This window comes from Bos grunniens, chromosome 23 (genome assembly GCF_055505025.1).
Source record: "Bos grunniens cultivar Pamir isolate PY7600 chromosome 23, Bosgru_T2T1.0, whole genome shotgun sequence".
Lineage (NCBI taxonomy): Eukaryota > Metazoa > Chordata > Mammalia > Artiodactyla > Bovidae > Bos > Bos grunniens.
Window position 1 is genome coordinate 9,829,600 of NC_141187.1, and position 140,371 is coordinate 9,969,970.

Below are 140,371 nucleotides of genomic sequence, written 5' to 3' on the forward strand. Positions count from 1 at the left end.
ATGAGTATACTACCCAAAGCAATTTATAGATTCAATGCAATCCCTATCAAGCTACCAACAGTATTCATCACAGAGCTAGAACAAATAATTTCACAATTTGTATGGAAATACAAAAAACCTCGAATAGCCAAAGCGATCTTGAGAAAGAAAAATGGAACTGGAGGAATCAACCTACCTGACTTCAGGCTCTACTACAAAGCCACAGTTATCAAGACAGTATGGTACTGGCACAAAGACAGAAATATAGATCAATGGAACAAAATAGAAAGCCCAGAGATAAATCCACGCACATATGGACACCTTATCTTTGACAAAGGAGGCAAGAATATACAATGGATTAAAGACAATCTCTTTAACAAGTGGTGCTGGGAAATCTGGTCAACCACTTGTAAAAGAATGAAACTAGAACACTTTCTAACACCATATACAAAAATAAACTCAAAATGGATTAAAGATCTCAATGTAAGACCAGAAACTATAAAACTCCTAGAGGAGAACATAGGCAAAACACTCTCTGACATACATCACAGCAGGATCCTCTATGACCCACCTCCCAGAATATTGGAAATAAAAGCAAAAATAAACAAATGGGGCCTAATTAAACTTAAAAGCTTCTGCACATCAAAGGAAACTATTAGCAAGGTGAAAAGACAGCCTTCAGAATGGGAGAAAATAATAGCAAATGAAGCAACCGACAAACAACTAATCTCAAAAATATACAAGCAACTCCTACAGCTCAACTCCAGAAAAATAAATGACCCAATCAAAAAATGGGCCAAAGATCTAAATAGACATTTCTCCAAAGAAGACATACAGATGGCTAACAAACACATGAAAAGATGCTCAACATCACTCATTATCAGAGAAATGCAAATCAAAACCACTATGAGGTACCATTTCACACCAGTCAGAATGGCTGCGATCCAAAAGTCTACAAATAATAAATGCTGGAGAGGGTGTGGAGAAAAGGGAACCCTCTTACACTGTTGGTGGGAATGCAAACTAGTACAGCTACTATGGAGAACAGTGTGGAGATTCCTTAAAAAACTGGAAATAGAACTGCCTTATGATCCAGCAATCCCACTGCTGGGCATACACACTGAGGAAACCAGAAGGGAAAGAGACACGTGTACCCCATTGTTCATCGCAGCACTGTTTATAATAGCCAGGACATGGAAGCAACCTAGATGTCCATCAGCAGATGAATGGATAAGAAAGCTGTGGTACATATACACAATGGAGTATTACTCAGCCATTAAAAAGAATACATTTGAATCAGTTCTAATGAGGTGGATGAAACTGGAGCCTATTATACAGAGTGAAGTAAGCCAGAAGGAAAAACACCAATACAGTATACTAACGCATATATATGGGATTTAGAAAGATGGTAACGATAACCCTGTATACGAGACAGCAAAAGAGACACTGATGTATAGAACAGTCTTATGGACTCTGTGGGAGAGGGAGAGGGTGGGAAGATTTGGGAGAATGGCATTGAAACATGTGAAATGTCATGTATGAAACGAGATGCCAGTCCAGGTTCAATGCACGATGCTGGATGCTTGGGGCTGGTGCACTGGGACGACCCAGAGGGATGGTATGGGGAGGGAGGAGGGAGGAGGGTTCAGGATGGGGAACACATGTATACCTGTGGTGGATTCATTTTGATATTTGGCAAAACTAATACAATTATGTAAGGTTTTAAAATAAAATTAATTAAAAAAAAACAAACAAATACAAATTAGATAATAAGTAAAAAATACATAGTCTTGCTATCAAGTGATAACTCATTAGTAACATTTAGGGCTTAAAAAAAAAAAAAAAAGAAATCTTGAAAAAGGAGAACAAAGCTGGAGATCCCACACTTCGTGATTTCAAAACATACTATGAAGTAACAGTAATCAAGATGGCACAGTAACCAGCACAAAGTGCGTGTGTGCTCAGTCGCTTCAGTCACGTCCTTCTCTTTGCAACCCTACAGGCTGTAGCCCGCGGGGTTCCTCCGTCCAAGGCAAGAATACTGGAGTGGGTTGCCATGCCCTCCTCCAGGTGATCTTCCTGACCCAGTGATCAAATCCGCATCTCTTTAGGTCTCCTGCATAGGGAGGCAGGTTCTTTACCACTAGCACCACCTAAGAAGCTCACTGGCATAAAGAAACAGAGCCAAGTGGAACGGAGTAGAGAGCCCAGAAACGAACACTTGTAGACACGATCAAATGACTTCTGACAAGGGTACCAAGACTGCACAGTGGAGAAAGGACAGTCTCCTCAACAAATGGGGTGGGAAAACTGGATATCCACACACCAAAGAATGAAGCCAGACCTCTACCTAACACCATGTACAAAAGTTAACTCAAAATGAATCAAAGACCTAAACGTAGGAGCTAAAACTAGAAAACTCTTAGAAGAAAACACAGGGGAAAATCTTCATGACATTGGATTATTTGGCAGTCATTTCTTGGCTATCACATCAAAAACACAGGCAACAGGAGAGAAAAAAAAAAAGGTACATTGGCCTTCATCAAAATTAACAACTTTGGGGAATTCCCTGGCTGTCCAGTGTTAGGACTGCGTTTTCACTGCCATGGTTCAGTCCCTGTTTGGGGAACTGAGATCCCACAAACTGTGCAGTACAGCCAAATAAATGAATAAAAATTAAAAACTTTTGTGTACCAAATGACACTATCAAGAGAGTACAGAAGGGAGAGGCAATATAGGGGAAGGGATTATGATGTGCAAACTATTAGGTATAAAATAAGCTACAAGGATATATTGTACAACAGGACCAATATTTTATAATAGCTATAAATGGACTATAACTTAAAAATTGTGAATCACTATATTGCACACCTGTAACACAGGAGAAGGGGCTGACAGAGGATGAGATGGTTGGATGACATCGCCAACTCAATGGACATGAGTCTGAGCACACTTGGGGAGATGGTGAAGGACAGGGGAGCCTGACACGCTGCAGTCCATGGGGTTGCAAAGAGCTGGACACAACAGAGTGACTGAAGAACAGCAGCTTAGGGGCAGAGGGCATGTGGTCAGCATGACCAGAAATGGTGCTGATGATGCCACCAGGCCATCAGGACAAAAGGAGAGACTAGGAAATTTCTTTTACCACATGCTATAGAAAATTGCTCGAGAGATGATCTTGTCTTAATAGCATTTACTCCAGAAAATATTTTCTCAATGATGTTGAACTTGGCACCCAGCACTTGCTTAGGTATTCTGCCTGCATTTAAGGTATAAGGCCACTAGGTGGCAATGGTGTGCAGATCCTGAGGTCCCTTCCAGAGCAGATTCCTTACGGATCATCTCAAACGTCCTTTTTATACTTAAAGCTGCCTCACCAAGAGAAGGCAGTGGCACCCCGCTCCAGTACTCTTGCCTGGAAAATCCCATGGATGGAGGAGCCTGGTGGGCTGCAGTCCATTGGGTCGCTAAGAGTTGGACACGACTGAGCGACTTCACTTTCATGCGTTGGAGAAGGAAATGGCAACCCACTCCAGTGTTCTTGCCTGGAGAATCCCAGGGATGGGGGAGCCTGGTGGGCTTCCGTCTATGGGGTTGCATAGAGTCGGACACGACTGAAACGACATAGCAGCAGCAGCAGCAGCAGCCTCACCAAAGGACCCACAGAGCATCAGTTTCCTCATTGGTATAATGAGATAATAGTACTAAGATCATGTAAAATACTCATGTGCATAGTAAGATACTCAGTTACAATTTGCTTCTTTCCTAGCTGAGTGATTATGAGCCTGCCTTTTGAAACCACTTTGCCTGGGTTTGAATCTCAGCTCCACTACTTACCACCTGTGTGACCTTGGGCAAATTATCTAGCCTCTCTGGGCTTTACTTTCCTTGTTGGTAAATGGGGTTAGTAATTGTACCTATCCTCGGTAGTTTATAGGACATCTGGTGGCTCAGATGGTAAAGCGTCTGCCTACAATGTGGGAGACCCGGGTTCAATCCCTGGGCCAGGAAGATCTCCTGGAGAAGGAAATGGCAACCCACTCCAGTATTCTTGCCTGGAAAATCCCATGGACAGAGGAGCCTGAGTTGTACATGACTGAGGGACTTCACTTTCACTTTGGTAGTTTATATGTCGTGTGTGTAAGGTGCTTAGAAGTGCCTGGTCCAGGAAATGTGCTCTGAGTTTGCCATTGTCTATGTATATGAACACAGACACATACTAAGGGTGAGACACATACTCACCCTTGAGAGAGGGTTCACCCTCTGTCAAGCATAGTCTAACACTAGGCACCTCCTTGTCAAGATCATATGTCTTTGGGGCATTTTTAACTCTCCTAGCATGAGTCATGGGCAGAGAAAGCCACAATTCCAAGACTCCTGACACCCTGGTCTCTGGATTTGAGCCACAGCTGACAACAGCCTCTGTCCACCAGGCAGGTGATGGAAATCAGTTTGCAAGTGTGAAGCCAGTTGGTGGGAAGATAAGGAGGGGAGGATTTTTGTCCCTTGGGGGTGTCCTGCTCACCTCTGTCTATTGTTGGGAGGCAGCTCAGAAAATAAAACACCCTGGGGCTACTGGGCCAATCACTTTTCCCGATCCATGGGGCCCCACCTCCATGCAGATCTGTGGGGAAGGTAGAGGAATCTGGTGACCACAGCACCTGACCAGAAGTCAGATCTGTTTTTAGCCCAGCTATGTCACTGATGTGCTGTGTGACCTTGAATAAGTCATGTTTCCTCTCTGGGCTTCAGAGTCCTGCTCTGCCAGAATTGGGACACACTTTCTGCCCTTCCTTTCTAACCAGAGATGTGGTGAGACGAGAGGAACTCTTCAAAACATCACCTCCTCCTGGAAGCCTTCCATAACTGACAGAACAAAAGGGAATTCAAATCCTCCCCACTTGCCTCCATCTCTTTCAGGCTAAACGTGTTATTAACCACCAGTTTGCTCATTCATTGATTTCCACGTTCATGTTCAGTGCTGGTCAGCCTTTCTGTCTACATATGCCTGCCTCCTTGCTCCACATGAAGAGTCTAGCAGAGGAAGCCGCTGAGGGATGGTTTGGGGCTCTGGGTGGGAAATGAGAGTCCCATGGAATCCCAGATGGATCAGAACTTAATGAGACTGAAAATAGCAAGTTTTGGGGAAGATCAGAGAAAAGCACTTCGGAAAAAGCACTTTGAAAAGTGAAAAAGAGGGAATTCCCTGCTGGTCCAGTGGTTATGACTCTGGGCTCTCATTGCTGAGGACCCTTGTCAGGAAACTAAGATCCTGCAAGCCTTACCGCAGGACCACAACAAAACAGAAAAAGAAAACTGAAAAGAACTATGAAAATGGGAGAAAGTCTTAGTCTCTGGATGGGGCACAAAACAGTAAAAGAGGAAGATGGGGAGGGGGTTAGTTTAACTTTGATGAACCTAAGTTTTGTGATCAGAAAATCTAGAAGGAAGCTAGTTTAATTTTAGGAAGCATGGAAGTTCTGTGTCAGTTTCCAAAATAACATTTTATTTTGGATTACACATGAGCGAGAGATGCAGTGTGTGTGTGTTCGTGCATGTGTGTGTGTATCTTCCACTCATTTTTTTCAGGGCTTGGGGCTGCTAAGGTCTTCATTTAATGCATACTTTAACTTCAAATGGAGTAAGTCCAGCCCATCCACTCTGTCATCCCCTCTCCCCAATAGCTCCCCACACCCCATAATCTGCCTGATCAGGTCTCCCCCTCCATGACCCTTCCCATGACTGCTCCAAGCTGGTTCAGCTTCTGTGACCGTCCAGTCTCTCTGAGCACACCTCTCCTGAATGCCAGTGCCCCTCCCACTCTTGCCATCCTTCACCAAATGCCCAGCTGCCAAGGGACATTGAATGTTCCATGCTCTGGACTTCGCTGCCTTTTCAAAACTTCCCCTTTCTGGGCTCCATCTACACCAGATCCCCTAATGACACGGGTACAGTAGGGGAGGGGGCAGATGTTCTAGTCTTTCCATCCTGGTTGTACTTTAAGACCCTCTTGGGGAATTAGCCTCTCATATTATGAAAGTTCTAACAGGAATTTCATAGCACTGGAGGAGACCAAAAGGGAGAGATTTGAGGGTGCGTGCAGTTAGAGACAATATAATAGTCACCAATTATGACACAACTGTTTGGTTCTAGGCGCTTATGCGAGGTGCTTCACATTTTTATCCAATTCCAATTCCAACTGGATATTGACTATCCAATTCCAATATTGAATTCCAATTCGACCAGTGAGACAAGTGTAATTATAATAAAGAAAATAAAATTAACTAAGTACTGACATGCTAAGCAGTTTACCTGGATTGTCTTGTGTAATACACAACCCTTGACGTAGGAGCTGTCATTGTTGCGTTTTCCAAATGAGGAAACAAGCCATAGACCAGTTAAGTAACCTGTCACACAGCTATTAAGATGAGGAGGCTGAAACACAGGTTAAGTGACATACCCATCTTCACCCAGCAAACAAGCGACTGAGGAAAGTATATGTTTTTCCCCACATGCTCATCATGCCTCCTCCTGGAGCAAGAAAAAAGTCTAGGTTGAGGTGAGGGCAGCTGGGGACCAGGAACTGCTAGGGTGGAGACGGGAGGGGTACTCTCTCAGCTCCAGACATCAGCATATCCCTGGCATGGAGGGTGTCCAGGAATATTTCAGGACCCCAGCTCCAGGCACCTGCCAAAAGCCCTCTGCTTTTGTGAGCCTCTACTAGTAATCCTTCCTTGGCTCCTGCCCCATCTGATTGTTCCAGCTGTTGTTCAGAATTTCAGCCATCGTTCAGCACCTCCTTGGAATGCTGCCTCCTCCAGGAAGCTTCCTGGATTCCTTTAACCCAGAGCCATCTGACCTTATCCGGAACATTGTTCCCTCACCTGGCGGTCCTGTTCATCCTTGGGGTAAGTACTGTCAACTGGACTTCCAACCAGGTGTTGAGTTCCTTTAGGTTCTAACACCTTATGTGTGATAAGTGGTCAGAGAATTCTTTTTGAAGGAATCAGCACTGCACTTGGACATTCCCCTGGGTCACTGGGGTCATGGATTTCAGTGCCTCTGGTGAGGGGGGAAGGTGAGGGAGGGCAGGAAATACAAATGTGTGACGCGTTCAGGTGCCGACATTAGGGAGTGGTGAGGTCTGCAGCAAACTAGAGTCTGCATGCTTACCTGAGGGGCTTACCATCAGATTCAGTCACGCCCACTCCCCACAAATGGCTGGGACCTATTCTCGCCCTGACCCTCCTCACTTTCTTTCCCTTTCTCCAGCTTTATTTTTCTACTTTGTGCATATCACTTTATTTTTAAAGGACTTTATTTCATTTTATCTTAAATATTTATTTATTTGGCTGCATTGAGTCTTAGTTGTGGCACCGGCTTCTCTAGCTGCGGCATGTAGACTGAGTTGCCCTGTGGCAAGTGGATCTTAGTTCCTCAACCAGGGACTGAACCCCCATCCCCTGCTTTGGAAGTCAGATTCTTAAACCACTGGATGACCAAGGAAGCATACTCTATATACTATTTATTATGTTTAACATCTGTTGTCCCTCACAACATGAGTACCTGGGGGCAGAGATTTTGTCTATTTGTGTGTTGTTTTTTTTAATGGTTAGCATTTTTTTAGCAATGAATTATTTTAAATTAACTTTTATTGGAGTATAGTTGATTTACAATGGTGTGTTAGTTTCTGCTGTACAGCAAAGTGAATCAACCATACAAATACATATTCCCATTACATATACAATCGTATTCTATTCCCATACAGGGCATTAGAGAGTACTGAGTAGACTTCCCTGTGCTATACAGTGGATGTTCATTAGGGCTCTATTTTATATACAGTGGTGTGATATGTCCATCCCAGTCCTGTGCTATACACTGGATGTTTATTAGCTCTCTATTTTATATACAGCAGTGTGCATATCGGAGAAGGCAATGGCACCCCACTCCAGTACTCTTGCCTGGAAAATCCCATGGATGGAGGAGCCTGGTAGGCTGCAGTCCATGGGGTCGCTAGGAGTCGGACACGACTGAGCGACTTCACTTTATTTTTTCACTTTCATGGATTGGAGAAGGAAATGGCAACCCACTCCAGTGTTCTTGCCTGGAGAATCCCAGGGACGGGGGAGCCTGGTGGGCTGCCGTCTATGGGGTCGCACAGAGTCGGACACGACTGAAGCGACTTAGCAGCAGCAGCAGTGTGCATATATGTCCATCCGAGTCTCCCAATTTATCCCCCTGACCCCAATTTGCTCTGTTTCGTACTCTGCTGCAGTCCAGCCGCTCATCAGTGCCCTGCATGAAGCAGGTTCTCAGTAGATAGGTGTTGAATAAACCCTCCTTATAAATCAAAGACAGCTGCTTACAAGCCTGAAGTGAAGAGAGCTGCCCGGTGCCCTTCTTAGTGCCTAGGTTTCCGGAAGCGTGCAGGGTTTAAGTCAGGAAGAGTGCTTCGGAGGTCCCAACGAGTCGCTCAGAGAGCCCCCAGGAGGTGGCCTGGGTGACTTCCCCGTGGGGCCAGTTTGGGCATTTCTGGGAGAAGCTGGTGCGGGGTGCGGGGGTTATGGGAGCGGTGCTGGGGAAGGAGGGGTTCTCACTCCAGAGCGCACACACACACACACACACACACACACACACACACACACACTCCAGACCTACCCACCGCACACGCCCCCGCATGTCCCAGGGGACGCAGGATTCCGCGAGGCCAGAAACAAACGCGGCGGGAGGAACGTCCTAAAAAAGTGAGAAAAGGGCGGAGAGGGGAAGGGGAGCACTCCCCGGGGTCCACGGGGCTCCCGCAGGGGGGCCGAGGACTAGGGCCCAAGGGAGACCCTCTCGGCGCCGCGCACCGCAGACAGAGCCCCTCGGCCGGGCGCCACGGAGCACCCCCTGGGAGGAGGAGCAGGGCGCCAGCCAGGGCGCTGGGGGTGCTGCCCGCCCCCCCGCACCTCCTAAGCCGGCAGCTGCCGCCTCAGCAGCGCGGCGTCTCCACCTGCGCAGCCACCGCTCCGCCCGGCGCCGCGCCGCCATTGGCTCGCTAAAAATGCCTCGCTAATCTGCGCCCATCTGCGCGCCTCCGCCCGCCGCCTCCCCTCCTCCTCGGCTCTGACCTTCCTCCTTCCCGCAGCCCCGGGCGAGGTCCGGAGGGACGCGGCGGCGCAGCCTCTCTTGCCCCCCGGGAAGTCGATCGGGCTTGAGGCCGGGCCCCCAGACGCCCCGCTTGGCCCCGCGGCGCCGCCGATGGTGCCGGGCGCCCCTGCCCCCAGGTAAGGGGTCTGGCCCTTGGATACGGGGTAGGGAGGGAGCGCTCCAGTCTAGGGGTGCGTGCTGGCGGCGGGCGCAGAGGCGAACAGGGGGGAGGATCGGACAGCTACCTGCAGAGAGGTGAGCGCGCGACCGCGGGTGCTTTGCAAGCGCTGGGGTTGTTGAGCATCACCCGGGGCAGTGTCAGGATGTCCCTGAGCTGGGCCCCCTGGGAGACGGACCTGGCGGAGGCCTTCACCCGAGGGGCGGGGGGTGGGGGAAAAACGCAGGAAGTAGGTGCCTTGGGAAGGTGGGACCCAGGCCCCAGGTCCCATCCAAGGCTCTGGCCTGGCTTGTTCCGGTCCCAACAGGGTGGGTAGGCTGATGCCAGCTTGGTGCGTAGGCTGTTTATGGACCAGAGTTGGCTGGGGAGAAATACAGCAGCTGATGCCCGCCCTCGGTCCTGTCTGGTTTACAGTGAAAGATATTTTTTTCTGTCTTGTCTGCCCCCTTTCCCCACTGCTGAGATGGGAGGGGGAAGAGAAGGAGAAGGTGAGGATAAATGGCCCGCACAGACTGCAGAGGCCAGGGTCTGTCTGGCCCTTCTCCCTTCCCCAGCCCCCAGGCCACTTTCTGCCCGTTGGAATTCTCTCTCCTCCTTAGTTTTGCCTATGGGAGGCCTTGAAAAGCTTAAAAGGTCATCAGGGTGTGAGGGACACAGTAGCAAACCACAGAGCTTGGCCGCGACCCAGCTTCAAGCCCCAGCCGCCCCCCACTCTCTACCGCCCAGCTCTGCACCCCACGTGCAGTGACACATGTGGCCGCTTTTCTCTGGGCACAACCATAAATAACTCACGTTGTCCTGGCTCTGGCCTGGCGGGGGGTGCAAACGGAACTGTCTGTCAATGGTCTTGGAGGTTTCATCCCTCACCCACCCGGCCTTCCCATCACAGGTCCATAAGCCACTCACGAGCCCTCCTCCAGGTAGCTTCCTGCTACCCCAGGTGAGATCCGTGCTGCCTGCCCTGCATTCTCCAGCCTAGCTTGCTTGTGCCTTGGTTATTTATGCCTCTCCCGTCACCCAGAGACTGGAAGTGCTTTAAGACAGGAGTTTGTGTGATTCATCTGTCATCGCCCAGTACCTGACCTGGGTCTGGCACCAAGTACATGTTTGTGGAATGAGTGAATGAATCTACTTGAACTCTGAGAAATAGCTGGCACCCTGAAGGAGGCGGGTGAGCCCCATCTTGGGCTCTCATCCCGTCCCCCAGGACCAAAGAGCTACTGAAAACAGATTCTCCCATTCAGGCCCTTCCTTGGCCTAGAGGTGATGAGCAGCTATGGCATTTAGAGATAGATACTGGGGTCCGAATGGCTCTAGAGGGTCTTTTTGGGCCCCAGGCTTGAGTCCCTGGCTGGTCCAGGCTTGCTGGAAGGCCCTGGTGAAGGTCTGACTTGCCTCAAGCCTCTGGGTTGGCACTTGCCTCCCAGGGTGCTGAGCCCACACCAGGCTCTCTGTCTCTATCCCAGCCCTTAGGAGGGTCCCGGTCAGCATCAGGGCATCTGGGAAGGCCTGAGGCAGGCCATGCTCAGGTTCTGGGGTCCTCACAGCGAGCTCTGAACAGATCTTATGATTGTGTGGAGGAGCCAGTGTAGGCCAGAAGAGGAGGCTGCCAGCAAGAGTCCTGGCCCAGCCACAAGGCCGTGCCTGTGACATGGACATACTCAGGGCATCTGCAGCCCTTATTGCTCCTTTGACAGCCATGCTGATAAGACAGCAGCAAGATGTCCTTGTCCTCATGTCACAGAGGGGGAGTCTGAGGGTCAGCAGCAGAGCCCAGCCCAGGGCACAGTTCCTGGCTCCAAGTCCAGTGTTATGTCCACTGCACTTGAGGGAGCGGGGGCAAGGCCCCAGGCCCAGGTCAGTGGGTTGTCCTCAATCCCGTCTGGCTCTGTCCCACCCCCAGTGATGGAGAAAGGAAGGGTGCGATGCTTCAGGGCTGGGAGAGGATATGGAGGATGGTTTGGTTAGTGCCTGCAAGTGGTTGGCCCAAGGGAGGGATGCAGAAAAAACAGTAGAAACCAACAGTGCACAGCATCTGCCAGGAGCCAGGAGGCAGCCACTTTTTCTATATTGAGTCACTCAATCTTCACTTCAGCCCAATTGGATACTATTATTATCCCCATTTTACACATGAGGAGACTGAGGCACCGAGAGGTCATCTGTCCAAGGTTACACGGCTTGAAACCGGAGGAGCTTGGATTTGAACCGAGACTCCAGAGTCCGTTATTCCCTAATGTATTCCCTAACGCAAGAGCAGGAGGGCTGTGGACCTCGGGGCTGGGGACTCGTTTCCATGGAGACACAGGTTTTAGGTACTCCACGTGGCAGATAGTGTGTGCTTGACTGGTGGGACTGTGATGGTTTCAGAGGCTCAGGGTGAGAACTCTTTGAGCTCCTGCTGTGTGGCAGGCGGAGACGTTTATGGGACCCTCACCTGAGTCTGTCCCTCCCCTGCTCTGCGTTCCTTGGCGGCTCGGCTCCCCTCCCTGTTTCTTTGAGGTGAGGACAGAGCGCAGTCTCCCTCCCCTGGCCCCGCTGCCCTCCCCGGGCCTGGGCTTCCTCTCCCTCCTCTGCCCTTCAGCTGCTCTGAACTGCTTTCGATTCCTCAAATAAACCACCCTCCTCTCACCTACAGGCCTGTGCACAGACTGATCCCCTGACCGGGCCCCCTCCCGCCTCCCTACCCGGTCCTTCTCACCCTCAGGGATCTGCTGAGACTTTTCCTTCTTCCAGAAGCTTCCACGAATTCCTCCTCCCCACACCTGGCCCACTTCACCTCACACAGTATCCTCTCTGGCTTTCCATTGCCCCCGCCCCACCAGCTGTGGAGCCCTCGGAGGCAGCGTCTGCGTCCTGCTCCCATGGCCCCCAGAGCCTGGTGCAGAGGACCCCACGGAGTTAGCAAATGGTGGTTCCCCTCTTACACTTACTCTCCAATCTCAGGACTTAGCCTCCTGCTCCAAACCAGTACTAAGAACCCCTCCAGAATTTGCATATAGCCCCCCAGCAAGGACCAGCTGGTGGCAGAAAGCCTTCGGTGAAGAAGTGAAACCACCTGTGGGTCTGGCAGGACTGCGGAGGCATTTGGGGTGGGAGTTCGCTGATTCGGCGGGAGACCTCCCTGGGAAAGCAGGTGGGAGGTCAGAGAGGAGGAGGGCTGCTGGGTTGGTTTTACATTTTTCTTAAAGAAAAAAAAAGCTTTTAATATTATTTTTATTATTGTATTACTAAAGTAATATGTACCTGTGTGGAAAAATCTAGAATGTACTGGAAAGCCCAAAAAAAAAAAAAATATTAACCAGTCGCAGACCGACCCACTGTGGACACTTAGTGGCCGGTTTCCGGTCAGGGGCCTGTGGACCGGGAAGGGGAGGTGGGGACAGGTCTGGTGGGGCAGGCAGGGGAACGATCCCTGGCCTGTGGACTGCAGGGCAAGGAAGGAGAGTGAGTGGAGAGAGAAGCGGAACTCTGGGAATTCTCCGGTGGTCCAGTGGTTGGGTCTCCCCGCTTCCACTGAAGTGGGCACAGGTTCGATCCCTGGTCCAGAAACTAGGGTGGATCCTGCATGCTGTGTGGCACAGCCACAATGAATGAATAAAAAATAGACTTAAAAGTGGAGCTCTGATGCAGGCCCAGCAGAGAGCCCCCCACAGCTTGGGCGCTCTGGAGCTGGAGGGGCCCTTCAGAGTTGCTGTGGAATAGCTGAGCCTGAGGACCTCTGCATCCCTCTGACGCTGGGTATGGCTCAGGACATGCCCTTGGACAGGTGGCTCCAAAGCAGCCACCATCCCGAAGGGACTGCCAGCACCCCCAACAGAAAGGATGGATGGGAAGATGTGAGACAGGCTGAAGGGAGAAGAGCAGCAGGAACCTGGCCCCAGATGGCTCTGGCGGCACAGAGACTCTAATCCCAGGGAAGTTGGTGGGGCGTCTCTGGGTGGGGAGCATTTCTGTGAGGGTGGGCTGGATGCCTGTGCAGACCTCGAGCTTGGGGTAGCAGGTTGACTAAAGACTGGGAGGGCAAAGAGGGTCTTGGCTCCTATTTAAAAATCACTTGATCTTCAGACACTGGGTGGGGGCTGTGGTCTGCTTGCCAGATAAACTCTAGGATGCCCAGTCAAATCTGACTTTCAGATGAAACAACACATTTGGTAGGCTTTGGTTTGTTTGTTTTTTGGTATATGTATGTCCCAGATATTGCATGGGACATATTGGTACTAAAAATTTTGTATGTTGTTTATCTGAACGTCAGATTTAACTTAGTGTCCTGTATTTTCATTTGTTAAATCTGGGTCCCCTAGACTGGGCTGAGGTGTGGGGGGAGAGAAGGGGAGAGAGGCGGGGAGGGGGCTTAGCACTCCTAGTTTTCTCTTGTTTTGTATTGAGGGACACTTGTTTGAAGTTGACAGTTTGAAAAAATTAAGATGCCCATTGAAAAAATTTTTGCATGTGTTTCTGTTCGCTGTCTAGAAAGTAATTGTCCATTTGTGAATTTTGGTTCCCTAGTGCTGTTAGAAATAAAATGATCCATCCTATTATTTATTCAGGAGGTTTGATGATCAAAGGTGGAGTCACTAAAGAAGAATAATCCATTTGAGAAATAAAAGTCTTCATCATAAGAAAGCTCTTAGGTGGCAGAGGGTGTGGGAAACTGGAACTCTCCCATCAGCTGAGGTTGGCTCGACCTCTTTTGGCAATAGCTGCAAGTTTTTTTTTGAAAGCCAGCGTTTATTCCTTCAAATACACATAGTTCTAGAATTTTTTACATTAAAATAAGAAGAGAGAGACTTTCCTGTTGGCCCAGTGGTGAGGAATCCATCTTGCAGTGCAGGGAACTTGCGTTCTGTCCCTGGTCAGGGAACTAAGACCCTACATGCAGCAGGGCATCTAAGCATGCATGCCGTGACTGCTGAGCCCATGTTCCACGAGAGAGTCTGAGCATCACAATGAGAGATCTCATGTGACACGACCAAGGCCCACTGTAGCAAATTTTTAAAAAAATTAAGAAGAGAAATGCAAATAAACAGTTATAGGAAAGAGAAGGTATAAACTAGGAAATACGGAAATATTTGTATGTTTATAAATAATAATAGCAAATACTTGCTGAGAGCTTGCTATGTTTTAGAAACTGTTGTTGAAATATACTGTGATTCAATAAACTGTTTGTACAGTAGAATACACGGGTGAGGTTTTAATGGGGCAGTTCCACGCCCCAGGGCTTCTCCTATAGGCGCCCTCTTGGCATGCAGAGCTGGGTGGAATGGTCCATGTGGCAAAGCTAAATGTCCATCAGGAGGGCTGGTGACATAATTAGGACCTGATGAGAGGCTGTGATTTTAGGTAGCTGTTAGTTCTGTTGTTTGGTCAGTGAATGTGGACTGAATGTCTTCTGTGTGCCGGGCGCTGTTTTAGGTGCTGAAGACCAGAGAAGTGGGCAGAGCTTAATAGTAGGGTGGAAAGATGGCAGGCTATGTTGGCAAGTCAAAGCAAATGACTTTGTAGAACAACATGTGTAGTATGATCCATTCAAAAAATGCGTATGGGGACTTTGCTGATGGTCCAGCGGTTAGGACTCAGCGCTTCCACTGCTGGGGGGCACCTTTAGTCAAGGCAAAGTCGAAGTCACTCAGTCGTGTCCGACTCTTGCGACCCCATGGACTGCAGCCCGCAAGGTTCCTCTGTCCATGGGATTCTCCAGGCAAGAATACTGCAGTGGGTTGCCGTTTCCTTTAGATGATCCCAAAAGCCATGCAACTCGGCCCAAAATAAAGTATGCATATGTATCTTGTGTGCCTATTTGCATAACGATGTCCCCAGAGCTGTGCGTCTGATGGTTTATCTCTTGGGCGAGTACTGGGAGGTCAAGTACCAGGCAGGAAGGGCAATGTTTGCTTTTTAGCGTCCTGTGCTCTGCGTTTACATCACAATTGTCATTACTCCTACAAAACATAATTTACAAAACATAAACTCCACTTCATAATACCTGGGATTTTTCTTAGAAGTCTCAAAAAATTGAGCATTTAAATTACACTCCCCTCCAATGCGAACTTGATGCCATTGGAGTCAGATGCTGCTTACTTTGGGTTTGAAGAGCTTTTATTTGTAACTGGTTTTGCCTTTTTATTTATTTATTTTTAATGGAAAGATAATTGCTTTAAAACATTGTGTTAGCCTCTGCCATACATCAACACGAGTCAGCCACAGGTATACATACGTCCTCTCCCTCTGGAACCTCCCTTCCGCTGCCCACCTCTTCCCACCCCTCTAGGTTGTAGAGCACCGTTTGGGTTCCCTGAGTCATGCCGCGTATTCTCAGCGGCTCTCTGTTTTCCGTGTGGTAATGTGCCTGTTTCCACGCTTCTCTCTCCATTCGTCCCACCCCTCCTCCCCCACTGTGTTCACAAGCCTGCTCTCTCTGTCTGTGCCTCCCTTGCTGCCCTGCAAATAGGTTCTTCAGTGTCATCTTTCTAGATTCCATCTATATGTGTTAATATACGACGTTTGTTCTTCTCTTTCTGACTTACTGTGCAATAGGCTCTAGGTTCATCCACCTCATCAGAATTGACTCAAATGCATTCCTTTTATAGCTGAGTAATATTCCATGGTATGTATGTGTCACAACTTCTTTACCTGCTCATCTGTCAATGGACACCTAGGTTGCTTTCATGTGTGACTGGTTTCTAACCGGTCTCCTCATGGGCTTGTGTTCTCCTCTCCTTCCTCCTCCCAATCCTGGGGTGGACAAAACCTGCTGGGCACCTTACCGGTTGTCCAGTGGTTGAGAATATGTGCTTCTACTCATTGCAGGGGCACAGGTTTGATCCCTGGTTAGGGAGCTAAGATCCGGTATGCTATGCAGTGTGACAGAAATAAATAAAAAATGGAAATTTTTAAAAAAGAAACATGCTGGGATGGGAGAGGAGGTAACTGTGGTGTCAGGAGGGCATGGAGAAGTGAGGCAGGCCCTGCAGAGCAGTGCCAGGGGTCCTGAGGGCGTCTGAGGGCCTCTGACATAGGCCAGGTGCTGTTCTGTTTGTCCACATTTATTAACTCATTTAGTCTTCTCAGTAACCTTATGAGGTCATCCCATTTTACAGATGTATAAACTGAGGTCAAGTGACTTGCCTGAGGTCACACTCGCAGGTGAGTGGCAGAGGCAGGATTCACACCTATGCAGTCTGGATGCAGAGGAGATGACCCCTCCTCCCAGTGAAGAGAGTCCTTTGAAGGTGTGCTCCCAAAGGCTGGGGGTGATTGATTGTGGATGGTCTTCTATAGAAGCAGACCTGGAAGGGAAGGATGGTAGATTCAGAGAGCTGGGCACAGGGGCAGGGGGGGAAATCAGTTCAGGAACCCAGAGGAAGAAGCAGGAGATGAGGCTGGTAGGAGATCCAGGAGCCGGATCGTTAGATGATCGGCCTCATGGGACTGGCTGGGACAGGTGGCCCAGGGCTCTCCCTGCTCCTTGCAGGGTCTGGCAGAGGCCCAGCCGGCCCAACCCCACTCTGTCCCACCTGGGCTTTCTCTGGGCCACACATTCTATCCCTCACCTGCCTGGGTCCAGCCTTGACTGACCTCCAGAGCAGAAAGGCAGCCGAAGTGGGGCAGGGGAAAGGCTGGGCTTTGGGATGCCCCTGCTGAGGTGCAGGCCTGACACGTATGGACGGGCCTTATGCTGTTCAGCGCCTCCCCTTGGACTTGATTTTCCTTCCTTTTCTTTTTAAACTTTTTATCATGGAAAAGTATAAGCATTTCCAAAAGTAGAATAGTATAATGAACCATCATTGTCCCTAACATTCAGCTTCAAATGCTGTCAACTCACGGCCAAACTCGTGTTTCAGTTCTGTACCCCTCCCTTCCATAATAATTCAAAGCAAATCCCAGGCATGATTTCATCACAAATATATCAAGATGTGTCTCTAAAAGATAAGGATTTCTCCTAACATAATCATAATACCATCATCACACTTAAGAAGAAATCATTTTCTTTATATCGTCAAATGTCCACTCAGCATTCACATTCCTGGTTGTCAGATGTCTTTTTTTTTTTTTCTTTTTTCACATCTAGTTTGACTCAAGATCTAAATAAGGTCCACACACATTGTGATTGGTTGATAAATCTTAGTTTCTTTTAATCCATACTTCCCCCCTCCATCTTTTCCTTTGTCCTTGGCAATTGATTGTTGGAGAAGCCGGGTTGTTTGTCTTGTAGGATTTCCCGCAGTGTGGGTTTTGTGGATTGCATCCTTGTGGTGTAGCTTAGCATCTTCCTCAGTCCCCTCTGTAACTTGGTAGTTGAGTTCATCTTCTGAGCCCTCCTCGTGCAGTCACCAGGCTCTGTCATCAAGATCCCCAGAGTCCCACAGCTTCTCACCACTTACACCGCTGCTATCGCTCTCCCAGATTACTGCAGCAGCCTCTCCCTGGTCCCCCTGCGCCCCCCTTGCCCCAGCAGCCAAAGAGATCCTTTTAAAACCTAAATGAGATCATCTTCCTCCTCTGCTCAAAACTTTAATGGCTCCCTCTTACTTGGAATAAAATCTCAAGTCCTGTAAAAAGTCCTCTAGTGGCCTACAAGGCCCTGTGTGATTTGGCTGTCAGGTCCTGCTGGCCTCATCTCATGCCTTCCCCTCTTCGCTGGGCTCCTGGCCATTTCCCGGGCATATCAGATATCCTCCTGCCTCAGGGCCTTTGGTCTGCTCTTCCCTATGCCTGGCTGCAGAGGTCCCCATCTCTGCCCATGTCACCTCCTCAGAGAGGCCTTCCCAGAGCACCTAAGACAGCCCCTGTCCTTCTCCACCGCCGACCTTGCTCTGTTCTCCTTCATCGCACTCAGGCATCCCTCGTATGAGTCTCGTTGTTTCTGGGCTGTCTCCCCTATCTGCCTGTGAGTTCCCTGAGAGCAGGGCAGCACGACTCTGCCCAAGGAGCAGACTTCCTTTGCCACTTAGATTCCCTGCCTGTCAGCTCATCTCCTTCCAGCATTTTCTGGAAAGCAAAACAACCCTGGACTTGTGTGGGGCACTTCAGAGTTTATAAAATACTTCCTGTCTTAGGTCAGAGTCCCTAGAAGCTGTACCTAAGAAGGAGATTCCTGGACCGTGGTTTCCTGCAGGCATGCACACAGAAGGGAGAGAGCAGGACGTCTGATGGGGTCGGGAAGGAGCCGGGAAAGGTGCTTTCAGCTGAGTCCAGCTCCGGTCCCATAGGGAGCCCTGGAGTGGGAGCAGTAAGTGCAGGGTTGTCTTCCTTTGAGGCAAGGGGCCAGGCCTTTGGAGCCTCTTCTCAGGACTAGGTCACTAGAGCGTGGCCTCCAAGACACCCCTAGCTGAGGCTGCCCACCTAAAGCTGTGGTCCAAACACCAATTCAAAAAGCCACATGCACCCCAGTTTTCGTAGCAGCATTACTTACCATAGTCAAAATATGGAAGCCACCCAGATGCCCATCAGCAGATGGCTAAGGAAGATGTGGTGTGTCAACACACACACACACAGAGACACACTGGAGTATTACTCAGCCACAGAAGAGAATGAAATTCTGCCATTGGCAGCCACATGGATGAACCTAGAGAACATTATGGTTTGTGAAATGAAGTCAGAAAGACAAATACTGCATAAAATCACTTATATGTGGAGAACAGACCAATGTGTATGGAAAAGAGAAACAGACTCACAGATGTAGAGGACAAACTAGTGGTTACCAGACTAGTGTGAGTGTATGTGTGTGTGTGAGTTTGTGTGGGACGGGGAAGGGCAAGAGAGGGGCACGGGGTTAAGAGACAAAGATTGCTATGTGTAAAATAGATAAGCAACGGGGATATACTATACAGCACAGAGAATTACAGCCATTATCTGGATGTATCTTTTAATGAAGTGTAAATTGTGTAAATACTGAAACCCTATGCTGTACACCTGAAACTAATATTGTAAATCAACTACAATAAAAAATAACAACGCTCTGGAGAAGGCGGCATCTGTGAGCCACCTGCAGTGGCTCAGGGGTGGGTGCCCCGTCGATGAAGGGCTCTGACAGCACCACCTTCACCTCACATCCAGTTTCTGCTTTGAGCCCTGCCATAAGCTGATGAGGAAGGCATTTATTAGTTACCGTTACTGCTGTTTTGATAAGTAAGGAAGCTGAGGTTGGGATGGGGATGACTTGCCTGGGGTTGCACAGCCAGCGGAGTAGACCTGGAATTCGATTTCGGATTCTTACTGGGATGCCCTCATTAGTTGATAAAGTGTCTTAGTGGCTACTGGGCCCCTGTTTTACTCTCATGTATTCATTCAACAAATATATATTGAGCGCTGTGTGCCCAGATTGAATGGGGCACCGACCATTCAGTGGTGAATGAAACCACCCCGTCCTTGGCCCCTGGAGTTTTCATTCTGTGCCTCCTCCTGCATTTAGCTGATCCCCTACCCTGCTGACCCCTGCTGAGCCCTCAGCAGCCCCGACTTCAGTAATGAGAGCACGTGATGTTTGTTGAGCACTTACTATGTGCTGGCACCATGCCAGGCTCGTTGTGTTGATGAACTCGCTTCACCTTCCCAGTGCCCCATTTTTGGATGGGCAAGCTGAGGCTGCAGAGGGCCCTAAGGCTCCAAGCCCAGGTCCTTCCAGGAGCTGGGATGCAAACCGCCCCCCTGAGCATGGCTCTTTCCACTCCTGCCTCCCCTGCCCCGCTCCCCCCACCCCTGCAGCAGGATATCTGGTGTCACCTCTATCAGCAGCTCCATCGGACGCCAGGCTGCCGCCGCCGCCTGCTCACCGGGTGTTGGGTGACTGGCTGCCGTCTCGCCTGCCCCACTTGGCCCTGCCCCAGGTGGGGCGCTTCTGATGGGAGGCCTCCCCACCCTCCGGGGGCCAGGATCCCTGCCTCCGCACCCCTTCTCACCACTTTTGTCACTGGCCCCAGCTGGCTGGGTGGGACCTTCTGGCAGCCCCAGCTGGGCCTGGGCATTGGGGGCCCCTCTGCCCTCACACCAGCTGTCCCTAGTAAGCTGCAAAGCTGGCTCAGGTGCCCCTGGACAGAGTGAGGGGTGGGGGGCAGATCAGAGCGGGCTTCCTTCCCCGCTCACGTTTCCCCACACAGGGCCAAGATAAGCCTAGCAGGGAGAATTCAAGTTATAACATTTCCACCCGAGGAGGGTAAGAGTGGGAAGGGACCCCTCTAGACTGCCTTGGAACAGTAGAACGGGGGTGAGCACTGCAGCCTGCATCAGCTCCAGAGATCGGAGTTGCCTGCCCCCTGCTTCTCTAGCTCTTTGGAGAAATGACTGATTGCAGCTCTGAGGAGCCGTAAAACTTCATTCCAGGAAGCAAGGACACTTCCAAAACCGTATGAATGATGCCAGAGTCAACTTCAGGAGGTTCCCACTGACCAAAGAGAGGACAATCTGAGCATCGCTGAGAATGACTGAAGGACTGGGACTCATCAAATTTATAAAAATCCATGATGATGATCAAAACGTTAAAAAAAAAATACAAACTCCGAACGACAGAAAAGCCTGCTAATAACCAACTGTCTGCAAAAACAGGGAGCCTGGGCTCCTACACACACTGCTTGTGAGCTGCATTATCTAGTAATGCTAGTGAACATTCCCAGCAATGCAGCAGTTCTGCTCCTGGGGATACACCCTGCAGGACGCAAGCATATATTTATCCAAAGACATGGATGAGAATGTTCCAAGCATCATTTTTCACAAGAAAACAACATTGATGTCTGCAAACAGTAAACTGGATAAGTAAATTACGATACATTCACATATCAGAACACTGTGCAAAGATAAAAACTAAGGGACTACTTCTGCAAAGAAGAATCTAGTTGCATGATGAAAATAAAATGTTGATTTTGAAAACAAAAAAGACAGGCATAAAATAATACATCATTCCATTAATTAAAATTCAAGAAGAGACAGAACTATTTGGTTTTGGATGCATACTTTGTGGTCAAACCCAAAACAAAGCAGCTAATAACCCCAGCTATTTAGAATGGTTGGTCCCTCCAGGCTCTCCCACAAACCCACAAGAAGGGCTTGTGGTGGGGAAGTGTCCATGGGGGTCTTTTGGAGCCCTGGCAGTTCTCTATTTTTGACCTAGATGGTGGTGATTTTATATTAATGGTGGCTGTTGGCTTTATAACTTTTCTTCTATACAGTTATGACCAACGTAGACAGAATATTAAAAAGGAGAGACATTACTTTGCCAACAAAGGCTTGTCTAGTCAAAGCTATGATTTTTCCAGTGGTCATGTATGTATGTGAGAGTTGGACCATAAAGAAAGCTGAGCACCAAAGAATTTGATGCTTTTGTACTGTGATGTTGGAGAAGACTCTTGGACAGCAAGAGATCTAACCAGTCCATCCTAAAGGAAATTGGTCCTGAATATTCATTGGAAGGACTGACGCTGAAGCTGAAACTCCAATACTTTGGCCACCTGATGCAAAGAACTGACTCATTTGAAAAGACCCTGATGCTGGGAAAGATTGAAGGCAGGAGGAGAAAGGGATGACAGAGGATGATATGGTTGGATGGCATCACCGACTCAATGGACGTGAGTTTGAGTAAACTCTGGGAATTGGCCATGGACAGGGAGGCCTGGTGTGCTGCAGTCCATGGGGTTGCAAAGAGTCAGACACGACTGAGCAACTGAACTGAACTGTTGGTTTTATATTAACTTGTTAAAATGTATAACCTATTTTATATACTTAAATATTTTTAAACTAGAAAAAGTACTCATTGGTCACCTTTAGAGGTTGCTACAGCACCAACTCATTTCTCTGATCATAGAGAAACGATCAAGGGAAGGAATCAAGCCTTTATCCTACTGCATATGCCAGATTTCAGAATAACAAAATAGATGAGGAAAATTTCTTTATAGAAGTCTGGCAAACAAAATGATCAAATTAGAAAATTCACCATCTGGTGGGGGAGAAAAATGTGATGGAAAGCTGATGTTAACTTGCAGCAGAGGTGGGATGGCCTCGGCTCTCAGGGCTCTCCTGCCTCCTGGCCGCTGCTGGGCACACAGGTCTCCCTGTGTGGAGTGCTGTGGACCACAGCACTCCAGCCGTCACTGCCCAGCTCAGCTGAGCAATGCAGCCTGTGGGTGGGGCAGGCAGGGGGTCCAAGGAGGCATGGGAGGGGCTCAGAGATCTGGAGAAGTGACTGATGGCATTTCTGAGGGCCCGGAAAACACATTATACATGGAGATATACATACAATTATATTGGGTTGGCCAAAAAGCTTATTCAAGTTTTTCCATAACATCTTACAGAAGAACCTGAACAAACTTTTTGGCCAACCCAATACATACATATACATTTACAAATTTGAGATATAATTCATACACCATAATTTTCACCTTCTTAAAATGTATAATTCAGCAGCTTTTAGCACATTCACAAAGTTGTGAATCGCTGCTTCTAATCACTACTATCACAATCACCACCACCATCTAACTCCAGAACATCTTCATCTCTCCGAAAAGAAACCCATTAGCAGTCACTGCTCAATTCCCGCTTCCTCAAGCTACTGGCAGCCACCCATCTGTTCTCTGTGTCTATCAATCTGCCTATTCTGGATATTTCATGTAAGTGAATTTTACCTTTTGTGTCTGGCTCCTTTAACTTAGCACACTGTTTATAAGGTTCGTCCATGTTCCATGTAGCGTGTAACAGTATATGTAGTCATGTATGGATGTGAGAGCTGGACTATAAAGAAAGCTGAGCGCTGAAGAATTGATGCTTTTGAACTGTGGTGTTGGAGAAGACTCTTGAGAGTCCCTTGGACTGCAAGGAGATCCAAGCAGTCCATCCTAAAGGAAATCAGTTCTGAATATTCATTGGAAGGACTGATGCTGAAGCTGAAACTCCAACACTTTGGCCACCTGATACGAAGAACTGACTCATTTGAAAAGATGCTGATGCTGGGAAAGATTGAAGGCGGGAGAAGGGGATGACAGAGGATAAGATGGTTGGATGGCATCACCAACTCAACGGACATGGGTTTGAGTAAACTCCGGGAGTTGGTGATGGACAGGGAGGCCTGGTGTGCTGCAGTCCATGGGGTCGCAAAGAGTTGGACACGACTGAGCGACTGAACTGAACTGAACAGTACTCTATTACTTTTTGTGACTGCATAATATTCCATTGTGTGGATTACATATTTTGTTTATACATTCAGTCATTGATGGATGTTTAAGTTGTTTTCAGTGTTTGGTTATTATGAATAATGCTTCTATGAGCATTTATGTACAAGCGTTTATGTAGAGATGTTTTCATTTTTCTTGGATATATAATTATAATGGAATTGTTGTATCATATGGTAACTCTGTATTTAACTTTTTGGGGAATTGCCAGACTGTTTCTAGACATATACATTCCCTCCTTGCAACGTATGAAAGTGTCAGTTACTCTTCATTTTCACCACACTTGTTATTGTCCTTTTTTTTTTTTTTCCAATCATAGCCACCCTAGTGCATGGGAAGTAACACCTTAATGTGGGCCTGATTTACATTCTCTAATGACTGATAATACTGAGCATCTTTTCCTGTGCTAATTGAACTTTTGTATCTTCTTTGGAGCAATGTCTTTTCATACCCTTGCCCATTTTAAAATTGGGTAAATTTTCTTTTTATTGTTGAGTTTTTAGAGTTCTTTATGTGTTCAGATACTGGACCCTCATCATATAGATGATTTGCAAATGTTTTTTCCCCATTTGTATGGGTTGTCTTTTCCCTGTGGACCCATTTCCTGGGGAAAGGTCTTTAGAGACTCAGTCTGGGTGTCGGAAGCATTAGGCTGTTTGAGTTCTAGAAACCAACCTAAGGACCCACTTAGAGCCTCAGCAGCTCTAGGGAGTAGGGCCTCGTCTCACAGTGGTGCTGAGACACAGAGGAGGGAGGCGGCCTGCCGGGGGGCACCAGCTGCTGTGCGGCTGTGCAGCACCAGAGTCAGGGCCCCGGTTTAGTTCCCACAGCTTCTCTTGGGGTCTTCATTCCAGCCCAGTCCACATCCTCCAAGCCCCCAAACTCCACTGTTCGCTTTACCTGGGTACCTCCCGCTGTTTTGTTGCTCTCAGTTCCTCTCCTTCAAGGAAAACCCTTCCTGGCTGCCCTAGCCCAGAGGGGTCCTCCTGGGGTGAGCTCCAGGAGGCAGGAAGCTGCACTTGGACACATGATTGTTGTTGTTCAGTCGCTCAGTTGTGTCCAACTCTTTGGACCCCGTGGACAGCACGCCAGGCTTCCCTGTCCTTCACATTCTATCTCTCGGAGTTTGCTCAAACTCATGTCCATTGAGTTGATAATGCCATCCAACCATCTTGTCCTCTGTCATCTCCTTCTCCTCCTGCCTTCATTCTTTCCCAGCTTCAGGGTCTTTTCTAATGAGTCAGCTTTTCGCATCAGGTGGCCAAAGTATTGGAGCTTCAGCTTCAGCATCAGTCCTCCCAATGCATATTGAGGATTGATTTCCTTTAGGATTGACTGGTTTGATCTCCTTGCTATCCAAGGGATTCTCAAGAGTCTTCTCCAACACCACAGTTTGAAAGCCTCAATTTGGAAAAAAGCAAATTCAACCAAGGGAAAGAGTTTTCTTTATTGCGGGACTCGTCCGTGCCTTTAGCTTGCTACTGTGTATTATGAACATTAAGGAATTTAATTGCCAAAACCCAGAAGCAACCAGGATGACCTGCAACAGGTGAATGAATAAACAACTGGGTATACCCAGACAATGGAATGTTATTCCATGATGAAAAGAAATGAGCTGTCAAACCATGAAAGACATGGAGGAACCTTAAAAGACATATTACTAAATGAAAGAAGCTAATCTGAACAGGCTACTTATGTGATTGCAACTATATGACATTCTGGAGAAGGCAAAACTACAGAGACAATAAAAAGGTCATGGTTGCCAGGGGTTTGGAGAGAGAGAAGGACGAATAAATGGAGCACAGGGATTTTTAGGGCAATGAAACTCTTCTGTATGAGATTAAAGTGGTAGTTACATGCCATTATACATTTGCCCAAATCCATAGACTGTACAACAAGAGTGAACCCTAGTGCAAATGATGGATTTTGGTTGATGATAATGTGTCAGTGTTGATTCATTGATTGCACCAAAGGAACCACGCTGATGAGGGATGTTGAGGGTAGGGGAGTATATGTGTGTGTGTGTCAGAGGGGAAGGTTGCTGTGTGGGAATTCTATTTTCTGCTCAGTTCTTCCTGAACCTGAAACTGCTCCGAAAAATAGTCTATTAATTTAAAAAAGTAACATCAGGGAGTGATAAGTGTTACAACGGAAAAATGGAACAGGGGTAGGGACCAGGGGGTGATGGCTGTTTTAGATGAGGCGGGGGTCAGGGACATTGATCTGAGACCTAAACAAGGCAGGAAGCAAGCCCGTGGACATCACGGGAAGAGCTGTCCAGCAGCAGACGCAAAGGCCCTGAGGCAGCCAAGGGCCTGATTTGTGTCAGGGTCGCAGCAAGGACGAACTGGCAGGAGGGGAGCGAGGGGCGGGTGAAGAGGCTGGAGGTAAAGACAGACAGGGTGGGACCCGCCATGTTGGCTGTAGGCCTGGAGGTCCCGGGCAGCTTGTTCTCAGTGAAACGTGAGTCACTAGGGGGTTTCAGCAGGGGTGGGACACATCAAAATTATATTTTACGATGACTGTCAGGCAAACGAACTGAAGGGGCAAGGATGGAAGCAGGGAGACCTTTTAGGAAACGACACATCTTCCAGGTGAAAGAGATTGTGGTGTGGACCCACTGCCCCCGGAGGTGGGGCAGGGGGGCTGAATTCTGGGTCTGGTGAGGGGAGAATCGTGGGATGTGGGGGTGAGGGAAGGAGAGGAAAGTAGGACTTTGGTTGGAGCATGTGGGTGAATAGAGGTGTCCTTTTCTGAGGTGGAGAAGAGAGCTGAGCAATCAAGAGTTCTGCTGGAACGTGTCTGCCTACCTGTTTAACATCCGAACGGGGGAGCCATTGAGGAGGTGGTTGGGTTTACAGGCTGGAATTCAGTGGCAGGGCTGGGGCTGGAAACTGGAGTGAGGTGTTAAAGCCACAGGCCGGATGAACGCCCCTCGAGAGTGGGCGTAGGTGGGGAAGAGGAGGGACCCCAGGCCGGGCTGAGGGTGCAGGCACAGAAGTTGGAGAGACCAAGGAGTGACTGCAGTGGGGGGTGTGTGTGTGCAGTGTTAGAGAAGCGGGGGTCCACGTGTGTCAGGGCTGACGATGGGGTGGCAACTGAGCACAGGGAGGAGGAGGGCGGGAACTGGGGGAGGCCAGAGCCGGACTGGAGGGCTTCAGGAGGGAGTGGGTGTCCTCTACAAGCCAGGGAGCAAGCCAAGCAGGCAGGAGCTGAGGGCAGCATGCATGCAGCATGGGACTTTTTTTTTAGTGACAGAAACACTGCCCTTTCTCCATATAGGAAAGGTCCCATATGGAGGGAAAACTGGGTCACGTGGGAGAGGGAGAGAACTGTTTGTTGGGGTGATGCAGTTGGGGAGCTGGTGCCGGCGGGAGGGAGGCAGAGCCTGGGGATGGGGAGCAGGCGGGGGTGGGGCCTGGTGGACTGGGATTTTGAGAGGAGTCTGGTGGATTCCGAGGACACTCTGGGTGTTCACAGGGCCTGGATCTCAGTATGTGTCTACACTCCGCTCCCCTGACCTCCCTGCCTAGGGCAGCCTTTCACCTGCAGGGCACACACCAGCCAGACAGGGCGGTGACTGCCCCCACGTCATACAGAGGGACCTGGGGTGGACCCACGGGACACCCTGGGAGCCGGACCTGGGCCAGGAATCCATTTATCTCGTGGTTCCCATATGGTCCTATTCTAACGGGGCTGTGATGACTGTCGGGGCCCCTGTGTCTCATAGTCCTTGAGATGCCTGGGTATTTGTGGATTTCTCTTTGCCCAGTTCCCTTTCCCTGATGAATGGCTGTGTCAGCCCCTCTGGGGAGGGTCTGGTGGGAGCATTACCGTATATACTTGTTCTGGGCCGCAGGGCACTTGCTCCCAGGCACCTGGCCTCTCCTTCCATCAGCTGGACCTGAAACCTTGCTCAAGTCTGGAAACTGGGCAAGAAATCATGACGTTTTATTGGGGTGCAGCCCAGGGGTCATCATGCCTTGGTTTCTTTTGGTTACAGAGAGTGGGCCGGGTCCTGGCTGCCCCTTGACATGCCTGGTTTTGGTAGTCATCTCCCATATGCAAAGCTCTGTGGGTCAGGCCCTCCCAGCTGCCCTCTGACCTGCTCAAGAGCTGTGATAACACTGCCCACCTTGTTCTGACCAGTCAGTGCTGTCACCTGGCCTCTTACTTGGGGACCCTCTCACCATCATTGCGTCAGGATGCCCAGTTCTGTCCCAGTGGCTCCTGGTCTCAGGTCCTCAGAGGACACAGCCCTGAGCTTGTCAGGCTGCTGCGGCCCGCCACCCTGTGGCCAGCACTTTCCGACGGCTTTGGCAGATAGCGATTCCGTGAGGCTGTCCTGCGGAAGACGGACGCCTGGTGGGTTCTCCAGCCTGACGCGCCGTATTCACCCGACGTGCTCACCTCTCTGAGCCTTTTGCCTTCTCTTCCACGGTCTGCAGCCTGGGCATTTCTACCTCTTGTGCCAGGATACCACTTTGTTTTGGCTGAGCCATGGAATCTTAGTTCCCTGACCAGAGATTGAACCTGGGGCCCTTGGCAGTGCAAGCACCGAGTCCTTAGTGGTGGTTCACTAACCACTGGACCACCAGGGAGTCCCCTGTGACCGCTTTCCCCAAGCACCATGCTTGTACCATCTTTCGGGGTCCTTGTCAGTGTGTGTGTGGAATTAACTCTCCTTTATCGGACTCTATGCCCTGCCCCCTTGACCCAGCCCCACCCCCTGCCCCCTGGGCCCTCCTCCCCCCACCCACCCCCGCCCCGCTCGTCCCCCATGGCATCTACCGTGTTCTGGTTCTGCCAGCACTGGGCTCCCTCAGGCAGCCAGCTGAGGTGTGACTTACCTTAGCTATTGCTCTGGTGGTCAGGCGAGGAACCAGCTAGTTCTAAGGCAGGATCCCTGCGTCATCTTCCAGCAGGGCGCATTCTGGACTCCAAGGGGGACACTTCCTTGGACACAGGAAAGAGCAGGACCTGACCTTGGTGCTGAAGACTCATCCTGGGCTGAGACTTCCGCCTTCCCTGACATTCTGCTCTGCTTATAATTAAGCTCCGCGCCTGCTCCTTAGCTTTCCCCTCCCCTCCAGCTGCAGGAGAGGAGGATTTATATGCAGCTAAGGAGGCCCTTGGCTTCCACACTTGGCCTTAAATTAGTGATTAATCACTCTCAGCCTTTTAGAATTGTCTTTCACCAGTGCACGAGCCCCAGCAACAGCCAGCCCATTCCATGGGCTTTATCATTAATCACCAGCCACCCGCCCCAGTCTCAAACTCTGGAGAGACTGCCCAACCCCGCAGTGTGCTCCCTTCCCGTCCAACATGGAAAAGGGTTTGCAGCTTCACTGCTGTGCTAGCCCGTGGCCAGTGCTGCTCCAGCTGTGGTCCTCACTGTCGGCCCGCAGTGGGTGACCCAGCTCCATCTGCGGGTTCAGGGGCTGCTTCCGAGAGCTGCTCCTGATGCTGATTCAGGATGGGTTCCTGGGGAGACAGGCTCTGAAATGATTTTTGTGCAGGAAGGTCTAAGGGTCTTGTTCTCCTTGTATGAGGTGAGGGAAGCAGAACAGGGCAGGGAGAAGGAGGGGTTGAATCGACGGTGCACTTTTTCTTTTTTAAGTGCTCCTAGGTTTTTCCTTTATTTATTTTTTGGTCTCACCACTTGGGGCCTTAGTTCCCCCAACCAGGGTTTGAACCCGTGCCTCCTGCATTGAAAGTGTGGAATCTTAACCACTGGACCACCAGGGGAGTCCCTGACAGTGCACTTTTAACACTGGCTTCGCTTGATCCCCTGAGGAGTGCTAAGGCTGAGATGGCACGTCAGGGTTGTCCTGCATTAAAAATCCAGGGATCCAGGCCTGTAAGAACCAGTGATTGGATGTGAGCTTCCCCTGCGAGGGGGCTGTGAGGTGGAGGACAGTCCTTGGGGAAGGACTCAGACTTGTCAGCAGTAAATATTCCTCGGGCACACCTTGTCCTGAGGCAGGGCTTCTGGGGCGGGTAGCGCACAGCCCAGCACACACTTTATTTAGCTTCTCAGGTGCTGGGGGACATTTGGGTTGTGTGGGGGCTGGTGTGAACCCCACCGCCTTGTGCATTCATGTGCATGCCTCCCTGCCTTTTATTTTTTTTGGATCTAATGAACCGGCACTCCCTCTCTTGCAGTGGAAGTACTGAGTCTTACTCACTGGACCTCCAGGGAAGTCCCTTACGTACATGCCGTTTGGTGGCCGTGAGCACTCCTTGCTGTCGGGTGGCCACTCGAGAGTGGCAGGGTTGGTGAACTTTAGTAGGTATTGCCAAATAGTTGTCCAAAGTGGCTGTACTGTTTTATAGCCCCACCAGCAGTGTGCCAGAGTTCTGGTTGCTCTGCAGCCTCATCAACACTTGATATTGTCTGTCGTTTTATTTTAGCCATTCTGGTGGTCCAGGCATCAGTGATTCTTTTTTTTTTTTCTTTCCTTTCTCAGACTTTTATTTTTAAAATCTCGTTCCTTGCCTGGGTATATAGTCTTTTGTTGTTGTTTTATTTTTTTAAATGAACATACTGTTGTTTTTATGGAAGTATTTTATGGTAATATAAATTCATACCTTTACCAGAAACATCAGTGATTCTTTTGTGCAGTCAGGGTGGGAAACTGCTGCTCCATGGTATGTGGGTGGGTGTGAGATTTGGGGAGCCCTGGGACCACCCCTGCTTGACTGTACCTGATATCCATTTCCAAGGGTCTTTGGCAAAACCAAATCCTGGTGGATACATTAAAAGGTCATCAGATGGTAACATCCTCGTGTGACTTGATTTAGCCATTTCCTTTCAGCCTGAGAGACCAGCTCCAAAGGGCTGTGGAAGGAAACGGGTTCATTTTGCTGTCCACGAGGCCACCTTCTATGAATCTCACGAGGATAGCTGGCAGCAGCTGCAGGGAGGCACCCTCTCTAGTGTTTCACGGTTTCCAAAATGCTTCTCATCTAAACTCCTTTGGGTTTCAATGCTGCCCCCAAAGACAGCAAGAGAACGTCGTGTCAGCTCCCTAGGACAGAAGGGGAAATCAAGGCCAGTCACTTGTTCAAAATCATGCAGCAAGTTAGTGCAAAGTGACCATGAGTCCAGTGGTGGATTCCAAGTCCAGGGCCCCCAGTTTACTGCTCAGTTTCCCTGGCCTGTAGCTCCTCCCTTCCTTTAGAAAGCAACTCAGGACCAGCACCTCAGCAGCCCGGCCCCCAGCCTGTTGCCCATCAAAGTACTCTTAGAAGCAGGTATTCCAGGGATTCTCTGGGCCTAACTGTTCCAACCTTGATGGGCTCAGCAGTCTTCTGGAGACCTTGCTTGAAGATTCTGAGTTAGGAGGCCTTATGGGCCCAAATCTGCATTTCTCATCAACTCCCAGTTAATGCCAGTGCTGCTGGCCCATGGACCACGCTTTGAGTAGTGAGGATTCGGACCAATATCCAGCTGAGCACTGTATAGGCGGGTCTCTCTGCTGTACTTGATGTGTCCCATGGAGCTCAGGCAAACATTGGTTCATTACTGTCGGGATTCTGGCATGAGTGTTAGTTACTACAAGTTCAAGTCTCTCTCCAGTTCTTATTATGAGATATACCATTCAAGCCATTGGCTAGTTCAAAGTCCCTTACTCTTAATACCTCTCTCAGGAGCACCTCTTCGCCCTCCCTCTTCCTGCTGTCTTCTCTTTCCTCTTCTATCAACACTCCTAATTCCCACCCAACCCCAAAATGGGCAGGATCTCAGCTAGGCATCAGGCAGAAAGCTGGTTGAGTAAACTTATTTATACTAAAGTGTGAATGACTCACATCTCATCCCTTAACTCTTCCAGAGGTTATTTAGATGTGGGGGGGAGGGTGTGGGGAAGGAGCTGTGAGTTATTGGAAAAGTTGGCAATGAGGGAATGAACAGGAAATATTCAGGAATTCTTTACTGTACCCCCTAACATTTCCCAAACCTGGGTTGATGATGGACTGCTCGCCCACTCTGTAGTTGTAACTGGCGAGTGGAGAGGCAGCAGGTTGTGCAAATGCAGAAGATTATGCCATGGGACAAAGGACAGCCTGGGAGGGGGATGACAGGGGCCAGAGCACCTGCACTGAAGCCTTGGCCACAATGGCTTGTTGTGAATAATTGCTGTGGTAATGATGAAGACTGCTCAGGCAAATGGATTCCAGTTTACACTCTGCTCCCTGCAAAGGTCATCTATAATTGCCCCATTTCCTCCCTGTGGTGGGTACGAGGCTGCAGTGGGGGCCTGTCAGGGGGTTTCTGGGCTCTGGGCCCTCACTGAGGGGGATGGGGGCTGAGAGCCACTCCGGGTGATCTCTGCCAGCTCGAGGGGAGAGGCAGGAGGTGGCAGCCTCCCCCACCCCGGGTGGTGCTCCAGCTCCCCAGCGCTCTCCTGCTGAGCTGGCTGGGAACAGGGCATGCGGTACTCGCTGACCTGCTGAGCAGTGACTGCTGGTGGCCTCAGCGACCTGTTCTGCCCATTGGTTTATCTAGAAGCTTCAGCCAGATCCCTCTGCCCTGACATGCTGTGGGGCTTTGTGCTCTCAGCCCTGCTTCTCTGGGTGTCTTTCTCTGCAGAACAAAGGAGTTGGGCCAGGCACAGTGGCCTTGGGAGGCCCTCTTAGATCTGGATCCCAGGAATCTAGCCTTTGGCCCCCCAGGTTTATGGAAGATTTGTGCATGGGCATTAGAGTCAGAATAGAGTTTGAATCGTGGCTCATTCCTGCTGTGTGACATTGGGCTGCTCACTTCACCTGTCTGACCCCGGTTTTCCTCTTTTTTAAAAAATGGAGATAATGGTAGATGTCTCTTAGTGTTATTTTTGAGATTAAAGACAGTTGTGGCAATGGATTCTGACATAACTGAGTGCTTCTTCTGTGTCAGGTATGGTTCCAGGGGCCTTTCTTTCTCCCCCAGCTGCGCTGTGAGGTCGGTGCTGCCCTTATACCCAGTATAAGATGAGTAAAGTAATGGAAAAGCAGACGTGTTTTTAATAGCCATTGGCTTCTGCTAAGCTTTTTTATTTGTTGTTGTTCAGTCGTTCAGGCGTGTCCAATTCTTAGGGACCCCATGGACTGCAGCACGCTAGGCCTCCCTATCCATCACCAACTCCTGGAGCTTGCTCAAACTCATGTCCATTGAGTTGGTGATGCCATCAAACTATCTCATCCTCTGTCGTCCCCTTCTCCTTCTGCCTTCAATCTTTCCCAGCTGCTAAGCTTACTCCTTTTTAAATTTTTCTTTGTTATTTTTTTAATTTTGGGGGCCACACCACGTAGCTTGCAGACTCTTAGTTCCCCGACCAGGGACTGAACCTGTGCTCTTGGCAATGAAAGTGTGGAGTCCTAACCACTGGACCACCAGGGAATTCCCCTAAGTTTGCTCCTTCTATGCTCCTTGGGAGGCTTCTCCAGCGAGGCTACCCCATCTGCTCCGTATGCACTCACCTCTGCACCTCTGCTCAAGCTTTTCCTCCCCCGAACACACTTTCCTCCTTGGCCCGCCCAGCTGTATCCCCAGGAGCCCTCCCCGCAGCAGCCAGACTTCTCTGATTTCGTAGCACGGACAGCCTGTCCCGCACCCTCCAGCAGGCGGTTACCATCAGACTCTGTAATCTCTCCCGAGACCACCCACGCTTCCTGGGGCTGAGCCTGCGGCTGATTCTGCTTCATCTCCTCAGATGTACCTGTCACAGCCCTGGGCATGGAACCCATGTGTCTGAGAAGTTCCAAGGCTATGATCTCCCACACCAGGCCCAGCATAAACCCCGTTGAATACCTCATGGGCCATGCCTTGTACTAGAAAGTGGGGAGACAGACCAACACGAGATGACCCGGGACTAAGAAGGACTAAGAAGTGCAGCAGGGCAGTGGCTCTCAGCCTGGGATGCCCTTGGGCACCACCTGAGGACCTTGGGATTGCTGGTGCCTGGGCCCCACCACACAGAGTCTAGGGTGAGGCTGGACTTGAGTTTTAAAAGTGTCCTAGGTAAGAAAATTGGACATCCACGTGCAAAAGAATAAAGTTGGACCCTTACCTTACACCGTGTACAAAAATGGATCAAAGGCATAAATGTAAGAACTAAAGTGATGAAAGTCTTCAAAGAAAATGTAGGCGGAAGTCTTCATGACATGAGATTTGGCAGTGGTTGCTTGGATATGATGCCAAAAGCACAGGCAACCAAAGAAAAAATAAATACAAAAAGTGAACGTGTTAGTCGCTCAGTCCAACTCTTTGCAACCCCATGGACTGTCCATGGGATTCTCCAGGCAAGAATACTGGAGTGGGCTCCCATTTCCTTCTCCAGAGGCTCTTTCCAATCCAGGGCTCAAAGCTGGGTCTCCTGCGTTGCAGGCAGATTCTTTACCAGCTAAGCTACCAGGGTGGTAATATATAAATTGGACTTTATCAAAATTTAAAACTCTATCAAGAGAGTGAAAAGACAGTCTACAGCATGAGAGAAAATATTTGCAAATGATGTATCTGACCAGGGAGTAATGTTCAGAACGTATGAAGAACTCCTACAACTCAACAACAAAGAACCAAACAACCAATTTAAAAAATAAGCAAAGGGCTTGAATAGACATTTCTCTAAAGGAGATATACAGATGGCTAATAAGCACATGAAAAGATGTTCAATAATTCCCCAATTAATCATTAGGGAAATGCAAATCAAAACTACAATGAGATACCACTTCATACCCATTAGGATGGCCATTATCAAAAAAAGCAGAAAATAACAAGTGTTGGTGAGGATGTGGAGAAATTGGAACCCTTCTGCATTGTTGATGGGAATGTAAAATGGTACAGCTGCTGTGGAAAACAATTTGATGGTTCATCAAAAATTAAACACAGAATATGATAAAAAAAAAATTCCCACTTCTAGGTCTCTACTCAAAAGAATTGAAAGCAGGGACTGAAACAGATACTGAAACGCCAGTGTTCATAGCAGCATTATTAACCATAGCCAAAAGGTGAAAACAACCCAGTGTCCATTGGTGGATGAATGGACAAAGTGTGGTAAATCCACGTGACAAAAAAGTGTTCAGCCTTAAAAAGGAGTGAAGGGCTTTCTTGGCGGTACAGTGGATGAGAATCTGCCTGCCAATGCAAGGGGACGTGCGTTTGATCCCTGATCGGGGAAGATTCCACATGCCGGGGGGCAACTAAGCCCGTGTGCCTCAACTACTGAGCCCACGTGCTGCAAATACTGAAGCCCACGCGCCTCGAGCCTGTGCTCCGAAACGAGGAGCCACCTCAAGGAGAGGCCCGTGCACTGCTGCGAAGATAGTGCCCGCTCTCCGCAACTACAGAAGTCCGAGCTTTCAACAAAGACCCAGCACAGCCAAACAGAAACAAAAGGAATGAAATTCTCGTACGTGCTGCATCACGGACGAACACTGAAATCATGCTGAGTGAAAGAAACTAGGCACGAACGGACGAGTGTTGGAGATTCCACTTAATATGAGGTGCCCAGACTAGGCAAACCGACAAGCATAGAAGGTAGAATGGTGGTTGCCAGGGGCTGGAGGGAAGGCGGGGAGTGGGGAGTCATTTTTCCTTTAAAGATTTTTTTTTTTGGTGTGGACCATTTTTAAAGTCTTTATGGAATCTGTTACAGTATTACTTCTGTCTTATGTTTTGGTTTTTCGGCCACGAGGCAGGTGGGATTTTAGCTCCCTGACCAGGGATCAAACCCACACTGCCAGCATTAGAAAGCGAAGTCTTGACTACTGGACCACCAGGGAGGTCCCAGACCAGTGGTTCTTCAAGTGGGGTCCCTAGACCAGGAGCATCCGCCTCACCTGAGCACTCAATAGAAAGGCACATTCTTGAGCCCCTCTATGGACATATTGAATCAGAAAGAAACTTCGGGGTGAGGCCCAGCAATGTGGTTTTAACAAGTCTTCCAGGTGATTCTGATGAATGTTCAATCTGAGAACCACTGGCTTAGAGTGTATATCTTGGACCAGTGGTTCTCAGTCTGGGTTGATTTTGCTTCCCACAGGGCATTCAGCAATGTCTGCAGAGGTTTTTGGTTGTTATAATGGCTGGGGGTGGGGTGGGGGGAGTGGGGAGGGTGGGGGAGTGTAGACGCTACTGACATCTAGTGGGTAGAGCCAGGGATGTTACCCAGCATCTGCAGTGTATAGGACAGCCCTCCAACAAAGAACGATATGGCCCCAAACGTCAGTAGTGTCGAGGTTGAGGGCCCCCGCCTTGGGCCCTCATCTTCTTGGTGGTGTGCAAGCTTGGGCCGACCATCATTTCTTCTGAGTCACTTGCTATGTAATCAGGATTCTGGTCAGCATGAGCCAAAGAGGAATGGCTGTTGGTTAGACAACCAACAGTGTCTGCTCCTGGAAATTACTTTCACAGTGAATCAGACATCCCCTCCATCTTTCCCACCCTACCCCCTGGTGGAGAAGCCTGTTCTTTAGAAATAGAGAGACACTACAGAATGCCAAGTATGGGGCTGGCAGGGTCAAAAAGGTTTCCATATGTCAGGGTGAGCAAACACCCAGCCCCTCCTTCCCTTCCTTTTTTTGGGGGGAGGTGGGGGATCCTGGCGGAGGGATGTTGACAGGGATCATACTTGGTGGTTTACTCCAGATATTCTTAGTAATGCAGTTTTGTCAGGAGATTAATCATCTCTCTCTAAACGTAGCACATGATTTTAAAGGTTGGCTGCATCCCTGAGTGATTTTTGCAGTACTTTGGAGCCAGTTTTTTTTTTTTTTTTTCTGTTGGAGAAATGCAGCCCCGTTGTGTCATAGGAGCAGGGGAGCAACTAGACTGTAATGTGTAGAGAACTCGTTTTGGGGGGCCCCAGTCAAGTGTGTGATGCCAGGCACACCCCATTTTGCATGAAGCAGACCTCCTAGCTCTGTCTGAATTTTCTGCAGTGGTGCAAGTGAGCAGTTTCGACACTAAGGCGGTAGCTGTTAGCCACATGCAGCTGTTGAACACACGAGATGTGGCTAGTACAGCGGAGGAATTATTTTGTTGTTGTTGTTTTAGGAATAGTATTTTCAAATGTATTTGATTCTATTTAACTTAAATTTGAATAGTCAAATGGCACCAGTGGCCACTGTCATGCGCTGTGTTACCTTAGATGCCCTGAGCTGTCCCCATGGTGCTCAGCAGTGTGCTGCCTCGTGGCAGCTCCGAGAGGTACTGACCACATAGCTTGCTTGGAGTTGGACGGGTTCTTACTTAGAGGGCTCCCCGTCCAGCCGATCTCAGCTGGCACTCCGCCCCCCAGCCCCAGATTCCAGAGAGAGGCTTGGTTATTTTTTAAAAACATATTTCTTTTTTAAAAAATTATTATTATCTTGGCTGTGCTGGGTCTTCTTGGTGGCGTGCAAGCTTTCTCTAGTCGCCACGTGTGGGCCTAGTTAGCCCGCGGCACGTGGGACCTACTTTCCTGACCAGGGATGGAATCCACGTCCCCTTCATTAGAAGGCAGATACTTAACCGCTGGACCACAAGGGAAGTCCTGAGGCTTGGTTATTTTGGGGGTTTTTTTGGCCTTGCTGTGAGTTTTATGGGATCTTAGTTCCCTCAACCTGGGATCGAACCTGGGCCCTTGCCAGTGAAAGCACGGAGTCCTAACCACTAAACTGTCAGGGAATTCCTGAGGCTCGGTTGTTTTGAATGTTGCAAAAACCTGTCGCCTTGTTGAGCATTTCCCAGTTGAGGCAACCCAGCCCATCCAGTACTTCAGAGCTCTTTGCTTTTGGTGAGAATTTTCTCAGTTCAGCGTGGAAATGTTGATTATACCATGCCGGTCAGAAGCTCGACCTGATAATTGAGTAAAAAGTAAATTTGTTTTCCAATTGAAAAACATGTGCAATCTGTTTGATAGATTAAAATCTTTCAAAATGGGGGTTTCCTTGGTCAAAAAATATGTAAAAGGTCCCTGAGTGGTGCAGAGGTTGGATAGTCCAACCCTCTCACTTTGAAGGAGAGAGGGGAGACCCAGGTCAGGTCTCTGGGCTGGAATGGGGCCAAGATAGGACCAAAAGCCGGAGCTTCAGATTGATGGGAGAGGCCAGTGCCTGAACAGCCTTCCTGTGTGTGTGTGTCTGCCCTGGGCTGTCCGCCCCCTAGAACAGCGACTGTGACTGGCATTCCCTTTGATCGCTGCTTGAACATTAGGGAGATGTAAAAGCCTCTTTGATCACAGTGTCATGGAACAGGCATTACAGGCTAGGAGCAGTGCTCCAGGTGTGCTCCCTGGGCTGTCTATCATAGTGGGGAGCTACCTGGAAAGAAGGTTATAAAAAAAAATGCAAAGTCTTGGGTCCCATCATAGACCTATCCTGGTACCCTGGAGCTCCCCACCCCCATCTGGAAACCCCAGCTCTTGTTACTCACACCCTGGTGTAACCCTCGCCAACCTCCCTGCACGGACTCTGGGCTTGGCCATTGGCTTGCTTTGGCCAGTGAGATGTTGGCCAGCATGATGGAAGCAGAGGCTTGAGAGCTAAACGCTCACACCTTGGAGGACTTCCCAGATGGCTCAGTGGTAAAGAATCTGCCTGCCAGTGCAGGAGATACAAGAGACTCGGGTTCGATCCCTGGGTCGGGAATATTCCCTGGAGTAGGAAACAGCAACTCACTCCAGTATTCTTGCCTGGAAAGTTCCATGGACGGGGGAGCCTGGCGGGCTACAGTCCACGGGGTCACAAAGAGTTGAGCACGACACATGCACACGTTGGAACTTGTCCGTTTGGCCTATATGCTCTTGAAACCCTGAGCTACCATATAAGTAGGGCCAGGTACTTGGCGGGAGAGACCACGTGGGGATAAGGGCAGGGAGGGGAGGGGGCGAGGGGCAGAGACAGGTACTCAGCCAGCTGCCGGCCACCCCGGCATCTCAGTCCTGTGAATGAAGAAGCTGCTTTGGACATTCCAGCCCCAGCTGAGGCACATGGAAATGAACCACCGAGTGGAACCCAGCCAACTCACACCCTCGTGGTGGGGTGTTAGTGACCAGGGTTCTTGATCTTCCCCAATCAATAGAAATCGACTAGCGCCAGACAAGAAATTCAGACAGGCTTTAATGGGGACCTCTGCTGCAGCAGAGAGGGGCAGCAAGAACAAAACAACAGATTCCCTTGCTTGTTTGCTCCCTGAGGGCGGTGAGCTTGTCCCTTATATGGGGTGAGGGTGGGGGTGTGTCCAGGGGTCTGGCCAGAGGGGTCACTTAGGTGTTTTGCCCACCCTTAGGTGGTGGTGTGTGCAGGGAGCATGCATAGTAACTGCTTTTGCTCCCAAGGCCCTGTTTTTGCTTCAGGCTCTTCAAAAGTCACAGGTGGGTTTTTTGGTCTCTGTATCTTTTGGTCCAGAATTTGCCCCAAGTCCCATACAGTTTCATTGTATTTTGTCGCTCAAGGAGCGGTGTGTCCAGGTGCAAGTATTGCAGCGCTGCAGCAGAGGGTCCCGGGTCCCAGCCTGTCTCAGGGGCTGGGGTGCTGGTTACTGCCAGGCAGGGCTCCCCACTCGACCCCTGCTCATGGGAGTGGGTAGGGCTGGGGTGCAGTTTTTTCCCATAGTGTTTGGCTACAGTTGAACATTTCTTGTTTTAAAGATTTTTATCTTGCTAAACTGCACCTCTCCTAATTCTTTGGCTGAAGAGAGGAGGCTTTTTTTAGGGCTGTTATTGTCCATACTCATTAGTCTTCCTGGGTTGCTGACTTCTCCAGCCGCACACCTGTGATATATCGGCTGAAAAGAAAACCCAGAGAACTCACTGTCCTGTCATTCTTTGGGTTCCAAGGTCTCTAGTCAGCCTGTCTTCTTTTCTCCCCTTTTAGAGTCTTATATTTGTTTATGTCCAGGACTTTTAGCTGGACTTTGCAGAAGGAGGAGGGACAAGTACATTTACTCCATCTTGCCCAGGAACCAGAAATCTATGATTTGCCTGTTCTTGAACTTCATATAAATAGAGTTCATTTGTGTGCTCTGTTAAGTCTGGCTTCTCTTGCTCACCATGATGTCTTGAGATGTTTTCCATGTACTTGTGTGTAGCTGGGTGTTTTCACTGCTATATAGTATTCAGCTGTGCAAACAAACCACACAGTAGAATTTGCACTGTGGAGTCCTAGACAGCAGTGAAAAAGCAAGTGATCTCAACTGCATGCAATAACCCCATGATTTATTGATCAGTCCCTCTGTGGATATGCATTTGGGTTGCTTCCAGTTTGTAGCTATTATGAGCAAAGCTGCTACAAGTGCTCTTGGTCATAGGTTTCAGTGGCCACACACACTCATTCCTGTTGGGAGTAAATATTGCAAAAGCCTCTCAACTGGTCTCTTCATTTCAGCTGTTGCCTCCTTCTAGCCGGTTTTCCACGTCAAAGCCGCAGTAACCTTCTGAAAACATTAACCGGATCTCTTCCCCACCCTTGCTCAAAAATACCAGTGGCTTCCTTTCTTGCTTAGAATGAAATCCAGGTCCTCACCGTGGTCCACAAGGCCCTACAGGACCTAGCCCCGGCCTGTTCTCTGTTCCTACCCCTAGCCACCCACCTGTCCCCATCCATTCAGTTTTGGGTGCCTTCAGTGTGCCTAGCTTGCTCCCACTTCAGGACAATGTGACCGACCTGTTCCCTCTGCCAGAAACATTCTGCCCCCAATCATCACATACCTCCCTTTCCCTTTTATACAGGTCTTTGTCCAGATGTTACCTCTTCAAAGAGGGATTCAAGGGACTTCCCTGGTGGTCCAGTGGTTAAGACGCCACTCTTCCTCTGCAGGGGGCATGGGTTTGAGTCCTGGTCAGGGAACGAAGATCCAATATGCCATATGGCATGGCCAAAAAATAAAAAATTAAAAAACTAAGTTAAAAGTCAAGCATTAAAAAAAAAAGGATTCTAAAATGGCCCCCACTCATTCTCTATTCCTTTACCCACATTATTTTTCTTGATGGTACCCAGAGCCACTTGAACTTTTACTGTATTTATTGTGTGTCTCCCGCTTTGGCGTGAAACATCCATGGGGTCATCTCAGGGTTCTGTGTCCCACTGCCTAGAGCTGTGCTGCATGTAGTAGGTGCTCAGGAAACATCTGTTAAACGTATTAAAGACACTGACATGGGATTTGGGCACATGCCTCTGTTCTGACACCAGCATCATCTTCAGGCTGTTTCACAGGCCAAGTCCCCAAGACTCTAATCTCCTGGGACCTTGTGACAATGTAGACTCTGATCTGGAGGTCTGGGGTGGGACCTGAGAGGCTGGCGGTCCTCCCAGCTCCCAAGGGATGCCTAGGCTGTGGGGTCTGAGACCCAGGCTTTGAATAGTGAGGCCGTTACTGCGCTGAACTGGTTTTCACACCTGTTCATTGTGGAAAGCAAGTGGTGATGTGTGGAAAGCACGGTGCATGGTGCCTGGCCTTAGCACACTCTCAGTAGGTTTCAACTGCCCCTCCTCTGGGGGCTTTCAGGGTCTGAAACTTGAAGCGCCTGTTGATTTTCTGCCTCTGGTCATCCCCACCCCACCTTGTTTGGTCCCCTCCACTAACCCTCAGCAGAGCCTTGTCCAGGTTATTTCTCCGTTGCTGGCCAGCCCCACCTGTCAGGGGCAGAGGCTAGGGGAGGATTCTGGTACTTTGACAGTCATGAGGGCATTATGCAAATGAGATGCAAAGCAGCAGTTAATGAGCCCTGATTGTGTTTGCGCAGCACTGGGGAACAGGGAGGATTACTGCTGGGCTGGGGCGGGGAATGGGGGTTGGGGGGGTGGGGACCACGATGCTCTTTTGGGTTGGAGAAGGAGACGGTGACAAAAGGGATTGGCTTCTCTGGGGGCCACGAGAGCAGCTGCCCTGTGGCCTGGGCAAGGCCCTCTCCTTATTTGTAGACTGATCCAACCTGTGGGACTGGAACACGATTAAGGTCCAGGAGGTCTGGCACAGGGTGTATGTCTGTGTGTGTGTGTGTACACGGGTGTGTGTGTGTGTGGATTAGGGAGTGTCCCTGGGCCTGTCTGGGGCCTACAAGTACAGTAGTGGAGGCTGCAGATGGCAACTCCTTGATATTTTTCTAGCTCAAGTAACATGCAGAGGAAAGTTGTCACAGAACCGACAGAGACTTCCCCAGCAGTCCAGTGGTTAAGACTCCGTTCTTCTACTGTAGGGAGTTCAGGTTCGAACCCTGGTTGGGGAACTAAGGTTCCCCCCCAAAAAAACACCAAAAGACAAAAAAAATTGGCAGAGGACAATTTTCCCCTGAATGGGGGTCCATGTGGGAAGAAGGAGACAAGGAAGGTAGGAGATAAAGATGGGGCAGTTTCAAAGGGCACAGGCTGACAGGTGTAACCTGTTACCGGTATTTTTGCTGCTTTGCTGCTGCTGCTCCTGCTAAGTCGCTTCAGTCGTGTCCGACTCTGTGCGACCCCAGAGATGGCAGCCCACCAGGCTCCCGCGTCCCTGGGATTCTCCAGGCGAGAACACTGGAGTGGGTTGCCATTTCCTTCTCCAATGCATGAAAGTGAAAAGTGAAAGTGAAGTCACTCAGTCGTGTCCGACTCTTCGCAACCGCATGGACTGCAGCCTACCAGGCTCCTCCATCCATGGGGTTTTCCAGGCAAGAGTACTGGAATGGGGTGCCATCACCTTCTCCGTTTGCTGCTTTAGGGGGTCTCTTATCAATGTCAACTTTGACAAAAATTAAGTCTGTCCAATCTTGTTGTCTTCTTCCCTCATGAACCTCTCTTGGGGACCCTCCCAACAGCAGATGGGGCCGGATCAGGCTGATGGAGGTGGGCGGGGGGCAGATGTCTTTGATATCCCTGGTTGGAGCTGGCTGTTTAGGAGAAAGATGATCCGAGGCTGGGGGCTGGCAGGCGGGCCGGGGGCTCTGCTTACAGGGCCTGGGAACTCAATCCCTCCCTGCCCGCTAGCTCTCCTGGGAACCTCTCCTCTCAGGCACCAGGCATCCCCACACTCTTGGCCTGGATGTGGACCTCAGTGACTATTGAGGACCTCCAGGTCTGGGGACACCCAGCATCAGGCTTTTGGCCCAAGGAGGCCAGGCTGGAAGTCACCTCTGAGGTTGTTTGGGGGGATCCTCACCCATGTCCACTCTGACATATTCTAGTACATATGACCCTGTCTTGCCTTGATCTAAGGATGAGAAGCATCCTCTTAGAAAATGGGTGGCTGTCACCATGTTTCGCAGTCAGAGCTTTCCTAATGGAACCCAAGGGATACGCCTGGCAGGCAGGGAGTTCAAATCCCAGCCCGGGCATTTTCTGCCTTTGTCCTCTTGGGCAAATTGCTCAACCACTCAGAGCCTCTTTCCTCCTCAGTCCTGGAGCCTCACAGAGATGCTGCAAGAGAAGAAGGGTCCAGAACATCCGCTAGCCCGTCACCCCTGAGGGCAGAGACTTTGTTTTGCTGGTGGCCTGCATCCCAGCATGTAGAACCCCAGGCACATAGTGGGTGCCTAGTCAATATCCGGTGAATGAATGAAGTGCCCCATTTCATCTGTTCCAAGATGATTTCCCCCTCAATTTTGACATCACTGATATTAGGGTGCTTCATACAATCTGTATTAATAGCATGTCTTGGTTTAATTGGCAGCAGACTTATGACCGAGAGGATTTTAGATGGGATGAACTGTGGAAGCAGCTGTCACTGTATTAACAGGCACTTTTTGGCTTAATTTTTGGTGGGTCCACACACTTTCTGATTGTGTGTGCCCTCTCTGGGCTGTGCGGGATCCCTGGGTATTGCCCTGGGGCACGGGGCCTGCAGTGACCCTGCCTGAGGTCTTTCTGAGGCTGTCCTGGGCTGAGGGTAGCGCTCCTATGGGGAACACTGTGTGTCCTGGGCCCCTTTCCCTTCTTGACCTAAAAACCCCCTCCCCTGGCCCCCACTGGATGTTACCTATCCCTCCTGGTCGGTGGCAGGACTCTTTGAAGTCTGGAATTCTTTTGGGGGAAGGGGGTCTATTTTGTTCAATCCTGTCTTGATTCCAGGTACCAGGACTGGACAACAACTAGGGGGATGGAGGGAAATCTGTGAGCTGTCTAGGCTGAGGGGCTGTAGGTGGGATCTAGTCTGGACCAGGCAGAGGACTTTTCAGAATGAGAGAGAGGGAGTTGGGGAGGTGGACCCGTCTCCCCACCCTCCCACAGTCCCCTCCAGGCCCCCCACAGCAGACCGAGAGACCGAAGGCAGATTAGTGTCCAGAGGAGCAGACAGATCCTCTCCTAGAAAGGGGCTCGTTGTTCAGTCCCCTGGCTGGGACACTCACTTGTGTCACCAATCCCCTCCCATGAGGCCAGCGTTGGGGGCTTGTGTGTACAGCTGCAATTTTGTAGGGGAAGAGTTTATGCATTGTATGTTCTGGATTCATGTAGATGTGTGTACACATGTCAAAGATATGTGTACACTGATAGTAGTGTTACAGTATATGTATGTGTGTGTTATCTGTACACGTATAGGTAAGTACACAGACGTGTGGAAATGCACATGTGCAAATACACATAATGAGTGTTTGTATATGTAAGTGTGTCATTGGCATGCACATGTGCATGGACAAGTATTGGTGTGGATGGGTCATACATGTGCAGTACATGTTTGCTGTGGGGCATGTGGGACAGTGCTGGCCTGTGGGAGCAGCGCCAGAATTAGAATCACAAGGCCTGGCTGCCAGTAAGGAGCCCGGGAGCCTTGGATGCCCAGACGGGTGGTTTTACTACTATGGGCCTCAGTTTCCAATCTGTAAAATGGGCATGGAATCTCTTGGAATGTAAGAACACTTGGCCTGACCCAGAAAAATCTCAAAAGTTTGAAATTGAGAAGTGATTGAATGAGAATAAATGATTAAGCAAATAGAAATGTTCTGCAGAGCGACACGCGGTAGCATTTTCAGGACCTGAGGGGAGCATGTAGAAAGGACGCAACTTCCAGAGTCTTGAAGTTGGGAGGCAGGGTCTTGGGGACCCCGTCCCCTCGCCCCGCCCCGGCGCGGGGCGTGGCTGCCGGAGCCCGGGAAGATGAAGCATGCGCGTGCCCGCCCGGGGGTGCGGGCGCAGCGCAGGAGGCGGGCGTCCCCTGGTGTCCGCGGGAGGGAGACTGTCTGAGCCAGCATTGCCCAGTTGCCATGGAAACGAGCAGACGGAGGTGGGCGGCAGGAGAAGGAGGCGGGTCGGGAGGAGGGACGGGGAGGAGGCGGCGGCGGGCGGCAGGCGGCGGGTGGCGGGGAGCCGGTGTCTGCAGCTCTGGAGCCGCCGCGTTCGCGAGCGAGTGGTGGAGGGAACCCAGGAAGACAGAGCCCCCGGCCCAGGCGTCAGGCCCTCTCCCCGCCCGCCGCCACGGAGCAGGAGGAGGGCAGCCGGCCCCTCCGGCCCCGGCCTGGCCCAGCGGGGGCCGCGCGCGCCTCCGTGCCCCGGGCTTGGTGCCCAGACGGGCCCAGGTAGGCATCTCGGTGGGGACAGCCGGAAGAGGCTGTCCGGAGACTGGGGCCGGCGTCCGCTCCTGCCTTCCCACCGGCAGGACCGGGCGGCAAGCCCTGGGGCCAGTGGACCTGGAGGGGCGCAGCCTGCGTCCCCAGAGGCCCTTTGCAGAAGCTGGGTCCTCCCCATCAGGAGGACTGTCCCTGTTACTGCCCACTCTGCGCTTCTGTCCTGCCACAGGTCCTTACCAGAGAAGTGCCCCTTCCCTCGCAGAGTGGGCCCAGGGCGCCAGAGCTTCCAGGAGCCCGTGGTGCTGCTGCTTCCCAGGCTGAGGCTTGGAGGTCGGGGTGGGGGTGTGGGTGTGGATGTCCCCCACCCCAGCTCAGGGCAGTCCTAGGCCCTGGCCATAGGGAACCAGCAGGCCCACCTCCTACCCCCACACCAGCAGCCTCCCTGCTGGCCCCGTGGTCTCAGGGCCTGGGTTAGACCCCGGGTCAGGGAGGAGACCTGTCTTTTCCCCCAGGCTCAGGCCCTTCCCCTCCTTTCTCTCCCTGTAGACCCAGTTCCCCCAGATCTCCCCAAGGGCCCTGTCCCACCTGCCCCATTAGCAGGCCCAGGGTCTCCATGCTGGGTAGGGGCCGGCCTCGATGGGGTGGGGTGCCCAAGGCCCTCCCTTCCCCTCTCTGTCCCTCTGCAGCGTTGCTCCCGGGATGGACTCAGACGCTGCTGGGGGAGCTGGGGCACTGCAGAGGAGCCTCTGCTGCTGCCTGGGAGGGGGTGGGGCTGGGCCTGGGGAGGAGCTGGGTGGCACTGCCGGGCTGTGGGCACAGAGCAGGCAGGAGGGCCTGCGGCAGAGCAGTGGGCGCAGAGCACCGGCCTGGGGATGGGAGGGGGGAGCCCTGGGCCACAGCTGAAGGGCCTCGACCAGCATGAGGGGAGATCCCAGCCCAAGGGGGGCAGGGGGTGGCGTGTCAACCTCCAGCCTGCCCTGGGGCTTAGGACCTGAAGGGTCTGCCCTGTTCTCCTGCCTGCCCTCCGTCCCCAGCAGCCCCTGAGAGCTGGGCTGGCTCCTTGGCTGGGTCTCGGCACCGCACTGGAGCTCCCCCTTCCATGGGCACTCGGGGGTGAGAGGACCTGGGACAGGGCCTAGGTGATGGGGTCAGGGGAAGCGTGCTGAGAAGCTCCATTCATTCATTTCTGCAAACCACAGTTGCACTTGCTGAATATAGGTACAGAGGTCTCCTACTTTGGAGTTAAAGGCCCAGGTGAGAGGGTGGGCCTGGGGGTGGCAGGAACTGGGTGGGGAGGTGCAGATTTGCTTAGAAGCCAGCAACCCAGTAACTCGTGTGCACCCCCTTGTCTCCGAGCCCTGGCACTCTCCTTCCGACCAGCCTCCATCCCATCCCCATCAGGACAGGAGCCAGTGAGGCCTGGTGGGCAGACTCTTTTGGCAGAAGTTGGAAAGAGCCGACCCTTCCCCCGAACTCCCACTCCTGTTTGGCCTTCTCTAGGCCACAATCCCCTTCACCATTTTCTCTGTCCCACGCGTCCTGGGCTCTGTGTTTGCTCGCTGTGTCTCTCCTACACTGTTGCCCCCAGACTCTGGGGCAGTCATCGCACAGGAATGGAAGCCCCATCCCATCACACCTAGTGGGCTCACAGCCCAGGGCCCCCGGGCCCCACCCCCCTGCAGCCTTCCCTGCAGCGGAAGCAGCTGAAGCGTGGCTGCAGGAGCATCAGAGGCCCCGGGACTGGAACAGTTTGGCCGGGGCTGGCCCTCCCCTCGTGCCCCCGGTGTAGGAGGTCTGGGGAGAGGAAGCTGAATCTCCACTTGGCTCTCAGGGCTCCAAAGCTGAGCTCCAGGCTTCTTTAAATTGGTCCTCCCGCTGTGCTCCCCATCTCAAGAAGCAGCATGCCCTGCCCCCGCCAGGCGCTCAGGCCCAAACCCCAGCACCACCTTGACCCCTCACTTTCACATCCAAACCATCAGCAAATCCTCTTGGCCCCAAAGTCAGTATCTCCCAATTCCAAGGACTTCTCGCCAGCTTCCGACATTACTGCCTTGCTCTGAGTCCCTATCTTCCATCACTGGGGTGGTGGGGGGCTGCAGCTGCCTGCCAGCAGGTGCCCCCTGTAGTACACGCTCCCCCTTGCCTCCCCCAGCAGCCAGGGATCTTTTGAAACCCAAGTCAGGTCACACCTCACCTCTTCTCACACCCTGCAGTGGTTCCTGTCTCACTCGATGGGGGGAAGTCACAGGCCCCCCTCTGACCTACAAGCTGCCATGTGTCTGCATCACCTCCCAGTCAGCCTCCCTGACTTCAGCCTTCCCCCTCACTCGCTCTGCTCCAGCCACGTGGCCCCCTTGTTCCTCAACCCTGGCAGCTGTGCTTCGCCCCAGGGCCTTTGCACCGGCTGTTCCCGTGGCCTGAACACTCTTCCTCCAGATATCTGCATGGCGCCCTCCATTACCTCCTTCAGGACTCTGCTCAAATGCCACCTTCTAAGAACGGCCTTCTCCGACCAGCCTGTGTAAAACAGAACCACTCCTTAGCCCCCACCATCCCTCCCTGTCCCCTGTTCTTCCCCAGAGCTTTGGTCACCTTCTAATACACTTGATCATTTACTTTTTCGTCCAGTTTCTTGTCTTGCCAGCCCTTTAGAGTGTCAGCTCTTTGGGGCACAGGGGTTTCCAGCTTGCTCACACTGTAGCACGGAAGTGAGTGAGTGAAGTTGCTCAGTCGTGTCCGATTCTTTGCGACCCCATGGACTGTAGCCTACCAGGCTCCTCTGTCCATGGGATTTTCTAGGCAATAGTACTGAAGTGGGTTGCCATTTCCTTCTCCAGGGGAACCTTCCCGACCCAGGTTTCGAACCCAGGTTTCCCACATTGTAGGCAGATGCTTTGCCATCTGAGCCACCAGAGCTGCACAGAAAGGATCAGGGCTGCAATTAAAGCCATGAGTCTTTGGTTCAGTGGCTGGCCCCCTTGCCTCTGCAGGGTAACGAGGAGGTGGGTTTCAGCCTCACAAGGGAAGGGATGCAATGCCCACTGCCCACCCCGCCCCCCGGGGACTGGGCAGTTGCCCCAGGGCATCGAGTGGGACAAGATGTCCTTCAAGGACTGAGTGTGCTTCTTGCCTTTCTCTGGCCCAGCCATGGCCGGGAGAGCTCTCCTCAGCTAGGAAGGGGCAGAGAGCGAGCTGCGTGCCCTCCACCCCTGGTGCTGCTCGGGGTGGAGGGTCCCTCCTTCCTGGTCAGAGTTCCATGCCTTCGGGAAAACCTGCGGTGCATGCCCCAGGAGTATCACTCCCAGAGGGGGCAGAGCTGGTTCCTGCCCCTCCAGGCTGGAGATGCGGAGGGCTCGGGACAGGACACACCTTGTCAGGACAGAGCGTCTGCCTGTGGGATAAGTTGTCTCAAGGAGACGCACCCACAGCAGAGAGGATGGGGCCCTGTCTTCCCACCAGCTCCCACCCCGTCTGTGGAGCCTGAGTCAGGGCTGTGATTATAGTGGGTCACTGGGAGGTGGTCCCTGGAAACACTGAGTGTGTGGAGGTGAGGCAGGAATCGTTCTTGATTAAGCAGGTTCCCACTGTGGGCAGCGGCAGCTCCATCCAGCGGGCCCCTCAGAGAAGCAGTGTAGGACGCGCCCCAGACGAGCCCCCAGGAAGGCAGGGAGCCGGGGTGTGTGTCTACCAGGTCAGCTGGTCATTACCTGAGGCTGCCCCAACTTCCCTCTTTCCTACTTGCTTTTCTTTAACTGTTGTTATCCTTAATCATCTGATGAGCGATATTTATCCACTGCTTGGTCTCCTGCCTGCGCTGCAGTGTAGGCCCTGTGCGGGAAGCCTGGTCTCCTTCCCTGCCGAGCCTGCAGCACCCACAACGGGCTTCCAGGCTCCCTAGAGATAGGCAGGCCTAATGAGATGTCGCCCCACCCGCTTGGCCTGGGAGCTGGGCACTCGGAGCAGAAGGGAGGGCCTGGGGCCTGGTGGGGCTGGAGGAAGAGGGGAAAGGCTGGGGAGGGTGAGGTGCTGAAGTCTGGGGTCTGAGGAGCGGCAGGGAGGGGAGGCCAGGCACGGGCGGCTGGGGTGGGTCCCTTCCACCCTTCCCCTGGGGTGAGCCCACCCATTTCCTTCAGCTCCATGTCTCTCGGGGGTCTGCCTTCCTCAGTCTCCCCATTTGCTTCCACCCCTTTCCTGCCTCCCCACCTTGGGGTTTATAGTTTCTGTAGGCAGGCCCTCTGGGGACTGTCTGGGGCACCCACCTCATAGGAGATGGAGGTTGGGTAGTCTGGGTTTTAGATCCAAAGAAAAGAAGGCCAGACAAAGCCAGGTCTGGGACCTTCTCTTCCCCACCTGGAGACCTGGGGTTCTAGATGAAGCCCAATCGTCTCCTGGAAAGCAATCTTAGCTGGGCTGCTGTAACAGACCACCACAGACTGGGTGATTTAAACAGCAGACCCTGATTTCTCACAGTCTGGAGGCTGGAAGGCCGATATCGATGTCGGGGCCCTGGTGAGACCTGTCTTCCAGGCTTGTCGATGGTGGCCTTCCCGCTGTGTCCTCACCCAGCCCCGTGCTCTGCTGGAGCCCGGGGAGAGGGCGCGGCCCTCCCTTCCTCCTCTTAGCTTGGACTCCGATCCTGTTGGATTAGGACCTCACCCCCGTGAACTCATTTAACTTTAATCACCTCCTGAAAGCCTGTCTCCAGATGCAGTCACTTCGCGGGGACAGAGCATCACCGTATAAATTTTGAGGCGGACACAGTTCAGTCCCTAGCAGAAGTCTACGGGGATGTTAGTCCATAGAGGTGAGATGGAGAGGAGAAGGCATCTGGGGAGATGCTTCCCTGTGGCTTAGAGGGTAAAGAATCCGCCTGCGATGTGGGAGACTTGGGTTTTGTCCCTGGGTGGCGAAGATCCCCTGGAGAAGGGAAAGGCTACCCACTCCTGTATTCTGGCCTGGAAAATCCCCACGGACAGAGGAGCCTGGCGGGCTACAGTCCATGGGGTCGCAAAGACTCAGACACGACTGAGGGACTAACACCAGGGAGATTACCCAGACAGCCTCCTGTTTTAAAAGCTCTGACGCTCTGGGAAGTATGGGTAATAATACCCACAGTAATAACGCTGAACTCACACCAACTCCATGGGGTTGGGGGTAGCATCACCTCCATTTTGCAGATGAGGAAACTGAGGCACAAAGCGTTTAAGCCGTTTGCCAAAGTCACACCATCCGTAAAGTGGCAAAGCTGGGATTTGAACCCGCTCGCCCTGTCCGGCCCCGAGGCAGGGCCTGTAACCAACCTGCTCTTGGTGCTGACCTGGGGGAGAGCAAGCTGCCTCCTGAGACAGCGAGGCATGGTTGATGGCTGGCGTTGTCGAGGAGCCGCACCAGGGTGTGGGATGAGGTGGGCCTCAAGGCAAGCCGGACAGTTTTGGGGAGAGACGATTGTGGGAAGGAGGATGGCGTGCACCCCAGGCAGCAGGGAAGGTGCGAACAGAACCCGGAGTCAGCTTGGGGATGGTGTCACAGGGAGGGCCGGAAGGGGAGCATGTTCCAGCTGACCTGGACCCTTCCTGCTGCCTCGGAAGCCCCAGCAGGGCCTGGTGAGGGTCCTTGTGTGGCCCCAGGCCAGGCACAGTGAACTCGTCCATGTCTGGGTGAGCTGAGGGTTGGGGAACTGTGGGAACGTTTGTGGAAGCTGAGGCCCACCCTGGGTGAGGGCATGTAGCTCTGGTTTCCTGGGGCCCCGCCCAGGTTTGAGCTGAGCTGGTCTCTTAGGCCAGGAGTGCTGGGGTGACACCCGTGGAATGACTCTGGACCGGGCACCAGGGCAGGGAGGGGCAGGGGAGGGACTCACCCCTGGGCCTGCGTCTGACCCTGCCTTCTCCCTGCTGTGTGACCTTGGACATGTTTGTATTATTATTAGTCCATAGAGGTGAGACGGAGAGGAGAAGGCATCCGGGGAGATGCTTCCCTGTGGCTCAGAGGGTAAAGAATCCGCCTGCGATGTGGGAGACTTGGGTTTTGTCCCTGGGTGGCGAAGATCCCCTGGAGAAGGGAAAGGCTACCCACTCCCGTATTAAAATTATTACCCATGTCTCAGAGAAGGCAGAGAAGTCACCACCTATTTCAATGTGTTTTTTTAATTAAAAAAAATTATTTATTTTAATTGGAGGCTAATTACTTTACAGTATTGAGGTGGTTTTGCCATCCATCGACATGAATCAGCCACGGGTGTACAGGTGTCCCCCATCCTGAACCCCCTCCCGCCTCCCTCCCCACCCCATCCCTCTGGGTTGTCCCAGAGCACCAGCTTTGAGTGCCCTGCTTCGTGCATGGAACTTGCACTGGTCATCTGCTTTACATATGGTAATAGACATGTTTCGGTGCTGTTCTCTCATATCGTCCCACCTTTGCCTTCTCCCACATCCTCTAAAAGTCTGTTCTTTAAAACGGTGTCTCTTTTGCTGTCTTGCATATGGGGTCGTCGTTACCGTCTTTCTAAATTCCACATATGTGTGTTAATATACTGTATTGGTGTTTCTCTTTCTGACTTAACTTCACTTTGTATAATAGGCTCCAGTTTCGTCTGCCTCATTAGAACTGACTCAAATGCATCCTTTTCTGTAGCTGAGTAATATTCTATTGTATACATTTTGGGGTTGTTATGATTCATTTATATATTTAATGGGTTGTTACGAGGATTAGAAATAGAGTGTATGAAGAGATTGGCACACAGTAGGCACTCAAAAATGGTTGTGGTTGATATGAAGGAAGAGTGAAGCGGGGGGTGACCGGCTGAGAATATTGACACCTATTCTGACTGTACTTCGGACCCCTAAGGAGGGAGGGCACCACCCAAAGGGAAGAATCATCACGGGGAATCAAGGAGGGAGAGACCGTGGAACTGGACCCGGAGGGTTGACCAGAAGGAGAGGAAGGGGGCCAGAGACAGAGGACGGGAGGGATCTGGGACCTCCGCTCTTGTGGGAGGATGCCGGCTCCTGGTTGCGTCTTCATCATTTATTGGACATCGGCTGTGTGCAGGTGACTGTTTGATGCTTGAGTACAGAATTCAGTGTTTCTGCTATTTACTGAACAAATGTTGCAAAAGGGTGACATTTTTTTCATTCATTCAGTAAATAAGTATTGTGCACTTACTGTGTGCCAGGCACTGCCCTGGATGTTGGTAAAATATAGCAGAGAGTCAGACAAAATCACTAGGCTTACAGAGTTAATGTTCTAAGTGGGAGAGGAAGACAGTAAGCACGATGACTACTGTGATGAGAGGCTGTCGCATGGTAACAAGTGTTATGCAGACTGCAAAAGTGAGGAGGAAAGGGAGCAAAGAGGAGAGCCGGGGTGGAAAGAGTTTAGAGTTGAAATGGGGGGAGGTCAGGACATTCGAGCAGAACTGGAAATCTGGGGGTGGGGGTGGGGAACCATTCCTAGCAGGTGCAAAGGCCCTGGGGTTAGAACAGCAAGGAGGTCAGTAGAGCTGGAGGAGATAAAGAATGGTAGGAGGTGAGGCCAGAGGGGCGAGGGGAGGGCCAGCAGGTCACGCAGGGCCTCCTGGCAAGGAACTAGACTCCTCAGCGGAAGTGGGGAGCCCTGGGAGGAACGTGAGTAGTGCACTGGAAGAATCAGATTTAGCTTTTACCAGTTTCCTTCTGTCTGATGCCTGGGGAACAGACCAGGGTTGGGGGGAGACAAGCAGGGTCAGAGGCAGGAGGACCAGTGAAGAGGCTACTGTAGGCAGGTGGAGGCGCTGGGACCAGGGTGATTGAGAGTAAAGCTCAGGACCTGCTGCTGGGCCGGGTAGAGGGTGGGAGGAGAAAGCGGAGCTGGATGACTCCAAGGGCTGTGGTTATTAGTGGCTAAAGCCGTTCAAGTCCACACCGAGCCGTCCACACCAGGCCTGCCCTCCCCACTCCACCCCCGAGGCTCATGTCTAACTCTTCTATCCCTTCTCCAAGTCAGGGGTTCAGGGAACATGACCACAGCCTCTGCCCTCAAGGTCTTTTAAAGGCAGCTAGCGGTGGGCTTGGGGCCTGAGGGGGGACACCTTTCGCCCTGGGGCTCCTTTCTCTCTAAAGGTGAGGTCAAGGGCAGCATTGAAAGTTCAGATTTTCACAGGGGTCTGTGGTTTTCAAAAAGCTTACTGCCCTTTTATCATTTGATCTTTGAAGACTCAAGTATTGTTTTCTCATCATATGAGTTCGAAAACTGGGATCCCCGTGGCGCAACCTGGCTGAGACCTCACTGGTCAGCAGTCAAGCTGGGGCCAGAGCCCCTCAGCCTGATGCCGCACCTGTGCCAAGGGCTGCACCATCCTTGTGGGTGGAAAAGGCCTGGCACCTTCCCTGGCTCCACAGAGAGGTTAGTGTTGGTGTTAGACACACCGCTCAGTCGCGTCCGACTCTTTGTGACCCCATGGATCACAGCCTGCCAGGTTCCTCTGTCCGTGGGATTCTCCAGGCAAGAATCCTGGAGTGGTTTGTCATTCCCTTCTCCAGGGGATCTTCTCGACCCAGGGATCAAACCTGGGTCTCCTGCATTGCAGACAGAGAGGGCCCACCCTGAAAAGGGACCCGCACTCCCATTCTAGCAACAGAGGTGACCAGTCAGTAGTGAGAGCTGGCAGGCTCCTGGAGTCAGATCTCAGCCCCTGGGCGCTCGTCTGCACCATGGGGGTGACGACAACCCCCGCCTTCCAGGACTGCGGTGGGGGTTAGAGCCGTCCAGACGTGCAAACAGGCCTTGGCCCCAAGTCTGCTCCACAAATGCCAACTGTTGTCATTAGGGATAAAGGCTTTCTGGGCCTCACAGCTTTACAGCCACAGTGAGAAAGGTCAGATGGGCGCTGTGCCCGTATGATGGGCTGAGGAGCCCTGAGTGCGGATGGCGCTCACCCACCGGGAGCAGCGGATTCTGGCCACAACGGCTTCTTGACCTGAGAGATGCCGCGCTCCATGGCAGCAGCCCCTGACCGCCGTTCAGGGAGGCCCCGGCGTTTGCCAGAGTGAGGCCGCCCGCTTGCACCCTGGGTGAAGGTGTGACGCTGATTTGGAGGAAGCAGGGGCGAGTTGGGGTGGTGTGTCTGGCCACGCGGTGCTGGGGGCTCCCATGCCTCCTCCCACTTCCCCGTCCTGATGCTGCCTGCCTGGCCTCCTGGGCCGCCTCTGCGGGTCTGCGCCGGGGTTAGACTGGGCTGGACCCTCTCCTCTGTCTCATCTAATCCTTGAGTCTGGTTGCATCGTTCCCATTTGCCAGCAAGGCCCAGTAAGGCCATGTAAATTGCCTGGCATCACACAGCAACTTGGTGGCAGAGCAGGGACCCCAAGGCTAGAACTATTTCCACTGCACATTCTACATCAGCCAGGAGCCAGGAGACCCTGCCTGTACCCAGGGTGGGACCACAGCCAGCTCCACCCGCCCTGGATTGGACAGGGGGAGAGTGGCCTCTGCTCTCATGCATTCCCTCCTAGCCTGACTTGCCAAGTCTTGACTGCTGTCCCCTCCCTCCACGCTTCAAGGACACCATCGTCCTGGCTCCCAGCTTACTCAGCTCTCCTCTAACACCTGGATCCTGGAGGCTTTTTTTTTTTAATTGTAGGATAATTGCTTTACAATATTGTGTTGGTTTCTGCCATACATCAACATGAATTAGTCATAGGTGTATATATATGTCCCCTTCCTCCTGAACCTCCCTCCCACCCCATCCCACCCCCTAGGTTGTCACAGGGCTCCCTGAGTCATACAGCACATTCCCACTGGCTATCTGTTTGACATTTGTAGTGTATATGTTTCCATGCTACCCTCTCCTTCCCCTCCAGTGTCCACAAGTCTCTTCTCCATGTCTGTACCTCCCTTGCAAGGCTGGAGGCTTTTTAAAAAGAATATGCAGTTTATGCAAGGCAAAACCTAAAAGGCACAAGAAGACCCATGGTGAAAATGCCTGCTCCCATCCCCCAGCCACCCAGTTCCCCGAAGGCAACCACCATTACTCAGCTTTCCAAAAATACGCTCTGCTCCTATATTTCCCCCCATAAAAATTGAAGCATCCAGGCACACAGTGCCAAACCTGGCTCGTTTTGCTTTAGTGACATGGCTTGGAGGGTTCTTTCCATTCAAGACCAGAGCGTTCCGTCGCAGGCCTGCATTGTAATTTACTTAACCGGTCCCCTGTGGCCAGGCATTTGGGTTGTTTCCAGCCTTCGGTTCTTATAAGCAGTGCTGCAGTAAACAAATTGGGCGGCTTCAGTTCACCTAGCTAGCTGGAAAGTAGATGCCTAGGGTGCATTTCTCTCCAACAAGGTTGTATTGAGTCCCTTCCCCACCACCAGGGGTGGGTCCAACCGCTCCTAGGACGGATGTCCCTACCCACGACCCCGTCCCTGCCCCCACCTCCAGCTGCTGACAGCTGTACGCGCTGGGATCCCAAAGAGCAGAGCTCAGTGACTCCAAGGGTTCTAGGTGGGCTCTGACCTCAGGATACTTATTTACCTGCCCCGGTTGAGGGTCTTTCATTAAACATGCCTGCCCTTTACTGCTCCAAACCTAAATTCAAAATGTTCTTTATGAAGCGAGTACTGCTTTCTAAGTGAAAAGTGCCAAATTAAGAAGAAAAAAATTCAGACTCATTTCTTTGTCCCTTGATGAATTCAGCTGCCTTCCCGCCCACCCACCGCTGCTGTGCATGAGTGTGGGAAAGTGTGTCTGAGGCTTTGCCAAGGTGAAAGGAACAAGATATATTTAGTGCCTGCGAAGAGTAGGGAGGCAATACTGGGTGGTTACTGGGAAAAGAGCACCAGGCTCTGGACATATGGGGAGGCTGAGGCCCCGGAAGGGGAGGGCCACCCTGCGCTGAAGCCTGTAGAGACTAGCCTGCCCCCGCAGTCCTCACTGGCCAAGGCTCAGAGTGTCCGAGGTGTGCCCTGCTCGAGGTTCACAGCTGCTAATAGGGTTGTTACTGAAAGTGGGGGTCCGGCTGCTTGCCACTCTAAAGCCACTAAAGAGGCAAGGTTGGCGGAAAGTTGGCTTTATTTTGGAGGCTGGCAACCTCGGTAGGAGGGCAGACGCTTGTCCATAGGCCAGCTCCCCGCCACTGACAATCACGGGGCAAGAGCTTTTATAGACGGAGGGAGGGACTACATGCAGAAGCAGTGGGGTCAGCTCTCACAGTCATCCTGAAACTGGTGGTCTAATCAGCGTCATCTTGTTTTTTTATATTCTGTTGGAGTGCAATTGATTTACTGTTGTGCTGTGCGTTTTAGGTGTGCAACACAGTGATCCAGTTGTACATATATTTATTCTTTTTCAGATTCTTCACTCATATTACACAATATTTAGTATAGTTTCCTATGCTCCATGGTAGGTCCTTGTTATTTTTTAAAAAAAAACTATGTATTTTTATTTTATTTTTTAAAATTTGATTCTGTTTTACTTGTTGGCTGTGCGGGGTCTTCATTGCTGCAGGCAGGCTTTTCTCTAGCCATGGCAAGCGGGCACTGTTCTGCCGGCGGTGTTCAGGCTCTAGGGCACATGGGCTCCACAGCCATGGCGCAGACTTAGTTGCTACACGGTGTGTGGAGTCTTCCCGGACCAGGGTTCCAGTCCGTGTCCCCTGCATTGGCAAGTGGGCTCTTAAGCACTGGACTGCCAGAACCTGGTTATCTATTTTATATATAGTAGCGTGTGTATGGTAACCGCAAGCTCCCAATTTATCCTTCCCTCTCATGTTTCCCCTTCGGTAACCTTCAGTTCATTTTAGAACTCTGTGAGTATGCTTTTGTTTTATAAATAAGTTCATTTGTGTAATTTTTTTAAAAATTAGGTCCCACATATGAGTTACGTATTTTTCTTTCTCTGACCTACAGAGCGAGACAATCTCTGGGTCTATGCATGTTGCTGCAAATGGCATTATTTCGTTCTTTTTACGGCTGGGTAGTATTCCGTTGTATATGTATACCACACCTTCTTTATCTGCTCACCTGTTGATGGACATTTTAGTTTGCTCACATGTCCTGACTATTGTGGGTAGTGCTGCAATGAACATTGGGGTGCATGATGTGTTTGAAGTACGGTCTTCTTTGGATATATGCCCAGGAGTGGGATTGCTGGGCCATATGGTAGTTCTGTTTTTAGCTTTTTTAAGGACCCTCCATACTATACTCTAGAGTGGTTATACCAATTCCCACCAGCAGTGTAGGAGGGTTCCCTTGTCTCCATCCACACCCTCTCCAGCATTTATTGTTTGTACTTTTTAATGATGTCCATTCTGACCAGTGTGAGATGATACCTTATTGTGGTTTTGGTTTGCTTTTCTGATAATTAGTGATGTAGAGCATCTTTTTGTGTTCTTTTTGGCCATCTGTATGTCTTCTTTGGAGAAATATCTGTTTTAATCTTCTGCCCATATTTTAATTGGGTTGTTTGTTTTTTGACATAGAGCATCTTGATTGTTTTAAGTACAGTTCATCTTTAGCTTCAGGGTCAGTTTGCTCCCCTCTCGTTGAGGCCAGCTCTTAAAACTGGCAGCTTATAACATGGCTACAGTCGGTCATCCTGTAGTTAACTTCTTCCGCCTGGTGGGGGCTTTAAGTGTCTATAAGACAGCTCACAGGATATGGCTCAGAATATTATCTATAGTCCTTGAGGAGGAACTAATGGTCCTTGACTATGTTTAATGACTTGACCATTATTATTTAGTCTTGTTGAACTTGTTGACTGTTTTCCTTTGTTTCTGCATTTTCTCATTTCTCTGATTAAATTTACTCATTGGTTAAAGTTTTTCCGAAGACAAAAAGCAGGCTGAGGACATGGGGGACAAAGACCATAGGGTTCTGCTCCATTTAAGCACCCCCTTCTCCTTGATACTCCTCAGTCTTGAGGAGGGACAGGTACAGAAAAAGGAAGAGAATAAAGTTTTGGACAAAGAGGTTAATCACAGCTCTGGCAGAGGAAGTCTGTTTTAGCTCCATTTCTGTTGCAGTTTCTCCAGAGCTTTGAGGGAATGGGCTGACAACTGCTATGGAGACTTTCTACTGAAGTGGGGCGGGTGTGAAAGTGAAAGTATTAGTCGCTGCATCATGTCCAGCTCTGCGATCCCATGGGCTGTAGCCACCAGGCTCCTCCGTCCGTGGGATTCTCCAGGCAAGAATACTGGAGTGGGTAGCCATTTCCTTCTCCAGAGGATCTTCTTGACCCAGGGTCTCCTGCATTGCAGGCAGATTCTTTACCATCTGAGCCATCAGGGAAGCCCAAAATGGGGCATCATCCTCCATAATTTTGGGAATGGACACAAAGTTGAAAATAATCTCAACTTCCAGACTTAGCATCCACAGTTTGTATTGTGAAAACATTACCTCTCTCTTTGATTATTTTGTCATAATACCTGGACAAACGTTTGAAAATCAGTAGATGTATTACAATGAGGATGATAATCAAAATGCATCTTTGTATTATTCTCTGAATGTGTTGTTTTCCCCTTAATGGTTAAAGCAGATATACAATGTTTGTTTGTATATCAAACATATATACAGTGTTTGTTTACAAGATATACAGTGAATGTTTCCCCCTTTAATTACAAATCTTTCCATAGAAAGCATTGATAATCAATACATTTTTCCAGCATTGCCAGACGTGGCTCAGTTGCCTGCCCTGGGTCCTTCCAGGTCCCTCGGGGCTAGGCCTACTTTTTGTTTATATGTTGGCCTAGTTATCCATGATGGGGGAAAACTAATCAGATCCACCAAACAAGAACAGAGGCGTGCTGACGGGGAAACATTTGATAGGCTATACATTTTAGCACTGACACTCAGTTGTAACACAAGCATTGAACATAGGCTTTTTGTTGTTGTTGTTCAGTCACTCAGTCATCTCTGACTCTTTGCAACCCCATGAACTGCAACATGCCAGGCCTCCGTCCCTCACCATCTCCCGGAGTTTGCTCAAACTCATGTCCATTGAGTCGGTAATGCCACCCAACCATCTCATCCTCTGTCATCTCCTTCTCCTGCCTTCAGTCTTTCCCAGCATCAGGGTCTTTTCCAATGAGTCGGCTCTTCACATCAGGTGGCCAAAGTACTAAAGCTTCAGCTTCAATATCAGCCCTTCCAGTAGATATTCAGGATTGATATCTTTTAGGATTGACTGGTTTGATCTCCTTGCTGTCCAAGGGACTCTCAAGAGTCTTCTGCACCACTGTTTGAAGGCATCAGTTCTTTGGCACTCAGTCTTTTTTATTGTCCAGCTCTCACATCTGTACATGACTATTGGAAGAAATCATAGCTTTGATTAGATGGACCTTCGTAGGCAAAGTGATATCTCTGCTTTTTAATACACTGTCTAGGTTTGTGATGGCTTTTCTTCCAAGGGACAAGTGTCTTTTAATTTAATGGCTGCAGTCACCATCTGCAGTGATTTTAAAACCCCAAAAAATAAAGACTGTCACTGTTTCCATTGTTTCCCCATCTGTTTGCCATGAAGTGATGGGATCAAAAGCCATGATCTTCGTTTTTTGAATGTTGAATTTTAAGTCAACTTTTTCACTCTCCTCTTTCACTTTCGTCAAGAGGCTCTTTAGTTCTCCTTCACTTTCTGCCATAAAGGGTAGTGTCAGATAACCACATATCTGAGGTTATTGATATTTCTCCCAGCAATCTTGATTCCAGCTTGTGCTTCATCCAATCTGGCATTTCTCATCATGTACTCTGCATATAAGTTAAATAAGCAGGGTGACGATATATAGCTCTGATGTACTCCTTTCCCAATTTTGAACCAGTCCATTTTTCCATGTCTATTTCTAACTGTTGCTTCTTGACCTGCATACAGGTTTCACAGGAAGCAGGTAAGGTGGTCTGGTATTCCCATCTCTAAGAATTTTCCACAGTTTGTTGCGATTCTACACCGTCAAAGGCTTTAGCATAGTCAATGAAGTAGAAGTAGATGTTTTTATGGAATTCTCTAGCTTTTCCTATTATACAGTGGATGTTGGCAATTTGATTTCTGGTTCTTCTGCCTTTTCTAAATCTAGCTTGAACATATGGAAGTTCTTGGTTCACATACTGTTGAAGTCCAGCTTGAAGGATTTTGAGCATTACTTTGCTAGCATGTGAAATGTGTGCAATTGTGTGGTAGTTTGAACTTAAAGCCAGCAGTGATACACATCATAAATAATTGTACTCTATGATAACTCCAGTAGACAATTTTTTCCATCCTGAACATTGGGGTCAAAAATATGGTTTGAAACAAAACAATAACTTTCCATTGTGCGTGCTCAGTAGCGTCCGACTCTCTGCAACCCCACAGACTATAGCCTGCCAGGCTCCTCTGTCTCTGTACCAGCAAAAATACTGGAGTGATCTGCCATTTCCTACTCCAGGGAATCTCCCCGACCCAGGGATTGAACCTGTGTCTCCTGCACTGGCAGGCGGATTCTTTACCACTGACCCATCCGGGAATCCCAGCTTTCCATTAGAATTCTTTAAATTTCTTACCTAGTTCAGCAATATGATCTGAAAGTTATTAAATGTTGTCCATATTATTTAACTTAACCAAATAATCCTAGTTAGAGCTTCCCTGACAGCTCAGCGGGTAAAGAATATTCATGCAGTGCAAAAGACGAAGGAGACGTGGATTCTATCCCTGGGTCAGGAAGATCCCCTGGAAGAGGAAATGGCGACCCATGGACATTCTTGGGTTCTTGTCTGAAAAATCCCATGGACAGAGGAGCCTAGTGGGCTACAGTCTATGGGGTTGCAAAGAATTGAACATGACTGAGCAACTAAGCATGACAAATCCTGGTTACTTCACTATTTCTTCTGAGTGTCTAGGAGACCTTTAGAATACTCAAAGTTAGCTAGAGAAAGAAGCTTGAAGTCTGTTATTCAAAGGAACTCGATATTCTAGGAAAATTTTGGGGAGAACAAAAACCAAATTCTGGTCTTATAGTAGCTTACTATTAATAACAAAGATTCATTTAAATCCAATCTAATCTTAAATCACTCCTGACAGCATACAAAAGTCTTTTCTCCAAGTACCCCCTCCACTTTTCTCTGCAAATCTTTCATCACTTTTTGTTTCCATATGATTCACCCCTTATTTTTCCTCCATCTGGAAACAACTAGCTCTAGGACAAAGCTATTATAATTTTTTCTTTAACAAAAATATCTGCATTCTTTATGCTTTTTCTCATTGACAACAGATACCCTACTTGCTTTACAAACTGAAATGCTTCGTTTTTAGTAGCTTTCATTACATATTTCCGTTTTTAACCTATAAAAACCTTAACAAAGCCAAGAATCAAGTAATTGAACTGTTATACCAGCATTTACTGATTGGCAAACTTAAGAACATTTTCCATAACCTCTAACAACTTACATTTTTCTCATAACCTAATTTCTCTTTAATATGGTACAAGATGCATGTTTAATAAACCCAACATCTTTTGAAGTTCTGCTAATTAACCCAAGGCTGAAGTCTCAGGCAAAGTGGGCTTTGTTTGTATTTCAAGGACATGATGAGAGTTAACTTCAAGTTTTCTCCCAGAAGTATTTTTGTTCTCTCAGAATTTTGTCAGAATTCTGAAAACAGTATTTTATCAAGCTAGCTTACTCTACATATGCAAAAAGAACAAGAATAATTTCAAAATTCTTTTGGAATTTCAAAAGAGTTTCATCTCAACCAATTTTCTCCAGAGGCTAAAGAATACTATTGTCATATATTGTTTAAAAAAATTATCTTTGAGACTTTCAGTTCAGTTCAGTCTCTCTGTCTGACTCTCAGTCTCACTCTTTGCGACCCCATGGACTGCAGCACTCCAGGCTTTCCTGACCATCACCAACTCCCAGAGCTTGCTCAAACTCATGTCCATTGAGTGGATGATGCCATCCAACCATCTCATCCTCTGTCGTCCCCTTCTCCTCCAGCCTTCAGTCTTTCCCAGTATCAGGGTCTTTTCCAAGGAGTCGGTTCTTCGCATCAGGTGGCCAAAGTATTGGAGTTTCAGCTTCAGCGTCAGTCCTTCCAATGAACGTTCAGAACTGATTTCCTTTAGGATGATGGGTTTGATCTCCTAGCAGTCCAAGGGACTCTCAAGAGTCTTCTCCAACACCACAGTTCAAAAGTATCAATTCTTCGGCACTCAGCTTTCTTCACAGTCCAACTCTCACATCCATACATGACCACTGGAAAAACCATAGCCTTGACTAGACGGACCTTTGTTGGCAAGGTAATATCTCTGCTTTTCAATATGCTATCTAGGTTGGTCATAACTTTCCTTCCAAGGAGTAAGCATCTTTTAATTTCATGGCTGCAGTCACCATCTGCAGTGATTTTGGAGCCCAAGAAAATAAAGTCTGCCACTGTTTCCATTGTTTCCCCATCTGTTTGCCATGAAGTGATGGGACCAGATGCCATGATCTTCATAAAATTTTCTGAATATTGAGTTTTAAGCCAACTTTTTCATTCTCCTCTTTCACTTTCATCAAGAGGCTCTTTAGTTCTTCACTTTCTGCCATAAGGGTGATGTCATCTGTGTGTCTGAGGTTATTAATATTTCTCCCGGCAATCTTGATTCCAGCTTGTGCTTCATGCAGCCTGGCACTTCTCATGATGTACTCCGCATATAAATTAAATAAACAGGGTGACAATATACAGCCTTGACATACTCCTTTTCCAAATTGGAACCAGTCTGTTGTTCCATGTCCGGTTCTAACTATTGCTTCTTGACCTGCATACAGGTTTCCTAGGAGGCAGGTAAGGTGGTCTGGTATTCCTGTCTCTTGAAAAATTCTGAGACTTTACTGGTGGTCCAGTGGTTGAGACTCTGTGCTTCCACTCCAGGGGGCACAGGTTTGATTCCTCATTGGGGAACTGGGATCCTATATGCCATGGTGTGGCCAAAAAATTTATCTTTTTCCTAAAAATACAAATTAAAATGAACAAAAAAACTTCATGTTTTTCTTTTAGTAACCTCATTGCTAAAACTTTTCTGTTCACACACACGGAATATGCACTCACACACCAGAAGACAGAACTGTCACAAATCTTCCAAGAGGATGACATGGAGTCCCAAATAAATACTTTCCCAGCACAAATTGTCCTCAGCCTCAGACACGTGTCAGAACCAATTGGCAAAATGTCCAAATAGCAGTTGGAGCTGAAAAGAGAAGTTTGCCTGGGTGCACACTGGTGGACTTCTCAGTCTTGGAGCCTGTCGGCGGGTCTAGATGCCCGTTCCACCCAGGAGAAACATACACTGGCAGCCAGCGCTGAGCAGGGGAGAAATAGGGCAGATCCTCGAAACACATGGTTTCGGCAGCTGCTAGGAATGTCCCTCCAGACGCACCTCCTGGGGCCAGCTGGCCACAAGCAGCGGGTTCCTCACAGCCACCCCAGTGTGTGGTCATGGGAGAACCCCAGGGAGCTATATACTGTGAGAGCGCAGCGGCCCCACGTTGGGGGCCAAAAACTGTTATCAAATGTAGGGGTCTGGCTGCTTGCTGCTCTAAAGACAGTAAAGAGGCAAGGCTGGTGGAAAGGAAAGTTTTCTGTATTTCTGAGCCGGCAAACTGGCAGGGAGGGCAGACTTCTATCCAAAGGCTGACTCCTCACCCCCGACAATCAGTGGGGAAGAGCTTTTATAGGTGCAAGGAGGGGGCTACTTGCAGAAACAACACAGTCAGCTCTGACAGTCATCTTGAAGTTGGTCATGTGGTGGTCTGATCAGTGTCATCTTGATTGTTTTAAGTACAGCTAATTTTCAGTTCCCTGGTGGGCTGCCATCTATGGGGTCGCACAGAGTCGGATATGACTGAAGCGACTTAGCAGCAGCAGCAGTAATCTTCAGTTCCAGGGTCAGGTTATTCCCTTTTCTTTGAGTCCAACTCTTGGAATTGCGCAGCTTAGGTCATGGCTTAGAGAAGGAAATGGCAACCCACTCCAGTATTCTTGCCTAGAGAATCCTGTGGACAGAGGAGCCTGGTGGGCTGCCGTCCATAGGGTCACACAGAGTCGGACACAACTGAAGCAACTTAGCATGCATGCATGCATTGGAGAAAGAAATTGCAACCCACTCCAGTATTCTTGCCTGGAGAATCCCAGGGACAGAAGAGCTTGGTGGGCTGCCGTCTATGGAGTCATACAGAGTTGGACACGATTGAAGCGACTTAGCAGCAGCAGCAGGTCATGGCTACAGTAAGTGTCTATAAGACAGCTCACAGGATATGGCTCAGAGTGTTATATATAGCCCTTGAGGAGGAGCTATATGACTTTGACTTTGCTTAAAGACTAAATGATTATTATTTAGTCTTGTTGGACTTGTTTAGTCTTGTAGACTTTTAGTTTTGTTTCTGCATTTTCTCGTTTCTCTGATTAAACTGATTTGTTGACTGAAGTTTTTCCATAGACAGAAGGCAGACTGGGGACATGGGGGTCAAGGATCAGAGGGTCCTACTCCATTTCAGGGTCAGGCCCATCCTGGACTCACTGCCCCTTTGAAGACCAGGCCCCTGGCTCTCTGTGTCCTGTCTCCTGACTACTGAGCCATGCTTGTTAGAGGTAGCAGTATGGGCTGGGTAGGGGTGGGAGTAGGGCAGCGCCTGGCCCGGCCCGGGGGCAATACACGGCCTAGATTGGAGAGCCGTGATGCCTGCCGACAGATCCAGGGCACACAGAGCCACCCCAGTGTTTGCACAGATTGCAGTGGCCTGACCTGTGGGCCCAAAGCCACATGTCTAGGACTCTTAGGAGACATGTAAGTGGCTAATGGAGGCTTTGAGACTGGGCACCAGGGCAGCCAGAAGGGCATTTCCAAGAGCCCCGCAGCTCAGAGAACTGAGGAGGTGCTGAGCCTGGGCCCAAGGAGGGAGGTGGCCTGCTACCAGGCTTCGTGATGGGCTTGGGTCCAAGTGCTGGGTAGGGGTTCAGAGAGATTCTAGGAGCTGAGACCAGGGGTTCTGCATTGATTGGGGATGGCGAGGCAGGGCAGGGAGGGGGAGCTGAGGTGGGTCTGTTGAGCCCAGTGCAAGGATTCAGCTGTGCCAGGTGGGCAATGCCAAGGGGACAGATTGAGAAGCCTTCTGGGGTTCATTTGAGCCCCAGGGGGCCCTAACAGGGTGTCCAGTCCTGGGGAGGGGGTGCAGGACGTGCACAAAAATAGATGTGGTTTCTGGCTTTGAGGGGCTGTGTGTGTCTATGAAGCAAACCGCAGATTTATGTCAAGCAAATATGCAATTATGTGGCCCGAGGTTTTATCTGTAAGAGTCCAGGAGCACAAAACCCTTGGGGACAGCATGGTTCTGGTGAGGAGGTGGTCTTCTGAGAGGAGGTGCCCACACTGGAGCTGGAGGACGGACTTGGGGGAAGGGGAGAAGGAGAAGGATATGGCACGAGGGGCTCGTGGGGGACCAGCTGGGAGGTGGGAATGAGGGGTGCCACCTGGTGGATATTGGGGTTACCGTAGGGATGAGGAGCCAGTCTGTAGACAGGAAGCTCCCAGCCAACTCAAGGCTCATGCCTGTGGAGTCCCCGTAGCCCGTTGGGGCCCTGGGCCTGGTGTGGGGCACCTGGGATGCTTCCCTTGTCTCCAGGGGACTCTCTCCTGCCCTCCTAGCGCGTGAGCAGCCCGCATGCTGAACGCCACCACCCACCTGTCCACCGCACCACCCCGCACTATGTCTGGCTCTTACGACGAGGCCTCGCTAGCTCCAGAGGAGACCACCGACAGCTTCTGGGAGGTGAGTCTTAGGTGCTCCATGGGTCCCGGGTACCCGACAGCCTAGCTGCGTGGAGACCCAGGCTTCCAGCCACCCACAACCTCAGCCCTTGACCCTCAAGCCCTTGGGGCCCCTCAGGAGCCCTCCATGTTCAGCAGATGGTGGTTGCCATGAAGTGGTCCCTACAGACCACCGCTGCCCCTGCAGAGACCCTGTAGAATTCACAGTGTGGAGCAGGGCCCTCCTGACCCTGCCCTGGGGGCCCTGGATCAGACTCCTAGTAGTTCACAAGGGCAAGTGAGCGCTTTACAGCTTCCTGGGGTTTCACAGCTGCACCCCGGCCCCCACCCGCACACCCCCTGTGCCGTGGGCAGGGGGCGGGGCACTGCTGCCAACATGTTGTGAGCTCTGGGGACCCCACAGCCAAGAGGGGAGACGAGCCAGCATTACTGGAGCCTCCCAAAGTATTTGAGACCCAGAAAGACATTTTCCATTGGCTTCCAAAACCCAAAGCGTCACAAACTGCCAAAACCAAAGCGCCACAAACTGCCAAACCTAAATTAATAAGTGTTTAATGAGATGTCTACAAAACATAATATTATGTCAAGAAGCTGCAGCTCAACTCAACGCTTATATGACTCTATATAAATATAATAGATTTTGCGTGGCAAGAACAGAATGAATAATTCATCTGAGTCCAAGTCCAAATTATAAATATTCTTCCGCACTTGGTGACAGCGAGGAAATTCTATTTAAAGCGGGACGAAGGAGAGAGTCCAGACGGTGGGGAGTGAGGGCTCGGACCCCCAGGGCGTTAGAGCAGGGCGGCCCGGGAGGCCTGGCGGGCGCCCCCCACCTACCCCTGCGCAGGACGCGGCCGCCACGGTTGGCGGCCGGGCCGGGGGCACTGGGGGCCCCGCGGGAGTCGTGCTCGCTACTCCGCCACCAGGTGGGGAACTACAAGCGGACGGTGAAGCGCATTGATGACGGGCACCGGCTGTGCAACGACCTGATGAGCTGCGTGCAGGAGCGCGCCAAGATCGAGAAGGCCTACGCGCAGCAGCTCACCGACTGGGCCAAGCGCTGGCGCCAGCTCCTCGAGAAAGGTGCCGCCTCTCCCCTCCGTGCCCGGCCCAGGCGCACACCCAGGCGCTAACCGGCCCTCCACTGCCCAGTCCCGGGAGCACCCCGCCCCTGGATGCTCCTGCAACCTCTCATCACTGGGCCTTTGCCAGCGCCCGCCCCTCACACGCACTCTTCGCCTCCCAAACTACCCAGGCCTCCCTGTCGCTGATCAACTCCGCTTTCTGCAATTTTGGATTGAATTTAGAGGGGAAAAAAGACTTTTTTTGGTTGTGCCATGGGGCTTGCAGGATCTCAGTTCCTTGATCAGGGATTGAACCCCAGGTCCAGGGGGCAGTGAAAGCCTGGAATCCTAACCACGAGGTCACCAGGGAACTTATAAAACCTTTTATTTTGAAATAATTTAAGCTTAGAGAAAAATTTCTAGAATAGTACAGAGAATTACCTACCTTTCACCCAGACTCACCAGCTCATATTTTATCGGGTTTGTTTTCTCACGCCCTCTCTTTTATAGGCATGTCTTTTCTGAGCCATTTAAGTTGGAGACATGCCCCTTCACCCTAAATCCTTCACCTTATTGCTGAAGAATAAGAACATTTGTTTATGTAATCGCTGAAGAATAAGGACATTTGTTTATGTAATCATAGTTCAACTATCAAATTCAGGGCGTTTAATGTGACCCATATGCAAATTTTATGATAGCTATTGTTTGCCCTGGTGCAGATCCTGAGGGTTGTCTGGTTCCAGTGGCTTCCTGTTACGTCACCAGTTGGTTCTTCACTTTTACATTTACATCAACATTCCTGGAGCACCAGGAGCTGGCCTGTGAGAACTCATGGGGTCCAGGCTGTCCCCCATGGGGCTCACAAGCTAATGGAGGCGACAGGGAGCAGGCCCAGAGGCAGATGCTACATATAAGAAGAATTATGAGGGCTGCTGGCAGAGCTCTGTGAGGATAGAGTGTTCAGAGAAGGCTTCCTGGAGGCGGTGGCTCTTCTTGGGCTGTTCTGGAGGATGGATAAAGCTATAGGGAGAGCAGAGGAGGGTGTTTCTGCTGCCATGGGAAGTAAGGGGAAAGCCTCAGAGAAAGGAGGCGTGAAGGAGGCCTCTGGGCAGGGGGTGACAAGGACCTGGTGACCCCCCGGCCATTTCCTCAGGCCCACAGTATGGCAGCTTGGAGCGGGCCTGGGGCGCCATAATGACGGAGGCCGACAAGGTGAGCGAGCTGCACCAGGAGATGAAGAACAGCCTGCTGAACGAGGACCTGGAGAAGGTCAAGAACTGGCAGAAGGACGCCTACCACAAGCAGATCATGGGCGGCTTCAAGGAGACCAAGGAGGCTGAGGACGGCTTCCGCAAGGCCCAGAAGCCCTGGGCCAAGAAGATGAAGGAGGTGCCTGGTGGGCGGGCGGCTGCCACGGAAGGGGCGAGGCCAGGCGGCAGGGCTCAGGGGGGCAGACTGAGCCAAGAAAAGGCGTCTACAGACGCTGTAGGCAGTGTGCTGCCCCCTGGGATTGTGCCCACAGGGAGCAGCACTGCCTGCCAGGAGGAAGCATCCGCAGATAGGGCCGGCCCTGCAGGGCCTAACAGGAGGGTGTCTGTGGGGGCCGGCAGTACTCAGGTGGGTGGGCACTGCCCCCGAATGTCTGGAGCCGGGGCCTGCACCGCTTCTTCCTTTTGAGAATGTATGCTTGCAGCTCCCAGCGGAACGGACAGGAGGGACGGGTGGACAGTGATCTCGGCTCCTACATACGAGTAGGCGCCCTGCCCCCTCGCCTCCCTCCCCACAGCTAGAGGCAGCCAAGAAGGCCTACCATCTGGCTTGCAAAGAGGAGAAGCTGGCCGTGACCCGGGAGATGAACAGCAAGACGGAGCAGTCGGTCACACCCGAGCAGCAGAAGAAGCTGCAGGACAAAGTGGACAAGTGCAAGCAGGACGTGCAGAAGGTTCCGGCTGGGCTGGGGTCTGGGGCCCCTTGGAGTGGGTGGCAGCTGGGAGCTGCAGGCCTGGGTCTCACTCCCTTTTGCCCTGGTGCCCGTAGACGCAGGAGAAGTATGAGAAGGTGCTGGACGACGTGGGCAAGACCACGCCCCAGTACATGGAGGGCATGGAGCAGGTGTTTGAGCAGTGCCAGCAGTTTGAGGAAAAGCGGCTGGTCTTCCTCAAGGAGGTGCTGCTGGACATCAAACGTCATCTCAACCTGGCTGAGAGCAGCAGGTAGCTGGGGGTGGCGGCGCAGGGGCGGGGTGGGGGAGGTGGGCAGCAGGGTTTCCTGGGCCCTCATTCCAGTAGCAGGAAGGGAGGGCAGGGCTGCAGGGGCCGGTGGTTGCCTGGGTGAGCGCTGAGGCAAGCCAGGCCCTCAGGAAAGGTGCTTGGATGGATGGGCAAGCGGCTAAGATGGGGATGGAGAAGGGCATGCCTGGAGCTGCCCACTCAGAGATCGCGCTTAGAAAGCCACCTGATTCCTGGCTGCCGGCACCCTGCTCCTCTGGACGGGCCCTCACTGAAGCTTGGGTGCATCTTGCCCTGAACCGCCCGTCCCCTCCACGCACAGCTACGTTCAAGTGTACCGGGAGCTGGAGCAGGCCATCCGGGGGGCCGATGCCCAGGACGACCTCAGATGGTTCCGCAGCACCAGTGGCCCTGGCATGCCCATGAACTGGCCCCAGTTTGAGGTGAGGATGTGTGGGGATGGGGTAGAGGGATCCCAAACTGCTGGAAGGAGCCTCTGGGGGCAGCCCCCCAGCCTGACTGCTCCCCTCCCCTGGTGCCCTCCAGGAGTGGAACCCAGACCTCCCTCACACCGCTGCCAAGAAGGAGAAACAGCCCAAGAAGGCAGAGGGGGCAGCGCTGACCAATGCTGCTGGCGTGGCGGAGTCCACGTCTCAGGCTGGGGACCGTGGCAGGTGAGTGCCTCCTCTGGAGCCTCCTGGGGGCCTGGGGAGCCCCCACACTGGGGCCACTGAGTTTTACCTTAGAAGATAAGAAATGGTTTAAATCAGGACAACCTTGTGCTCCTCTCAGAGATAGAGGCAGCCAGTCTGTGAGAGCTCCTACAAAATGCGAGGTGCTGTGCTAACTGTTTTCCGTAAATTATCTCGTTGAATATTCCCATTTTACAGATAGAGAAACCGATACCCAGAGAGGGTAAGTGACTTGCCCAAGGTCACACAGCTCGTTTCGTAAGCCTCAGAGCCAAGATATGTTGTCCAAGAGGTCTGGCTCCAGAATCCTGACTCACTTATATATATAGCTTCCCTGGTGGCTCAATGGTGAGGAGTCCACCTGCCAGGGCAGGAGCCTCAGGTTCAATCCCTGGGTTGGGAAGATCCCAGTCCAGTATTCTTGCCTGGGAAATCCCCTGGACAGAGGAAGCTGACGGGCTATAGTACATGGTGTCACAAAAGAGCTGGGCATGACTTAGTGACTAAAAATGAGCTTGGCTCATCTCTTTTTTTTTCTTCCAGTTTTAATGCGATATGATTGACATACAGCACTAAGTTTAAGGTGTACAAAATAATGATGTGACTTACAGACATCATGACTTATAGACAGGAATGATTACCACCATAAATTGAGTAAAACATCCATCATCTCCTATAAATTCAAGGTTAAGGAATTAGGAAAGAGTTGTTTTCCTGGCGGTGAGAGCTCAGGATTTACTGTCTTAACGTTCATAGATAACACGCAGCAGTGTTGATTTATCGTGTTGCACATTAATTAACATGATGCTCCTCCTACTGGAATGCTCACTCTTAGTCACTGGGTTGTACTGCCCCTCTCAGATGGGGGGTCAGATGTTCTCTGGGGTCTCCTTCACCCACTCACTCCAGGGCTGAGTGATGCTAATAGTCCTGCTTCCCGTGTGTTTAAAGAGCCGTCAGTGAGGGCTCCCTCTTACAAGGTCTGCTCCGGCTTCTGTGGGATTTGGGGTCAGCACCCTGGTTGGGAGGGGGCAGCCCTAGGGACCAGGTGAGGGGCCGCTCAGGCCGGGTCCTGTCCCTGCGCCTCAGTGTTAGCAGCTACGACAGGGGCCAGACTTACGCCACCGAGTGGTCGGACGATGAGAGCGGGAACCCGTTTGGGGGCAGTGAGGCCAACGGAGGCTCCAACCCCTTTGACGAGGACGCCAAGGGAGTGCGCGTGCGGGCGCTCTACGACTACGACGGCCAAGAGCAGGACGAGCTCAGCTTCAAGGCCGGTGAGGGGGCGGGCCCGGTGGGCGAGACCAGGGATGTGACCTGTGCCCCAGGGGGCAAGATCTGGGGGTGACCCGTGCCCTGAGGGCAAGACCTGGGCTGGAGAGCCGGGGCGGACTCTAAGGATGGCAGGGGGTGCCAGGGGTGGGATCTGGACCTGAGAATAGGGTGAGGGAGGGCCGGAAGGCCGACTGTGGGGGAGCCTGAAGGCAAGGGGGGCCGGGGGAGGGATCGGAGCGGGGAAATGAAGCTGGAGGTGTGGCCTGGGCCTCCCAGGTGGAGCTGAGACCCAGATTAGCTGGTGGCTGGGCCGCACCTGCATGTCGAGGTGTGGGTGGAGCTGGTCCCCGGGGCGGGCACTAATGCGGGGAGGAGGGTGTTGGGGTGGGCCCAGCCTAATCAGAGGGCTTCCGGGGAAGGTTGGGGTGGAGGTCCCACTCAGGCTCAGGTCAGTCAGCTCCTCCGTGTCCTCTCCCTCCCTAGGAGACGAGCTCACCAAGCTGGGCGAGGAGGATGAGCAGGGTTGGTGCCGCGGGCGGCTGGACAGCGGGCAGCTGGGACTCTACCCCGCCAACTACGTGGAGGCCGTCTAGCGGCCCCGCCCCCCCCCCAGCCCAAGCTCCTCACCCGCCGCCCCCCTCCCTGCCGCCTCCCGCCCCCCCACCCCCTGCCATAGAGTTCCAGACATATTTTCCGATCAAGCTTTTATTTTTTTAAAAGTCAAAACAGAACAAAACAAAAAATATAAAGAGACGGAGCATTTGCAGGGCTGCCTGGAGGCCAGGGTGGTGGGACTTGGGGTGATGGCCCCAGGGCAGGTGAGGGTTTAGAACTTAGCCCGACAGCGACATCATCACATCTGCTCTTCAGATCCCACCAAAGAGTCTCCTGCACCCGAAGGGGTGTCTCCTGGACCCTTCCATCCTCGGTGCCCCCAGCCTTTCCTCCCCGCCACGCTCATCCCCAGCCCCGGCTGCCAGCGCCTGCCCCTAGTCTCCAGGCCTGGTTTTCTTGCCCTCTGCCTCATGCCCCACCCTGCTCCCCTCCCACCACCTACTCTTAGAGGCCTCCTCTGAAGACCCCCGAGAAGGGGGCCACCCCTTTAGTCTTCCACTCTGCCTGGGGGAGTGCCCTTCTCCTAGCCTCGTCCCTGAGGACTGGTGGGGCTGGAGGAGGGACGGTCACCCCCCTCTTCTCCGACAGAGGTTTCTGGGGTCCCTAGACTCCTCAAGACAAGCAGAGGCGTTAGCTGGAGTTGCGGACAGTGCCACTGGTGTAGGAGGAGGGGTGAACAGGGATGGGGTCGGGGAGGGGATAAGACCCCACTGGGGCTCTTTTTTCCAGCTGTCGGCAGGTTGGGCCCAGTCTCTTCCCCAGAGCCAGACACCACCTCCCAGTCACTAGCAGAGGCCCCATCCCGCTCTCAGGCAGCAGGGAGGGGGCCCCAAAGCCCAGGGCAAAGCCAGCAACAGTAGCAGCCTCCTCCCGTTTCCTGGGGAGGAGGGCATCTTGCCCGCCCTCCCTCCCTCTCTCTCTCTCTCCCATCTCTCCAAGTCCACCGAAAACTGTAGATCCACCAGGCTAAACCGGCCTCGCCTCCCTCCTCCCTCCTCCACGCCCCTGCTCTGGTCTGCCCAAGGAGGCTCCGCAGAGGATCAGGCAGGGGAACGCCTGCGGCCGGCAGGGAGGGCCTGGGTCTGCAGGTGCCCTGGCCTCCGGAGCAGCACCGTCACCGGGTCTTTCTTCTTGTCCCCCACCCCCGCCAACTCCAGCCCTGGCCCCTCGCAGCCCCTCCCGCTGGTGGCCCCCATCTCTGCACGCCTGGGTCTCAGGGAAAGGACTCCCGTGGGCGGGAGGGGGCCAAGGGCCTCCCGAGAGCAGCAGTGTCTGCTGAGGCAGGTGGACGGAGGCCGTGCCGGCCTAGCAGGTGTTCGCACCAGGGCGCAGCCAGCCTGGCCCATAGAGTGGGGAGCCGCCCAGGCAGACCAGGACCCCCAGGCCGGGGAAGGACGGGAAGCGGCATCTCTGAGGCCCTGGGACTTCCTGCAGCAGCAGGGGAGGCCGCTGCTCAGGGCGCCGAGCCTTGGGGCTGCGGACACCCCACGCACTCTGCCCTGGTGGCGCTTGGTCTCCAGGTAACGACAGCACGACCCCCGGCCCCTCTGCCACCCTTGGTCTTCTTTTGCTCCCTGCTGCGTTTGCCCAGAGCCCACTCAGGAGGTCCCAGACCCCAGCCTCCAGGCCCTGTGCCTAGTCCTGTGGGCCCAGAGGACCCTGGCAGAGGCGCTGGGGCAGGCCTCCCTCGGGGCCAGGGGACTTTGGGGCTGTGAGGACCCCCCCACTTCAGCACCCCTGTTCTTGTCCCTGTCTGCTCTCTGCGCCTCTGCTGCAGCCTGAGCTGTGACCCAGGCCCCTGAGAGCCTGAAGCAAGATTTCAGAAGCCCTCAGGCCTCCAAACTCCCCAGTTGAAGCCTCTTCAGCTTCTCCCCCAGGCAGGAATTGGGGTAGGGGGCCTCTGTCCTCGCAAAGCAGGAGGCCCGCCCGTTTGCACCCTGGGGCCTGGGCTCCCCTATCCTTGCCCGCGGCCTCCGGGCACCCAGGTGGGGCTGTGGCCCTGGCTGGACCCCAGGCCCATCCCCCTCCACACTCCAGCTGCCGGCTCCAGGGCGGGGACTCGAAACCCCTTTCCTTCTGAGCAACCACCTCCACGGGCCCACTGGGGACCCCTTTCTCTCATCCCCAGGCTCCTCAGGACCCCAGGGAAGGAGGGTCTCCCACCCGAAATCCCCCTGAGCCCCACCTGTCAGTGCTGGCATCGGGCACTCAACACCGAGCGTGGGCGCCCACACCCACGGCCTCTTGTAGCCCCCCCCCACACCAACCCCCTTGATGCTGCGTGGACCGCCCCGCGGGGCTCGGGGCTCAGCGGCGAGTACTGTGTTCTGTCCCCAGTGAAGCCCCATTTCTGTGGTCCGGCTCTGCAAGGAGCCAGGGCTGCCCCGCCGCCCGCCACCCCAGGCTTCCTGACTCCATTAGTCCAACACTTGTGAAACTCCGAGAAGTGCTGTGGTCTCAGCAACGCACCTGTTTTGTACATGATTGTGTAATTTAAAGGTGTATAAATACAGATATATATATATATAAGTTGTGATTGTACAACTGTGGATAAAGTCCAGAACTGTGTCAACCTGGCTGGACATGTGTCCTTTTGAGTCTTGCGTGTCTCAGGCTCTTGTGAGTTCTCTACAGCTGGAGTCCATTGGGGAGGTGGTGCCCCAGGGTGCTATCCTGGGGAAGCACCAAGGGTGGGGGGCCCCGGGGCCTGTCTATGCAGGGAAGCTCACCCTAGATGCTCTCTGAGGCGCCAAGACTGTGGCCTTTAGGGTCCTGGGCACCTGGTGATGAGTACTGGCCAGGAGAGCTGGGGCATCTGGGGTCCCAAACTTATGGTTCAAGGGTGAATTTGACTCCCAAGTAGGTTCAATTTTTAAAGCGAAATTCTAAAAGTGACTACGGAGGTCTGTGGCTCGTGGCTGTCCACAGTCCCAGGCTCCCTGCGCTGTAATATCAGTCACGCTGCACTTTTGCCTGCCCTCGGACTGCATTTCTGTGTGGGACCCCTCCGGGGGCCAGACTGGGGCTCTGAGCCCCTGGCTCCATCCCAGCCTCAGCTCCAGGCCTGGTTCCTGCTCCAGCTTCCCCCACTCCAGCCAGACCCCCTCCGGGGCAGGCAGGAGTCCCAGGTCTAGTCCCAGTCCGGCCGTCGGTTCACGGTGTCCCAGTCACCAGCCTGGGCCTTACCCCCGTTGGTTAGATGTCTCTCTGAGGCCCTTCTGGCCCCGACAGCCTGGCAGGGTCCCGACACAAAACCATCGTTCAAGGCAAATACACTAGAGTCCCGTCACCCCCCACCCTCACTGCTTTGCCCCAGCCTCAGGGCATGCTCATTTGACCTGGGGACACTGTCTGCTTCTCTCCCATATTCTTCATCCCCAGATCCACCTCCAGGGACACGCCCCTGGTTTGAATCGAACAGAGAACTCTTCAGATAAAGGCACGAGTTGACCTCGAAGTATTTGGACAGGCTGTTCCGTGCAGAGCCCTGGAGGCGGGCTGCCCTGAAGAAGGTCAGGGAGGAGGTCCTAGGCTAGATGGGGCTCTGACGGGCAGTGTGCGTGCAGGAGGAAGAGGCTTCTGGAGTTTGCTGCCAGCACACGGGGTGTCACCGGATGGGTGTGTGCCCGCCAGGGACCTGTGTGCCTCTGTGCCTCGTGGCAGATCCACCCAGCAGGGAGTGGCCCCCTGCCCCCCCGCGGCGCGGGTGCCATTCTGGAGCAGCTCCAGCTCCCCACTCCTCGCCCTGATCCCCTTCCCCCCTTCCCTCCAGCCCCAGCCTGCGATCGGAGGCGCTCCAGTGCCTGCTAGGGACCTGAGAGCAGGTGGCTCGAGGGACTCCAGTGGGGGTGGGGGGCGGGGGAAGGCTGGAGACAAAACCAGTTCAGCAAAGCTGAGCTGGGTTCTGGCTGGGGTCCCAGCCCGCCCCCTCCCCAGGGGTGGGCAGACAGCAGGGGCCCAGCGAGGCACCGGCCTGGGGCAGGCCCCCCACCCCCGCCTCCTCAGGTGCAGTCCCAGCTGACATGCCAAGGTGCTGTTTGCTCACTGCCAGGAGTAAACGTTCTTCTGGAGACAATAAAATTGCTGAGGGCACAAGGTGCAGCACAGGCAGCGTTTAACCCTCAGTGGTCGAGGCGCCGCTGGCTGGCTCCCCATCCCGACTCCCGGGAAGCTGAGCCTTACAGAGGCGAGGGCAGGAGCAGGAGGCAAGGAGGGGTGGAGAGAGCCCTGTCCTTGTGGGCTCGGTCCGGGTTCTGCCGCTGATCAGCCGTGTGACTGGGAGCGAGCGCTTAACTGCTCTGAGCCTCAGTTCCTCAGCTGCAAAGTTGCGGGTGGGGGTAACCTCACAGTTTCTGTTGAGCGTCCCTTGGATTGCAAGGAGATCCAACCAGTCCATCCTAAAGGAAATCAGCCCTGAACATTCACTGAAAGGACTGATGCTGAAGTCGAAGCTCCAGTACTTTGGCCACTTGATGTGAAAAGCTGACTCATTGGAAAAGACCCTGATGCTGGGAAAGATTGAAGGCAGGAGGAGAAGGGGATGACAGAGGATGAGATGGCTAGATGGCATCACCAACTCAATGGACATGAGTTTGAACCAATTCTGGGAGATGGTGGAGGTCAGAGAAGCCTGGCGTGCTGCATTCCATGGGGTGGCAAAGAGTCAGACACAACTGAGCAGCTGAATGACAACAAATGGCAAAAAAGCCATCGAAGGACCTAGTCAGCCCTCAGGACACCTGAGCTGGATGAATAAACGTGAGGCGGGGTGTGAGGAAGCTGAGTGCCTTTGCCCAGGAGAAAGGGTCCCATCTCCCCCCCAGCTCACAAACAAACACTCAGACCCGCCCCCTCCCATCATGGGCTCTGGCCTCTGACACCCCACTCACAGGGCTCACAGCTTCAGTACCACTGAGGCCTCGAGAGAGGAACTGCCCACAAGCCAGTCTCTCTTCCCCTGTTCACTGCAGGGCCGGCGTCCCAAGAGGAGGGCCGGCGTCCCAAGAGGAGGGCTGAAGGCCCCGCTCTCCCACAGCACGGCTGCCCATCCCAGAGCCCCCGGGTTGGCCCAGCAGCAGCCAGGCTGTGGGTCCCCTCGCAGGAAGGGCAGCCCTCAGCCCCTCCGGGGGGAAGTCCTGACCCCCGACAGAGCATGAGGACAGAAGGATGCCACCACCTCTCCAGTCCTGTGGGAGACCCTCCTCAGCTCCAGCCCACCCCGCTTCCAGCTCCCCTTTCCAGCACCCCCTTCCAGCCCACACCAGGCCAGGGGAGACGAGGGCCCCTCCAGCCCCTCATGGGCCTTGAGGACTCACTGCCTTTCTCCCACTGCTTCTACCCATCAGCTGTCCCTTTCCTGTTAGGCTCAGCTCAATGCCGTCTCCTCCAGGAAGCCTCCCTTGACCACCCCAGGTCCCTGTGACCACAACAACTTGAGTATGGATGGCCTCCGGGCTGTGCTTCACACTCACTGCAGACACTGGGACCACATCAGTTCCCTAGGTTCTTTATTATCCGTCCCCAGGGCACCCCTGGCTTCCCAACTCGGGGGTCCAGATGTCTCCTGGCACCATGCCAGGCGCAGTGCCGGACGGGCAACAGAGGGCACTGGAGGGCAAGTGGCCTTGGCCAAGTCACTGCCATTCTGTCGGCTCTGCTCCGGAACATCTGGGGTCAGAGGCTGCAACGGAGTGTGGGGCCCTTCCCTGGGGAGCCATGAACACCGAGGACAGCCCTACCTCCCTCCATCCTCCAGTGGACTGGCCGTGGAGCAGTCAGGCCCAAGGGGGAAGCACCCTCCGACCCTGGGGCTCTCTTCCCAGAGAGCTCACTGACGTCTCTGGGAGCAGTGGGGCATCCCCTCCCTGATCTTGAACTCTGGATGCCACAGACTGCCCTCTTTCCCAGCTCTGGGTCTGGCTGAAGCAGGGCAGGCAGGAGGGAGGTCTGGCAAGGGCATGTTTCAGGCCCGGGACCCGGCACTCAGATGGGGTGCACGAACTGGTAGACCAGGCGCTGGGAGATGTCGGGCTTGCGGATGATGCCCTTCTTGTAATACTGGCGGATGGAGCGGCTCAGCTTGTCGTAGTTCATGGCGGGGCGGTTCTTCCGGATGCCCCACAGCCGGGCCACCTGCGCGGAGTCCTCGATTTTGAAGATGCCTGGGGTAGCGGGGGGCCCAGGGAGAGCCAGCAAAGCAGGAGGGAGAGAGACCAAGACCAGCAGATCAGCCTTGCAGAGTCAGGGAAGCCGGGGTCGCCCCGGGGCCGGGCCAGGCTGTGGGGCCACAGACTGTCTCCCCTGGGTGTGCTGAGGGTTAAATCAACGTGTGGGGAGGTGTAGCACAGGGCCCTGGAAGTGGGGGATCCTACTGTGGACTCACAGACCTACTGGGTTCAGGGTGAACCTGCAGTGGGTGACTCGGGGCCTTGAAGGCCTGGCCCTTGCCAGCGCCGGCTCCTAAACACCCCACACTGAAGCCCTGTGGGGCTCCAGGCTGTGGACACAGCTCATTTCACAAGGTCACCTGTGCAGTTTCCCAGCCTGCAAGACCTCTGTGGGATTCTCAGCCGCTTCGGCCCACACAGCCGTTTCTGGCAGGATGAATTGGTAAGAGACGGTTGAAAGAGTGGATTGGGAACCAAGCCCACCTGGGTTGGAATCCTGGCTCAGCCGTTTTCCAGCTTTAGAAGCTGAGACCCCCTTTTTCCAGTCAGTTAGAGGGGTTTGTGGTGACCACCGTCTTGGTGAGTGGTTATAGAAAGTCCTTGGAGCAGAGCCAGGAGGAAGGGGCTATTACTAATATCCCCAGTTCTCCATCTAAAGCACCTGGCAAAACCCAGGTAAGCACACCCTCTCCAGGCAGGCTTCCCAGATCACCCCGCGTCACACCTTCTCCAGGCAGGCTTCCCAGATCACCCCTCCGTTCCCTGATCTCCCTGTCTTCTATCGTGGGATGGTCTCCCTGGGGGACCGGCTCACTCTGTCTCAAATACACACACGGGATCACCACACCTCGTGTAGGAACTTCCCCAGCCCTCCTAAGCCCTTTCCCTTCCCGAGCTCTGCACTCAGCCCCAGGGTCGCTCCTCTCTGAGGTCCTCCTCAACCCAGATACAGCTGGTCCCATCACAGCCAGATGCGTTCTGCACACCAGCTCATTTCACTGCTGGTTTTCCTATAAGACTGTAGGTCCCTAGAGGATGGGGTGTCACTGAATCCTCCCCACAGCTCCAGGACCCTATAATCCTCCATAAATGTTGGCTGAGCAAGTGTGGAACCAGAGGAAGTGCTCAACGAAGGCTTGTTGGATGACTGAATCTAATCTGTTTCACAAATACGAAGATTGGAGTCCGGGTACTCATAGCTACTAACGGCAGAATGGGAACTAGAACCCAGGTTTCTCAGCTCTGGGCCTTTTCCAAAACACACACCCGCACACCATCCAGCCCTGTGCTGTCCAGGGCAGTCACCACTAGCCACCTGTGGCTGTGAGTCCTTGAAAAGTAGCCAGTCTGAATTGAGATGCAGTGTAAGCATGAAATACACACCAGATTTGAAAGACTTAATAAAACATCTCATTAATAATTTTATAGCAACTATATGTTGAGATTAGAAGAATGTATAATATTGGATTAGATAGACGTATTATTAAAATTAACTGTACCTGTTTTTAAGCATTTTAAACTGTGGCTACTTGAAAATCTAACACTGCCTGTATGGTTTGCTCTGTATTTCTCACGGGACACCACCAGCTTCCTCAGTGCAGCTCTGAGGTTTTGAGGGTGGAGACTGTGTCCCATGCTCAGCAGAGTTGTACGGCCCTGCTGTGTCCTGGGCATGCGGCCGCTGGGGACCCTCAGCAGGCAGAGCCTGGCAGGGGACAGGTGTGGACACAGATTGCACAGACCCTGGGCTGGTTCAGGGTCCAGTGAGAGTGCGTGTGTGATATTCAAGGCAAAGGTGGGGGCGGCTGCAGCCCCCTGCCCAGCGCCTGGCAGGACCACCGCTCCCCCCCATCTCACAGCCTCCCTGTCCCGCCCCCAACACCACTCACCCTTCTCCTTGTTGAGCCACCGGATGAAGCGGCCGTAGCTGTGCGGCTTCAGCAGCAGCTCCTTGAGAAACTGCCAGAGGTGGATGGGCTGCCCGGAGCAGGACGAGTCCACCTCGCTGTCCGTCCAGCTCTCCTCGCTGGTCGAGGCTGGGCGGTCAGGGGGTGGTGGTGAGAGGGGAGCCCCAGTCCTCAGTGGCCGCCACCCCGTCGCCCCCCAGACCCGGAGCTCTGGCCTCCTGCCTCCTTGCCCTGCCCAACTCACCGCAGAAGTGAATTGCCCCTGGGGACGTCCTCTCTTTCATCCAGGCAGCTGCGGGGCAAGGAGGGGAAGTTGGGACCCCAGAGAGACGCCCCCCCAAGGGAGGAGGAGGGCGTTTGGGTGGAACTGTGGGGTTATAGAAGCCCCACCCCACCCCACCCCACCCCCGCCCGGTGGCTCTCTCCCTCCTGCCAATCTGAGAGACAAGCTGCTTACAGAGCTGCTTCCTGGAAGAAAGTTTAGGATTTGGCAGCTGAGAGGGGCCTTCTGCGTGCGGCCCCTGGTTCAGAGAGGAGAGTGCATGTTGAGCCCTGCTGGTCAACTGTGAAACGGGCCTGGGACACCCCCTCACAGGTCTTGCACGGATGCGTGGTGATGAGGTCTGCACGGTGTCCCACTCAGAACCCAGCATAACAAAAATACTCCCTGCCCTCCAGCTGCCAGCTCCCTGTACCCCTCCACCTCTCCGGCTTCCTACCTGCCTCCCTCCCTAGAAAAGGCAGTGGGAGGCGGAGGCAGCCGCCTTCTGCCCACGCTACCACCTGGCTCTCAGCCTGGCACTGCACACTGTTCTTGGCAGCCCCTGGCAGGTGGCCTGGGCTGGGGGCTGGACACTGGTCTCTGATCGGGCCATGAGAGTGGGACCTGTCCCTTCATTCATCCTGGGCCCCAAGGGGCAGGGCCGTGACTCAGGGAGCAGGGGACACAGGTTTGATCCCTGGTTTGGGAAGATCCCACTTGCCACAGGGCAACTAAGCTCATGTATCACAGCTGCTAAGCCTGTGTGCCTTCGAGCTCGTGCTCTGCAACAAGAAAAGCTGCAGCAGTGAGAAGTCCGTGCCCTGCAACGAAGAGTAGCCCCACTCGCCACGACTAGAGAAAGCCCACTGGCAGCAATGACAACCCAGGGCAACAACAACAACAACAATTAATAAAAACAAATAAATAAAAAAAAAAGGGAATTCTCTGGCAGTCCAGCGGTTAGAGCTCTGTACTTTTGCTGCCAAGGGCCTGGGTTCAATCCCTGGTTGGGGAACTGAGATCCCAAAAGCCATGTAGTCACACACACACACAAAAAAAAATTAAAAATAGGTCTGCTGTACAAACAATGAAGGGGAACAAGGTCCAAGATACACTGTCCAGTACAGAGCAGCGTGATACTCAAACTATTTGTGTTAGGAAAGGGTGGAAGTCACACTTACTCTTGCTTGTATACGCATAGACTTCTCTTAGCAAGGTATCAGAGAAATGGGCCACAGTGATTGCCTCAAGGGAGGGGGATTGGGGGGGCCAGGGGAGGGACGAGCGAGGGGTACCCCCAAGGTATACTGTGGTTCACAACAGTCTGTTTTTAAAAAAATTCTGTACATTTATTGCCTTATTTCTGCTTTAATGAACTACAACACAAACACAACATTTTTACAAGGACAAGGAAGGAGGACTTCGGAGTATCCAATGTCCTGCGTCCTCACAGTCTAAGTTATACTTTTAACTTGCTGCGTGTTCTGTCCTGGGTTCTGTGGCCTTGATCAGGGTAGGCAGAGGGTTGGGGCTGGAGGGCTCACCCAGGGTCCAGGGAGGCAGCGGTCACTGGGGCCAGGATTCAGAACGGAACCCAGGTTGGCACAAGGGGCTGCTTCCCCCGTAACCCACAGGCAGGCATCCTGGCCTAACTTCTCCCCTGTTGTCCCCGGCTTGGAGCCTGGGGGTGGGGTGGGGAGTGCTCCACCCACCTGATTTCCAGATGTCCAGATGGGCGTGCAGCACGTCCCCGCCCAGGGGCGAGCGCTGGCGGAACTGCTCCTCGGACATGGCACACAGCTCCTTGCCCCCCAGCTCCTGGAAGGCCTTGCCCACGGGGGGCAGCCGGTACTGGTGCTCCGTCCACAGCAGCCACTTCTGCACGTTGCCAGGGCTCCAGTCCACAGGGTCTGAGCAAGAGACACTCTTTCAGCCCCAGAGTCTGCTTGAAGGCTCTGCCCCCGGGGGCCCCCTCTGCCCTGATGGAGCCCCCCGTGGGAACCTATGCTCTCCTGGAATGGCCTCCAGGCCAGACAGAGGCTTGAGGGGTTCTGTGGAGGGGGGTACCCAAGAAGAGAGGGGATAAGGGGAAGGATCCAGGGCCCCAAAAGCAAACATGGCTCAGGGCAAGGGTGGGGGGCTGGAGCTTCTGCACCTCCATCTCACCTGGACCTCAGCTCCTTCCAGACACCCCCAGTCCCTCCAAAGGGCCCTTTGGGGAGCCCCAGCCCTGGAGGGGACAGTGACACTATACCAGAGACACCCCAGTTTCTTTCCCAGATTCCTCTTGCCCTCCCGAAACCCTCAAAGGACCAGAGAAAAACCCACCCAGGGATGGGCCCCACTGCTGCCTCACACCGTGTTCCAACGAGGAGGAAGCCAAGACACTGAGGGGCTCCCTCCCCTCGTCCAGCACCTAACAAAGGGCTGGCTGTCAGGGCGCTGCTCAGCCCACATGCACCGAGTGGGCGAAGGGCAGGACGCAGGGTGCTCATGGGACCGAGGCCCAGAGGGGCGTCCCTGGCTGAGCTCCAGTCGTCTCCCTGGGGAGCCGCCCTGGGGTGAACCCAGCAGGGCGCTCGGGCGGGGACCCAGCTGCGGCTCAGACACAATGGGGCCTCCAAGTGAACGCCACGCTCTAAGCGGGTGACCTGCAGACCGCCCTGCCCCCACCTAATAAACCCATTTTCCTCCCCAGGGTCAAAGCCATTTGTTTCTGTCCCTATTGTTCACAGGGCAGGGCCCTCCCCAGCCCTGGGCGGGAGCGGAGGCACCGTGGGAAAGCCTCCGAGGTGGGGGCTGGCTGCGGCGTTGGGCCACTGGGGGCGGGGGCCCTGGGCACGGGCTGCCTCAAGGGGGGCCCCTGCTGAGACTATTGTGGGGCTGGGGCTGGGCGCAGATGACTTTGGGGAGGAGGAGTTGGGCCTGAGGACCTTTCCTGTGTGGGAGGCTCAGACGCCAGGGCGCGAAGGCCAAGGAGATACTTCAGACACACCCAAAGCTGGAGAGGCAAAGCGGGTGGGGACGGGGCCCCAGCAGCCCCTCAACCGGCAGCATCAGCTCTGCAACCATACCCTCCCAGACCCGGCAGACACACACACACACACACACACACACACACACACACACGCCTCACCTCCTCAAGCCTGCACCCCCACTGGACCAGAGACACATTGATCTATTTATCTATGATCTGTTTCGTCACTGTAACGTCAGCTTCATGAACAGAGGAGCCTTTCTGCTGTGTCCACGCTGAATCCCCCATATAAGGGATAAGGGCATATTAAGTGATTGTGTGTTGAGCATCTATCAAGTCCAAGGTACCATCCCAGGAACTGGGGGTGTGTGTGCGTGCTCAGTTGCTTCACTCGTGTCCAATTCTTTGTAACCCCATGGACTGTAACTTCCCAGGCTCCTCTGATGGGATTCTCTAAGCAAGCATACTGGAGTGGGTTGCCTTGCCCTCTGGGGGATCTTCCCGACCCAGGGATTGAACTGGCATCTCCTGAATTGGTAGGCAGATTCTTTAGCTGAGCCACAGGGGAGGCAGGAGTTAGTGAAAATCCCTGTCCTCGGGGCATGTACATTCCATTGAGGGAGACAGGCGGGGAACAAGATAAACATGCTGCAAATCAAACGGTAGGAACCTCGAGAGAAATAGAGCAGGTTGGAGGACTGAGAGGTGGGGGTCTGGGCAGCAGTTTCAGTAGAAGGGTCAGGAAAGGCCTCATCGAGATGATGCCATTTGAATCAAGGCCTGAAGGAGGTGAGGGGTGAGCCAAGTAGATATTTGAGGGAAGAGCACTCTGGGTTGAGGAACTAGCGAGTACAAAGGTCCTGAGGCATGAGCGTTGTGGGGATGGCAAAGAGGCAGGAGAGTCTGAAGTAGAACAGGCCGGGGGACTGTGGACTGATGTGTGAGAGGAGGTAGGCCAGATGGTGCAGAGCTCGTATTAATTCACCAGGTGCCTGCCACGTGGGGACACCAGGCTGGCGTGGCCGGGGCGCAGAGAGGCTGAGAACCTGGGCTCCCAGGCTTGCCGCTGCTGTGTTAGGGGCTGGCTGCACGTGGAGAAGCACCAGCATCTCTGGGGGTGGCCATGGTGTGCCAGGCGGCACCCTTGCCCCTCCCAGTGGCCTCCGCTGGCAGAGGGGCTCACCTGCCGTGATGTTGAGCAGCTTGCAGGCCGTCTCGATGTCCTTGAGCACCTCGCCCACCACCATGGACTGCACCTGCTCCAGCGAGTGCTCCTCCAGGGTCAGCCCGCCCGGGGCCAGGTCCAGGCTGCCCCCTGGGGCTTGGCTGTCGATGACCGGGCACTGCTCGGGCTCGTCAGGCGGCTCCACCCGCGTGCTGGCCCCGGGGCCCTTGGCCACCCAGCTGCTGTCCTCGGGGTACAGCATGTCAAAGTAGGAGAGGTAGAAGGTGGGCAGGCCCTGCTCAGGGGTGGCAGGCGGGCTGGGGCTCCAGTCCCGCCGCTCGGGCCCCGTCCCCGCCGCAGCCGCCTTCTCCAGGCCTGTCCGCAGCGCGCTGTCCGGGGGCAGTAGGAGGCGGCCGGGTGGCCCAGGGCTCAGGCCCGGGCTGGCGCTGCCCATGCTGCTCGGGCTGGCGGCTGTGTCTACAGAAACAGAAGAGGACAAAGAGTCAGGCCCCGGTTGCTTCCCTGTCCCTGTGGGGGCCGCTAAGCTGGTTATGGAGATGAGGAGCCCAGTGGGCAGCGGCCGGGCCTGGGAGAGAGCCGGGGCTTCCGGGTCACTGGGCAGCTGAGACGGGGCTGGGCAGACGGGCCTTGTGGCTGAGACGGGGGGAGGTGCAGAGCTGCAAACAGACGGCTCCCTCACTCCCCAGGGAAGCCGGGGTGCTGGGAGCAGTGTATTTTTACGCAAGTAACCTGTTTAAAACAATCTCCTGAGGTGCTTGATCTCATTCGGTCCTCACAAAGGAAGGCACAATTAGTTCCATTTGGCAGATGAGCAAACTGAGGCCTAGACAAGGCAGCTGGCCCCCGACCCAGATCCCAGTCTGCTGTCCGGTCGAGGAAGCTCCTTCTGTGGTGCTGGTGGTGGTTTGATTGCTAAGTCGTGTCCGCCTCCTGTGACCCCATGGACTATAGCCCCCCAGGCTCCTCCGTCCATGGGATTCTCCAGGCAAGAATACTGGAGTGGGTTGCCATTTCCTTCTCCAGGGATCTTCCTGACCCAGAGATAGAACTTAGGTCTCCTGCACTGCAGGCAGATTCCTAATCTTTTCTGCTGGAGCAGAGCTTGTTTCCTTTTATTCTGCCCTTGAGGAGGGTAGGGAAGGGAAAAGGTCACCATACTCTCCCAGGGGGCCAGGTGAAGACAGCAAGGAGCAAGTGAGGGCGTGGCAGGGCGAAGCCCCCCCAGATCGGGTAGGCGGCCCCCTGCCCCTCCCACAGGCCGGTTTTGTGAGCTCTGTTGCTCAGTCGTGTCTGACTCTTTGTGACCCCATGGACTGTATCCCGCCAGGCTCCTCTGTCCATGGGATTCCCTAGGCAGGAATACTGGAGTATTCTTGACCCAGAGATTGATCCCGGGTCTCCTGCATTGCAGGTGGACTCTTTACCACTGGGCCACCAGGGGAGCCCCACAGGGTCACGTGGGGAGTATGGATGAACTCCCAGCCCAACGCTGCTGAGGGAGCCCCCCAGCAACACAGGTACGGGTGTGCGCGGCGCCACCCCCACTCAGGCCCAGGCTCCCGGTACCTGCCCCACCTCGTCCTGCCCTGAAGGGTGCTGCCACAGCCTCTCCCAGCCCCCGGGGACCTCTCCTCTCCCCTCACACCTTGGAGGAACTTGCAGCTCCCAGCTGGGAGGTGCCCACGTGTAAGTTTACAACAGCCCACTTTCCCCACAGCTACAGGGGCTGGAGAGAAGGCCGAGACCCAAGGGGACAAATGAGGCCCTCGGCAAGTCACCCCCACTCCTCCTGGCCCCACCAAGGCCATCCAGGGGGCACCGCTTGGCCTCCACGCGAAGAACTAGAGGCCTCCCTCCCATCGGTCTCCAGGCTCTGCTGCCCTCCACCCAGACCCTTTTCTCTAGCCCCACGTTGGAGCACAGCACTGGGACTCCATATTGGAGGTTTGGGTAAAGCAGGGGACTTGCAAGGTGTACGTATATCAAAGAACTGGGGGTCCCTGGGATACTTCCGTGGCTTAAGAGTCAAGAATACATCAGGACAGATGTGGGAAATGACCAACAAATACATGCTCCCCGTAACACAGATAAACCTGATAAGGGCAAGTTCATATGTGTCCTTTCTTGGGGGTATTTATACTTTGAACAGTGTTCTCAAAATGTGCCTGGATCAGCAGCAGCAGCAGCATCTAGGAGCTTATGAGGAACTCGAATTTTCAGGCCCACAGCAGAGCTACTGAATCAGAAGCTCAGGGGTAGGGAGGAAGGCCCAGCAAGGCATTTCTTTTCTTTTTTTTTTTTTCTGGCCACATCTCACGCTTGCGTGAGCTTGGGCTTCCCTTGTGGCTCAGCTGGTAAAGAATCCTCCTGCAATGAGGGAGACCTGGGTTCAATCCCTGGGTTGGGAAGATCCCCTGGAGAAGGGAAAGGCTACCCACGCCAATATTCTGGCCTGGAGAATTCCATGGACTGTATAGTGTATGGGGTTGCAAAGAGTCGGACACGACTGAGCGGCTTTCACACACTCTACACTTGTGGAAACTCAGTTCCTTGGCCAGGGATTGAACCTGTACTCCCTACGGTGGAAGTTGAGAGTCCTCATCACTGGATTGCCAGGGAATTCCCAGCAATGTGTTTCAACAGGCCCTTTGATTGTGATGGGGGTTCAAGTTTGAGAACCGCTGCTTTGAAGGCACCTGGCCAGGATGAGGGGAGGTTTCACTAGAAGCTCTGTAGACCTGCTCAGCTGCAATGTGCAGGTGGGGTAGAGAAAGAGGCCCGTCTGGAAGGTTCTGGCTTCTATACCTAGGGCTGCAGCTTCTGCATGCAACTCAGAAAATAATGCCCTTTCCTCTCTGGGTAGTGTGGCTTGGCGAGTGGAGCCCAAGTGGAACTCAGCTCCCCCTTGTCCCTCACCCTCGTGCAGTACCCAACCTGCCCAACCTGACTTGGCAGCTCTGCTCTTCCTGTGGCACAGAGAATGCCAGCAAGAAAGAAAGGTGTTCCCTTTCATTTCAAGTCTCCCTTTCAAGTTCCTTTAAGTGACAAGGAAGGAAAGGTCGGGGTGGGGTGGAGTGGGCAGGGTTGGGGGGGCCAGGATTGCGGGGGACAGAGGGCAGGCCTGGAATCATTTCAAGTCCTTCTGTGCAAACACACATGTGTGCTGTGGGCCCATATTATTTACCCAGGCAGAGCCAACAGCCCGCTCTGCCCTGAGTCCCCACCCCGGCCTGTGCCCACACCCTACCCCCCGGGGAGCCCCACCCCTGGAGAGCCCCCTCAACCCCACCCTTCCCTCATCACCCCCCTGCCTGCCTCCTGCCCCATCCACGTCCCCAGAACTCCCTGACCTGCCACGTTAGGACAGTCCCTGCCAACACCTTGGGCCGTGTGCCAGGGAGACGGAATCTTTTCCAACAGGCAGGAGAAATTGCCTCCCTCATGGCCCTCCTGTTTGCTTGGCCTCGGTCACAGGTAGGACGGGGGCACAGTGGCGCGAGGGGTCAGTGAGGATGAATGGCTAGGGCAGGGGGCAGCATTGGCCAGGCGAGGACATGACGACACATCCCTGACACATTGGTCAAGCAACTTCGGAAGTCCTCGCCTTCGCCCCCTTCCCGAGAGGGCCTGAGCACTCATCCCTGCGCTGCGGTGGGGAACTGAACCACTCAGAGGCAGGTCTTCTGGCTCCTGGCCAGAGGATCCTTCACCAGCAGAGACCTCCCGCCTTCTCCTCCACACCCCACATTCCAGCCCCCCGTCACCTTGCCCCTAAATGCCAAGGAACCTGCTCTCAGCCAAGGCTTGGTCCCAGCTCCAACACCTCCCTGGTGAAAAAGAAGTTAATGATTAACTGTGTGGCGGGAGGAAAGAGCCCATGGCCTGCAGGTGGGACGCAGTATGGAAGGCTGAGCCCAGCCCAGGGGACCTGGGTTTTCTGGTCAACGAGCTGGGAGCTGGTGTGCCCAGCCTGCAACTCTTGCATCTTCTCCAGGCTCTAGGGCTGAACCCGGGAGGGCACAGAACGCATGTCAAGTACCTCCTATGCCCAGGGCATGTGTACATGTTACCCTTTTACTACCTACAGGGACTCAGGAGCCCTGTTTTGTGGATGTGGACAGTAGAGCTCAGAGAGGCCATGCAGCTTGCCCGAGGGCCCCAGCTGGCCATGGGTGGCCTCTGCTCTTGTACCACGTGCCCTCGGAGGCTCCTGCTCTGGCTGGTCCCATCTCCCCAGGGCCCTGCCCACCTCCTGATTGGCCAGCTTGGTCCTCCAAAGTCCATTCGCACCTCCTATCCGCTCACTCCACTGCACGGTCAAGCTCGCTTCCCTCCAACATCCTTTCATTGGGCAGCCCTGGGCTCTAGAACCTCCCATGGCTCCCCACCGCCTGCCCTGCCTGATCCCAGGGGCTGGTGCCCACCTCTGAACATTGGAGCTCAGAGCCCAGAGAGGGAAACAGATTTATTCACTGGTTAGGGGCAGGGTCCAGAGCAAAGCACATATCCCGGCTCTGATGGGAACTGTGTTTCTCCCTCGGACCCTGAGCTGTGGGCCTGACTCGGCTTTTCTTCTCTATTTTCTCTTGTTTTCGCTGGTCCTCTGCCCACAATGCCCCTTCCTTCTCATCACAGTTCAGCCCAAAGTCCTCCCCAGCCACTCCCTCCTCTGACTTCTCAGTTCTCCCCATCTGTGCAGTTCAGCCGTGAGTACATTCGTGGGTGATGGTCTCCACACGGGGACACTGGGAAAATAGGCTTGGAGAATGGCCGGGAGGTATCTGTAGTCACACAGCACAGCCTGGATCACTGTGCCCTAGGGTCCTGCGACAAATCCGGGCTCTGCCAGGTCCTGGTCCCTCTCAACAGCCCAGGCTCAAGGGGCTGCCCGTCTCCTGAGTGATGCCTCCAGCTCCCAAAACCTCGAGCTGATCTTTTCTGGATTAGGGCTCAGCATGTCCTGGTTCCCTCCTGCCCAAGAGGCACTGGCTCTGACTCCAGACAAAGAAGTTTGGTAACAGCTGGTAGAGGCCAAGACCCAGAGACAGGGCAGACTCACGTGGCTGCAGCCGGAGGGATTACCACCTTGGCCCCTTCTCTCCACACCTCGTGGTCCCCCAGGAAGACAGAGAAGGGAGAGGGGGCAGGGGGACCCAAAGTCAGAGATTTACAGCGGCTGTTTCCTGCCCCTCGGGACCACCTGGACATTAGAAAGATGCTCAGACAGCCCCGGGGAGTCACCAGGAGGTCTTTACTGAGGCCCGGGAGGTCATGAGGGTGGAGCCTGTCTCTCATCCTGCTCAGATCTTACACCCAGTGGGCTTGTGCGGGGGAGGGCAGAAATATGCCTCGAGCCCTCACCTCAATCCTGAGACACAACCTTAGTCTGCCCAGGGCCCAGGATTGCAGGCCCTGGGAGGAGAGGGGAGGGGCTGGGGCAAGGTGTGACAGGCCTGCCACTCCGCCCAGAGGCTCCTTGCTCCAGCACCTGGGGGCAGACCGCCTCTGGTTTCCCCACTATCGGCCCTTCCCTCCCTCCATCCCAGCCTCTGGGTCCACATAAATGGGTCTGAATCAGGGGGCTTCAGGAGTGCGCCTCCTGGGAGCCCTGCAGAGTGGGCAGGGACCACGTGGGCCTGTCCCCTCAACCCGTAGGCAGTCGGTCAGCACCTTGGAGAGAAGCCGGGCCTGCCCAGGCCAGTGCCCAGGGCCCGCCTGCTGCAGTCTGAAGCCTCCCTGCCTCTGGCCTCGGCCTTCCTGCTGCCCTAGACAGGCCCTTCCCGCCCTGCCCACTGCCCCCGTCCAGCCCCCCTCACTGCTCCTGGGACAGCTGCTACACTTCCAGGAAAAGGCAGCTCCCCTGCCTTCCAAGACTGCTCTTCAAACTAGCTAGATCCAGGGACTTCTCTGGTGATCCAGTGGCTAGGGTTTCAGGCTTTCACTGCTGAGGGCACAGGTTCAATCCCTGGTCAGGGAACTAAGATACCGCACACCGCACAGCGCAGCCAACATAAAAGAGAGGAATGAGCCGGAAACAACCAGCAGGAGCAAAAGGTCGACCTGGGGACATCTAACTTGGGGAGCCAGCCCACAGGCCTAGGGAGGCCTGGGAGCAGGGTCGGGCCAAGCAGCAGGAGGATGGGGGCGGGGAACAAAAAGAGTCAAGGGACATCGAGGAGATGTGGTCAGCTCAGAGGGTAAAAGTGTCTGCTTGCAATGCGGGAGACCTGGGTTCAATCCCCGGGTCAGGAAGGTCCCCTGGAGAAGGAGATGGCCACCCACTCCAGTGTTATTGCCTGGAGAATCCCGTGGACAGAGAGGAGCCTGGTGGGTTGCAGTCCATGGGGTCGCACAGAGCGACTTTGCTTTCTGTGTTGCCCACCGTTCCCGTGGGCAGCCAGGAGCCCGAGGCAGGAGTATGTACCAGCACTACCTCCCATTCGTTCCCGCATGGGGGGGATCACAGGCATCCACTTCCTGTCCTCCCCCATCCCGCCTCACTGACACCACCTCCAGCCCTTCCAGGGACAAGGTGAAGGCCAAATAAATAAACTGCTTGGGCTCCCCCACGGTCTCCTGGGGCAGCCAGGATTGTTCCCACCTGACAGGCAGGGGCGGTGAGTGCCTGGGGGCATGTGTCCATGGTGACCGGGCAGGGACTGGGAGTCAAGGCTGAGCTCCGCCCTCTTTCCTGCTGAAGTCTTGGCACCTTCCAACTTCTAGGGTCACCCCTGTTGCCTCGCCCAGGCTACCTGCGGAGCAAGCCCCACAAAAGTTGCATTGGGGGGGGTCTGGGTGGCATGGATGCCTGAAGCCTGCAGGTACAGGGATCCCCCTCAGCCCCAAGCTCAGCCCTGTATTTGAGTTTGCTCCAAAGGGGTGGGAGGCCTGGAAAGAACTTGAGGCCTCAGCATCTGGAGACGGGGATTCATAATCTGCTCTGTTTCCACCATATCTGAGGCCCTGGGCAGCCCCTGGTCTCCGTGGCCTCAGTCTCCTCCTCTGTTCTCCCAGGAGGTAAGTCAGCTCCCAGAGCTCTTCTGGTCCAGACACTGATTGGAGTCTGTGACCCCCATGACCTCCATCGTGCCCCGCCAGGCTGTCTTGGGTCGGATATCAGAGGCAGGAAGAACTGGTCCCAGCAGCCTTCAGGCCAACTCGCTGCTGCAAGAGCAGACACCTGGGCCCCACCCTGTTACCAGGTCCAGGTGCTGGGACCCTAACCCAGGCGGTCACCCCCAGACCCTCTCCTCAACCCCAGAGCTGGAGCGAAAAGGAAGGGCCCCTTGGATTCTGGCGGGCCCATAAGGACCTCATCAGCCCTTCCTACAGCCCAGGAAGGGCTCTGGCCCATGTGACTCCCTCAGAGTCCCCCTCCGGGCCCTGGCCTAGGAGGAGTGACCTGGAGGAGTCTGGAGGCCCTGAAAAGCGGGAGAGGAGAATCTGGCAGGGGGCATCTCCTGTACTGGGAACATGCAAACGAGGCAGGGGAAGGAGCCTGGCATTAAATGTCAGGAAGGGCCCAGGGCAACTCAGCTTGTGCAAAGTTTGCTTTGGGAAGAGTTGTTCCACCTGACAGGCCACTCTCTTGGCTGGGGGTGCAGGGTGGGGCATGGAACAGGGTGGGGGCAGGGGAGGGTCCCACACTATTTTGAGCCCTAACCCTAGCTCCAGCAGTTGGGCAAGAAACTCAGTTGAATGTCTGTTGAAAGGGCTGTTAATAGCAGGTCTTAAAGGGGTTGTGGAGATTGAGGGGGACGGTGGATGGAAATTCCTGGCGAATTACAATGGGCTGAGCTTTCAGGAAGGTGGCAGGTGAGGGGATGGGGCTGGAGGAGAGGGAGGGAAAGGTAACAGGGTGAAGAGTGAGGGGAACCAAGGAAGAAGCAGGTGGTGATGCTGGACGGAGGGGCAGGCCCGAAGGGTGGAGTCTGGGGGAGAGTTGAAAATGGTGATGGGAGAGGCCTGGAGCTTGCCCCAAGGTCAGCCTGCTCTCTAGCCTGGTCCAGGGCAGCTGCTGGCTTCACTCACTCCTCCACGGCCTCTAGGAGGAGCCCAAGCCAGAGGCCCCCACTTCCCCTGACCTCAGCCTAGGAGACCAGACTGGGAAAGCACACAAGCTTCACAAAGCAGCAAATCCCGCCAGCCAGCCTGCCTCCACCAACTCCTACACAGCCTTCAAAACCCCACTCCAGGTTGCTCCTTCCATGAAGCTTCCTTTCACAGAGGAGGCCACCTTGTCTAACCTGCTGCAAGCGCAGGGAGTCAGAGTGGCTTGCCTGAGGTCACACCTTGCGGGTTCTGACCGGCCCCTTCTTGCCCTCCGCCAGAGGGCCTTGAGCCCAGTTCCATTCAAGCTGCACCAAGTCGGTCGGCACACAGTTGTGCTCTGGTTTGTTCCGGGGTTATTCCCCTTATGGCTGCAACCACCTCCGTAGCAGGAAGTGGGCTCTCCTGGTTCTTCCACTCACTGCCAGGGTCACACTTTCTGAGCATTGATTGAGCACCTACGGAGTTCTACCCTATTTCCTCAGGCTCGGTTGACAAGAGAAGTTTTGTGTAATCCAGAAGCTTATGGCAACCAAGTGACACAGCACCTGCCAAAGTGTTTTATAATCAGTAACACAATAACCGAGTCTGGCAGGGGCTGAGTTTTCAGCTCTGGGCCCCTCATGCTGCCTATTAGGCTCTCAAAGGGGCAGGTGGTCCCTGACCCCATGAGAGACCACCTCCTCCACACCCCAATCTCCCGGGAACTCTGAATTCTGAATTTTGGGGGAGCTCTGAGCAGCTGGGTGGGGGGAGTCCCTGGCTCTGGCCCTCTCCCCAGTGATCAGGGGTGAAGGGACTGGCTGGCTGAGCTGAGCCCTGGCCTGGGCACCCCGTCTGATGGGTAATCTCCTGCCTGCCACCTGGGGCCTGGGGCAGCCCCAGCGCCTGTTTGCTCTGTTACTCAGCCGAGCAGCTGGGAAGATGGTTGCTTTACTGGGGGGTGGCTGTGAAGCTGTTTATCAGGGAGGTAGGGGCAGGAAGTGAGGCCAAGTCCCAGCCCTGGCTAAAGAGGAGCAGAAAGGCCATGGCTGTCAGGCAGGGGATAGCCGGCTTGAGGCCTGGCTGCAGGCTGCTGGGTGGGCCCAGCTGCAGAAGAGAGGGGCCCCGGGCTAGCTCAGGTCACTGCCCCCACCCTGCATGCACGCTTGCACACACACCTTGTCCAGCTCCAGGGGAGGTTCCAGCCACTGAGACCCTTCAGCCCTCCACATTGTCAACCCCACCACGCAGTTCCTTCCCTCCCCATAGGAGGCACCTGGCAAGTCCTAGAAAGGGGCACCTCCAGGTCCCCCTGCCCTCACCCGCACTGTTCTCCCCACGTGCCCAGAGGCACTGTGCCTCCCCGGGTACCCAAGGCGATCACTCAGATCCCCTGGTTCCCGTGCTCACCACGCCCGCCCCACCCCTCCAAGCCCCTGGGCTCTGGGACCGTAGCCCCTGCTCCAACCCCAGACCCTGGCCCTGACCCAGAGCCTCCAGGTTCCAGCAGGGCCCTGCCCACTCGTGACCAGGCTCTGAGAGACCCTGCCCCTGGCACAGCGGCCGTGCTGGCAGCCACAGAAAGGCTGCTTGTGTTTCACTAGCCAAGCAGAACCGGCCTGGTCTCGGGGCCGAGGCTCCGCACCTGCAAAGCCGCCTCCCCTCAGGCTGCGCAGGGTGGGCTCAGTGTGGAGCCCAGACGGGGTCATCACAGAGGTGGGGCATCACAGGCCGCCCTCCCCAGGCCGGGGGGCTCAACCGGGCTCTATGGTCAGCCTGGGGTTGGGGGCAGACCAGGCAGGCAGCATGCACAGGGATCGGGGCTTCTGAGGGTAAAGGACCCAGATCAGGGTCATCAACACTTGGGAACCCGGCGTTGAAAGTTCCCTCCACCACCCACCTCCTCAGAGCTGGCAGGGGAAAGCCCCCATGGCCGGGCACTGCCCCCCACCAGACTTACCCGTTAGCTGCCTGGTGCCCAAGGTGTTGTCCGCAGCGGCGCCAACCTTGGGGGCCAGGGGGAGGCGCAGGCAGCTGGGACCACTGCTGGGTCTCAGCCAGGCATCTGGGGTGCCGGCGGTACCAGGGGCTGGCAGGACTGAGGGCAAAGGTGGCACTCGGGTGGGCCGCCGGGGGCCTGGCCACCCTCGACGGGCAGCTCTCTGAGGTCTCAGGGCTGCGCACCCCGTAGGGAGCCCCCCTGCCCCCAGCTCAGGGCCACTTGCTGGCACTGTGGCAAGACCCAGCTGGGGGGCTTACAAGAGAGGCTGCAGTGGGCTCAGGGGACCGGGTCTGCGGGGCAGTGTGGACGCGGGCGGAGTGCAGGAATGTGCTGGGAGGAAGTTAGGCGGCATGAGATGAAGAGTTGGCCGGGGCCTGATTTCCCATTATAAGTAATCCTTCCGTATTTACCTGAACAAATACGCTCCCTGCTTACCTCAGACCACAGACGGACTCCTGGTTAACCCTTGCAGGCCTCCCCCTCCTCGCTGGGGGAACCACCCCCTGGCAGCCTGGGAACTCATTCAGTCACTCATTCATGCATTCACTCACTCACTCATTCAATAGTTGATATATCGTTACCTAGTTCATCTTACGTGCAAGGTACAGGGGTCAGCTGAGGGCAGGGAACAGATGAGCAGGCAGCACTGGAAAAGGCCCAGTGGAGGGACGTGGGAGAACAGTGACGGTGGGCATCTGGCAAAGGAAGTCAGCAAGGACTTCCTGGAGGAGGCGCTCGCTGTCTGGCTCCCCAGGTCAGGAATGGAGACAGCTTTGGGGAAAGAGACCCAAGGCTCATAGGCCCACCCACCCTAAGTTCTGTGTGCCCCACAGGGCCTGGCGCAGGCCTGTCATACCCTGGTGCTCAGGAAGGACCGGTAGCTTGCTTTCCCAGGCCCTTAGTGGTGGTCAGCCAGCAGCAGCTTGCTCTCCACAGTCCTCGTCGGGAGAAGCACAGAATCTCCAGCCCCAGCACCCACCCGGGCTCCTCCACCTCTGAGAGACCAAGCAAGGCCACGTAGCCGAGCTCTCAGCTTCTTCCTCAACCTGCCAGGTGGGTTGAGGGCTGCCCTGCCCTCCAGGGACTCTTGCTCTGAATCACCTTGGAAGGGCACCTGGCATCTGCAACCCCCATGCTGTCAGATGGAGGCATTTTAGAGAGTACATATTGTTATTTTCCCATTTCAGAGGTAATTGTGTGACAATCTACAGTATGACTTTTCTAGGGCTTCAGGAAGATTCCAAGGTCTTCAGAACTAGTCCCCTCACCATAACTGTTGCCAAAATTCTCTTCCATATGGTTGTACTTTTCACCCTGGAGAGCCTGTGCTTGGCTGTTAGCTATCACAGGTGCCTTGGTAAGCAGGAATTATAAGAGTCATTTCCCTGAGAAGGTACAGGTAGGATGGAATGGAAATCGGGGAGGTAACACGAGTTCCTAAGATGACTACCGTCAACCATCCCAGCCTTCCAGAACCAAGAAAAAAAGGAAGACCTCCAACATTCCCAGGCGGGACCTTCTCTCCGTTCTCCCAGAAGCTTGTGCTTATATCAGCACTAATAGTAATGGCCACCGAGCACTTACTAAGTGCCAGGCACAGTTTATTGCTCGCAAGACGCTAAGGTATTGATCACATTATAAGTACTGTAACATGGGTAAGTACAGGGAGCATCCAATAAATGCTCATTGAATGGATGGGGTGTCATAGATAGTTACCCCCAATGTCCATTCTCTTTTCCTCAATAAACAACTCCCTACTTTACCTGGGAACTTGGCTACCTGGAATTAAGACTACTTCAGGCTCCCTTGCAGCTAAATGTGACTGTGTGACCAAGCAGCAGTGTCATGTGTCATCTGCTATGACTCTTTCTTAAAAGTAAACTATCAAGAAAAAAAGTAAACTAACATGTATGATTTACCTCCTTCTTCTTTATCCTTCCTCTGTGTTACTGCCTGGGATGCAGCTGTGATGGCTGGAATCTTGGCTGCCATTTTGGACCATGAAAACAAAATGGTGGAGCAGTGAGCTGGAAGGAGCTTAGGTCTTTGAGGACTGCATAAAACCTTCATACTAGCTTTGGATTGCATGCCTCAGGACTTTTATAAGAGAAGCAGACTTTTGGTTTTTGTTAAGTGGTATCTTTATTACTCAAAGCCAAGCCTGATTCTATATGAGACAGAACAGAAGATGGGTAGATAGAGGAAGACAGAATACTCTTGCAGCCAGAGAGGGCATTTCACTGCTGGGTGGCATTGAGAAGGGAACTGGTCATACCATAGAAAACCTTGACCTTGGGAAGGCTGCTCCTTGAATGCTGATACAGCTTTGCCTTGGGCCCAAAGGAGCATTTCATAGGTGTTCCCAGGAATGGTGGGTCTGAGTGGATGGACCAGGTTAAGCTGTGCTGAGAATGGACAAATTATACCCACCCAGGCCTGGAATAAGGAAACAAAGCTGCCTTTGGAGGCTGGAAAGACCTAAGAGGTAGCAAGGAGAGGGCCCTCCATCCATCAGCTGGGGTTTACATGGACTGCAGTGCTAAGAGGCTGCTTGGGGGGATGTCAGTGGTGGGTTCAAGGCAGGTTTGGCGCTCACCTGGGGCAAACCTGCCTGTGGGCTCCGGGGGGAGGGAGGGCCAAATAAGGGGCTCTGGCTAACACGTACCCCACCAGCACCTTGATCCATCCAGCACGGTGTTCTGACACCAGCTCAGGGTTTGAGCCAAATACACACCCTCGTTCTGTCACCTTCCACCTTTGCAACTTTGGCTGGAACCTGCCGAACTCCCCCTCCCCGTCTCTGAGGAATTCTCAGAGCTGTGGTATTAGTGTTACTCACTCAGTCGTGTCCAACTCTTTGCAACCCTTTGCACTGTAGCCCACCAGGCTCCTTTGTCCATGGAATTCTCCAGGCAAGAAAACCAGAGTGGACAAGGAAGCTAAAAGTTTCCTTCTCCAGGGAATCTTCCCAACGCAGGAATCGAACCGAGGTCTTCTGCACTGCAGGCGCTTTCTTTACTGTCTGAGCCAACAGGGAAGCCTAGAGTTCTGGTGAGGGGTGAGATAAGGTTGTGAAAATGCTCTGCAAATCTCAACGCCCTGTCCCAGGGCCTTGCTGATGGCCAACCATAAAGCCATGTCATCTTATTCCCCATAGCAGCCCTTTCAGGTAACTTACTGTGCCCATTTTCCAGGTGAAGAAACTGAGGCCCAGATGTTAAAATGCCTTGCCTACGGTCATAGAAGGGAATCAGATATAAGCTCATATCTGAAGTTTCCTTGATCACCTTATGCCTGATAGTCCCTCTTACTAGCCACCTTATTCCCTTGGGGTCAAGTCCCAGGTCCTGGCACAGCTCACCGGGTCTACTAGAGTTTCCTTCTCCTGCTCACAGGTCCCCAAGGCTGGTCTCCCCTTCAGTCCCCCTCAGGCAAGCCCCTCAGGGGGTGAAATCTGCCCCCTCCTGTTCCCCTCACCTCATCCATTACGGGCAAAGCCTTTCCCACGTCCACCCACTGCCGACCTGGGGTCCACACACACCCACTCCATCCTGGAACTTTTCTCTGACCTACTGAGATAACATTCTCTGCAGCCACTGGGGTTTCTCAGGCTTCAGCGTGTACACTGGGAGCTGTCACCCCCTCGGGCTGTGAGCTCTGACAGCCAGAGAAGGCGCCTGGTGGAGCCATCACCCCTTGAACACCCGGATGAACCAGGAAAAGTCCTTTTCCTGTTGTTCAAATGGAGTTGAGTTTCTTCTACTTCAATTGAAAGAACCCTCATCTTTTGAGCCCCAACTCAAGCGCTCTCTACTCCAGAGAGTTTTCTCATGTCCCCTCCAGCCCCCACATGTCCCAATTCTTTGTGCTCCGTTTTCCAGTGTTTCTTTCCTTCCCAGGACTCTAACTCCTTGACGGCAGGGACTTCGCTCAGCTCGAGCAGCCTCAGACTCAACACAGACCGTGATTTCTGGAGCAGCTGGCTTCAGAGCTTTCCTGCCTGCATCCAAGCCCATCAGAGAGTCAAAAGCGTGGATGGGAGGCAGGGCCAGGGCTTGGCTTGGCGCTGCCAGCGCCTGGCCCCCTCTGGACCTCCATCACCTCCCCTGTGAGATAGAAACAACACCTGCCCTGCTGATCCTGCTGGCGGGGCCTTGTGACGAGTGATGAAAAGTTGACAAAGGAAGTGGACGTACTTTGGAAAGGGCGGTTGGTCTGTTGGTCTGTCTCTGTCTGTTGGTCTGTTGGTCAATAGACCGCTGCTCCCATGTCCTTGGGTCCCGCTCTCCTAGGAGCTGTAGCCTGGGAGTGACAGTGAGGAGAAAGCGGGGACCCATGTCAGCCACAGAAAGACAGTGTTGCCAGTGGGTCCTTGCCCTGCCCCCCTGGCTGACACCAGGCCCTGCCCTGACCCAGGCTCCCGCTATGAGAAGGGAAATGGCTTGGGGAGGGGCTCGCTTGCTGGAGTCTGGGGTTGGTCACCCAGATGGGGTCACTCAGTGAGGGCAGGAAGCCTGGTTTGTGGGACCCAGAGACCAGGAGCCTGTGCTGTCCAGAGGAAGCCCCCGAGACCAGAGAGGCTAGGGAACAGGTTTAAGGACACATACCAGCGCGGCATCTGAGTCCAGACCCCAAGCGTGCTTATGCGCTATTTCATCTCACCAAGAAGCACCTGGGGGCTTCTCTGACCTTCTCACAAGCTCCAAAGTCAAGGCTGGCAAGTGGCAGAGGCAGAATTTGGGCCGCGTCTGCCGGCATTCTCTTCCCAGGACATGTGCTGCAGCTGGATGCGGGGCCAGGGGACTAGAGACAGACTGGGGTCAGCTGCGGGGGCGCCGTGTCCTCAGGCCCATGAATCCAAGGATTCCCACCGCCTGGAGCACGCAAGGCCCCCGGGCCGTGACATGGTACTCCGGGCAGGCCAGCAGGCATTCACTGAGCACCTACTCTGTGCCAGGCCCTGTACGTGCGCGAGGGGCAGGGTGGCCGGGCACAGTCTGTCCTGGAGGAGTTCAAGGCCTGGTGGCCTCCGAGGGCCCAGGTGACCTCCAGCGTCTCTCCCAAGGCTAGCCATCTATGGTCACTGGTTTCATGAACACCTATGGTATGCGTGACGCTCTCCACTCTGGGAAAAACCGACAGGAGATGCCAAAGGCTTTTCCTCACCAATGCCATCCCTCCTCCTCCCCAGACATTCCCCACCGAACGGAGGCTGAGCAGATGGACCAGTCTTCCCTGTGTCTAAGGTCTTTGGTGCTCACCCCCCGACACACTCCTGTCTACAGCCTCATCCATCCACACCATCGCCGATTCACACCTGGGACGCAGCTGAGGAAGCCTCACTCCACCCCAGGACCCTGCATAGCTCTCAAGAGCTTCTCTGGGAACCAAGTCACACAGGGCTCCTGCCAAAGATGGGCTCCAACCCTGGGGAAACTTGCAGGCCTCCCTGGGGGTCAGAGAGGATACACAGACACACATATACACGTGAAATATCCGCTTCTCCCCTACCAGGCCCCTGCGATGGTAGAGCATGGTGACGACCCAAGATACAACCTGGCCCTGGGCCATCCAAAACTAGTCACTGCACACATGTGGGCTGCAGGCCTACTGTGGGCCAGGCAGGGCTCCCCAGGATACAGCAGCCAACTTTGGTTGGTTTACATTCTAGAGGAGAAAGATAGCCGGTCAACAGGAAAAGTAACAAAGGAGTGAATTACATAGCAGCTCGGGGCTGATGAGGGCCATGAAAAACAGCTCTCCTGGGTGCTGGGTGGGACGCAGGGGGCAACGTGAAACAGGGTGGTCAGGGCAGGCCTCCTTGGAGAGGTGAGATCTGAGCAAAACCGTGAAGGAGGTGAAGATGTGAGCCCTTAGCCCCGAGGTATTCGAGGCGGAGGCAAAGCTGGAGGCTGGTGAGGCTGGAGCAGAGGACAGGGACAGGAGGGGGATGAGGCCCGGGGCGCAGGGGGACTAGGCGGCAGCCTGAGAGCCTCGGCTCCTCCTTCCCAGGCTTTCCTGCCCAGCACTTACCCTGGCTCCCTGCGCGCTTAACTCACGGCAGTGTCCCCACGGCCCTGGGAGGCATCACGAGTCTCCCCTCCTCGGCCCAGGTTAAACCGCAGGGAGGAAACTGAGGCAGGCGGAGGGCGCGGAGGCCGGGAGCCAGGAGCCCAAGCCAGGCTCGGCCCCGCGACGGCGGCCACCCCCGCCTCCACCTCCGGGCATCGGTCGCCCCTCCCGGCCCGCTCCGCGGGGGCGCCAGGGGCAGCCCCGGCCCGGCCCGCCGTCGTGGGGGCTGAGGGCGGCGGCCCGCGTCACTCCCTTGCCCTCGAGCCGCTGCCTTTCCCCCATTAGTGCGGGCCGCAGGCAGACCAAACCGCAAACCCAGATAAGAGCACAATCGAACCTGTTTTGCTCGCAGGCCGTCCTGCGGGCTGGGTGGGAAGTCGGGGAGGCCCTGGCAGCGCCCCGGGCCTGCTATCAGCCCCTTTGAAATTTACCCACCTTATCAGGGCCGCTTCCGAGCGGGGCAGAGAGGGGAACCGGGAGGCTGCCTTCCTTCCTCGGCTTGCTCTGCCCAGAGGAGGGTATGGGGGCACGCCCTGGGAAGGGCCGCCCCCCACCAAGGACTCAGACCCCCGGCGCCTCCCGTCCTGCCCTGACCCCGCACCCCACGCCTGCAGCACCCACTCCCTCACCCCCTCCCCAGCCGGGGGCGCCTGTTACACGACGACCCCCGTCACACCCTCGGCAAATGTTTGTTTGCTGAGCACCTGCTGCTAGCGGAAGGAACACACCAACCTCTCTCCCCCACGGAGCTGACACTGGAGCTGGGGAGACAGTAAATAAACACAAATAAGTAGGTAAGAGAGTGTGTCCACAGGTGATGACCCCTGCGGTGGGGCAGAAAGGAAGCGAGGGTGTAGGATGGGGAGTGTTGGGCAATTTTAAGTGTGTGGTGAAGGGGGTGAGAGGTCGGGGAGAGTCTGAGAAGGTGATGTTTGAGTCAAAACCAGAAGGCTTCCAACTCTCTCCCTGGGGTTAGAATCCCACCGGAGGGCAGAGCCAGGAGGAGCAAGATCAGCCAGTCCTCAGAGATCCCTTTTTACTGAGGCTCAGAGAGGGCGATGAAATGCCGAAGGTCACAGAGCACCATGGCAGCAGAGCCAGGCGGAGCTCGAGCCCAGCCAGCACCTTTCTCCGCATTCCCGTGGCCCCCGGCCTGGGGCCGTGCCAGGGCCCTGGGCAGGACAGTAGGCCCCTGCCAGACAGGGGGGCTGAGCCTGGAAGTGCAGTGTCGACGCCGTCTGACTCTGCGTTTTGTAGACCAGGGGCCCGACGGTGGAGTTTGAGGCTGAGGGTCAGGGCTCGGCCCATTGCTGGTGTATGTGGATGCCGTCGTGGTGGGGACCCAGTGCCCGGGTCCTCTGGCTCCCTCGCCAGCCCTGCTGTCCACTGACCCTGGATGTCCAGGTCCACAATGGCCCAACCTGGAGGGTGAGTCCTTCCAGGAGGAGCCCCTCTAGCCTCAGCACTCCCTCCAGACACACTCTCGCGTTCCTGCAGTGAAGGGTGAGTGGCCTGGAGGGAAGAAGGGGCGGCATGCAGACCACCCGCACAGTGGCCGTGGAGTCCAGGAGGGGCGGACCCCGGGGCCTGGCTGAGGCCCGACAGGCTCTAAGGAAACAGATGAGAAAATGGAGCTGAGGGGGCTCAGGGCCCTGGGGTGGTGGAGGAAGCATCCAGAGACCCTCAGGCACTGTTTTTATGGAGCTGCAGAAGCATCTGGGAGGAGCAGAGCCTGGAAACTAAGTTTAAGTCCCAGCTCTGCTGCTTCTGGCTGTGTGACCTTGGGCAGGTCAGTTTCGCGCCCAGCCTCGCTTTCTCTTCTTACTGAAAGGGGAGCAAGAATTTCTTCTTCAAAAGGATGTTGTAAGGAGCGAGCGAGAGAACATGCGAGTGCCTGGCACACAGCCAGGACCTGTCGACAGTGGTTCTCCCAGTGGGGACCTCAGTCTCTCTCACCTAGATGGTGGCCAGGGTTAGGGAGCATTGAGTAGGTGTCAAGCACTTCAGAGGCTGTTTTTAGGACCCTTGTTAATTGGATTGACCATAATCCTGAGTTTATGACCCATGCTCACCAGAGACCCTCTCGGTTATTAATCATGTAGTGAACACAGGGACCCAACTGCTAACCCAGGGTCAAGGTTTTTACCAGCCATGCTACTGAATTATTCACGTATTTCTCACATTAATCCTCCTGTACTGATTTTTTTTTTCAATTTTATGTATTTATTTTTATATTTTATTTTTGGCTGCTCTGCGTCTTCACTGCTGTGCAGTGAAGGCTTTCTCTAGCTGTGGTGAGCGGGGGCTATTGTCCAGTTGGGACGCTCGGGCTTCTCACTGTGGTGGCTTCTCTTGTGGAGCGTGGACTCTGGGGCACATGGGCTTCAGTGTCTGTGGCTCGTGGGCTCTGGAGTGTGGGCACCATAGCTGTGCTGCACCAGTTCAGTTGCCCCATGTCATGTGGGATCTTCCTAGACCAGGGACTGAATCCATGTCCCCTGCATTGAAGGTGGATCTTAACCTCTGGACCACCAGGGAAGCCCCTCTCCTAGATGTTTGACCCCCAACGTATCCCCATTTTACAGCTGAGGAAATTGAGGCACAACTGAAGATTCAGTACATCCTGTCCACTGATGCTAGAGATTCATTTTTCCAGTTGATTTCCTGTTCTGGGCTCCAGAGCCCCTGATGAGGAGTCTCCACATGACACCCCACGATGTGCTCGGGGCCCTGCCACGTTCTGTAGTTCAGCTCAGGGGGTCACAGCCATGGGCTCAGCCCCCGGCTCCCTGCAGGGCCCCACCTCTGGCGTCTGGGGGAGCCCCATGCTCTCTGCAGGCCTCCTCTCCCCGCCCCCCGCCCCCCACGAGTCCCCTCCAGCCCAGCTCGGTGACACAAGAGCCTGGTGCTCCCCAGGCATTCTCTGATCCTCCTTCTGGGCGCCCAAGAATAAATGAAGGAAATGAACAAGTGAATGAATGAATGAAGATGCTGAAAGGGGGAAAGGGATATGGAGAGAAAAACACAGCATTTCCAAGAGCTGAGGGGGAGGGGTGGGAGGAGCCTGAGGCAGGACTTGGCATTGAAAGATGCCCCTTTGCCAGCTGCTGCACTCAGGGAGCCCCTAAGTGTGGATCTGATCCTCAGATCCTGCTGCCCAGGCCTTGACCCTGAGTCCTGCCCCTCCCCCATGGTGACTTCCCAGATACAGTGGCAGCTGCAGAGTTCCCAGAACCATCCTAAGCTGATACAGCTGAAGCCGCTCTAGGGGCCAGGACTGTGGGTGGCACACCCCTGCCGGGCAGCCACACCACCAGGCAGGAAGTGCTCGGAGCCCTTGCCTGCTGCCAGGAATGGCCAGCTCCTTGACGTAGGGTTGGGAGGGTCTAGGGTCCTGGGCAGAGTCAGAGTCAGGTTACGACTGGAAGGTCCTGAGGCCTGACCTATCTCAGCCGAGTCCAGACGCAATGCTGAGGAAGCAACCTTCTTCCATACACACATGGGTCTTGACCTGTGAGGGGAGCTGGTCACTCTTGAGAATCTACTTGAGAATACACACACAATTCCAGGGGCTCACAGACCCCCTGCAGCCCCTCCATGAACCCCAGATTAAAAGGCCCCATCCTCCTAGGAACAGAGTTGCCATATGACCCAACAATCCCACTCCTGGGTATATATGCCAAGAAAACTCTCATTCAAAAAGATACCTGCGGCCAAGACATGGAAGCAACCCAAATATGCATTGACAGATGAATGGATAAAGAAGATGTGTATACACAGTGGAATATTACTCACCATGTCCTGTCCTATGAGCTCAGTCATGGCTGACTCTTTGCAACCCATGGAGCCTGCCAGGCTCCTCTGTCCGTGGAATCCACCAGGCAAGAATACTGGAGTGGGTTGCCATTTTCTTTCCCATTTACTCACCATAGAAAGAATGAAATAATGCCATTTGCAGCAACATGGCTGGGCCTAGAGATGATCATACTGAGTGAAGTAAATCAGAAAGAGAAAGACAAATATATAATATCACTTGTATGTAGAATCTAAAATATGTAACAAATGACCTTATTTATGGAACAGAAGCAGCCTCACAGACATGGAACTGTGAGTTCTATGGTAATTTCCAGTAACCAAAGAGGAAAGGGGGTATGGGAGGGACAAAGTAGGAGTTTTGGATTAGAAGATCTAAACTACTACATATAAAACAGATACACAGCAAGGCCCGACTGCATAGCACAGGGCACTGTAGCCAGGATCCTGTAATAAGCCATAATGGAAAAGAATATGCAAAGAACATATATATATATGTAAAACTGAATCATTCTGCTATATACCAGAAACTAACACAACATTTGGAAAACTCAGCAGTGGCCACAGGACTGGAAAAGGTCAGTTTTCATTCCAATCCCAAAGAAAGGCGATGCCAAAGAATGCTCAAACTACCGCACAATGGCACTCATCTCACACGTTAGTAAAGTCATGCTCAAAATTCTCCAAGCCAGGCTTCAGCAATATGTGAACCGTGAACTTCCTGATGTTCAAGCTGGTTTTAGAAAAGGCAGAGGAACCAGAGATCAAATTGCCAACATCTGCTGGATCATGGAAAAAGCAAGAGACTTCCAGAAAAGCATCTATTTCTGCTTTATTGACTATGCCAAAGCCTTTGACTGTGTGGATCACAATCAAATGTGGAAAATTCTGAAAGAGATGGGAATACCAGACCACCTGACCTGCCTCTTGAGAAATCTGTATGCAGATCAGGAAGCAACAGTTAGAACTGAACATGGAACAACAGACTGGTTCCAAATAGGAAAAGGAGTTCGTCAAGGCTGTATATTGTCACCCTGTTTATTTAACTTATATGCAGAGTACATCATGAGAAACGCTGGGCTGGAAGAAGCACAAGCTGGAATCAAGATTGCCGGGAGAAATCTCAATAACCTCAGATATGCAGATGACACCACCCTTATGGCAGAAAGTGAAGAGGAACTCAAAAGCCTCTTGATGAGCGTGAAAGTGGAGAGTGAAAAAGTTGGCTTAAAGCTCAACATTCAGAAAATGAAGATCATGGCATCCGGTTCCATCACTTCATGGGAAATAGATGGGGAAACAGTGGAAACAGTGTCAGACTTTATTTTTCTGGGCTCCAAAATCACTACAGATGGTGACTGCAGCCATGAAATTAAAAGACGCTTACTCCTTGGAAGGAAAGTTATGACCAACCTAGATAGCATATTCAAAAGCAGAGACATTACTTTGCCAACAAAGGTTCGTCTAGTCAAGGCTATGATGGTTTTTCCAGTGGTCATGTATGGATGTGAGAGTTGGACTGTGAAGAAGGCTGAGCACCGAAGAATTGACGCTTTGGAACTGTGGTGTTGGAGAAGACTCTTGAGAGTCCCTTGGACTGCAACGAGATCCAACCAGTCCATTCTGAAGGAGATCAGCCCTGGGATTTCTTTGGAAGGAATGATGCTAAAGCTGAAACTCCAGTACTTTGGCCACCTCATGCGAAGAGTTGACTCATTGGAAAAGACTCTGATACTGGGATGGATTGGGGGCAAGAGGAGAAGGGGACGACAGAGGATGAGATGGCTGGATGGCATCACTAACTTGATGGACGTGAGTCTGAGTGAACTCCAGGAGTTGGTGATGGACAGGGAGGCCCGGCGTGCTGCGATTCATGGGGTTGCAAAGAGTCGGACACGACTGAGTGACTGATCTGATCTGAACACAACCTTGTAAATCAACTATACTCATAATGAGTCTCAGTCCTGGACTGTGGGTAATGTGTGGGCAGGACTGTTCAATTCATTTCCAGCTCCCAATAAAACATCTGGCATGCAGTAGGTGCTTAACATGTGCTTATTTCCACAAACCACCAGATGATATGGACTTGGCTGAGAGAAAGGGCAGCTGCTACAGGGCTGATCAGAAGATTAGATCGGGGAAGGGAACGGAGGGTGAGGCGGGTGTCCCTGGGCCGCTTATGGCCCCCGTGGCCCCCTACTGCCCTCAGAGCAAGTGTGTGGGGTCTCTGGGGCCCCAGAGGCGCCACGTGGTCCTATCCACTAGCACCCACGATGCTTCAGCTCACAGGCACAGCGGCCGCTTCAGCTCCAAGAGCTGTGGGACGTTGTCCCCAAACACTGTGACTTGTTCCAACACCTGCTGAGCACCAGAGCAGGAAGTGGCAGCCCACTCCAGTGCTCTTGCCTGGAGAATCCCGTGGACAGAGGGGCCTGGTGGGCTACAGTCCATGGGGTCGCAAGGAGTAGGACAGGACTGAGTGACATCAGTTTCTTTCTTTCTGTAATTCCTTTTGGAGAAGGAAATGGCAACCCACTCCAGTGTTCTTGCCTGAAGAATCCCATGGACGGAGGGGCCTGGTGGGCTGCGGTCTATGGGGTCGCACAGAGTCGGACACGACTAAGTGCGCACGCACACACACACACACACACACACACACTGAGCACCAGTTGCACGTTACGCTGTTCCAGACACTGGTGACCAACAGTGAGTGCAGCAGGCCCTCACTGACAGACTCGCTTCCAGACTTCTCCATGTGCCCTCATACTTAATCACTGAGTCCAGCATGGGCATCGTCTCCCCTGAGAAGCCTTCCCCGATCCTGCCAGTGTCGGGGGCCCTGGGATCGGGACACAGATCTCACCTTATCAAACAGTCTTTCTGCTTCTCCGTCTCCTGCCCTGAGCAGGGAGTCCATAGAGACAGAAGCTTTGTCAGATTTTATAGGCATCCGTGGCCTCGAGTGCAGTGTCTAGCAAAAAGCTATGTGTGGAGTAAAGGGATGGATGGATGGATGGAAAGATGGACTAATGGGCAGCTGGAGGCCCCAGCCAGGGAGTGGGAAGGAAATGGGGTGGGGCTGAGGGAGGCCTGGGAACGTCCCTGGGGAGGGCAGAGGGTGTGGGGAGGGTGGAAGGGAGGCTGCCTCCTCCTGGTTGAGGCCTGATTTCCTTGGAAACAATGGCCGCAGGTGCGGGGAGGGTCAGGGGAGGGCTGAAGGAGAGTAGCATTTGCTTCCTGGTCCGGGGTTTCCAGTCGGGAACTTTGAGCTCTTACCTCCCTGGGTTGGGACATCTGTGTCACCAGGTCCAGGAGGGCCCAAGACATGGCCTAGTCTGCGCTGACCGCAAGACAGGCTCAGAGAATTGGGGGTCCCCCGGCCTGAGGCTCCCCAGCTGTCAGGGCTCGGTTCCTGGTCTCTGCTGTCTTCATTCTTGGGCAAACCCTGCCTGACTCTGCCGAGCCAAGGAGGGGACTCCCCTGGGGGTTCCTCCGTCCTGATGGAGGGGGCAAGCCAGCCCTGCCTTGGTAGGCACCCTCCCGGGTCAGAGGGGAGCAGGGGCCTGCCCACCCCCGGGGCACAGAGAGCAGTGGGAACCGGAAAGAGAGCTGGTCGGAGGCGTCTATCCCCTCCCACTGCCCCAGCCTGGGCTGCCTCCCTGCTCCTTCACCGCCAGCACCACCCCCCCCTCTGGTGCCTGTGTCTCTCCTGGAACAGGGGAGAGGAGAAGGGTAGACAGGGGCTGAAGAGGGACCCTGCCCTCAGGGGTGTGAGGACCGAAACAGTGGGGATCGCGCCTCCACTCCCCAGAATGGCAGACGTCAAAGCCAGAAGGAAGGAACCTCCGGCTGAACTAGTCTAACGATTCGTTTTCCAGGGGTGAAGCAGAGGCCCAGAGAGGGAAGGGACTTGCTGAAGGTCACACAGCACTATCTGAACTGTTTTCTTGGTACTCCACGAAGGCACTCCTCCAAGCACTTGACACAAATTAACTGCTTCCAGCAACCCTACGGGGACCGGTGTGCTATTATAATCTTCATTTTACAGATGGAGAACAGGAGGCACAGAGAAGCTTAGGAAGCTGCCTCAGGTCACCGAGCTTGTGAGTGGCAGGCCATTAGCCTGACTCCAGGGCCTCGCGCACAGCCCCGCGCTTTGCCACCTCTTGCTAAAGTTACCAAGCGGGAGTCTTGGTCCCTCCTCAGCTCTGCCTGCCGTGTGGCTTCAGTTCAGTCTCTTGTAGTCTCTGTTCCTGTGACTAACAAATAATGTGACTTTTTGCACTTGCAGAAGCTTTTCGGTGGTGCAGGCGATGGGAACCGATGCCCTTTCTGCATAGTGTCATGTAATTTTCATCATCACCCGATGGGGTAGGTATGACACCTCCATCTGAAGATGAGAAAGCCGAGGCAGAGAGGTTAATTAACTCAGGGACACGCATCTAGTAAGAAACAGCCAGCATGCAAAGCCAACCAATCCGGCCGGTACATGGGCTGGGATATTCAAGGGGTCCCAGAGTCAGTCAGTTCCCAGGAGGGCGTTCTGTCCAGACCCTCCCTCCACCTTAGTGGGCATCTTGCCACGTGCAGCCTTTGCTGGGCTTGGCAGCTTCAGGGCCCCCAGAAGCCGCCCTACCCCCAACCGGTGACCCTTGCCCCCTTTGGCCACCAGACATGGCTTCTGCGTCACGTCGGGGAAGCTAGGATCCCCGCACCCAGCCTTGGACGCAATTGGCAGCAGCTGCAGGAAGCGGACTCGCCCAGCATCTCAGGTGTCACACAGGAACCTTCACCCTGAGTCCAGGCTCCCCCCTCGCTCCCCGCACCCCCGGCCCCCCCACCATGCTCCCTCACTGCTTCTTACTCAGCCCTAACTGTGTGCCCAGCTGAGCGCCGTGGCCTTGGGGAACCCAGGCTGGCCGCCATGACGGGCAGACAGGAAGGATTCTGGGGTGGGAGGACGGGGCTGGGACTCAGGCCGCGGGGACAGGCGAGAACTTGGAGAGGAGAGGGGGTAAGGTGCGAAACTTTCCCAGGGGCCCCTGAGCTCGGCTCTCCTGCATGAGCAGATGCGTGAGTGCCCGGGAGGGCAGACGAGCGTTGTGATCTCCGGCGAGTCTGCCCACCTCGCTGGCGCATGGAGGGTGGCGAGTACCGTGTGTGTGTGTGTGTGTGTGTGCGCACGTGCGTGCGTGTGCGTGTACCATGTGTGTACTGTGCACGCGTGCGCGCGCGCGCGTACTGTGTGCATGTGTGCCGTGTGTGTGTGTAGGGTGTGTGTGTGCTGTGTGTGTACCGTGTGTGTGTGCGTGCGCGCGCGCGTGTGTGTGTGTGTGTAGGTGGTCACCTGATGGGCACCCACAACTATCTTGCGCGCAGTCGTCGTCTTACCCCCATTTTAGAGAAAAACAGAGACGACCTGCCCATAGCTGGGCAGTAGCAGAGCTGTTTAGAGCAAGGATTTACCTAACCAGGCGTCTTAGAGCATTTGAGGTAGGAGTGGGTGGGAAGCATGGGGGTCGGAGGGGAGCAGAGGCTGGAGACGCCCTCTTCCTCCTCCTCAGGGTGGGCGGGTCAAGGGCCTTGGGCAGGGGCTCGGGATCCGGCTGTAGCCCCACCTCTGTCTGACTTGCTGTGCCACCGCCACAAGTTCCTTTCCCTGTCTGGGCCCCAGCCTGGTCTTCTGAAAGCTGACTAGGTCCCTGTGGGCCCTTAGCGCTGTGCTGTGCTAAGTCGCTTCAGTCGTGTCCGGCTCTTTGGCACCCCTTGGACCGTAGCCCGCCAGGCTCCTCTGTCCGTGGGGATTCTCCAGGTAAAAATACTGGAGTGGGCAGCCATGCCCTCCTCCAGGGGATCCCAACCCAGGGATCCAACCCAAGTCTCTAACATCTCCTGCCTTGGCAGATGGGTTCTTTACCACCAGAGCCACCTGGGGGTCCTCCTTGTACCTGCCCGCAATCCCCCACTATTGTGGGAGGGGACCCCCGGGCCCCGTCCCTGAGTTTACTCCCCGTCAGCATCCTGAGCAACACTCACGGTGACCGGCAGGCACTTCACGCACGCCCTCTCGTTTCATCTCCACACACTCCCCCCGCCCCGAGAGGAAGTTCTTATTTCCTGTTTACAGATGAGGAGTCTGAGACCCAGAGAAGGCAAGGGGGCAGCCAAGGCCCCACCAAGGGGAGGTAAGTGGGTTGAATGAGGGCCCCTGATCTCCACGCCTCCCAGAGTAGGTGGCCACCTGGCCCAGCAGAGTCCACCACTGACTTGTCCTCTGACCACCAGGCCTTCACTGACCTGCATGCTGGCCATGCACGCCTGGGGCCGACTTCCCATGGCTCAGCCTTTCCACACGTAGGGGCTGGTGGCAGGCATCAGAGTGAGCCCTCTGCAACCAGGTGGAGGGGAATATTACTCCTGAAACCAGGCAAGACCCCGTAGGTTCCCAGAAGTTTATGCGTTTAATGTTCAAGCTGAACGTGGACCCTATGAAATGGGCCTTCTACCATCAAGCCCATTCTACAGATAAGGTAACTGAGAGAGGGGAGGCCACGCTACCTCCTGGTAACAGAGCAGCAAGTGTGGAGTGGGGGCTGCACCCTGGTATCCTGGCCCGAGAGCCACTGTGCTCCAGCCCTCCCAGCACACAGGAAACAGGAAAACAATAGCGGCCAGGCGGCCCGTAATTGAGGATTTCACTGTACAGGACAAACTCTCTGTGCCTGAGGGAAGCTGAGCACGGAGGTGATCAAGGTTTCAGAGAAGAAAGCCTGAGTCCTGGGGACCAAGGGGTTGGGAAGGGCGGGTCGGGGTTGAGACACTGGTCTTCCCATATAGGTGCCTGATCCATTTGAGACACCGGGGGCCCCACCCTAGCCCACCTCCCTACTCCCACACCAACCTTGCCCCTCCCATTGCACAGATGGGAAAACTGAGGCCTGAGCTCTGTCCAGCAGGACCCTCTGGGGGTATCAAGCTGAAGGGAAGAGTTCCTGGGGGGCCAGATGGAGGGGACATGGGCCCTCCTTGCCTGGCCTGGGACCTTTAGCTCTCCAAGCTTCCAGTCTCTGCCGATCCAGGGAAGGCTTACCCTTCCCCCACTCCAAACTGCCACGGGCAACACGAGGGGCCAGGGCTGCCCTTCGCTAGAGGCCTCCTGAAGCATGCTTCAGCCTCCAGAACCCGCCCAGGGAGGGGGCCACTTCACCAATGGAGGAACTAGAGCTCAGAGAGCGTCAGTGAGGTGCCCGAGGTCACACAGCAGAGGGGAAGTGGGTCTCTCTTGAGAAGGGGGAGAAGGACCTGAGAACAGGAGGAAGGAAGGTGCGGAGGAGATGGGGAGGGGGCAGGCTCAGGGGTCCTCCTCCTTACACTTCCCTGCCCTGGCCTCAGCCTTCCAGGTTGGCTTTCCCTCCCCTTTCTCGAAAAAAAAAAAAAAAAAAAACAGCGGGCAGCTGGCCCTGAGTGGCTGCCCTCACCCCGGGCAGGGACGAGGTGTCTTCCTGGTGAGGCTCCAGTGGGGTGTGGCCTCTTGGGAGGGGCCGGGAAGGGCTGTTTGTTCCTGGGCAGCCCAGGTTCGGGATGGCTTTATGGTACCATCTGGACGATGTGGCTCGGGCGGGCCTCTCTGGCCGTGGGCCAGGGCGGGGAGGGGGCACCAGGGCACACTGAGGAGCTGCCCCCCAGCTGTTGCCTGGCCCCACGAGGAGGGTGGGGGCCTCAGGTGGCATGAGCCGGGCACTGTCTGCAGAAGATCTTGTGAAGCAGGAACTAGCCGCATTTCACGGGCGGGGGACACTGAGGCCCAGCGGATCAGTGAACTGCCCCAAATCACACCTGGCCGGGTGTAAGTGACGCGGAGCCCACGTCTCACCCATCCACCCGCCTCTCAGCACCGTCACAGGAGTGCTGGGCACCAATGGCAGGCCTGGAACCAGAGGACGTGGCCCAGATGCCCTGAAGCCTTGGGCCAGGATCTCCACCTCCTCAGCGTTCCCTTTCCTGTACCGTCAAATGGAGATACGATACACCTTCTGGGCCAATCGATGGGAGAAACGGGTGACAGTATTTGTGCGTGAGGACAGCAGTCCCCGGGATGAACATGGGTTTCCAGTGGCTGACCCCACAGGGTAAAGCCCTACCTCGGCATCTAAGACCCTTGACAGCAGAATGTAGCTCAGGCCTTTCCACCTCCATCCTTGCCCCTTTCCCTCTGGGGAGTCTGGGCAAGTCCATCTCCTCTCTGAGCCTCAGTGTTTCTCCTGCATCAGATGGAGTTGGAGGGGGTAGATAACGTTCTCGTAGGGGGTCCATGAAGGCTCCAAGGAGCCCCTGTGGGAGAAAAGACATTATAGACATAGTGTCTTTATTTTTTGGGGCTCCAAAATCACTGCAGATGGTGACTGCAGCCATGAAATGAAAAGATGCTTACTCCTTGGAAGGGAAGTTATGACCAACCTAGATAGCATATTAAAAAGCAGAGACATTACTTTGTCAACAAAGGTCCATCTAGTCAAGGCTATGGTTTTCCCAGTGGTCATGTATGGATGTGAGAGTTGGACTATAAAGAAAGCTGAGCGCCAAAGAACTGATGCTTTTGAACTGTGGTGTTGGAGAAGACTCTTGAGAGTCCCTTGGACTGCAAGGAGATCCAACCAGTGCATCCTAAAGGAGACCAGTCGTGGGTGTTCATTGGAAGGACTGATGCTGAGGCTGAAACTCCAATACTCTGGTCAAGTGATGCGAAGAACTGACTCACTGGAAAAGACCCTGATGCTGGGAAAGACTGAGGGCAGGAGGAGAAGGGGATGACAGAAGATGAGATGGTTGGATGGCATCACTAACTCGATGGACATGAGTTTGAGTGAACTCCGGGAGTTGGTGATGGACAGGGAGGCCTGGCTTGCTGCGGTTCATGGGGTCGCAAAGAGTCGGACACGACTGAGCAACTGATCTGATCTGATCTGAAGGGCCTCAGAGATATAATGTGAGACACAAGGTCGGGGACAGCAGGGTTTTCAGAAAGGGACTTGGGGAGCCAGCCGGGTCTCTTTCCTCCCCCAGCACCCTGAAGTCGCTCTTTCTAGGGACAAGAGCACTCAGGGCCCAGCATCTCTGCCTGCAGTGCTGAAAGCCACTTCTCTTACATGGCTGGTTTGGGGGTAGGCTGGCTCCATCCAAGCTCGCTGGGCTGCCAGGAGGTCTGCCTGGTATGTGAGGGTCTGGGGCCTCCTGGAGTCCATTCAGCCACACATCTAAGACCTGGTCTGCTAGGGAGGGCCACTCAGAGGAACCCACGGGGTCCACAGCCTTGGGCCTTCGACATTCACTAGGTGTCTGGACCCAGCAGCGTTTCTTTTTTTTTTTAATTTTACTTATTTAATTTTGGGGCTGCCCTGGGTCTTCGTTGCTGAGCACGGGCTTTCTCTAGTTGTGGCACGAGGGCTTCTCATCGTGGCGGCCTCTCTTGTTGCAGAGCACAGGCTCAGAGCTCATGGGCTTCATTCAGTAGCTGCTCCCAGGCATGCAGAAACTTCCCAGACCAGGGATGGAACCTGCGTCCCCTGCACTGGCAGGAGGAATCTCAATCACTGGGCACCACGGAAGCCCTCCACTAGCTTTTCTAAACAGCTCTGGTCCTGCGCAGGACACCTCCCCTCCACACACACTCCCCTGTGAGATTTCTTGGTCTCATCTCCAGGCTTGGGCCAGGCCCCCTGGGCTGAGAGTCCCAGCACCTGACACCTGCCCCGGGGCTTTTCATCTGGAGCCGTGTTCATCCCCTGCCCCTCAAGGGTCTACAGCCTTTGGAATCGGGGCCACTTTCCTGAGGGCTCCCTTCAGCACACTCACTAAGTGCGTGCCTGGTGCTCCCCGACCAGCTGCTTAATCTCTATCTACGTCCTTTCTCTGATTTATCTTCTCAGTACTTAGGGCAGTCTGAACTGATCTTCTTTTTTTAAGTGTTTAATTGATTGATTTATTTTGACTGCGCTGGGTCTTAGTTGCGGCATGCAGACTCTTAGCTGCGCGGCATGTGGGATCTAGTTCCCCAATCAGGGGTTGAACCCAGGCCCCCTGCATTGGAAGCGTGGAGTCTTACCCACTGGACCACCAGGGAAGTCCCTGAACCAAGCTTCATGAGGTTTGGGTCTGTATGATGGCTGTCTCTCTCCCTCAGAACGTCAGCTCTTTGGAGGCAGGGCCTGGCCTGGCTTATCCACTGCTCTGATCCCTGCCGAGCAGGGGGTGGAGAGGCCTTACCACTCCCTCTTGATGGATCCCAGGGCTGGTATTCTGTGTTCTGAGAATTAACTCCACCCTCCCCCTTTCACTTGAGTGACCCCCAGGAGCATTCTGTTGTGGCAACCCCAGTAAGTTCAGAAAATGTACCGTGTGCTCCTTACCAGAGACTAGATGACTGTGGGGTGAGGGCGGAAGACTCCGCAGGAAGAGGCAGGAGCACAGTTTGTCCGTGTGCACGTGTGTGTGCGCTGTGCTGGGTCTTAGTCGCGCCACTCGGGAGCTTCGATCATTGTTGCAGTACGCAGGATCTTCACTTGCAGGATGCTGTTAGTTGGCGTGCGGGATGTCGTTCTCTGATCAGAGATTGAACCCAGGCCCCCTGCCTTGGGAGTGCGGAGTTTTAGCCGCTGGACCAGCAGGGAAGTCCCAGCACAAGGTTTTTCAAGGTAGAGATGGACAAGTTCAGGGCATATACAGAGAAGAAAGTGTTAACTGTCTCCCCAGTATCCATTCTCTTCTTTCTTACTAATGGAATCCCAATTACCTTGGATGAAATCACGCCAGCATTTCTTGGAGACAGAAGGAAGTTAACCAAATTCTGGCCAGGGGGATATAAATAAGTTCTTGGGTAGGGATTCCAGGACAGTTCCTTTAAAAGGGGACTGAGTCCATCTTTCCTCCTTTCTGCCTGGAATGGGAATGTGATAGCTGGAGCTGTGGTGGCTACACTCTGCCAGAAAGATGGCCTTGAGGCCAGAAGCCAGCCCTGACGTTAGCTCCAGACTTCTGCACTTAACGAGAGGGAAGTAAATCCCCATCTTGTTCAAGCCACTGCCGTTCACGTCTGTTACTTACAGCTAGTTGCAACTCCTAAATAACTCAATAGGGCCTGTCATTATCTCCTTCTTTGCCATTTCCTTCTTTGTCTAGATGGTCTTGGGTAAGCATTTCCCTTAAGGAGGACTTCGAGAAACTAAAGGTGTTAAAGGAAGGGAGAACAGGGCCAAGACATGAAGCCAACCTTGGGAGGTGGTCAGGGGGTCCCTAGGAGAGAGATCCTCCAGAGACAAGCCAGGCCTGGGAGTGTCCAGGGAGGGTGGCGTCTGGAGGGACCCTACTGTCCACTGTTGCATTCAACAATAAATATGCAAATAAGCCTACGGCGTATGTTTGGGACATGACACCCAGGGCGCACACAAATCCCAAGTAGCTCCACCCCATTCACCCAAACACACACAGCTTTGTTTGGAAATGCTGTAATATCCGGAACTGTGCCAGCGCCTCCCCGACTGCCACCCTGGCCCCTGCATCTAGAGCGGTCTGGTCCCGGACCGGAGTATGTGGCCAGCCCTGGAGTCGGGTGGCCAGGTCCCAGGGCCAGAACTTGGGTGGGCAGAGATGCCCCTCTGCTGGTTAGGGCAGGTCCATGAGGATGGAGTGCGCAGGTGGACAGGGCAGCTCATTGTCGAAGCCTCACCTCCTACGGGTGACGAGATGGAGCCCAGAGAGGAAGAGTTGGCCCACCAAAGTCACACTGCCCCGATGGGCGAAGGGTTCAGATGCCAGTCTACACTTCACAGGACCCACAACTGGCATCTAAAAGGGTGCCATTATTTTGTTTTGGCCATTCTCCTTGCCTGGAATGCTCTTCCAGATAGCTGCAAAGCTGCTTCGTATCCTTCCTTAACCCTCACCTTCTCCATGGGGACCACCTGTTTAAAGCTGCACTTCAGGATTTCCCTGGTGGTCCAGTGGTTTAGGGCTGCCCTTCCACTGCAGGGGGACACAGGTTCAATCCCTGGTCAGCAAACTTAAGATGCCGTGTGCTGCATGTTATAGCCAAAAAAAAAAAAAAAAAGTTGTATTCCCCCCTCTCACCCCATCCTTTCCTGCTTCTCCCTTTCTCCTACCTAAATGCCATGTATTTCACTGTCTGTCAGCTCCGTGATGCAGGCGTATTCTGTGTTGGTTTCACTGTTGCATCCTCAGTACCTAGGACAGGGCTGGGCACCAGGTAGGTAAGTACTTACTACATACCTATTCACAGAATGAATGGATGAATGAATGCATATCAAGCTTTGCCATGAGTGCTCCTTTGATGGAAGGCACGAAGAAAGTGTTCAGGTGGCTTCTTTTGGGGCAGAAGTGTTTTCAAATGTATCTCTCGCCCCATGGATACACGGTGCCCCAGGGCAGGAGCAGCAGCCCTGAGCTCACAGAGTTCACCGATCCTTTGATCCTTCCTGAGCCAAGTTGTGCCCTTTTAAGGGCAGATTGAAAACAAAGCTTAAGTTGTCTCTGCTGCTTTCCTCATGGAAAAAACAAAATAGGTTCGTCCACCCCTCTATGACCATGGCCCTCTATCAGTGTGAGGTGGGCACTGTGTAAGAAGAGCCATCTATGTGGTGTGGTGGTCTGAAGTCAGAGCCTCCAGTCTGGCCACTGCTGAGTATGCGACCAGGAGCCTGAGCCTCAGTCTTCTCATCTCTTAAATGGGAATAATAATGATACTTATTGTAACAGGACACTGGCTTCTCTTGTGTGGCTGTTGATTGACAAGGCACACAGGTGAGCCTCCTGGGGGAGTGGACACGTTCTAGATCTTGAGTGAAATGACAGTTATGATTCGTGCACTTAAGAAAGAGTTCATTGGACTTCCCCTGGTGGTCCAGTGGTACAGAACCATCTTCAATTCAGGGGACATGGGTTTACGATCCCTGGTCCGGGAAGATCCTATGTGCTTTGGGGGAACTAAGCCCGTGCATCACAACTGCTGAGCCCTTGGAGCCCAAGAACTGCAACTACTGTGCCCATGTGCCAGAACTGCTGAAGCCCAAGTGCCTGAAAACCTGTGCTCTGCAACGAGAGGCCACCGCAAGGAGAAGCCCGTGCGCTGCAACTAGAGAAAAGCCTTCGCACAGCAACAAAGATCTGGTGCAGCCAAAAAATTAAAGTGAAAAAAAAAAAGTTCATCAAGCCAAATCCATTGAGTTTTATGTTCTTTTACTGTGTGTACAGTACACACCAATGACAAAGGAAAAACCGTGCTTCAGAAGTTTGTTGTGAGGATCGAACAGAACTTCAAACATGCCTGACTCAGAGCGAAAATGTAAAAACCATCAACTATTATTGAGGATGAATGTGGGAAACAGGTGTGAACTTTGGTGTGGGCACATGCTGGTGTGAGAGGACGTGACCCCGAGGGCGTGTCTGTGTGTGAACTAAGGTCGTGTCCCTGCACGCGTGTCAGTACATGGAGGGCACAGATGTTGTGTGAAGACACGTTCCTTCGTGTGAGTGGTGCACAGAACTGCACATGTATGTTGGATCACATGCTGCGAGTGTGGGCATGCGTGTGCAGCTGTGCAGACGGCTCTGCTTCTCTGAGCCCCTGTGTTCCACACAGGACAGAGCTTGAATGCTGAGCCGAGGGCACTGGGACTCAGCTGAGCTCGTCACCCTGGGTGAGGTGGTGGCTGGCTGGCACAGGGCCTGCTCCCCCACGCCCACCCCATCCAGAGGGAGGCGGGAGACGGAAGGCCTGACTAAGAGCTCCTGGCGCCCACTCCCTTCCCACAGCTAGAACTTCTCAAAGATGCAAATTCCACTTAGGTCCATGCAAACGAATCCCCAGAGCCAAGGCTGCCTCCCCTGGGGCCCAACCACCACCACGGCTGGCCTCACTGGATGCCCCCAGCCTGGATGCCTGGCTTGGGGATCGGAGCCAGCCAGAGTCACTTCCTGCTTCCCAACCTCTCTCTCTTCCCTGGGGGACCTTGGCTCCCCCACTGGCTCAGGTGTCCTGGAGGCAGCCGGGTTGGGGTGCAGCTGACACTGGCCGGGGGGCCCTGGGGAGAGAAGGCCCCTTCTCGCTGGGCCCTTTCCGGTCTCACCTTTGGGGATACACTGAATGGTCACTGTTCCCAACCCAAGGCGCTCAAGGGAGGGCTGGCTCTCTGAGACCCTCCTGCATGGGCTCCTCTCACAGGACACTCAGCCTACCCCACTCCCCACCATGCCCACTTTGCCCGTCTCCCTCTCAGGGACGTGTCTTCATCAGCCCTGGAGGACTCATATCCAGGGTCCTGGCAGAGGCTCAACACACGCACACACACGGACAGCCCTCTTGACCTATCTTGGTAACCACTGCCCCGGCCCTCCTGGTTAAAGCATGCTCAACTGCCAGGAAGCCAGGATGTGGGGAGAGAGGTAAGTGAAGACAGAAGCGTGCAAGAGCTGGAGATGCTCAGGGGGTCCGGGTGCCTTTGGAAGCAGGAAATGCCACGAGGGTGGGATGCCAGTCTATCTTGGTGCCCACCTGTGGCCGGGCCTGCGTCCCTGGCCCTGATACAGTCCTTGCAGGCACCTGGAAGCAAACGTGTGAGCCCCGGCGCTCCGCCCTTGGAAGTGGTAAACCACAGCGGCCGAACCAGTTCCCACAGGCTTCTGGGCTGTCGTTCTCAACCTTGAGCGCACCTGTGAGTCGCTGACCCCTCTCTAGGAGCCCCCACAGTCTGAGGTCTGCGCTGGACTAAGCAGTGTATGCCTGCAGAAGTCAGGCCAGTCCCACACGAGGCTGTGTCTCCTACACAAGCGGTCGTTTCCTCACTCAACAAGCGTGCTGAGAGCCCCTGAGGACCGCCTCCTCCCCCTCGAGTCTATTCTTAGAGGGAGCTGGACCTTCTTCCAGAACAGTCCTTTCCTGCTTCCCAACTCCCACCCCGACCAAGGAATACCCTCAGGGCAAGGACTTGCTGTGGTCCTGGGAGAGACTCCTGAGCAGGCTGTGGATTTCTTGGACTCCGCCTCCCAAATGCCCAGGGTCCCAGTCCCCTTCTCCTTGGGAGCTAGACCTCCATCTGGAGGGTCACAAAAATAACAGTGGCCACCACATACTGGACACTCACCTGCGCCAGGTATGCAATGCTAAACTTTTACGAAGGGTTTTGATTTTCATGATCCCTCTGGAGAAAAAGAACTGTCCTTGTTCACAGGTTAGGACATGGAGGTTCCGAGGGCTGACATACACTTGAGCGATCACAGAGCAGAGCAGCAGCAGAGCCCGGGTTCAAAGCCAGGCTCGGTGGGCAGAGCTGACACTTGCCCTGGAGGTGTGAGGATTTGGAAAAGCTATTGGCGCGGGAGCCAGGCCAGGCTGGTGTCTTATCTTTTCCAGACAAGGCCTCGGCCACGTGGTGCCCTCTGCTGGCCACGGGCCCACCCGCACCAGCTCCCAAGTGGCCGCACTCCCAGCACCCCGGAGGGCTGCTCCCGCCCTCCACACTCCCCCTTTCTGTCTATCTCTCAGCTCAGGGCTGGGAAGACATCCCTACACAGCTCAGCCGGAGTCCCCTCTCTCCACCGCTGTGTGCGTGGGGGGCCTTGGCTGCTCAGAGGCCTCAAGCAATCACGGTCCAGCCTCTCAGGGATCTTAAGCATCTTGGCTGTTGGCCGGGGCTGGTGGGCCCGGGGTAGGTGAGGGTGGCACCACAGGGCCCTGCTCCTTGGGCCCCAGGCACACAGCCCCGCCCCTCTCAGACTTCTCCCTTTCCCAAAGCCCAGCTGGAGGAATTCCTAGAGTTGGCTCTGGGGCTCTAGGGATTTGGGCCACAGGAAGTAAGCAACAAGCTCCTGGGGCTCCAATCTCCCCCCAGGCCCCGGCCACCTGGTTCCATCTAGTCCCTCGGTGACTCTATAACCATCCGCAGGGACACAGGGGTCAGGGACAGGATGGGGATCGGATAGGAGAGCGGTCAGAGCGGTGAGTCAGGGGCGGGGGGTGGGAGGTGGGGGCCGTTGTCTTTAAACTGTATCTATTTGGCTATGCCAGGTCTTAACTGTGGCATGCAGGATCTAGTCCCCTGATCAGGGATTGAACCCTGGCCCCCTGCATTGGGAACGCAAGAGTCTTAGCCACTGGAGTAAGAAGTCTCCTTGATCAGAGATCATTGCAGAAGGGAGCTGGGGCACCCGGCAGACTGAGGGAGTGTGTGACACATGGGGTCAGGTCCGCGGCCACTCCTCTGATGACCTCATCTGGTCCTGAGGCTTTAAATGGTCTCTGATGACTCTGCCACACCGTCTCCTGCCCCAACCTCCCCGCTGAACTGCGGGCTGTGCATCCATCCGCCACCTCTGCACCCTCAGAGGAGCCCCCGGACACCCCTGGGAGAAGTCGAGGTTGCTTACACCATGCTCCCAGCCTTCACACGTTTCCCAGGGAGTCGGAACACTCCAGGGTTACCTGTTCACAAACTGAGCACCAGGCTGGCTGCTACGTCTAGAAGGTTGTAAGGGTTAAATGAGGTCATCCATATAAACAGTTTAATAGGAGTTGGTCAGCCAATAGTACCATAATTATGGTGGACACTCAGACATTTATTGTTTGTGATGGAAAAACAGAACGCTAGAAATAATATTTAAGGCAGAAATCACAGCCTTGGATAAACCCTGGGAAATGTCGGGGAGCCACGGCCCAGCTTGAACATTACCGTTCTAAAAGATCTCAGCTCCCTCCAATTCTCGTGGGTCTGGACAACACAGCCCTGGCTAGATCTGGCTTGGTCTCCTAGCCCAGGTGGCTGCAGGGGTGGGTGAACCCCTTCAGACCACCACCTACTATCCTCACGTGAAGTGCGGTCGGAGGACTAGCAGAGCCCATTCACTAGGGTGCTTGTTAGAATGGTGGAATCTTGTCCTCTTCCGCAGGATCTACTAAATCAGAATTTGCATTTTTAACAGTCAGGTTTGAGAAGCACTATTCCAGATCACAGAACCTCAGAATATTTTTAAAAACCTGTGAGTTCCACCCAAGTCCTGCTTTCTAATCCAATACATCTCCATTTTACAGAGGAGGTATCTGAGGCCCATCCGTCAGTCACGCTAGCTTGTCAGAATCCATTCTCTGAACACTCTTGACTCCCAAACTCATATACCCTTCTCAAGCAGCCTTGCCCGCTCCCTGCTCTGGTGGTGGTGGTGGTTTAGTCGCTAAGTCGTGTCCGACTCTTGCAACCCCATGGACTGCAACCTGCCAGGCTCCTCTGTCCATGGGATTCTCTGGCCAAGAATACTGGAGTGGGTTGCCATTTCCTTCTCCAGCTCCCATTACTTAATTATTGAAATAAAGGGCGGCCATGAGTGCCCTTGGAGCCTGTTCTCTTGGCCGCCAGACAGGGCTGGACACCACGCGGTGTCTGGGAAAGTGGCCGGGTCAGAGCAAGCAGATAAAGGAGGGGCCTTCCCAAGAACAGGGTGGGAGGCACCCAGCACCACCTGAGCTGGGACAGGGAGGTGGCCGAGAAGACCTGTTTGCTCTGCCTGGAGGGCTGGGCCCACACCACTGCAACCTCCGCCACCACACCCCCAGACAAAAGCTCGGCTGAGCGCCCTCCCTGTCACCTAGCCCCCGTGGGAATGGTTCCGGCCAGGAGCTACCATCAAATCTGCTTCTTTCTCCCAGGGCCTGGTGACTTCTTGACAGGTTACAGCCCCAAAGACAAACAGATTCTGCCAAGCAAATAACTGTCCAGTGGCGGAGGTGTTGGGGAAGGCCTGGGAGTGGGTCTGAGCTGCCAGAAGACCCAGGTGACAGGGTGGGGGCCCTTCTTCTGCAGAAAACAAATAGCCGCGGGTACCTGGAAGGAAGCAGGATGCGGGAGCACTCACACGGCACGGGCGGAGGCAAGGTGCTCACCCCAGGGGTCTCTGGGCCAGTCTCCCTCGCATTGGGCTCCGTGTCACGCTATACAGAGACCTTGTGGCCAAGACCGGTTCTTCTGTGGCGCCTCTGTCTCGTGTAATCTGTGGCCACAAGTTTCCTCACCAAACTGCCCACAGGGCGATGGCTGGGGAATCCCCCTCCCCATACCTACATCCTAGACTCTGGCTCAGCGCCAGGGCCACCATTTAGAACATTCAGCTCTGCTAGACAGGGTGAAGGCCCGCAATTAAGTGAAAACGCCAGCATCTGGGAGCCGATGTGCTGGGTCCCAGCCTGGGTGACAAGTAACTCTCTTCCCCCTCTGATCTCACTTTCCCTTCAACATACACACAAGAGTGATGTGGCTGAGGACAAAGCTGAGTTCTGAGCTCCCAAGAGTCATGAAAGCATGGATCTAGTGAGCCCACCATTTGCTAATGCATTTGTCAATTAAGTTTCTTTCATGCTACAGACCTTGAAACCTGCCTCACCATCTCCTAGCCAAGGTCATAGGTCTGTCTCACAAAAGTACATGGGGGTAGGATCCAGATTTGCTTGTCAACTGCCTGGAGTGTGGGCCCTAAATGGTTCTGCAAAAATGCATCTAATCTGAAATCAACCAGAACTACCAAGGAAACACATCAGGGAAAAGGTTCCTTCTCTTCTAAGTCCCAGTCCCAACTCAGCCTTGTCTGCTTCTCCAGTAGGAGAGGCTGGTGGTGCTTGGTGTTATCACCCCCACACCGGGCCTGACATGCAGCACGTGTCCACACAGTGCCCGCTGCTGGTCCACACTAACCGGTACATCTGTGCTGGGGATGGGGCAGTGCCTAACAGAGGCATGGCAGGGGCCCTGGGAACCGCAAGGCCACTGCAAGGAGATTCTGGTCACATGACCGGGTCACAGAGCAGGCTACACAGGGCTTCAGGGCGCGATAAAGTCACTGACACACATGAAAATAGGGTTTTTGTTTCTCTTTTTTTGGTGTGTGTTAATTTAATCATACAAATATTCATTTATACAGTAAGGAAAAACCTCCTCATCTTCATCTCCTCCCAGGCACCACGAGGCCCCACCAGGAACACCCACCCAGCTCGCTTGCTACACGCCAGTGTCCAGGAGGAAGCAGCAGCTAAGCTGCTCCAGCATTCACCCAAGGAAACAGCAAAAAGGCAGGGCGGGGTGGGGCAGGGAACCGGCTTGCACTTCTGGGGCCTGGCAACCCCACCACCCTCTCCTGCCGGGGCTCACACTCGATTTGGGGAGGTGTTTATTCTTAAGCCCTCTCCCCTCCTTGGCCATCCTGGGGCCACACCAGCTGTTCTGGTGAGGTTCTTTTCTGGCTACAAGTGCCTTTGATGGACTAAAGTTTACGGCCAGTCCTTGATGGGGGAGAGAAAGCTTGTTTCTTGTAGAAAAATGCCCCAAATTCAACTGTCCCCGTGGCAAAAAGAAAAAAAGCATGCACACGTGCACACACACCCACACACACCTCACTCCATGCACACAGAGAGGTTCCTCGCAAGCCTGAGCCCCTCTGCCTCCCCCGTGGACTCAGGTCCTGAAGGATGGCGCATGCCTCCCCTCCTGCCTGCTAGACACAGGTGGTCCTGCCCAGAGGCAGCCTGCCATTTGGTAAAGAGTCCAAGAGGAACTGAGGGGGTAGCCTCTGCCGTCCCACCAGGATGGAAGAGGGACTCCAGGACTTGCTCGGAACTCAAGTCAGAGAGAGGAGACAGATGATGGTTCAAGGGCCTCCAGGTCCTGGGGCAACCTCAGACTCCTCCCACCCCTACTCCACAGCTTGTGCATGCTCTGGTCTCGGCAAGGAGCCCACCTCTCTGAAGACACATACAGAAATGGTTTTGTTCTTGGGAGGGAAGCCCACATGCTTGGGACAATTACCTTGCCAGGTGAGATTGCCTAGAAGCAAGAGGAGGAGCAGGAGCCCCCTGGTAGGGCCAGACCCACTGACGGTGACCTGGAAGCCAATGCTGAGTAACCAACGGCAGGCAGCTCCCCGTGGGGCAAGGGGAAGGGGTGGCTGGTGTGGGGCAGATCAGGAGGCTGGGAACCAGGGGATGTGAAGCCTCCTGCCATCCCATGCGGGCAGCTGAAGATGTGATGCCAGCAAGCCAGGAGGGGCTGAGCGGGGGTGTGCTCCAGTGGGGGCAGTGTCTGGGAGGCTGGTACCAACAGTGGTGGCAGTCTGGGCCTGGCAGGGCCTTCAAACAAAAAGCCATCGTGAGCCCCTGGCTCAGGCCTGTGGTAGCCTGGGAACCCAGCAGGGACTCCCCTCTCCTCTGCTGGGAATGGGGTGCTCTTGGTGTGCATAGAGAGTGGGTGCCCCAGGGTGAGCCCTGGTCCACCCCAGCTGCACCGCCCTCTCAGCGCCTGGCTCCACCCTCCCTTGGGGTTCCTCCAGTGGACCAGAGTTTACTCCCCCTTTATTCTGGGGTGGGGGGGAGGTGGGGAGGCATTGGGGGAATTTCATACAAGCTTTTCTCTCACAGTCAAGCTTTTAAAAAAACAACAGTCTCAGAAGAGAATGAGGAGGCACAAACAACACACACGTTCAGAACTCAGACACCCAGACAGACAGATAGGCAGGCAGACCCTCACCCACACCCAGGCTATACGACCCCTTGCCTCATCGACCTGGCCTCCCTGCCGGTTCACACCCCCGGGGAGGGGGACGGTGTGGCAACAGGCAGGCGACCCAGCAGCCGCACCCTAGATTTGTATCCCGGCTATCAAACCAACCAAGACTCAGGGAAGGAGGGGCTGAGAAGAGAAGAGGGCCTTTGCATATTCTTGTATCTTTGGCAGACAGCTGTTCTGGCCTGGTTCCAGCTCCCCATGGAGGCGTCCACATCCCAGCCTGCTCAGAACCCACAGGGTGCCCGTGGGGCCACCCGTTCCTGTGAGCAGCCGGCCTGTCCGCCCGGGCTCCGCGGGGCTGCCCCGAGCCCGCCTCCTCCCAGTCACTAAGCATCCTGCTTGGGGCAGGGTCCTTTCATTCCCGGCAAAACGTGGTCTCCAAGATCACGCGGTCAGTAAGCGTGGCCCTTCCCTGTGGCGAGTCCCCCACCTGGGGCTACGTTTTCATACCCGAATAACACAGCCTCCACTAACAGGCTGAGAAGACACCGCACGGGACGACGGCAGGGAGACACGGGGGAGGGAGCTGTGTGACAACCGAGAAGCATGGGCACCTTCACACCCGCCTGCTGCACACTCGCTGGTGAGCAGCACCGACCCCTGCGTGCAGGCACAGGGCGCACATGCACGCATGCACGCACGCAGCACAGAGGCACCGCTCCCAGAGTGAATGGGGAGCCGCTGTGTGCCGAGCATCCGAGAGAGCTGTGCGGTGAGCGTGCCGGCGCCGGGAAGGGAAGTGATCTGAGCTGTTACACGCGTGTGCAGGCGGACACCTCTCGGCCTCAGAAGCTCCGTCACCTGCGCTCTGTCCTCCAGGCTTCCACTGCTGGCCGCACAGGGAAGTCTGGTCTTCGGAGAGGTTCTGGTGGTAACAAGCCACAGGGTTGACGCATACAAATGTCAAAGGTGTACATCAACAGAAGATTAAAGAGAAAAGAGGAGGAAAAGCGTGGTAATTCACTGGCTGGTGCCATTAAAAAAACGGGGTCAGAGACTCGAGGAGTCAGGAGGCAGGTGTCGTCCTGCAGCGCCGACCCGCACGGTCCTGAGCAGGCCGCGCCAGCTTTTGACCTGAATCACTTCCAGAGCAAGCAGCTATTCTATAAACAGCATGTTATCCCTTATCTAAAAAAAAAAAAAAAAAATAGTAAAAAAAAAAAAAAAAGTGGGGAAAGAGGGGAAGAAAATTAACATGTGCTCAAAACTACAACCTGTCTGTAGGCAAAATAATTTTTGTTTAAAAAGATGGCTTTTTTCCCCCATTTAAACATTTTTTTCTTTTCCTTCCCGAGCAACCTAGTGACTTGTTAGACTGACACCTAACAAACGAAGCCCAAAGTGGCTGCATGGATCTCTTCTTGGTAGCCTCAACACCACTCCTGCGACTCGGCATTCACACATGCACACTGAGTTTACTCAAAACTAGTCTTTTCTGCGTCTTCCTCTTCTTCCAGGACGGGGGTCAGAGCCAGGGGTCCGTGCGATGTGGTCTGCAATCCAGAGGAACCCCCTGCCCTTCCCCCCCCAGAGTCAAGCCTTCTTTTGTTAGTTTTTCTTCTTGCTGACACCCGTTTAAGACTGGCCGAAGGGGTAAGGCCCGTGGAGCCCCTGGAAGAGAGTGAACACAGTCAGTGGTGGCAGACAGCAGGGACAACGAGGCAACCAACCCGAGCAAAAGAACCCACGGTTCCCAGTGAGCCAGAAGGAAGCCCCGAGGCACAAACATGGCTCGAGGGCTGACTTTGCCATGCAAATCCTCGGGAGGCCACAGATCGGCACAGTGTGAGGTGCTGAGTCTCATCCCTCAAAGACATCATCCAAGAGAGCTGAGGCTGGTGGGCAGACTCCTCATCTCTCAATTTCTACATCAACTGGTACCAACTTCCCTCCACCCAGGTCACAAAGTCTTCCCTCCTTCCTGACAACACCTTACATCTCTGCTAAAGATCCTTGGACACAGCCTTCTGCACCTTGACCTCAGATGCAGGCCGCTGTGGGCTGACGACACACACACGTATCAGCAGCACACACATTGGAGCAGAGGCAGCAGCCGTCCAGCAGGCACCCAGGATGGGCATGGAGGCAGGGGCTTGGCGTACACTGTCTTCACCTCTCACCCCAAAGGCCAGGCTGAGTGTTGTTATGCCCATCTGACCGCAGACAGGAGGAGATTTGTTCAAAGTCATGTAGGTAGTAAAGGGCAGAGCCAAGAGTCAAGCCCAGGTCTGATCTTTGTTCTCTTCACATTGCCTCTCCCTGGCCATGTGATGATAAGGTTTGTTCCAAATTTCCAAAGGCGTTTTCCCTGCTGCTTGGCTGGTGGAGAAAGCACCAGAGTTTCCCTTTTTCCTTATGTTAAGAATGAGACACAAAGAGGTGCCAACCCCAAAAGCAGCTGCATGAATTCGCTGGAGGACGTCCTGTGCCTCCCTGTTCCAAAGCTCCCTGAAGCGTGGGCCTTGAAGAGACCGGGTCAATGCCAAGACCTGGGTGGGCAAAGGTAACTGGGAACTAGCCTCAAGAAAGGTCCGACATCCCAAGCTGACTCAGAAGCAGCAGGGCCCTTGGACCATTAGCTTGTTAAAGACATGGATGGTTAGAATCTGATTTTCTTTAAAAAATGACACTTTCCTTTGGGAAAAAAATGTAAAAAAGTGCACGGTTGCAGGGTTGCCAATGATTAGCACAAATCCCTTTGTTTGCTGCCATCTCTCTAGCACACCTGTCCCTGAGCAGTGCTTATCGGCACCCAGTAAGTACTACTGAATTAACAGCTGAAAGAAGACAGGTATTTCTCAGACTACTACCTGCAGCATCAGACCCTTTTAAGTCACAAGAATATTGGCCTTTCCAAACCAAGTTTTTCTTGTTGTTGTTTTTGGTCACATGGTGTGTGGCATGTGGGATCTTAGTTCCCCAACCAGGGATTGAACCTGTGCTCCCTGCATTGAAAGGTGGAGCCTTAACCACCTGACTACTGGGGAAGTCCCCTATACCAAGTTTTTAAACAGCCACCCAGGCTTGGGGACACACGCATCCGAGTCATGCACCCATCTGGTCACAGCCTCCTAGGTCCCAGAGAGGGTGGGCTCCCTGGGGGTGGTTAGCTCGAGATGCACAGCTCGCACTCGTTCCCAAGGCGGTGGGCTGTGGGTTCCACAGAAACAGGAGGAGATCTGAGTTCTGCTCCTGGCTTTGCACTTAGCTCTCCAAGTGGCCCTGAGTAAAGTCCCTTCCCCTCAAAGGATCTCAGACTGCTCCTTTAAACTTACAGGTTTAAGGTTCTAGGAGCTGACTCAAAGTACCTAACTCAGGAGGCTGAAAAACAGTATTCTAAAGGGAAAAAAAAGCCCTTTGATCACACTTATTTAGACCAGAGGTCAAAGCTGCCAAGAATAGGGAACATGAGATTCAAGTTTTCAGTTTTTTTCCCCGCCAGTGGAAAACACTGAAATTGCCTTTTGCCTTTTTATTTCCTCCCCCATAAAAAGCCTCGAGAGATCAGATACAGGTCTCGAGCTGCTTGGTGGTATTGCCGGAGAGGTAGAAATGGGGGACAGACAGGCCAACAGCGATACAGCGTCAGCGGTGTGCTGGGTGCCGCTGGGGCAGGTGAGAATGTTCTCCTAAATTCTGACACAGACAAACCGGGGTGAGTACGCCCTCCAAGCTCACAGAAGTGAGGCAGCAACCTGACTGGGAGCACAGAGCTGGCGAGCGGAGCGGTGCTGGTTCAAATGCCAGGTCTGCAAGTCCCCGATTCACTGTGCTGCCAGCAGGCGAGTGGAGGCTGTCACACCACCTCGGTGGTCACACACCCAGCCACTTGCTCAAGTGTGGCCTGCATGAGCAGAGGGCTCTCAGACCCCATGGTGTGGGGCCTGGCTGGAGGGTCACACGCCCCAGAGGCGGAAATTAAAGAAGCTTAAAACACGCTGCTCTCAGTACTTCCTGACAACGTTCACTGACGAACTACAATCCAAGGAGAGCGACAAAGGCTTAGATCCCTGTAAGATTCAGAACCAACACAATGCTCAAAGGGCTTCGTGCAGGAAAACACGCACAGAGAAAAGAAACCCTGAAAAACAAACACGCTTTTGTCTTTTATGAATTTTTTTTCCCCTTTACCCTAAATTAGACTACTTTCCAGACGGAAGCTTCACACACTTCATGTGGGCCTTTATAAAGCCAGCACTAGCCTTGTGACTTGTCTGGAATGTTTGGAGAAGGGAGTTGATGACTTTGCCAAGGAGTGGTCGTGCGTTCCTAATTACAGATAAAGTGAATGGATCCCAAGCAATTGGCAGAGAGAGGAGTACAGATACAGGCATTTTCAGATTTCCACCTGAAGACTCTGGTCCTTAGAATATGCAGTGTGGTATTTAACTAGCTTAGATTAAGAATTATCGGTGACCCCCTATTTACTGACTGAGGTGCTGTGTGCCTTTTGGAAAGAAAAATGCCATCTAATTTCCTTTCATCCAGATAATGGCATATTGGAGTTGTTGACGTTTAACTGGTGCAGAAACACGGCTTGAAGAATAAGCTCTATCTTCCTTCCCCTCAGATTAACTACGATCACTTCAAGGAAGAGAGAGGGAGCTGAGTCTATTTCAAAACTACCTGATCATCTAGACTCCCCACATGCAGGATTATAGGCATTACAAGTGGATCACAGAACACAGCAACGCAATACCAGTCACACAGGAGAAGCCTGGTGGAGAGTCCAGGAACAGCTTGTCCAGGGTGTCTGATGGCAGGAGGCCAAGCATGAAGTGCCTTTCCTAAGAGTGGGATAGACGTATATTCGAAACGAGAGGCCCATCCACATTTCAGCTTCCACCGGAGTTCCAAGACCCCATGGAACAGGTTCTGGTGGCTAATGTCTCCAACACCAGTCTAAAAGTAGGGTTTGGCAATACAGGTAAGTGTTCACTCTCTCCTGAGACGTAGCGGCTCTTCAACTGTTACCCCTGGGAAAATCAAATGCCAAATATTTTCCTTAGCCTGGCATCCCTGACATCTCTTCTACAGCCACTGTGCCACGAATAAGGAAAACAGATAAAGGGATGGATGCATCAGATGGTGCCACAGAGCCGAGTTAAACTCCAACAAGCAGAGAAGGAGGTCATCACAGCATGATTACAAAGCTCACTGAGTCTGATGCAGAAGGTCACCCTCCTCTCTATGAGGATTCACCTCTCACCACGTCACTAGCAGCAAGGCTGGATTTAGGCATACTGATAGAGGGTGTGAATGACAAAACCCAGAGAAGAACTCCTCTATCTGACTCTCCAGGTCTAAAAAAACCCAGGACCAACTTGTGCAGAAATGGCTTTTCAAGAGCAACATTTCTTGGGAGAGGCCCCACATCTGCTAAGGGACCAGAAAGCATTCCTGATGAAGGAGTGGCAGCCTCTAGGTCCACAGGGGTTGAGGTGCTGCCTGTTTGCCTCAGTCTTCCCTAAGCTTTTTGATGGACACTGTCATGGCTGTGAGCGCTGGGACCTCAATTCTACTGGCAACGGGGCACGTGAGTCCCCTTAAACCACTTGAGGCCCACACGGAGGGGCCTCTCTGCTCATGGGCGTCTGGGAAGAGACTCTGGCCTCAGGCCAGCTGGAGGATTCCAGTAGTTGGGCCAGGTCCCTGACTGGGCTTCTGAAAGGTAATAACCATTGTGAGCCATAATTTGGCTAACCTCCTAAAATATTTTTAAAAGAGAACACTAGTAGACGTAAACAGACAAGCTCAGTTTCATTCATCACAATCTTCTGAAAGGACAATTTAAGATCTAGTACTTGTGGGCCTGGGCTCAAAGCAAAACTAAAAATAAAACTATCTCTATGATTTGTTTTTCACAATGGTTGATAAAGCCCACGGTGATCTGGTTTTCACTGATTTTATGTGAATGGGCACCTACAATATCTTTAAATTCTTCCTAAAATTACACAGAAATCAAAATAACTTTTCCAAAAAGGAGTACAAAAACCCCCAGGAAACTAGTTTTGTTTCAGCTGGAATGCTTATTGATGTTTACCCATAGGACGATCGTGCTATTAGAAGAGAAAGTCACCCTTTCAAGATGGTAGAACCTGTTTCTGCCACTTATTTGTGCCTGGCATAGAGTTAAGACCCAAGTTTCAGTAAAATGAATGAATGAACTATGGAATGCTCTGCATTGCTGAGCCATCTGTTTAACCTTCCGGGGGAGAAAAAAAGATTAAAATTCCTAAAGAAACAAGGATGTCTTATGAGGGCTTTTGGGGTTACTCTTCCTATATGAAAGCTGGTTTAGATAAAGCATCACAACACAAAAACTTTCACATACCTGTCTTTATTTTATTTGTGATTTGATTTAAATAAATAAAAAGGTTCATGCCGGTTAATAAAATAGGCAAGAGTGTTTGCTGCACGGCTGTGCAATAGCATGCTCTTGCCGTGTGTACTGATGGCAGCGTCAGATACCACCACCGGGCCCTCCTCTCTCCCCCTGGGCCAGTCCCAGCCAACGCTTTGCCCACCTAGCACTTCTTTTGTATTGCTTATGTGCCCTGAATGCAAACACAGAAGAATACACGGTTTAGTGCTAAGTTCTGTTCTGATCCTGCACTGCGGATCTGCTTCGAGGCCCTGTCAGGGGCTGGCTTGGCTGGTGAGGACCAGAGACTGATCAACCCCTGATGGAACCTGTTCGTCTCTCGTTAATTACAAGTCAAGTCTGTACTGCAGCAACAGGTTGCGCAGTGAGGACTCCTCTCCCAGGAGCACACAAAGCAAGGCCCTTCCCTCGAGAGGTGCTGACCACTCAAGGCGGCTCGCTGGTGGGACAGCAGGGCCAGACCAGCACGACGGGAACTTCTGTGGACGCTTTAACCTTGGTGTTCAAGCCGCTTGGTGTTCAAGTCCTCAAAATTTCAAAGATGTGTTTGATGCAATGGCTGAAGACAAGTGTGAGAATCAGCCAAAGAAAGAAAACAAATGTACTTTTATGCATGAAAACTGTTCATGGGACAGGCTCAGTTCACAGCCTCTGTGTCAAAGTTGTGCTGAAAAGCTTAACTCAGTTTTAAGCATGGTGAACTGGTGTTTTAAAAGCCCTATAAAGCAATTTTTATACTTACCTCAATAAGACAGTTTTTCTGTTGCTCTTAACTAACTTCTACAATCCTGCTGCGGACCTTCTCCATCCCCCTCTATCCACCCACCCATTCCTTCCATCATGCATCCCTCATTCTTCCTCTGTCACTCGTCCTCCCATCCTCCCGAGCTCCCCAGGACCAAGCTTTCAGAGCCTTCACCTACCTTCTGACAGATCAAGAAAATCACCATAAAGAATAAAACTCAAACATCACTGCGAATGAAACTGTATTACTGAAAATCCTACAAGGGGATGAAGGATATTGGCTATGTTCGACTTCGCCTTTCATTAAAGACTTCAGAAAAGGCTATTTACTATTTGAAATTCTAACCCCCAAGATCTCATGCAATATCAAGTGTGCTAGAATCCAGGTGACATGCTGGCAGACAGAGAGCTCTCTCATGGCCATCTCCTAGGGTACAGGAGATTCCTAGAAAGGAAGAAAGAAGTGATAAGAGTCTCACTGGGGAGGACAGCTAAAAGGAGGGAAAGCTCACCCCAGTTCCCCGCCACGTGGCCATGGGTACCGTCCCGTGGGCGCCCTGAGGCACGGGGTGAGGCTGTGGGCCCCACCTCCTCTCGCAGTCTCCATCCAAGCCCCAGGACTCCCCCGCCTCTCTCACCATGGATTCACAGCATCACCTCCCCTACCCTGGACAACCACTGGCTGACTGAGGGAGAATAAACTGTCTCTCCTTCAGCCATACTTGGCTTCATCTTGCCACTTCCCTGTTCAAAAGCATTGCAGGCTCTCTTGTTTCCTTTCACATTAAACATGAACTCTCCTTTGCTTGGCTTTCAAAGGTTTCCTCCAAAATTCACCCCACCCTCTTTAAGCACACCTCACTCAGCACAGTCAGGCTGGCTGGTGTCCCAGAACACTGCCTGTGAATGCCTCTGGGCCTTCCTGCATGTGGTTCCTTTTTCCTCCAAATCAGTTTGAATCTATCATTTTACTTTCTTTCTTCTTCTTTTTTTTTTTTTTTTGGGGGGGGGGTCGTGCTGCACGGCATGTGGGATCTCAGTTCCCTGACCAACGATGGAACTCAGGCCCTGCAATCCAAGTACAGAGTCCTGCCCACTGGACCACCATGGAGTTTCAGTATGAATCTATCATTCATCAAGATAGCAGTTCCTGGCTACTCCCAAACTGCATTGCCTTCTCCTTCCTTCAAATTCAAGGGCACTCAAAACTCAATATACTCCATCTTTACTGGTCTCATTCTTTCCTATGAGCTAGTCACATCTATGTAATCAGACAGTAAATTCTTAGGAAGGATTAACACAGGCTGAGCACCCGAGGACATGTCCCTTACTGACTAAATACCAAAGCTCCCTGTTAGTTCTGACTTGCCCTTAGGTGGTGAAATTACAGCAAAAAGTCCAAGACCTTGGACATTCAAGCTTCTGCAGGTGAATGTCCACAGTTTTGACAAGGGTCTCCCTGAGCAGAGCTCTAAGGACGCCCGCACGGCCCCCTGATGTGCAGCTGCCACGGGTCTCACGCTGTGCACCCGGCCCAGCTGGAGTCGGAGCAGACTTGGCCGAGAGCGCCTGCGCGGCGCACATCCTCACATTTCTGAATTAAACTCATCTGTTTAAACCCGTACATTGAGAAAGTCCCACTCTGAGAATTTTCATCAGAAATTAAAATGCTAAATTCAGAGTATAGGGAAAAGAATACATCCTTATAGGGAAAAGAATACATCCTTACAACTGAAGTAAAAATATGGGAACACTAGCTCTGTTTCAGTTACAAGACTGCCCAGTGTCAGTGCCGCCTAAAACAATGCTCAGAGCCCCAAAGCACAGAAGATGGAGCTGAACGTTCAGCTTTGAAGCTGTTGAAGTACAAAAGGGAGAGTTCCTGGAGGTAACTTTTTATTCTCAAATGGTAATGTTACAAACAACAAAAGACATTTTCTAAGGCTCATGGTGTTTGCCTATTTTTAAAATGCACATATGACCCATGCCAATGCAAACACCAGCAAGGCTGGGAGGACTTTACGGGTTCTTCTGGGCTCTCAGAAGGGAGTCATCTTAATATCATTAAACCAAGTTTCCTAGCAAACCTCTTCTGTCCAAGATGTGCTAATCTGCCAGCAAACTGGGTCAGCTTCCTCAGTTGCCGGGCACTGCTTTCTCCTTGGCCACGAATTCTTTTCTGCTCCTGAAGATGAACAAGAAGGTCTCTACCACCTGACGTAAGTGTAGAGACTACCTTCAGAGAACAGCAAACAAACTTTCCTTCCTGCCAGCAGGCCTCAGCATAATGCAATCCAGAACATAAGACTCAAACTGGGTTCCCTGAGTTCCAGCCCACTGCCCACCCCCAATCTGGGCAAGTCATCTGAGCAAGTGAATGTGAGCAAGTGAATGTGAGCAAGTCAGTGACAACTTCCTTCCTGTGTTACACTTGGGGCCAAGGAGGTGCTATTGGCTTCCAATGGGTAAAGGCCAGGGATGCTACTGAACATCTTACAGCGTATAAGATCTGCACCCCTCTGCAACAAAAGAAGACTCGTCTGACCTAAAATGCCAATAGTCTTATTCAGCCGGCTGAGAGAACCCTGCTCAACACAGACTCATCATTTTGTGGACGGCAGCCAGGCTCACAGTGTTAGATATCATCCATATGGAATGACTCCCAAATATGTTATCTCCACCAAACCCTTTCTCCTAAACCATGTTACCAATTTGGATACACAACAGCCTCCCTGATGCCTCCATTTGGATGTTTATAGAAATCTCCAATGTATTCCAAATAGAGTTCCTGATCTCTGCCCCCCTCTCCCACAGCCTTTCCTCTCTCCATGGAGAGCAATTCTACCCTTCCAGCTGCTCAGGCCAAAACCTTGTTGTCATCGTTTATTCCCCCTTACACCACCCTTCGGACTCATTAGCAAATCCTGTTTGTTCTAGCTAATAAAGCAGACCCAGACACAGATCACTGCTCCAACCTATCTGGCTACCACTCTGGCACAAAGTGCCCATTCTCTTTATCCACATGACTGCACTAACTTCCCCACTGGTCTCCTGCTTCTATCCTTGTCCTTTACTCTCCACAGGAGTGTCAGAGCATATCTTTCACTACATGAAGTCAGATCACATCACCCCTCTGCTCAAAATCCTTTAATGGTTCCAACCTCTGCTCCTCAGGGCAAAAGCCCAAGCTTCACAAAGATCCATAAATCCTTCCATGATCTGGTTTCCATCCTGCATCTTCCTCTCCTTCTACTTTCTCTTACCCACTTTGGTCTTGAACAAAACACGTAAACTTCCACTTCAGGGCTCATACTAACTGTAAAATATTCATTGTCCAGATAGCCTTTGCAGAAACAAAATCTGGCTTTAAAGGGACTAAGACAGCCCTAAGCATGTTCTAGCTTTAAAATATTATGTTCAAAAGGAGATTTTAGATTCATTACAGGAAAATGAAAAAAAAAACTCCAGACTGTATCTTCTGGCCACAGTCACGGAACACAGACAAGGTGCTGCTGTCACAAACGTGAGTTAAAGGAAATCTCAACATCACCAAACATCTATACCCAAGTGACCACGAGGTTCCAGGGACTCGTTTCCCTATATGGAGGCTGAAGAGAGGGGCTAATTTCTGTAGCCGCCAGAGACAGCAGCTTGTGGAGAGAGAGGGGTTTAGCAGTAGAGAAGTCACATAATATCTGGTCAATAACTGGCTTGATTCTCATTTGAAATGTAGCAGTGTACCACAGAAAGCATGCTATTCCGAGCCGACAGCTGTAAGCTCAGCCAATAAAAACATGTACTTGAATACTATTTGTAACTAGGAAGCAAGGCAATAGATGGTCAAGAAAGCAGACTCAGGAGTCAAAAAGAACTGGTTTTGTTCATATCCTGGTTTTACCACTTTCGGGCTGCATGAGCTTGGGTAGGCCATGGAACCTGTGGGCCTTCAGTCTCAGCAGCTGTAAACAGGGATACTGACAGAGCCTGTATCATGGCCCTGTTGTGTGGACTAAAAGAAACGATGTCAGACTGCTGCCTCTGCCTCTGGGGGCTGGGAGGCAGGGAGGTGACTGGTGTTTTTATATAAACTTTGTGGAACTACTTAGCTCCTTATACTATGTACATTGATAATTTTAACAAAAATTAAATTTAAGAAGTCTTCCGCACAGTGCCTGGCACACAGTAAGTGCTCAATGAGTTTATATAACTGACTACCACACTCCCACTGGCCCCCAGAGGGGAGGGGGCAGGTGCATGCTTCTGTTAGCTGTCCCTCGACAGGAGAGCACAGCTGGACAGAGCACCAAGTGACACAAGTTTTCCTTCCAGCTTCTTTGCGCCATCTTTAAACCTCTCAGGGAAAGGGGCTGCCCCCAAGCACGAGGCAGCGGGAAGGACGTGCTGCCCTCCACCGCTGGCAGCCCAGCTAAGGACACTAACCGCCAGCCTGTGGGTCAAATTCAGTGCCCTCAGAACCGAGCAAATGTTGGGCCCAATTCCATTAAGTCATTTCTTATTATTATGTTACACTGACTGGACTGGCTACTTCAAGGTAGATAATAAGATCCACAAGCCATTACACCCTCAGGCCCATAAAGCAGATTTGCTTTTCTAAACTTCTCCCTCTAACCTCCTGTTGTTCAGTGGCTAAGTTGTGTCTGACTCTTTATGACCCCATGGACTGCAACACACCAGGCCTCCCTGTCCTTCACTATCTCCTGGAGTTTTCTCAGATTAATGTCCACTGAGTCAGTGATGCTACCTAACACCTCATCCTCTGCCTACGTTTCTAAACCCTCACCTAAGCAGAGAGAAACGAGCTCTTCCCTGCTGTAGGTTAGAAGAAAGGTGATTTCTGATATAATAAAAGCAGACTAACTTTTTCAGCTCCAGATCCAAGAAGGGTGATTGTCAGACAGAGAGAAAGAGGAGCAGGTGGAAATTGTGGGCAGGCAGGGCAGATGGCACTCGGCACTGGCTGACGCTTGAAGAGCATGAGGAGCCTCCCCCAAAGATAATAACACGTTTCTCCTTTCAAACCAGCACTTGGCGGAAGTAATAACAGTGGTTCACGCTGTAATCAGTTTAAAGGAGGAGTATATGACAAACAGCAGCTCCAAACATTAAAAAAAAAAGAAGAACAAATACAAAATAAGAGGTATAGTCCAAGTAACAAAATGAATAAATGAATTTGAGATTCTTTTCAGCTCCTCCGATGTAAATCATTACTCAATTGCTAGAGAAAGGAAGCAAGCATTTGGGCTGTCCTGAAGAGCAGGCCCTTGGTCTTGGCCAGTCATACTCATACTTCCAGCTACCCTGAATAAGACGATTTGGTTTGTATCTTGCTCCTCTCTGTAAGGCCTTCTTAAAAAACACTGAGAAATTTAAAAAATTACTGGCAAGTAAGAAAAAGAAGTATCTAATTTCAACAGGACTTACTTTCTCGTTCCACACCTCTGTAGACTGTTTTCTGCTACTATCTAATGCTGCCCAAATAGAAGCTACCCCGACCTCCAGAGATGAGTCACCGTTAGAACGCATGGCAAGACGAGCCTTGAGTCAACAGTGTGACTGTTTGTCCTCACAGGCTCCTGAGCGAATCAAATAAAAGGGTTCATTAAAACAGCACCTAACCTTCACCAATACTTGGTCTGACTGTTCTCCTGGGACAGGTCAGCCACAACTGAGCTGATAATGAGGCCAGCCAGTTTTTAACAAAAGCAGTCAGATTTATGAATCCCTGGAGCAGGTCAGCATATACTTACTCACCTTTCTGACTCCCTCTGACAGTTCTCACACAAGGAGGGCCCAGGCCCTCTGGATGTTGAGGGATGAAGCTAGGACAGACAGAGCTCCCTGACTCCCTGCCCACAGCACAGAGCACTGGGTCCAGAGAGCTTGGCATTACTCAAGGGAGGCAGGGGAAGGGCTCCCAGGGCGTCCAGCTCCTGGCACTGACAGATGTGCCATTATATTATCTACCCAGCCCTCACAGAAGGTGCATGGAGCAATCTTTTCATCTCATCCTACCAACCTTAGCAAGTTAAACTGTAACTATGGAAGCAGCAGGAAACTGGACGGGTCTCCTACAACTGTGGTCATGGGCTTCCCAGAGCATCATGCTCTCTCCAGCCTTCAGGGCAGGCAGGGAATTTCTTTAGAGTAAATCAAATCTACTGCCAACTCAGTGATCCCTGATACCAGGGCACCAGGTGCTCCACCTCAGTCAGTTCAGTTCAGTCGCTCAGTCGTGTCCAACTCTGCATCCCCATGAATCGCAGCACACCAGGCCTCCCTGTCCATCACCAACTTCCGGAGTTCACTCAGACTCACGTCCATCGAGTCAGTGATGCCATCCAGCCATCTCATCCTCTGTCGTCCCCTTCTCCTCCTGCCCCCAGTCCCTCCCAGCATCAGAGTCTTTTCCATTGAGTCAATTCTTCGCATGAGGTGGCCAAAGTACTGGAGTTTCAGTCTCAACATCAGTCCTTCCAGTGAATATTCAGGACTGATCTCCTTTAGAATGGACTGGTTTGATCTCCTTGCAGTCCAAGGGACTCTCAAGAGTCTTCTCCAACACCACAGTTCAGAAGCATCAATTCTTTGGCGCTCAGCTTTCCTATCCAATAAAGATGGCACCTGGGGTGAACTGAACACCTCTGCTCTAACTCTAGATTTCTAGGATGCTATCTCAGTCTTTCCACTCATTCATAAACAAAAGGGGGCTATTTATTATTAACACCACATGGTTGGTGCACCCTGAGAGTTTAAAAAGTTTTTATTTTTATCAACTATAAAAAGAAATCACTACTGTAAAGACTCAACAAATAGAGGAACTCTTCCACCCCCCCACCAAAAAGAAATGCCACAGCAATCCCCAGTTTACATTAGAGCCTCTTTCTTCAACTTCTGTGTCTTTCACACCTTGATAATACTGGTCATAGACTCAGTTAATGCTTTTGATCACAGGAAAAACAAAACAAAGGCAGATCTAAGCGGAGCCCAGGCTCACCTACTAATACCTTCAGTAATGTGGCACCTGGACTGGAGTCCCAACTCTGCCCCTCACTAGCTGTGTGATACTGGGGCAAGTCAGCCCCTCAGAGCTTTTGTTTTCTTATCAAAATACGAGATGATACATGTAAAGTACTTGGCAGCACACCTGGCACACGGGAATGGTTAAAAAATAACTCTAGTCTCTACTTGATCTCATCACTTGGTCAAGTACACCCCTTCAGAACCTTAAGCAGTCTTGCCTTATAAATAAATAAATCTGTATTCTTAAGCCAAACACAAATACTTAGAATTATGAATGATCCCTGCTTGAAGATATTCATTTAACTATAGTCCAATTTTTTTCAGAGCCATTTGTAATTATTCTATCCAAATTTTTTCATCTAAAGGAACATATCGCAACTAACTGAACGTCACCCCCACTCATCACTCCTGACCACACCGCGCTTACTCAGTATTCTGCCTTCAGCACTGCAACTGCTCTGCTATCATCATCCTTCCTGCCTTTCCAAATCTGTGCTTTTACATCAGCTCCACCTCTGCTTTATCTCTGCCTTCTTAACTAACCCCCAGCCGTGCACACAAATCATACATTCTGACTGTGTGGTGCTCTACTGACCCCATTCACACTTCACCTGGACCGAATGGCACGCGTGTTTCATCTCCCCACTGCACTGAGAACTTCGAGCTGGGAGTGATAACTTATCCTTCAAGTCTCCACATTCAATAATGTACACTGATTTGTACATCAGTGCAGATGTGTCGATAAGTCCTTACTGGTGACTGTCTATCCTCTACCCCAATTCTAAGGCGTTCTCAGAGGCAGAGCTGACTCCATTTTAGCCAGAATTGCTACCGGAGGACTTGCTAGTGTTCACACAAGTGCCTTCTGAATAAGATTCTGATTCACTTAAGAAGAAAAGGAGGCTCTGATTTCTCTTTGGGGTCCAAGTGCCACATTCTCAATGCATTATAGGCAACAATCTTGGATATCATCTGCAATGAGAAACTTTTCTCTGTGGTTCTTGCAAATGCTATTTCTAAATGATCCTACAGTTTATGAAATAAGCCCCCAACTCCACCCAGGCCAGGGCAATGACAGACTTAAAGGGCAACAGTCCCTAAAGCCATAAAGGAGCAAAAAATAATTAACAGGTTCGAAACCCAGGAAAAAAGTGCAGTCTCTGGCCAGGAGCAGCAGCCCTCTCAGGCTACAGTGACGGCCGAGCCATGGAGCTCGACTGGGTGGAGGGGCCTCCATTACAGAAAGCACTGGGGCAACAGGTTCTGCTTTCTGCAGCTCCCATCTTCACAGCACACTCAACTGCTTCAGAGTTCTCCTTCTAACAGGGCATGCTTACCCTAGGGCCTGTACCACCTGGAATAGCCATACCCTGAAGGGTTAAATTTAAGCAAGAGCTATCTGGAGCAATAGGAACTTAGAGGAAAAATCTTTTCTTAGAATGTTAAGACGTGAAGACTTTCCTCCAATATAAGCCATTCCCTCGCCTATTTGCTTCTTATATCCTGTACGACTAACATGATTCCACACAATCCTTTATAATGACCATCTAACTAATAAATCAATCTTGTTACCCTTCTACTGAATGAAGTCCCTCTTTCGACCATGTGGAGAAAGAGTTCATATCACCAAGTTTGTTTTCTTAATTTGCCTGTGGATCTAGACCACATATAAAGCACTG

General features: G+C 53.1%; 3 protein-coding genes and 1 long non-coding RNA gene across 23 annotated transcripts in view; 1 reads left to right on the forward strand and 3 right to left on the reverse strand.

Moving 5' to 3' along the window:
* The first annotated feature begins 6,868 nt into the window (after positions 1-6,868).
* On the forward strand, positions 6,869-74,068 carry PACSIN1 (protein kinase C and casein kinase substrate in neurons 1). Of its 5 annotated transcripts, none has more exons than XM_086371223.1 (10): positions 6,869-6,887; positions 65,497-65,620; positions 66,549-66,705; positions 67,840-68,075; positions 68,473-68,628; positions 68,724-68,899; positions 69,237-69,357; positions 69,461-69,588; positions 70,696-70,883; positions 71,365-71,648. In XM_086371223.1, exons 2-10 carry the CDS (start codon positions 65,513-65,515, stop codon positions 71,472-71,474), a joined length of 1,380 nt encoding a protein of 459 aa, XP_086227349.1. In that variant the 5' UTR covers positions 6,869-6,887; positions 65,497-65,512; the 3' UTR covers positions 71,475-71,648. The 5 variants fall into 5 exon arrangements, with proteins under 5 accessions (XP_086227349.1, XP_086227345.1, XP_086227347.1 ...); XM_086371219.1 differs by lacking the exon at positions 6,869-6,887 and adding an exon at positions 9,106-9,248 and having other exon boundaries at positions 71,365-74,068; XM_086371221.1 differs by lacking the exon at positions 6,869-6,887 and adding an exon at positions 9,112-9,248 and having other exon boundaries at positions 65,474-65,620.
* Positions 74,069-76,986: 2,918 nt separating this feature from the next.
* Positions 76,987-100,244, reverse strand: SPDEF (SAM pointed domain containing ETS transcription factor). 9 transcript variants are annotated; one of them, XM_086371229.1, is made up of 9 exons: positions 100,062-100,244; positions 98,225-98,330; positions 97,207-97,259; positions 96,868-97,076; positions 83,993-84,451; positions 81,545-81,742; positions 79,815-79,862; positions 79,553-79,699; positions 76,987-77,657 (listed from the first exon to the last, which is right to left on the reverse strand). In XM_086371229.1, exons 4-9 carry the CDS (start codon positions 96,926-96,928, stop codon positions 77,479-77,481), a joined length of 1,092 nt encoding a protein of 363 aa, XP_086227355.1. In that variant the 5' UTR covers positions 96,929-97,076; positions 97,207-97,259; positions 98,225-98,330; positions 100,062-100,244; the 3' UTR covers positions 76,987-77,478. The 9 variants fall into 9 exon arrangements, with proteins under 9 accessions (XP_086227355.1, XP_086227351.1, XP_086227352.1 ...); XM_086371225.1 differs by lacking the exons at positions 79,815-79,862; positions 97,207-97,259 and adding an exon at positions 95,948-96,013 and having other exon boundaries at positions 100,062-100,200; XM_086371226.1 differs by lacking the exon at positions 97,207-97,259 and having other exon boundaries at positions 100,062-100,193.
* A 7,592-nt stretch (positions 100,245-107,836) lies between these two features.
* Positions 107,837-117,200, reverse strand: LOC147346621 (uncharacterized). The gene is made up of 3 exons (XR_015153027.1): positions 114,320-117,200; positions 112,055-112,244; positions 107,837-108,303 (listed from the first exon to the last, which is right to left on the reverse strand). It is a non-coding gene; the product is annotated as an uncharacterized LOC147346621 (long non-coding RNA).
* Positions 117,201-122,820: 5,620 nt separating this feature from the next.
* The window catches only part of ILRUN (inflammation and lipid regulator with UBA-like and NBR1-like domains), a 106,109-nt gene continuing 88,558 nt past the window's right edge, over positions 122,821-140,371 (reverse strand). For 4 of the 8 annotated variants that reach the window (XM_086371240.1, XM_086371236.1, XM_086371238.1 and 1 more), the window contains one exon: positions 122,821-126,133. In XM_086371240.1, coding sequence (XP_086227366.1) covers positions 126,098-126,133 — 36 coding nt within the window. In that variant the 3' untranslated portion in view covers positions 122,821-126,097. Of the gene's footprint in view, positions 126,134-131,876; positions 132,097-140,371 lie in introns of those variants that run through there. The other 4 variants (XM_086371241.1, XM_086371237.1, XM_086371239.1 and 1 more) reach the window with 1 other exon arrangement.

Excerpts from the sequence above, each read along its gene's own strand:
- SPDEF (XM_086371225.1), bottom strand. The coding sequence starts at position 96,928 with ATGGACAAAGGAGCCTGGTGGGCTACAGTGCAAAGGGTTGCAAAGAGT. Across the intron at positions 79,700-81,544 it reads TCTGGACATCTGGAAATCAG|CCTCGACCAGCGAGGAGAGC; the intron begins GTGGGTGGAGCA and ends CTGACCGCCCAG. Across the intron at positions 77,658-79,552 it reads GTGGCTCAACAAGGAGAAGG|GCATCTTCAAAATCGAGGAC; the intron begins GTGAGTGGTGTT and ends CCGCTACCCCAG.
- PACSIN1 (XM_086371223.1), top strand. The coding sequence starts at position 65,513 with ATGCTGAACGCCACCACCCACCTGTCCACCGCACCACCCCGCACTATG. Across the intron at positions 65,621-66,548 it reads CCACCGACAGCTTCTGGGAG|GTGGGGAACTACAAGCGGAC; the intron begins GTGAGTCTTAGG and ends CTCCGCCACCAG. Across the intron at positions 69,358-69,460 it reads TGAACTGGCCCCAGTTTGAG|GAGTGGAACCCAGACCTCCC; the intron begins GTGAGGATGTGT and ends GGTGCCCTCCAG.